This window comes from Rhinoderma darwinii, chromosome 1 (assembly GCF_050947455.1).
Source record: "Rhinoderma darwinii isolate aRhiDar2 chromosome 1, aRhiDar2.hap1, whole genome shotgun sequence".
Taxonomy (NCBI): Eukaryota; Metazoa; Chordata; class Amphibia; order Anura; family Rhinodermatidae; genus Rhinoderma; species Rhinoderma darwinii.
Genome location: NC_134687.1, coordinates 651,414,657 through 651,558,835, shown reverse-complemented (window position 1 = coordinate 651,558,835; position 144,179 = coordinate 651,414,657). Strand labels below are relative to the sequence as shown.

The 144,179-nt window shown below is 42.7% G+C and overlaps 3 protein-coding genes and 1 pseudogene across 3 annotated transcripts; all 4 read right to left on the bottom strand.

The window, feature by feature from the left end:
* Positions 1-748: 748 nt before the first annotated feature.
* LOC142668046 (uncharacterized) lies at positions 749-8,219 on the bottom strand (annotated as a pseudogene).
* A 42,192-nt stretch (positions 8,220-50,411) lies between these two features.
* LOC142700183 (oocyte zinc finger protein XlCOF29-like) lies at positions 50,412-53,192 on the bottom strand. Its single transcript, XM_075848095.1, has 3 exons — positions 52,783-53,192; positions 51,103-51,266; positions 50,412-50,636 (listed from the first exon to the last, which is right to left on the bottom strand). The coding sequence occupies exons 2-3, from the start codon at positions 51,178-51,180 to the stop codon at positions 50,412-50,414; spliced, it is 303 nt and encodes a 100-aa protein (XP_075704210.1). The 5' UTR covers positions 51,181-51,266; positions 52,783-53,192.
* An 18,235-nt stretch (positions 53,193-71,427) lies between these two features.
* On the bottom strand, positions 71,428-122,665 carry LOC142663295 (uncharacterized). The gene is made up of 7 exons (XM_075841907.1): positions 122,566-122,665; positions 83,951-84,114; positions 82,514-82,687; positions 82,306-82,429; positions 81,515-81,612; positions 81,230-81,344; positions 71,428-76,381 (listed from the first exon to the last, which is right to left on the bottom strand). The coding sequence occupies exons 2-7, from the start codon at positions 84,026-84,028 to the stop codon at positions 75,234-75,236; spliced, it is 1,737 nt and encodes a 578-aa protein (XP_075698022.1). The 5' UTR covers positions 84,029-84,114; positions 122,566-122,665; the 3' UTR covers positions 71,428-75,233.
* On the bottom strand, positions 119,744-125,599 carry LOC142700018 (gastrula zinc finger protein XlCGF66.1-like). The gene is made up of 4 exons (XM_075848090.1): positions 125,444-125,599; positions 124,806-124,970; positions 124,598-124,721; positions 119,744-119,772 (listed from the first exon to the last, which is right to left on the bottom strand). The coding sequence occupies exons 1-4, from the start codon at positions 125,519-125,521 to the stop codon at positions 119,744-119,746; spliced, it is 396 nt and encodes a 131-aa protein (XP_075704205.1). The 5' UTR covers positions 125,522-125,599.
* Positions 125,600-144,179: the final 18,580 nt, after the last annotated feature.

Below are 144,179 nucleotides of genomic sequence, written 5' to 3'. Positions count from 1 at the left end.
CTTTTTGTGTTACCTTATTCTAAGAGCCAGAACGTTTTTATTTTTCCATCAATAAAGCCGTGCGAGGACTTATTTTTTGCGTAACGAACTGTAGTTTCAATCAGTACCATTTTTCGGTACATGAGACTTTGTGATCTCTTTTTATTCCATTTTTTGGGAGGTGAAGTGACCAAACAATTGTGATTGTGGTTCGGTTTATTATTATTTTCTTTTACGGCGTTCACCGTGCGGGATAAATAATGAAATAACTTTGTAGTTCAGGCCGTTACGGATGCGGCGATACCAATTATGTATAGTTTATTTGTTTGTTTATATATTTTTATTAATAATAAATGACTGATAAGGGAAAAAGGGGGATTTTTACTTTTAATACTTTTAAAACTTTTATTTTCTTATTTTTACACATTTTTTTTTTTACTGTATTACTTTGTCCCACTAGGGGACTTGAGGACAGGAGGCCCTGATCGCAATTCTAATACACTGCACTACATGCGTAGTGCAGTGTATTAGAACTGTCAGCTACTCACTGACAGCAAGCATAGTTGTCAGGACCCACTAGGCTTCCGTCTATGGCATAGCCGGACGCCATTGTTTGGTGTCCGGTTGCCATAGTCACCATCGCCGGCCGCTATCGCGTAGCAGGCCGGAGATGGCAGCTTAACCCCTAAAAAGCCGCGATCTCTATAGAACGCGGCTTTTAAGGGGTTAATCAGCGGGGACACAGCGATCGGTCCCCGCTGTAGGAGCTGTGACAGCTGCTGAACAAGACAGCAGCTGTCACAGCTCCTGTATGTGTCGGGAGGACGGCCGAAACGGCCGTTACTCCCGAGACGTACTATTAGGTCATGGAGCACGAACGATACAGCTGCCATGACCTAATAGTACGTCCAGGAGCGGGAAGGGGTTAATGTCTGTGAATAATCTGATGTGTTCAAAATCTTTTTCTGCTCTTATAGCATTTCCCACACTCTAAATGAGAATATGGTTTCTACTCTGAGGAGTTCCAAAATTTGATTTCTTTCTAAAAAAATCTTCCACATAAAGAAAATCAAAATGGCTTCTCTCCTGTGTAGTTTCTCTGATGAGCCCTAAGTTTGCATTTATTCTTATAACATTTCCCACATTCTGAACATGAATACGGCTTCTCTCCTGTGTAACTTCTCTCATGTGTAACAAGACGTGATTTATGTGCAAAACATTTCCCACATTCTGAACATGAATACGGCTTCTCCCCTGTGTGACTTCTCTCATGTGTAACTAGATTTGATTTATCTCTAAAACATTTCCCACATTCTGAACATGAATATGGCTTTTCTCCTGTGTGAATTCTCTCATGTCTAACAAGACTTGATTTATCTGTAAAACATTTCCCACATTCTGAACATGAATATGGTTTCTCTCCTGTGTGAATTCTCTCATGTATAACAAGATGTGATTTGTCTGTAAAACATTTCCCACATTCTGAACATGAATACGGCTTCTCCCCGGTGTGACTTCTCTCATGTATAACAAGATGTGATTTATCTGTAAAACATTTCAAACATTCTGAACATGAATATGGCTTCTCTCTTTCGTGAATTCTCTCATGTCTAACATGACTTGATTTATCTCTAAAACATTTCCCACATTTCGAACATGAATATGGTTTCTCTCCTGTGTGAATTCTCTCATGTGTAACAAGATGTGATTTATCTGTAAAACATTTCCCACATTCTGAACATGAATACGGCTTCACGCCTGTGTGACTTCTCTCATGTCTAACATGACTTGATTTATCTGTAAAACATTTCCCACATTCTGGACATGAATATGGCTTCTCTCCTGTGTGAATTCTCTCATGTCTAACATGACTTGATTTATCTGTAAAACATTTCCCACATTCTGAACATGAATATGGCTTCTCTCCTGTGTGAATTCTCTCATGTGTAACAAGAAGTTTTTTATGTGCAAAACATTTTCCACATTCTGAACATGAATACGGCTTCTCTCCTGTTTGAATTCTTCTGTTTGTACAAAGACCTGAGTTTTTTGTGACCCGTTTACCACATTTAAATCTTTTACCCCCTTTCTGAGCTGTACTTGGGGTAACAATCTGTGATTGGTCAGGAGACTGCACCTCGTGATTTGGGGAATTATATGATAAATCTGTACTGTGAAGTCCTGGATGTACATTAAGGGTAATGAGGTTTTCTCCTGAAGACTGCTGCATGATATCTTCATCTTCTACTTTATCATTTATCGAGAACATGAAATTTCCCTCAGACTTCTTACTGGGATTTTCTGTTAGGATTAAAAATGCAATTTATGATTTTGTTTCAAAACACATAAGTTGACAAACTCATAACATTTATATCAGGCTGGAAACACACATGCAGTGATCTGAGCCAAAGCCAGAAGGGGGATCAAGCAAGACGTAGAAGTTTTAGCCGTGCCTTTTGAATCCACTCCTGGTTGCAGCTCAAAAACCTGCCTCAAAAACTATATGTATGATTCCAGCCTTATAAACGCTTTGTTTAACACTACACCCAGTCCTCCACTTTTATAAAATTGACTTGATAAAATTTTTTTTTGAAAAGCAGGAACCTTGTCTGGTAATGAAGCCGGTCTTCTGTCAACACATTTGGCCCTTCAATACTAATTTGACATACAACTTAACTTAATAATGCTACTGACAATCTAATCTTGGCCACAGTCTACATTTAAGAAGATAATATGTCATGACACAAAGCACACATCTCAGGCTAAATTCATGGACATGACAATGAGGTCTGAATATCCTAATGGCTGATCAGTCACCAGATTTCAATTTTATAGAAGCACTTTAGGATGTAGTGGAATAGACAGAGTGAGGTTATCAATCAGAATCTGTAATAAAGGTTTACAGTACATTGTAATATCATTACACTTAGGGTCTGTTCACATCAGCGTTACCCTTCCGCTGAGGGTTTCCGTCGGGATAACCCCTTAATGGAAAGGCAAACAGAAACCCCCGCTTCCGTTTGCATCACCATTGATCACAATGGTGACGGAAACGTTGCTAAAGGTGTAAGTTTGTCACCGTTGTGACAGGGTTCCCTAGTTTTGACGGACTCAATAGTGCAGTAAACTCAGGCTATTCCAAGAGGGAAAAAAGGTCCTATTAAGTACTAATAAGGTGGACTTGATGAAGTGGCCTCATTCTAGTTTTAGCCATGTGATAATTTAATAGCAAATTATTGTTCTATTCCTCTGCCGACCTATTTTTATTTGGTCTTGTTTATCTCAGAACATAGAGGGCTTCGATATTGTGTAATAAACTTTGTGATATATTTAACTCTGATGGAGTGGAAAAGGCGTATATGTGAAACTCTGCTGGACTTTTCAAACGTTCTTGCAGACATTGGTGTGGACCACCAGGACGTTTATAGTCTATGGGAAGTCAGCAACTGGATAAAATAGGTGCTTCCTAATAATCTGTTAGGTTCTGGGGTTTTTAATCCAATATAAAAAAAACCGAAAAAAAAAAAACAACACACCACATCTTTAACTGGTTGCCGACACAGGACGAGAATTCTCGCCTGTGTGATAGCCGTCTGTGCGCGCGATCGAGAGCGGGGCAACGGCTGTAATACACAGCCACGGCCCCGCTCTGACAGCGGAGAGGAGAGAAACATCTTCTCTCCGCCGTTAACCCTTTGAACGCCACGATGAAAGCTGATCGCAGCGTTCAAGGAGAGGGGGCTGCACTTTGATCGCGTCACAGAAGATAACCGTGACACGATCAAAGCCCACAACTCATATGGCCAGACAGCCCAGGGTCCATTGAAGGACCCCAGGGCTGTCTGAACATATTTCTTGTTGTTAGGGCATACTGAGGTATGCCCTAACAACTGCCTGTGTACAATCAGTACACAGGCTAATGTACGGGCATATAGATCTATGCCAGTACATTACAGTTACAAAATCAAAATCAAAATGATAAATCCCTTTATGGGATTAAAAAAAAAGTTACATGAATGTAAAAAAAAAAATTAATGATAAATAAATAAAAAGTAAAAAAAATACACAGAAACACATTTTTTTGTATAATAAATATATTTTAAAAAGTTTAAGTCCCAAAACATGAAATATAGACATATTTGGTATATTTGGTATCGCCACGACCGTAACAACCTGTACAACAAATGTTTAACATTATTTATGATGATCGGTGTATGGTGTAAAAAAAATAAATATTAAAACCGCTGCAGAACTGCTTTTTTTCTGCATTTTCGCCAAAACAAAAATTTATAGAAATTAAACGATAATGTATTTGTACCAAAAAAAATAAAAAAAAGAGTTATGAGCGTTGAGATGCAAAGAGGGAAATCTAAAAAAATTGCTCTGTCCTCAAGGCCAAAATTGGCCGTGTCTTTAAGGGGTTAAACCAACCCACTTGAAAATTTCTTAAAATGTACCAAAATTTGGACGACTTTTCAGAATAATCTGCCATATATGCGTGCAGGAGAAATAACACTTTCTCATTACATGACTTGTATATGGCATTCGTTTAGCAGTCTTCCCTCTGCAAGTTATAACTATAATTTTCAGTTTTTCCCTGAGGTAGTGGGTGGAGCCTAACTGCTATCATGTCTTGTATGCACTGCACACACAGAGCAGAGAGCCATCGTGGTCCACTATCTCTCTGTAGCACACCCTTAGAAGCTGCAGCAGCATGGAGGATATTATACAGCAGTAAGGAGCAGTGCAGCGGAAAATCCAGCACTGGGGTGAAATATAAAACTCTTACCAGCAGCCTATGTCTCCTCTCTCTGTTTCTTCTACCCCTCCCCCTTCAAACACTTCTATTGGCAACAGTGTTTATGTCTTTATGCTCCTGCTTTCTCCTGCTTCCCCTAGCCTCTCCATAGACTTCGATAAGCAGCAGCGTCCATGTGCCTCTCACCCAGTGGCCCTAACTTCACATAAAAGTTTAATGGATAAAACGTCTACATTTTAACCATAAGTAAATGACAAAGTTGATATGTATCAGGTATACTATTAGTTTACCATAAGTTGTTTGAAAAGTTAGTGTCCATATAAAGCAGACGTTCCAAAATAGCTATTTAGTGAACAGTAGATTACAGCGGAGATCTGATTGCTTGTTATTGAAGCCTAAGGTACTACAGAAATTTCCTGAAGACAACATGTCCATTTGTGACTTGTGCGCAGAGTTGTCATGGGGATCTTGTGTGTTTTCTAATAGTTTCTCAATTCTTATCCCCAGACTCATATTAAAAGGGGTTTTCCAGGGACGTAAAATTTTTGGACTAATACGAGAGAAGCGTTAAAGGGAGGTATGGGGCACGCTCACGGGCTGAGCACGCTCCATACTCAGCGGGTGTCTGTTGTGCAATACTCATTTTGATTACACCCATTTAACCCCTTAGATGCTGCGCTCAATTGTGACCCGCATAGAAAACCGGAGTAAATTGCAAAACGAATACGTATTTTTTAAAGAGGCTCTGTCACCAGATTTTGCAACCCCTATCTGCTATTGCAGCAGATAGGCGCTGCAATGTAGATTACAGTAACGTTTTTATTTTTTAAAAACGAGCATTTTTGGCCAAGTTATGACCATTTTCGTATTTATGCAAATGAGGCTTGCAAAAGTACAACTGGGCGTGTTGAAAAGTAAAAGTCCAAGTGGGCGTGTATTATGTGCGTACATCGGGGCGTGTTTACTACTTTTACTAGCTGGGCGTAGTGTATAGAAGTATCATCCACTTCTCTTCAGAACGCCCAGCTTCTGGCAGTGCAGACACAGCCGTGTTCTCAAGAGATCACGCTGTGTCGTCACTCACAGGTCCTGCATCGTGTCAGACGAGCGAGGACACATCGGCACCAGAGGCTACAGATGATTCTGCAGCAGCATCGGCGTTTGCAGGTAAGTCGATGTAGCTACTTACCTGCTGATGCAGAATCAACTGTAGCCTCTGGTGCCGACACGATGCAGGACCTGTGAGTGACGTCACAGATCTGCACTGCCAGAAGCTGGGCGTTCTGAAGAGAAGTGGATGATACTTCTCATCAGAACGCCCAGCTAGTAAAAGAAGTAAACACGCCCAGATGTAACACACATAATACACGCCCAGTTGTACTTTTACTTTTCAACACGCCCAGTTGTACTTTTGCAAGCCTCATTTGAATAAATACAAAAATGGTTATAACTTGGCCAAAAATGCTCGTTTTTTAAAAATAAAAACGTTACTGTAATCTACATTGCAGCGCCTATCTGCTGCAATAGCAGATAGGGGTTGCAAAATCTGGTGACAGAGCCTCTTTAGAGCATTTTTTGGGTGTGGTTTCAACTGCAACTCAACCGCAATGTCTCCATACACCCCAAGACTACAAGGATATTTAAAGACCTTGTTTTAGTGCGATTCGCTGCATATCACGGCCCACACTTCATTGCAACGAGAGGGACCAGAGTTAAGTCCGATCCCACTCGTTTAACCCTTAGATGCTACATTCAATAGAGACATCTAACCCGTTAGAAAAAGGGGGAAGGGGGCCCCTTCACCACCCCCCCCCCATCCGCGATGCCGATGGTTGTCATAGCAGCCTAGGGGCCTAATGAGGTCTGCCATCTTTCTGCCCTTTGGCAGGGCTTAAATAGTAGGCGGTAAAAAACACAGTATACTGCAATACATAAGTATCGCAGTATGTTCTGCAAACGATCAGACGATCGGCAAAACCCCTAGGGAAACTACTAAAAAGAAGTAAAACACAGCAAAATAAAGTCTTCAAAATACTCAGTTTTTTTTTTTAAGTAGTAAAATAAATATATATATATATATATATATATATATATATATATATATATATATATATATATAAGATATCAATTTATTATCACCGTAATCGTATTGTTCCATAGACTAAAAAGAACATGTTGTTTTTACCGCACGGTGAACAAGACCCCCAAAAATTAGTTTTTTTTCCACATTTCAGCCCACAAATACATTTTTACCGGTTTCCCAGTTGTACTATTATTTGGTTCAATAAATGGGGCCGTTCAAACTACAACGCCACAAAATCAAGCCCTCATACGGCTATATCGGCGGAAAACTAAAGTTATGGCCGGGTGGGGAGAAAAAACAAATAAAAAACTGAAAAATTGCTGCAGCGGGAAGGGGTTAAGATATATCGAAGGTATAACAGGCATTACAACATGGGGCCTTCAACCCCTTAATGACAAGGCATAAAAAGGCCTTAATGACCAGATATATATTTTTTTCATTTTTGCCTTGCATTAAAAATTCTCCCGCATAAAACAAGGCCTCATACACATACGGTGTATGAAGCCTTATATAATGCGGGAGAATTTTTAATATTTTTTTTGCGAGTTTTCGTGGTTGAAAAAAGTTACAAGTTACCCAATTTATTTTTGCAGCTAAAATATATGAAAAAGCGATTTAAATTAATTCTTTCGGTTATTTGGTCGTGTAGATACCTAATATGTGTCGTTTTTTTATTTTTATGTAATGTCGGGGCAATAAAATGTATCTTATGATGCTAAATAAATACTTTTTTTAACATTTGCTTTTTTTAATATTTATTAATACGCAGAGCAACACAAACCAGAGGAGCAGAGGGATTTCCTCCACTCGTCTTTGCAATGGGGTTAGGCAAGTATGTATATTAAATGTTTTTATTAGGCATTATTGGTGCTGAATGAGAATATTATACTGTGTAGGGGCAGCTATCGGGGGATGTATTATACACAGCAGGCTAAGGGGATCTATATCCAATGGCGTGGCATGCAAAAGGGGATGTGGCCTAAAAATTGTCCATTAACCGTAATTGCGGTTACATGTTCATATAATCGTGATTTTGATTTAAATCATAATCGCCCAACCATAGCTGGCGCTCCCCAAAATCTGATACAAAGCCTAGTGCATGACCGGAGTCATATAACACCTTGTAGAGAACTTCTATGTGCAGTCACAGCTCCCTCTGGTCCTGCACCATGTATAACACATTGTCTGAAGTGTTACTGTAATGTAGAACTAAGGAGGAACTCCACCTTAACAAACCTCCCAATTCACTTTCTAATGTCATTATTACTTACCTGTGGTAACACTTCCTGGAATTTCCTCCTCCACTTCACTGTTACACGGGTGATCGCCCCTCACCCGCTCTTCTTCTTCTTCATCCTCCACTTTATTATTAGTCAGATCTTCCCCCTGATTTCACATATGTAACAATTCAGTACAATACAGCAGAGAATGCGAAGAATCTAACAGATCAACATACGAAACCACCAAAATCTATGACCACATCTATGACCGCAGGACCAAAAAGCTCCACACCCCCCCCTATATAGATCTGGTATAGGGCTTAGCTTCATCTACCTGATGATTCTCTGGGACATTGTGATTTTCCTCTGGACAGTCCTGGGAATACAGAGGACTGGGACATCTCTCTGGTGGATTTATCCTAATGGATCCATCTGTAGGAGACACAAAGTGACTGAATACATGACTACTGTATATCTGTCTATATATCAGACACCTCTCTTCACTTCTATGTTTACTGATCAGAGCCGAAATTACAAAGTTGAGGTTCTCACTACCGGTGTCGAGGTCCCTGTGCCTTGAAAGCCGCAGGCTTAAAGTTGAGACCAGAGTAGATGGTCGGGTGTCAATGGCTCCCTGCACTGCCGTTGTATAAAATTGTTTCCTTGACCTGAGGAAAAACAAGTCCGATCCATGGAGGCCGCACCTCACAACTTACAGGACTTGGAGGATATTCTGCTAAGGTCATGGGACTAGATACCACAGGAACCTTCAGAGGTCTTGTGGAGTCCATGCTTCGATGGGTCAGAGAGTTAGACACATGAAGCCGAGGACGGTACACCTCGCTTTACTGCGCTCGTACAGTGTATTGCTCTTGGCTTCATTTGTACCAAAGGACACTTTTTTATAATCTGTCTGATGAGTGGAGCGCTCTGGATTTATTGTAAGCATACAGGAAACGTAAGGATTTAACATGATGTTAAGAGACAAAGTTGTGGAGCTCCTACATTACATGTAAATGTACACACGTGTATATGTACTGCACATGACGCTATTAAGACTTCAACATGGCCGCCAGTCCAGCCTGTGCCCACAGTAATGCCAAACACATATCTGTCTCTTCTCACCTTGTGATGTGCGCGGCCGGTAGTTCTCCATCATGACCTCCTCGTACAAATCCTTGTGCCCTTCTAGATACTCCCACTCCTCCATGGAGAAATAGACAGTGACATCCTGACACCTTATAGGAACCTGACACACACAATAATACAGTCATCACCCAGACACCTCCAGTGCTGTTACTGTAGAATTTCCCAGCATTCCCAGCAGTGTCACCTCTCCAGTCAGCAGCTCAGTCATCTTGTAGATCAGTTCTAAGATCTTCTTCTCGTGTATCCGGGAGTGAGGGGGAGGCTCTGTAATGGGGCTCTGACTACTGCTCCATCCTCCTGACTCATGGATGATGGGAGTCATACAGTCACCCAATGTCTTCTTCACTATTTTGTACTCCTGTGTATAAAGAGAGACACTTAGAGAACTGAACACAGTAATCTCCCCTCAGTAGCAAGAGGGAGATTGTGACCCCGCTGTATAGAGTTCTAGTGACCCCACATCTGTAATACTGGAGACCTCACCTACAAAAAGACATTGAGGAAATAGAACGAGGCCAAAACTAAAAAGGAAATAATATTGGGGGACTAGATGGACCATGTGCTCTTCTCCAGCCGTCATCTTCAATGTTTCTATATAGATGTCATCCTGATCCTCCTGGTTCCTGGTCATTCTCATTGCTCTACAACATTACTATTGCTGCAGTGGTGACATGACACATAACTGACCATATTGGTGGCTGATCTTCAGCTTTTCTGCTGTGGGCTTCTTGACGTCACTTGGAAGGTCTGGACACTGTTATACAGGACACTGGATTCTTCCTATTACTTCCTATTATGTATTGTCCCTTCCCTATGTGGGACTTGTTCTATAATGTGGAAAAGTTTACCTCTCCGCTCAACAGGTAGATGATCTCCAAGGTGAAGTCTAATATTCTTCTGCTCATCTCATTCCTGTCCTTGTCCATCCTTGTTGGGTCATTCAGGAGAAAGAACGTTGTGGAGGAGAAGATGAGAAAACTGGAGGAACTGGAGGATCTAGTACTGCAGACGTCTTTATGAAGAAAGGAGAAGATGGAAATCATACAGGCGACAACATCATGTGTGACATGCAGAACCTCACTTATTGATCATTCAGAGAAACATCTTCTCAGAGCCGTCACCACATGGAATAAAGGGGTATTCCCAACATGGACATTTTCCCTCAGTATATGCCAGAAATGTCTGATAGATGCGGCTCCACCTCTGGCCGTGCTCGGCTGTTTCTGGAACTCATATACAAGTGAATGGAGAGAGTCGTGCACACGTGTGGTCACCTCTCCATTCATTCTCCACCTGGATGTAGTTATCACCTCACCAGGCGGGTCGGGGGTCCCCTGTTCTCCACATAGAGACAACCTGACACATGGTGGATACTGGGGAGACATTGCTCACATCTCACAAGACATGGTAGAGTTTGTCCCACAAAAAACATCAATCCCCCACTCCGTTCCATCGACTGAAAAATAAAAAAAAAGTTCTGCCAATTTGGTGACACAAAACAATTATTTTTTTTTAAGAATTAAGTTTTTTCTTTGTAAATGTCGCACATCATGAAAAACGATAGAAATTTGCTATCTCCGTAATCGTATTGACGGAAGAATAAAGTTATCAGGATGTTTTTACCAAAAAAATACATTGGAGGAAAAATCACAGATTTTCACATTTTCCCCCACATAGAAGTTTTGAGGTTGCAGTGACATTATGTGATATTTTATAGGACGTCCTGAAAATCTACAACTCATCCCGCAGAATCTAACCATCACACCGCGGAACTGTCAGAAAAGCAAGAAAGTTATAGATCTGAGAAGACAGGGGGGGGGGGAATAGAAACTGTCCTGGTGGTTAAGGGGTTAACCTGCGGTGCGGATTATAAGCACGCAGGATATCGGATTTATACCGTGGATTCGCTGCGCATTTGTTGCAGAATTTCCCCATTAAGTTCAATGGGAAAGTCTAGTTCCGCAAGAAAAACGACATTGTTCCCAGAATCCTCTGCGGCTCCACCGCGTGTTCACAGCAACGCTGCAGGTTACATATATATATATATATATATAAAAAAAAGAAGGCATCAAGTGACCCCTGCAGCCAATCACAGGCTGGAGAGGTTACGTCATTATAGCGGTCACCTGGACACAGCCGGAAGAGCAGGGTCATGTTGCTATGGTAACGATGGGAGAGGTGAGGATCGGCCTTGTTGTATTTCTGTAGTAGATATTCGGGAGGATTATACGTCCACCATTTGGGGTGAATATTCGGGGAGATTTCCTTGCGTGTTGTGGGTCGTATTCGCTACGTGTGAACATTCCCTTAAACTGCACGGTGAACGACATTAACAAGAATTGTATCAAAGTCAGTGAATAAGTTGTATGTAGCGAATATTATGTCATTACAAAATACGACTCGTCCCACAAAACATCCGACCACTACAAAGACCAGAAATAACAACTTACCCCAAAGAGATGGGCAATGGAGGGGTTAAATCCCGGCTAGGAGTCCAGTGGGCGGGGTCACTCAATGATTGACAGCTCTCTGTATACACACTCATACCGGGGTGACTGATAACAGAGAGAACACCCGACCAGCGCTGCTCTCTACCTCATACATGGAAATAGCTGAAGGACCTGTGATGACGTCAACACCACGTGACAAGGGCAGGAGGGACGGAGCTTATCAGTGGAGAGACGTGGTGGATGAAGGACATGTAACAATATAAAGATCACGTGACCGCTGCATCTGGGGACGGAGCTTAGAAGTGCAAAGAATGAGAGATGTATGAAGGATATATGATGATCACGTGACATGAGGGGGAATGGGGATCATGTGACCAGTGCAGGGGTGATCGGAGCTAAGCAGTGCGAAATATAAAGGGTTGTGGCTAAAGGACCTGTGATGACGTCACCACCATGTGATCACTGCGGATGGGGCGGACCTTATTAGTGGGGAGGAGACGTGGGGGATGGACCTGTGATGTGGATCACGTAACATAACAGGCTGGTCTATGTGAGGGGGCGGGGCTCCTGTGCGGAAAAATTATGATGATCACGTGACGTTATAGCCCATAACAAGTCTGGACATGCTGGGAGTTGTAGTTCTCTCCTCTTGTACCTCCTCCCTGTAATGTCCGCTATCACATAATAACAGTCGAGAAATGCTGGGAGTTGTAGACCTCACCACGTATACCTCCTCCCCGTATTGTCCTCTGATATCCCATAACAGCCTGGACATGCTGGGAGTTGTAGTTCTCCTCTTATACCCCTCCCTGTAATATCCTCTAATATCCCATAACAACAGTCTGGACATGCTGGGGGTTGTAGTCTTCTCCACTTATATTCCTCCCTGTAATTTCCTCTGATATTCCATAACAAGCTGGACATGCTGGGAGCTGTAGTCCTGTCCTCTTATACCCTTGCCTGTAATGTCCTCTGATATCACATAATTACAGTCTGTACATGCTAGGAGTGGTAGTTCTCTCTTATACCTCCTCCCTGTAATGATATCACATAATAACAGTCTGGACATGCTGGGAGTTGAAGTCCTCTCCTCTTATACCCTTGTCTGTAATGTCCTCTGATATCACATAATTACAGTCTGTACATGCTAGGAGTGGTAGTTCTCTCTTATACCTCCTCCTGTAATGTCCTCTGATATCACATAACAGTCTGGGCATGCTGGGAGTTGTAGTCCTCTACTCTTATACCCCTCCCTGTAATGTCCTCTAATATCCCATATTACCAGCCCAGGCATGCTGGGATTTGTAGTCTTCTCCTCTTATACCCGCTCCCTGTAATGTCCTCTGATATCCCATAATACCAACCCGGACATGATGGGAGTTGTAGTTCTCCCCTTTTATACCGCTCCCTGTAATGTCCTCTGATATCTCATAATTACAGTCTGGACATGCTGGGAGTTGTAGTCCTCTCCTCTAACACCTTGTTAGGAAAGTTTTATAAATTTATGTATCGGAAACTAAAATGTGTATTGAGCTATACAAGTTTCTCTGCAAAAGATTTTTCTGCTGACAAAGTGTTTAATATGTTATCAAGTAGACGGGGTGAGCAGCTGAATTCCTTTAGAGAGACAAGTGAAGTGTTTACATAAGTGTCGAGGTCGAATAAAGAGATAAGAAAGCTGTCTAAGGACTGGTTGGAACAAGGGTTATCCCATGTATAAAAACCATGATACTCAAGCTAGCAGCAGACATTTGCTGATGGATTTTTGATCTACCTGTCACAATGTCTCCTTATCGATAAGAATAAAGACGCGCCATTTTAATTCAGATAACTCCTCGTATCTATTTGATAAGAACCAAAATTCTTCTATCATTTGGTCCTTCGAAGCTGGGAATCCAACATCTCCTGTCCCTCCTCTTCCCGACGACTGCTTACCGTGCACGGGGTGAGTTATTCTATGAGCTCACTAAAAGAAAGACCTCCAGCTGGGTTGGAGTGACAGGTTCTAAAAGAACGTATAGAGAGGAATTGAGGATTCGAGTTTTCATCTGAATAAAGGTAATATAATTTTGTTTATATATGTTTTTATTATTTTTCATATTTAGATGTTATAAAGTTATATGATAAAAAAAAACAAAAAAACCTAAAGGTGGATCTTAGGTACTAAGACTGGGTCTTAGTTATATTAAGCACAGGTCTTAATATAAAAACCTGAGAATAACGATTATTGAGGTTAGAAGTCCATAGTCTATGTGAGAAGGATACAGGTAATCAATAACTCTGTGCAGCACGTAAAAGATAAAGTACTTGGAGATTTGGAGGATCTCCCATAGATTAAAAGGAATGTGTCGCTAGAAATTTTATTATTTTTTTTTTTTAGTTAAACAGTTAGTGTATGAATGCTTAAAGGAACAGTGTCATCACAAATTATTTTTTTATATGTTAAAGATGTTAGTGCTTTATTAAAAACGTTTATATTTATTTGTGTGTTTGAGTTTTACTTTTTCTTATTTTTACACTTTTTCTTCCCTATGAGGGCTGCCATTTTTTGTTCCATTTCTGTATGTGTCGATTAACGACACATACAGACATGGAATACGGCAGCCACAGTCCCATAGGGACTGCGAACGGCTCCCGTCCCATTCACTTGTGTGTACGGTGTCTGTGTGGGAACTGCGCATGCGCCGCTCCCACACAGTCCAATTTGAAATTGGCGCCGTCCGGCGCCATTTTCCTGTGGACCGGAAGTCGCGGCCAGACAGTATTATTACTACTTCCGGTCGCGGCTTCCGGACTTGTGCACTTGGACCAGCGGCAGCAGACGGAGCGGACGGGCCGGAGGGAGCCGCGGCGGCAGGAGCAGGTAAGAGATTTCAATGTATGTTCGTGTTTGTGTGTGTTTACTACTGTATGTAGGAGGTTACACCGTTCAAACCCCTCGTTTATCCCGGCACTAGCCAGGATAAAGGAGGGGGGGATGCTGAGAGCTCACTAGAGCGAGGGCTTTTTACCCAATTTTGCAATGCTGCAATTTTGGGAATAGCTCCATCTAGTGACCAGAAATGGGAAATACTATAAATTAGAATTAATTTATAGTATTTCCTGACTCGTGAAAAAAATAAAAAAAATTTGAACAATGTTTAATCACCCACACACTAAATGTTTAATTAAAAAAAAACAAACATGTTTTTCTGGCAACACATTGCCTTTAAACACTGTCCAAATTTTTTTAAATTTTTTCATGAGTCAGGAAATATTATAAATTAGATTCTAATTTATAACATTCCCCAGTGCTGGTCACTAGATGGAGCAATTCCCAATATTGCAGCATTGCATGTGATAAAGCAACCACATTGCTTTATGCTGCAAAATTTGGGAATACTCACTCGCTCTAGTGTCCTCACAGAATCCCCCCTCATTTCTCCTGGCTAGTGCCAGGAGAAAGGAGGGGATTGAACGGTCAAACCTCCTACACTGTGTGTCGCCATTTTTTGAGCTAACACACAGTGTAGTAGGTTTACATACAGTAGTAATCACACACTAAAACACGTACATACAAAGACCTAACTTACCTGCTCCTGCCGCCGCCGCTCCCTCCGGTCCGTCCGCTCCGGTCTGCTCCCTCCGCTCCTCGTGCTTGCTTCAGAACACAAGTCCGGAAGCCGCGACCGGAAGTAGTCATCTCACAGTCCGGCCGCGGCTTCCGGTCGACATGAACATGGCGCCGGATTTCGCTCTAGCGAAGACCTGACTTTTGGTCTGTGTGGAAGCGGCGCATGCGCCGCTCCCAAACAGACCCCGTACGCTAAAGTGGATGGAACGGCTCCCGTTCGCATTCTCTATGGGGATATGGGTGCCGTATTACATCACTGTATGTGTCGTTAATCGATACATACAGAGATGGCAAAAAAAATGGCAGCCCCCATAGAGAAGAAAAAGTTAAAAAATATAAAAAAGTAAAACACAAACACACAAATAAATAAAAGATTTTATAATAAAACACTAAATGCAAATTGATATAAAAAAAATTTTTTTCGTGACGCTTATCCCTTAAGGATTATAGAGTATTACGATTATTTGTTAAAAAAAGAAAAACAAAAAGAAGTTGAATAAGGAATTGTGTATGGCCAGGTGTTAACTCGTTAATTGGGATACTTTAAATGACAAAGTAAGTGATTACAGGAGGTTACAAAGTAAGTTGATATGAGAGAAGAATTGTTGAAAAGGCTGGCAGCCATAAGATGGTCGTTTGCATGTGATGAATAGAATGGTTTGTGGAAAGTTGAAACAAGAGATGGTTAAAGATTAAACATATATGAGAAGAATACTTATAGAGTAAAATAATAGGATAATAAGCATTGAATGATTGAGATATGAGGGGAACAGCTGCTTGTCTTTGTAAGTGTCTGAATTGTGCTGTGCAGGGTAATGATGTGTATAGGTTTATGCTTCCATGAATGTATGATATGAAACATATATGAGACCCCTTGACTGTGAAGAATGAATGTATGAGGGTTAGGGCTGATTCAGACGAACGTGGCGTTTTTGCGCACGCAAAACACGCGGCGTTTCGCCTGCGCAAAAGCCACTTACCTGCTCCGTGAGGCAGCATCATATGATGCGCGGCTGCGTGCTTTTCGCACAGCCGCCATCATTATGATACGCCATTTGGATGTTTGTAAAGAGAAAGGCACGTGGTGCTTTTCTGTTTTCATTCATCCTTTTGACAGCTGTTGCGCGAAACAGGCAGTTCGCACGGAAGTGCTTCCGTGCGACCTGCATGGTTTTCACGCTCCCATTGACTTCAATGGGTGCGTGATGCGCGAAATACGGCCAGATATTGAACGTCGCGCTTTTTACACAGCGGACAAACGTTGAGCAAAAAGCACTGACTGTCTGTACCGCCCCATAGACTTATATTGGTCCATACGAGCCGCGTGAAAACCACGCGGACTGCACGGACGCAATTCACGGTCGTGTGAATCCGCCCTTAAATACATAAAACCCTGTGTGTATAAGGGAGTCCAATTAGGTGTGGTCCTAGGTAAAACTGTTACCAGGACAAATTTGTAAGAAAAATAGTGTTAAAACACCCAGGAACAATAAGTATATGACAGATCAGCATAATACTTGTAAATATTGGTGAGTGTGTAGGAAAAAATTAACAAATTTAACTTTTTACTAATGTATTAACATGGTGAACGATGACGTGTCTCTGTGGGAGAACAGAAGTTACTGATTCTATTGTGTGAGTTACCAGACAGGGAGTCATAGGAATTCCATCTGTTCAACTAACCATTGTATGTAATAAATTAAAGGACAGGTGTCGTAAATTATTTTTTTTTTATATATATAAAATTACCTTTTAGTGTGTTATTAAAATACATTTTATTTATTTGTGTTTTACTTTTTTCTTACTTTTACCTTACTATGGAGGCTGCCATTTTTTTTCATCTCTGTATGTGTCGATTAACGACACATAAAGAGATGGAATACGGCACATACATCCCCATAGAGAATGCGAACGGGAGCCGTTCCATTCACTATGGTGTACGCCGTCTGTGTGGGAACGGCGAATGCGCCGCTCCCACACAGTCCAAAAGGAAGGTCTTCGGCCGAGCGACATCCGGCGCCATTTTCATGTGGGCCGGAAGCCGCGGCCGGACAGTAAGAGGACTACTTCCGGTCGCGGCTTCCGGATATGTGTTCAGGAGCCAGGACTAGGAGCAGAGGAAGCCATATGATCATAATGATCTAGGCACATGGTGAGAAGTATGCAAAATGTGACGTGTAGTAGTAAGGCTTAGTACGATGATATTGCCTATTAAAGGTGGTCTGACAAGATCCATATTGTGTCCCTGTAGTTTGGGACTTCTGTAGAGAGTGAAATTTGGTGTTATGGAAAAAAACCACCGCAGGGGACAAGGTGTGTGGCATATCCAGAAGGAAGCCGTATGATCATAATGATCTAGGCACATGGTAAGAAAGTATACAAAATGTGGAAAGGGTGGAGGACTGTGCTTTCAGCCCCACATTTGGGAGTACTCTAGATATTAAAGTACTGAAAACTATAGCTCTGTATTGTAAAAATGATATAGAAAAGAAAATGTATTATAAATGGTTGGATTTAGTTAACACAAATATTAGAGTGATGCTTTTACAGGAAATATAACCGTACATGCTTCACCTATGTATTGTATGTCGCCTAACACGATGATGATGATCTACTAACCATGATAAGCAGAATGCCAAAGCCTAGAACAGGGGAATATATCCAGTTGGTGAGTTACAGCAAGTAAAAGAAAGTTTGATTACTTTTGGTTACACTAATGTAGATATCTCCAATGTGATTAAGTCTAGTTGATTATAGAAAGCTTTAAATTTGTACTAAATTGTTGGAGTTCAAGAAACAATGATAAAAGGTACCTTTTCTTTCTTTCTTCAATCCAGCTAATTGATTTAAAGGGAATGTGTCGCAAATTAAACCTTTTTTTTTTAAGTGTCGTTACTTATTTCTATTATATTTTTTACGTTTTTTGCTGTATTTTTATTTTTTTTCCGTATGGTGGAAAGTATTAATAATTAAATAATAATTTGACATGTTTTCCAATGTTGGCCACCAGGGGGAGCACTTCCCAGAATTACAGCAAGGTGAATAAGGCAAAGCAACCTGACTCACAGCTGCTGTAAATGTGGGAGGGAACCTCACCCCCCCCCCTCTCACAAGCCAGGTAAAGGTGTCTTCAAATTGCTAAGCAGTGTCCGGCAGCCATATTGGGTGTGATTCTGCAGCTGGAAGAAGTTATAGGACACGCCAAAAGGCTAAGTGTATGTTCACACGCTTACTAAACAAAGGGAAAACAGCTCCTGATTTTCAGCCATTTTTTAATCAAACTCGCGTTTTTTAACGGCCGTTTTTGGAGCTGTTTTTCTATAAAGTCAATGAAAAACGGCTCCAAAAACGTCCCAAGAAGTGATGTGCACTTCATTTTGGTCGGGCGTCTTTTTACGTGCCTTTTTTGGAAAACTACCACGTAAAAAACGCCCTGTCGGAACAGAACGCCGTATTTCCCATTGAAACCAATGGGCAGATGCTTGTAGGCGTTCTGCTTCCGATTTTTCAGCTGAAAACATTGTGTGTGAACATACCCTTAGGGTATTTATAGTCACATGAACCCAGTCTGATGAACCGGTAACCTAGGTCCGATCACATGACAGAGGGGGATCACCAAAAACCCTGTGCGCACTCAGCCCGTCCATCCAGCCCTTTCCTGGTTATATCTGCGTCTGGGAAAGCTGGGTGACCACCATTACCCCTCCTACTGGTGTGTTTAGGGATGTGACTAATGAACCTCTCACACTCCAGTGGGAGGGGTGATGGTGGTCACCCAGCTTTCCCAGACCCCTGAACGGTAAATCTCTCTAGTTGTGCGGAGACTGTTTGGGGATGTGACTAATGAACGTCTCAGTCTCAGCACAATTAGAGAGATTTATCGTTCAGGGGTCTGGGAAAGCTGGGTGACCACCATTACCCCTCCTACTGGAGTGTGTTTGGGGATGTGACTAATGAACCTCTCACACTCCAGTGGGAGGGGTAATGGTGGTCACCCAGCTTTCCCAGACCCCTGAACGGTAAATCTCTCTAGTTGTGCTGAGACTGTTTGAGAGGTTCATTAGTCACATCCCCAAACAGTCTCAGCACAACTAGAGATTTATCGTTCAGGGCTTTCCCAGTACAGTTGCATCATGTGTCCTTCATACAAGGGAGGGGGGGAGGGGGCCGTTAGGGGGGGCGCCGTTGGGGGGGGGGGTGGTCGGGGGTCACGAGAGCGGCGGTCTGTGAGATAGAGAGTGGGACATGCAGAGACACAGACCTTACCTGCAGTGCAGCTGGTCTTCAAGATGGCGCCTGCTCCCTCCCTGCAAACAGCTGATCTGCTCTGTGTGACTCTGACCTGCATCTGCGCAGTACAGAGCCAGAGAGCAAAGTCAATGGAACGGCTCCCGTTCATTGACTCCTATGCACTGTAGCTGCCGTATTCCATCTCTGTATGTGTCGTTAATCGACACATACAGAGATGAAAAACAAAATGGCAGTGTTAGGGATCTGCCAGGTACTTCATCTAGGTATACTCCTGGGATTAATCAATCCACACCTGAGGCCAGACCTGTTCGACTGACACCATCTCCCACCAACCAGGGTGGCAGGCTCAGGAGTGGGAGAGCCTATCGCGGCCTGGTCTGTCGGAGTTAGCTCCGCCCCCTGTCCTTTATTACCTGCCCTGTTCTCTCCCTCAGTGCTTGTAATTCTTTTGGATTCCTGGCCCCACTGCCGCTTGCTCCAGCCTGCTTCTGCCGTGCTTCTGCCTTGCTGCAGTTCTCTTGACCTGCTTTGCTTTGCCCCTGGCTTGCTTCTGTCTCCTTGCCCGCTTGGGTGTACTCACTTCGTCCTGGTCCTGACTGTCCGTTCGCCGCTCCGTTTCCTCGTGGCGTTCCGTGGCTAATGCCCCTTCCCTTGCATGTTCCCTGTTTGTTTTCCTGTGCACTTAGACAGCGTAGGGACCGCCGCCCAGTTGTACCTCGTCGCCTAGGGCGGGTCGTTGCAAGTAGGCAGGGACAGGGCGGTGGGTAGATTAGGGCTCACTTTCCCTTCACCTCCTCCCGGCCATTACATAATTACAAGCCCTTACCTAGTCTACCATTTCTCCTACGCTGACGCTATCATGGACCCCCTTGAGACCCTGGCCCAGCAGATGCAGGGCCTCTCACTACAGGTCCAGGCCCTGGCCCAAAGGGTCAATCAGGGTGACGCTGCTTTAGTAGTACCCCTCACCTCACCTCTAGAACCCGACCTCAAGTTACCTGACCGGTTCTCAGGGGACCGTAAGACGTTTCTCTCCTTCCGGGAGAGTTGCAGACTGTATTTCCGCCTAAAGCCCCACTCCTCAGGTTCCGAGAACCAGCGGGTGGGTATCATCATATCCCGACTCCAGGAAGGGCCCCAAGAGTGGGCCTTCTCCTTGGCTCCTGACGCCCCTGAACTTTCCTCTGTTGATCGTTTTTTCTCTGCCCTCGGACTCATTTACGACGAGACTGACAGGACTGCCTTAGCCGAGAGTCAGCTGGTGACCTTACGTCAGGGTAGGAGACCGGTTGAGGAATACTGTTCTGATTTTAGGAAGTGGTGCGTAGCTTCTCAGTGGAACGATCCGGCCCTAAGGTGCCAGTTTAGGTTAGGATTATCTGACGCCCTGAAGGATCTGCTGGTTAGCTACCCCTCGTCTGACTCCCTTGACCAGGTTATGGCCCTAGCAGTACGACTTGACCGACGTCTCAGGGAACGTCAGCTAGAACGCTTCAGTGTGCTCCCCTCTGACTTTTCTGCGATCCCCCCCGAGGTCCCGTCTCCTCGCCCCTCCACGGAGGACTCGGAGGTACCTATGCAACTCGGGGCCTCCATGTCCCCTCGACAACGTAGGGAGTTTCGCAGAATGAATGGTCTCTGCTTCTACTGTGGGGACGACAAGCATCTACTGAACACCTGTCCCAGGCGCAAGAATAAGAAGCCGGAAAACTTCCGCGCCTAAGTGATCATCGGGGAGGTCACTTGGGCGCACAGGTATTTCCCGTTAATGTGAAACGCAATAAAATTTTGCTTCCCTTTCAGGTCTCGTTTGCTGGCCGGGCTGCCACGGGCAGTGCTTTCGTGGATTCAGGGTCATCTGCTAATATCATGTCTGCGGAATTTGCTATGTCTCTAAAGATGCCTTGTATTGATTTACCTTATCCTATCCCTGTAGTAGGTATCGACTCAACTCCCCTTGCTAATGGTTATTTTACTCAGCATACTCCTGTTTTTGAACTCCTTGTTGGCTCCATGCATTTGGAGCAGTGCTCTGTACTGGTGATGCAGGGATTATCGTCTGATCTGGTTTTAGGCCTTCCCTGGTTGCAGTTGCATAATCCCACGTTTGATTGGAATACTGGGGATCTCACCAAATGGGGTAATGAATGTCTTATGTCATGTCTTTCTGTTAACTCTATTTCTCCCCGGGAGGAGGTAAACACGCTTCCTGAGTTTGTTCAGGACTTCGCCGATGTGTTTTCTAAGGAGGCCTCCGAGGTGTTGCCCCCCCATAGAGATTACGATTGCGCTATCGATTTGGTGCCTGGTGCCAAGCTTCCTAAGGGTAGGATATTTAATCTTTCATGTCCTGAACGTGAAGCCATGAGGGTGTATATCCAAGAATGCCTGGCCAAGGGTTTCATTCGCCCCTCGACTTCTCCTGTAGGTGCTGGCTTCTTCTTCGTGGGGAAGAAGGATGGTGGTCTTAGGCCGTGCATTGATTATCGTAACCTGAATAAGGTCACCGTAAGGAACCAGTACCCACTTCCTTTGATTCCGGATCTTTTTAATCAGGTTCAGGGAGCCCAATGGTTTTCTAAGTTCGATCTACGGGGGGCATATAACCTTATCCGCATCAAAGAGGGGGATGAGTGGAAAACTGCGTTCAACACACCCGAGGGTCATTTCGAATACCTGGTCATACCCTTTGGGTTGTGTAATGCCCCTGCTGTCTTCCAGAATTTTATTAATGAAATCCTGAGAGAGTACCTGGGTAATTTTCTTGTTGTGTACCTTGATGACATACTGGTGTTTTCCAAGGACTGGTCCTCCCACGTGGAGCATGTCAGGAAGGTGCTCCAAGTCCTTCGGGAGAATAATCTGTTTGCTAAGACTGAAAAATGTGTCTTTGGGGTACAGGAGATACCATTTTTAGGGCAAATTCTCACTCCTCATGAATTCCGCATGGACCCTGCCAAGGTTCAGGCTGTGGCGGAATGGGTCCAACCTGCCTCCCTTAAGGCGTTACAGTGTTTTTTAGGGTTCGCCAACTATTACAGGAGATTTATTGCCAACTTCTCGGTCGTCGCTAAGCCTCTTACGGACCTTACCCGCAAGGGTGCTGATGTCCTCCATTGGCCCCCTGAGGCCGTCCTGGCCTTTGAGACCCTCAAGAAGTGCTTTATCTCGGCCCCCGTGCTGATTCAGCCCAACCAAGAGGAGCCATTTATTGTGGAGGTTGACGCTTCCGAGGTGGGAGTGGGGGCCGTCTTGTCCCAGGGTACCAGCTCCCTCACCCATCTCCGCCCCTGTGCTTACTTCTCTAGGAAGTTTTCGCCCACGGAGAGTAACTATGATATTGGCAACCGCGAACTTCTAGCCATTAAATGGGCTTTTGAGGAGTGGCGGCACTTCCTGGAGGGGGCCAGACACCAGGTAACGGTCCTTACGGATCACAAGAATCTGGTTTTCCTAGAATCGGCCCGGAGGCTTAATCCTAGACAAGCTCGGTGGGCACTATTCTTTACCAGATTTAATTTCTTGGTTACCTATAGGGCTGGGTCCAAGAGTATTAAGGCTGATGCTCTGTCACGTAGTTTCATGGCCAATCCTCCTTCTGAGAAGGATCCTGCTTGTATTTTACCCCCTGGTATAATCGTCTCTGCCACGGATTCTGATTTAGCTTCTGATATCGCGGCTGATCAGGGTGCAGCTCCCGGGAACGTCCCTGGGGACAAACTGTTTGTTCCCCTGCAATACCGGCTGAGGGTACTCAGGGAAAACCATGACTCCGCTCTATCTGGTCATCCTGGCATCTTGGGCACCAAACACCTCATTACCAGAAACTATTGGTGGCCTGGGTTGCCTAAAGACGTTAGGGCTTACGTCGCCGCTTGTGAGGTTTGCGCTAGGTCCAAAACCCCTAGGTCCCGACCTGCGGGCCTACTACGTTCCTTGCCCATTCCCCAGAGACCTTGGACCCATATCTCCATGGATTTTATCACCGATTTGCCTCCATCTCAGGGCAAGTCGGTGGTGTGGGTGGTAGTCGACCGCTTCAGCAAGATGTGCCACTTTGTGCCCCTTAAGAAGCTACCTAACGCCAAGACGTTAGCTTCTTTGTTTGTGAAACACATCCTGCGTCTCCATGGGGCCCCAGTCAATATCGTTTCTGACAGAGGGGTACAATTTGTTTCCTTATTTTGGAGAGCTTTTTGTAAAAAGTTGGAGATTGATCTGTCCTTCTCCTCCGCCTTCCATCCCGAAACTAATGGCCAAACGGAAAGGACCAACCAATCCCTGGAACAATATTTAAGATGTTTCATCTCTGACTGTCAATTCGATTGGGTCTCATTCCTTCCCCTTGCTGAATTTTCCTTGAATAACCGGGTCAGTAACTCGTCAGGGGTCTCCCCGTTTTTCTGTAATTTCGGGTTTAACCCAAGATTCTCCTCCGTCTCCCCTGGTTGTTCCAATAATCCTGAGGTAGAGGATGTTCATCGGGAACTGTGCACTGTCTGGGCCCAGGTTCAGAAGAACCTAGAGGCGTCCCAGAGCGCACAAAAGATTCAGGCGGATAGTAGACGTTCTGCTAACCCCCGGTTTGTCGTCGGGGATTTGGTCTGGTTGTCGTCCAGGAACTTGCGCCTTAAGGTCCCGTCCAGGAAGTTTGCTCCCTGATTTATTGGACCTTATAAGATCATTGAAGTCCTCAACTCTGTATCCTTCCGTCTGGAGCTCCCCCCATCATTTCGCATACATGACGTCTTCCATGCCTCCCTCCTTAAACGCTGCTCCCCGTCCTGGTCCCCCTCGAGGATACCTCCTGTTCCCGTTCTCACCCCTGAGGGGGTGGAATTCGAGGTGGCCAAGATTATGGACAGTAGGATGGTCCAGGGCTCCCTCCAGTACCTGGTCCATTGGAGAGGATACGGGCCGGAGGAGAGGACTTGGGTACCTGCCCGTGATGTTCACGCTGGGGTATTGATCAGGAGGTTCCACCTTCTCTTCCCCACTAAACCGGGTCCCCTTAGTAAGGGTCCGGTGGCCCCTCATAAAAGGGGGAGTACTGTTAGGGATCTGCCAGGTACTTCATCTAGGTATACTCCTGGGATTAATCAATCCACACCTGAGGCCAGACCTGTTCGACTGACACCATCTCCCACCAACCAGGGTGGCAGGCTCAGGAGTGGGAGAGCCTATCGCGGCCTGGTCTGTCGGAGTTAGCTCCGCCCCCTGTCCTTTATTACCTGCCCTGTTCTCTCCCTCAGTGCTTGTAATTCTTTTGGATTCCTGGCCCCACTGCTGCTTGCTCCAGCCTGCTTCTGCCGTGCTTCTGCCTTGCTGCAGTTCTCTTGACCTGCTTTGCTTTGCCCCTGGCTTGCTTCTGTCTCCTTGCCCGCTTGGGTGTACTCACTTCGTCCTGGTCCTGACTGTCCGTTCGCCGCTCCGTTTCCTCGTGGCATTCCGTGGCTAATGCCCCTTCCCTTGCATGTTCCCTGTTTGTTTTCCTGTGCACTTAGACAGCGTAGGGACCGCCGCCCAGTTGTACCTCGTCGCCTAGGGCGGGTCGTTGCAAGTAGGCAGGGACAGGGTGGTGGGTAGATTAGGGCTCACTTTCCCTTCACCTCCTCCCGGCCATTACAGGCAGCCCCCATAGTGAAGTAAAAGTTAGAAAAAAGTAAAACACAAACACACAAATAAATAAAATTAATTTTAACCCCTTCAGGACTGAGCCTGTTTTGGCCTTCAGGACGAAGCCGATTTTTCAAATCGGACATGTGTCACTTTATGTGGTAATAACTCCGGAATGCTTTTGCCTATCCAAGTGATTCTGAGATAGTTTTCTCGTGACATATTGTACTTTATGTTAGGGAAAAAATTTGTTCGATAAATTCAATATTTATTTGTAAAAAACACCAAGATTTAGAGAAAATTAGCAAAAATTTGCATTTTTCTAAATTTAAATGCATCTACTTGTAAAACAGATAGTAATACCACACAAAATACTTACTATTTTATATTTCCCATATGTCTACTTCATGTTTGCATCATTTTTTGAACATTCTTTTATTTTTCTAGGACGTTACAAGGCTTAGAACTTTAGTAGCAATTTCTCATATTTTCAAGAAAATTTCAAAAGCCTATTTTTTCAGGGACCAGTTCAGTTCTGAAGTGGCTTTGAGGGCCTTATATAATAGAAAGTCCACATAAATCACCCCATTTTGAAAACTGCACCCCTCAAAGTATTCAAAACAGCATTCAGAAAGTGTTTTAACCCTTTGGGTATGTGCACACACACTAATTACGTCCGTAATTGACGGACGTATTTCGGCCGCAAGTCCCGGACCGAACACAGTGCAGGGAGCCGGGCTCCTAGCATCATAGTTATGTACGATGCTAGGAGTCCCTGCCTCGCTGCAAGACAACTGTCCCGTACTGAAAACATGATTACAGTACGGGACAGTTGTCCTGCAGCGAGGCAGGGACTCCTAGCATCGTACATAAGTATGATGCTAGGAGCCCGGCTCCCTGCACTGTGTTCGGTCCGGGACTTGCGGCCGAAATACGTCCGTCAATTACGGACGTAATTAGTGTGTGTGCACATACCCTGAAGGCGTTTCACAGGAATTAAAGCAAAGTAGAGGTGAAATCTACAAATTTCATTTTTTTTTTCGAAAATTAATTTGGAATACATTTTTTCTATACCACAGAAGGTTTTACCAGAGAAACGCAACTCAATAATTCTGCAGTTTTTAGAAGTATCCCACATGTGGTCCTAGTGCGGTAATGGACTGAGGCACCAACCTCAGAAGCAAAGGAGCAACTAGTGGATTTTGGGGCCTCCTTTTTTTAGAATCTATTTTAGGTACCATGTCAGGTTTGAATAGGTCTTGTGGTACCAAAACAGTAAAGACCCCCAAAAAGTGACCCCATTTTGGAAACTATACCCCTCAAGGAATTTATCTATGGGTATAGTTATCATTTTGAAGCCACAGTTTTTTTGCTAAATTTATTTGAATTAGTATGTGAAGATGAAAATCTACTTTTTTTGTTAAAAAACGTAAAAATTGTAAATATTTACAAGGAATAAAGTAGAAAAAACACCCCAACATATGTAAAGCAATTTCTTATGATTATAGCAATACCCCATATGTGGTAATAAGCTGCTGTTTGGACCCACAGCAGGCCTCAGAAGAGAAGGAGCACCATTTGGAATTCTGATTTTGCTGGAATAGTTTTCAGTGCCGTGTCACGTTTGCAATGCACTGGAGGGATGAAAACCCCAATAGTGACCCCATTTTGGAAACTACACCCCTCAAGGAATTTTTCTAGGGTTAAAGTTAGCATTTTGACCCCACAGTTGTTTTGCTGAAGTCATTGGAATTAGTCTGTAAAGGTAAAAATCTACTTTTTTTTCTGTAAGAACTTAGAAATGTTTAATTTTTTACAAGGAATAAAGGAGAAAAAGCACCCCAACATTTGTAAAACAAGTTCTCCCGATTACGTAAATACCCCACATGTGGTAATAAACTGCTGTTTGGACCCACACCGGGGCTTAGAAGGGAAGGGGCACCATTTGGCTTTTGGAGCTCAAATTTAACTGGTTTTGGGTGTCATGTCGAATTTGCAAAGCCCCTGAGGTACTAAAACAATGGAAACCTCTCAAAAGTAACCCCATTAGGTAAACTACACCACTTAAGGAATCTATCTAGGGGTATAGTGAGCATTTAGGCCCCACACGTCTTTTGCAGAATTTATTAGAATTAGGCCGTGAAAATTAATATCAACATTATTTCCACTAAAATGTTGAATTTTTTCAATTTCACAAAGGATAAAGGAGAAAATGCACCCCAACATTTGTAAAGCAATTTCTCCCGAGTACGGCTATACCCCACATGTGGTCATAAATGCTTTTTTCATTAGAAAATAAATTAACCCTTTCCGGACTGATCCATGTTTTGGTTTTTCTTTTTTCCTCCCCGCTTTCCGAGAGCCACGTCGTCTATATTTTTCCGGCAATAGAGCGGTGTGGGAGCTTATTTTTTGCGGTACGAGCTGTAGTTTTTATTGGTACCATCTTTTGGTACATAAGACTTTTTCAGCACTTTTTATTACATTTTTTGGTAGAGCGAAGGCGACCAAAAAACTGCGATTTTGCCATTTAAAATTCTTTATTTTTCACGGCGTTCACCATGCGAGTTCAATAATGGTATATTGTAATAGCTTGGACTTTTACGGACGCAGCGATACCAATTTTGTGTATTTTATTATTTTTTTTACATTACTTTAGAGAAAAAATATGAAAAGGGTTTCTTTTTGGACTTTAAATATTTATTTAATTTTTTCTACTAATAATAACTATTTACTTTTGTTTTTACATATTTTATTAGTCCCCATAGGAGACTTGAACCAGCAATCGTTAGATCACTGGTAGAATACACTCCAGATGGGTTACACCCTAGAATTCTTAAAGAGCTTAGTTCAGTTATTTCTGTCCCCCTTTTCATAATATTCAGAGAATCTCTAGTGACTGGTATAGTGCCAAGGGACTGGCGCAGGGCAAATGTGGTGCCTATTTTCAAAAAGGGCTCTAGGTCTTCCCCGGGTAATTATAGACCAGTAAGCTTAACATCCATCGTGGGGAAAATGTTTGAGGGGCTATTGAGGGACTATATACAGGATTATGTGACAATAAATAGCATTATAAGTGACAGCCAGCACGGTTTTACTAAGGACAGAAGTTGTCAAACCAACCTGATCTGTTTCTATGAAGAGGTGAGCAGAAGTCTAGACAGAGGGGCCGCTGTGGATTTAGTGTTTTTGGACTTTGCAAAGGCATTTGACACTGTCCCCCATAGACGCCTAATGGGTAAATTAAGGACTATAGGTTTAGAAAATATAGTTTGTAATTGGATTGAGAATTGGCTCAAGGACCGTATCCAGAGAGTTGTGGTCAATGATTCCTTCTCTGAATGGTCACCGGTTATAAGTGGTGTACCCCAGGGTTCAGTGCTGGGACCACTATTATTTAACTTATTTATTAATGATATAGAGGAAGGGATTAATAGCACTATTTCTATTTTTGCAGATGACACCAAGCTATGTAATATAGTTCAGACTATGGAAGATGTTCATGAATTACAGGCAGATTTAAACAAACTAAGTGTTTGGGCGTCCACTTGGCAGATGAAGTTTAATGTAGATAAATGTAAAGTTATGCATCTTGGTACCAACAACCTGCATGCATCATATGTCCTAGGGGGCGCTACACTGGCGGATTCACTTGTTGAGAAGGATCTGGGTGTACTTGTAAATCATAAACTCAATAACAGCATGCAGTGTCAATCAGCTGCTTCAAAGGCCAGCAGGATATTGTCGTGTATTAACCCCTTCGCGCTCAGGTCAGTAATAGTACGTCCTGCTAAGTAGAACGTTCGCGCTCAGGTCAGTACTATTACTGACCTGAGTAAACACGGCGCCATTTAATCCCGGCGCGTGTCTGAGCTGTGATACCTGCTGTTTCCGACAGCAGGCTATCACAGCTTAGTGTGCAGGGACCGATCGCGATGGTCCCCGCCGATTAACCCCTTAGAAGCCGCGTTCAATAGCGATCGCGGCTTCTTAGGGGTTAAGCTGCCATCGCCGGCCTGCTACACGATAGCGGGCCGTGATGGCTACTATGGCAACCAGAATCCTAACAATGGACTCTGGCTACGCCATCGACGGAAGCCTAGTGGGTCCCGACAAAATCAGGACCCACTATGCTTGTTGTCAGCGAACAGCTGACAGCTCTAATACACTGCACTACGCATGTAGTGCAGTGTATTAGAATAGCGATCAGAGCCTCCTGCCCTCATGTCCCCTAGTGGGACAAAGTAAAAAAAGTGTAAAAAAGTAAAAAAAAGTTGTGTAAAAATAAGAAAATAAAAGATTTAAAAGTAATAAAAGTAAAAGTCCCCCTTTTTCCCTTATCAGTTCTTTATTATTAATAAAAATATATAAATAAACTATACATAATTGGTATCGCCGCGTCCGTAACGGCCTGAACTACAAAACTATGTCGTTATTTATCCTGCGCGGTGAACGCCGTAAGAGAAAATAATAATAAACCGTACCACAATCACAATTGTTTGGTCACTTCACCTCCCAAAAAATGGAATAAAAAGAGATCAAAAAGTCGCATGTACCTAAAAATGGTACTGATGGAAACTACAGTTCGTTACGCAAAAAATAAGTCCTCGCACAACTTTCCTGATGGAAAAATAAAACAGTTATGGCTCTTAGAATAAGGTAACACAAAAAATAAATTATATTTTACAAAATGTATTTTATTGTGCAAACGCCATAAGACATAAAATAAAACTATAAACATCTGGTATCGCCGTAATCGTATCGCCGCGCAGAATAAAGTGAATATGACATTTATAGCGCACGGTGAACGCTGTAAAAAAAATTGAATAAAAAACAATAGTAAAATTGCTGTTTTTTTAGTCACCACGCCACCTAAAATTAGAATAAAAACTGATCAAAAAGTCGCATGCACCCCAAGAAAACTGCAATGGATTCCTCAAGGTCTCTAGTTTCCAAAAAGGGGTCACTTTTGGGGGGTTTCCACTGTTTTAGCACCACAAGACCTCTTCAAACCGGACATGGTGCCTAATAAATTAAATTAAATTAATTAAATGTCACCTCTACTTTGCTCTAAATTCCTGTGAAACGCCTAAAGGGTTAATAAACTTTTTAAATGCTGTTGTGAATACTTTGAGGGGTCTAGTTTCTGAAATGGGGTGTTTGATAGGCGTGTCTAATATATGGGCCCCTCAAAGCAACTTCAGAATAGAGCTGGAAACTAAAAAATAAAATAAAAATGAGGCAATACTTCGCTTCTTACAATATACTCATAATGAGCCGTGCCCACCCCGAGATGACCCCAGTTTTGACCGTTTGTATAAACGGAGACCCCTATTAGCCCATTTCAGTGCCCGGTTTTCCCAAGCATTCACCCCCGAGAAGTGTATTTCTATAGATGAATCCCTGGTACATTTGAAAGGGAGGCTTCAATTCCGCGAGTACCTGCCGGGTAAGAGGGCAAGGTATGGCGTGAAGATGTATAAGCTGTGCGAGAGTGCATCCGGGTATACCTACAAATTTAGGATATATAAAGGGAAGGACACCAGTACTCAGCCCCCAGAATGCACCCCCTTACTGGGAGTTAATACAAAAATTGTGTGGGATTTGGTGCACCCACTGCTGGACCAGGGTTACCACCTCTACCTGGATAATTTTTATACCAGCATCCCACTCTTCAACTGCCTCGCTTCCAGAAGTCCTGCGGCATGCGGCACTGCTAGAAGAAACCTGAGAGGCCTCCTTACGACTCTGCTTGGGCAAACACTCAGAAGGGGTGAGAGCAGGGCACAATCTAGCAGCAACATATTGTGTGTCAAGTACAAGACCAGGGAGATGCCACACCAGTACCCATGTACCTGTACGAGGTACCAGTACAGGGACCCCCAAACTAGACTGCATCCTGGACTACAATAGGTACATGGGAGGGGTGGACTTGTCAGATCAAGTCCTGAAGCCTTACAGTACTTCTGGAAGCGGGGCCACAGGCATCGTACCAGGGCAACACTTTTTAGGAGAAGTTCCCAAAACTGGCAAGAAGGGAAAAAGTCAAAAGAGGTGCAGAGTCTGCTATAAGAGGGGGATAAGGAAGGACACAATATATCAATGTGACGCGTGTCCCGAAAAACTAGAGCTCTGTATGAAAGAGTGTTTTCAAATTTATCATCCATCCCTTTATTTTTAATTTACCCCAGTTTTACTCGCTCTGATCCACTTCGCACAGCTTACCCCTCCTCATCTTTCCCCTCTGAGCCCTGCTGCGTGCCCAGGCAGCTGATAACAGCCACATGTAGGGTATTGCCGTACCCGGGAGAGCCAACATTACAGTTTATGAGGTGTATATCTCCGGTGGCGCATGCTGGGCACAATATATCGGACACTGAATTGGCATATATGTATAGAAAATTGCAAATTTCACTCTGCACCAACTGCTGCACATTATCTTTTACACAATACCTGTGGGGTCAAAATGCTCACTACACCTCTAGATGAATTCCTTAACCCCTTAGTGACCACTAATACGCCTTTTTACGTCGGTCACTAATGGGCTTTAGGCTAGGCTGACGCCTTTTCATGTCAGCCTAGTCTATGTCCTGCATGGGTCTCCCGTGCAGGCAGGAGCCGGGGCTCTGCTGTCTGATGACAGCTGAGCTCCTGCTCCAACGCCCGCGATCGAAGTTTACTTCGATTGTGGCCGTTTAACCCGTTAAATGCCGCCGTCAATAGCGACCGCGGCATTTAACTTTGTTTACAGAGGGAGTGCGCTCCCTCTGTCACCCATCGGCGGCCCGCGAATTAAATCGCGGGTCTCCGATGGGGTGTCATGGCAGCCGGGGGCCTGATAAAAGCCCACAGGTCTGCCCTGGACATATTCCTGTTAGGACGCGCCGGAGGCACGTCCTAACAGATTGCCTGTCAGATTTACACTGACAGGCAATAATGCTCTGGTATACGAAGTATAACAGAGCATTATAGCAGCGATCGGAATATCGCACAGTAAAGTCCCCTAGTGGGACTAATAAAATCAGTCATCAAAGTGAAATAAATATTATTAATAAAAAGTACAGTAAAAAAATAAATAAAACCATTTTTTTCCATAAAAAGTGGTTTTATTTAGTAAAAGTGTAAAAAATAAAAAAAAAGTACACATATGTGGTATCGCCGCGACCGTAATGACTCCATTAATAAAGTTAATATGTAATTTAAACCGCAAAGTGAACACCGTAAAAAAAAAACGCAAAAAACCATGGCGAAATTGCAATTTTTTTCCGTTGCTCCCCAAAAAAGTCATAATAAAAATGAATCAATAAGTCCAGCGCACCCCAAAACAGTACTATTCAAAACTACGTCTTGTCCCGCAGAAAACAAGCCCAAAAAATCACTACATTGATGGAAAAATAAAAAAATTACGGCTCTTGGAAAGCGACGATGCAAAAGCAAATAATTTTAGTTCAAAAGTGTTTTTATTGTGCAAAAGTCGTAAAACATAAAAAAACCTCTACACATGTGGTATCGCCGTAATCGTACCGACCCATAGAATAAAGGTAACATGTTAATTACGTCGCACAGTGAACGGCGTCAATTTAAAAACGCATAGAACAATGGCGGAATTTCAGTTTTTTTTTTATAATCCCCCCAAAAAGGTTAATAAAAGTTAATATAAAAATTATATGTACCCAAAAATTGTACCATTAAAAAGCACAACTAATCCCGCAAAAAACAAGTCCTTATACAGCTATGTAGACGAAAAAATAAGAACGTTATAGCTCTTTGAATGCGACTATAGAAAAACGAATAAAATAGCTTGGTCATTAGGGCCTAAAATAGGCTGGTCACTAAGGGGTTAAGGGGTGTCGTTTTTAAAACGGGGTCACTTCTCGGGGGTTTCAACTGTACTGATACCTCAGGGGCTTCTGCACACACGACTTAGCACCAGAAAATTCCCAGTAGGCCACATGGTGGTCCTTTCCTTCTGAGCCCTCCCATGGGCCCAAACGGCAGTTTATCACCACAAATAGGGTATTGCCACACTCAGGACAAATTGGGCAACAAAATGCGGTATTTTATTCCTTGTGAAAATAAGAAATTTTGAGCCAAAACTACCTCTTATTGGAAAAAATTACATTTTTTTGAATTCACAGCCCAATTCAAATAAATTCTGTGAAAAAACTGTGGAGTCTAAATGGTCACAACACCCATAAATGAATTCCTTGAGGGGTGTAGTTTCCAAAATGGGGTCACTTCTGGTGGGTTTCCATTGCTTTGATACCTTTGGAGCTCTGCAAATGCGACATGGCACCCGAAAACCAATCCAGCAAAATCTGTGCTCCAAAGAACACATAGCGCTCCTTTCCTTCTAATACCTCCCATGGGCCCAAACGGCAGTTTATCACCACAAATAGGGTATTGCCACACTCAGGACAAATTTGGCAACAAAATGGGGTATTTTATTCGTTGTGAAAATAAGACATTTTGAGCCAAAACTACATCTTATTGGAAAAAAGTTTTTTTTTTTAAATTCACAGCCCAATTCAAATAAGTTCTGTGAAAAAACTGTGGGGTCTAAATGGTCACAACACCCATAAATAAATTCCTTGAGGGGTTTTGTTTCCAAAATGGGGTCACTTTTGGTGGGTTTCCATTGCTTTGATACCTCTGAGGCTCTGCAAATGCGACATGGCACCCGAAAACCAATCCAGCAAAATCTGGACTCCAACAAACACATAGCGCTCCTTTCCTTCTGAGGCCTCCCATGGGCCCAAACAGCAGTTTATCACCACAAATGGGGTATTGCCGCACTCAGGACAAATTGGGCAACAAAATGGGGCATTTTGTTCCCTGTGGAAATAAGAAATTCTGATCAAAAATGACATCTTATTGGAAAAATTGTCATTCTTTTAATTTCACAGCCAAATTCAAATACGCGCTGTGAAAAAACTACGGGGTCAAAATGGTAACAATAACCATAAATTAATTCCTTGAGGGGTGCAGTTTCCAAAATGGGGTCAGTTTTGGGGGATTCCTACTGTTTTGGCACCTCAACACCTCTCCAAACCTGGCATGCTGCCTAAAATATATGCTAATAAAAAAGCACCACCAAAATGCACTAGGTGCTTCTTTGCTTCTGGGGCTTGTGTTTTAGTCCACGAGCGCAGTAGGGCCACATGTGGGACATTTCTAAAAACTGAAGAATCTGGACAATACATATTTAGTAGTGTTTCTCTGGTAAAACCTTCTTTGTTACAGAAAAAAAATAGAATAAAATTGAAATTCAGAAATAAAAAACGAAATTTGCAAATTTCACCTCCACTTTGCTTTAATTCCTGTGAAATGCCTGAAGGGTTAAAAAAAACTTTCTAAATGCTGTTTTGAATACTTTGAGGGGTCTAGTTTTTAAAATGGGGTGCTTTATGGGGGTTTCTAATACATAGGCCCCTCAAAACCACTTCAGAACTGAACAGGTACCTTAAAAAAAAGGCTTTTGAAATTTTCTTAAAAATATGAGAAATTGCTGTTTATGTTCTAAGCCTTGTAACGTCCAAGAAAAATAAAAGAATGTTCAAAAAATGATGCCAATCTAAAGTAGACATATGGGAAATGTGAACTAGTGACCATTGTGGGTGGTATAACCGTCTGTTTTTCAAGCAGATGCATTTAAATTCTGAAAAATGCTATTTTTTCTAAATTTTCTCTAAATTTTGCAATTTTTCTCAAATAAAGACTGAATATATCGACCAAATTTTACCACGAACATGAAGCCCAAAGTGTCACGAGAAAACAATCTCGGAATCGCTTGGATAGGTTTAAGCATTCCGACGTTATTACCACATAAAGTGAAATATGTCAGATTTGAAAAATGGGCTCTGAGCCCTAAAGGAACAGTGTCATGGCAAATAATTTTTTTATATGTTAAAGATGTTAGTGCTTTAATAAAAACGTTTTTATTCATTTGTGTGTTTGTGTTTTACTTTTTCTTATTTTTACACTTTTTCTTCCCTATGGGGGCTGCCATTTTTTGTTCCATTTCTGTGTGTGTCGATTAACGACACACACAGACATGGAATACGGCAGCCACAGTCCCATAGGGACTGCGAACGGCTCCCGTCCCATTGACTGCCGTGTACGGCGTCTGTGTGGGAACTGCGCATGCGCCGCTCCCACACAGTCCTATTCGAAATTGGCGCCGTCCGGCGCCATTTTCCTGTGGACCGGAAGTCGCGGCCGGACAGTAATATTACTACTTCCGGTCGCGGCTTCCGGACTTGTGCACATGGAACAGCGGCAGCAGACGGAGCGGACGGGCCGGAGGGAGCCGCGGCGGCAGGAGCAGGTAAGAGATTTCAATGTATGTTAGTGTTTGTGTGTGTTTACTACTGTATGTAAACCTACTACACTGTGGGTTACCTCAAAAAATGGCGACACACAGTGTAGGAGGTTAAACCTTTCAAACCCCTCGTTTATCCCGGCACTAGCCAGGATAAAGGAGGGGGGGATGCTGAGAGCTCACTAGAGCGAGGGCTTTTAACCCAATGTTGCAATGCTGCAATTTTGGGAACAGCCCCATCTAGTGACCAAAAATGGGTAGTATTATAAATTAGAAATAATTTATAATATTTCCTGGCTCGTGCCAAAAAAAAATAAAAAATTTGAACAATGTTTAATCACCCACACACTAAATGTTTAATTTTTAAAAAAAAAACATGTTTTTCTGGCAACACATTCCCTTTAAGGCCCAAACTAGGCTGCGTCCTTAAGGGGTTAAAAGAGGCATGGACTCGCGGGACAGGGATGTAATAATGCCACTTTACAAAGCATTAGTGAGGCCTCATCTAGAATATGCAGTTCAGTTCTGGGCTCCAGTTCATAGAAAGGATGCCCTGGAGTTGGAAAAAATACAAAGAAGAGCAACGATGCTAATAAGGGGCATGGAGAATTTAAGTTATGAGGAAAGATTGAAAGAATTAAACCTATTTAGCCTTGAAAAAAGACGACTAAGGGGGGACATGATTAACTTATATAAATATATTAATGGCACATACAAAAAATATGGTGAAATCCTGTTCCTTGTAAAACCCCCTCAAAAAACAAGGGGGCACTCCCTCCGTCTGGAGAAAAAAAGGTTCAAGCTGCAGAGGCGACAAGGCTTCTTTACAGTGAGAACTGTGAATTTATGGAATAGCCTACCGCAGGAGCTGGTCACAGCAGGGACAGTAGATGGCTTTAAAAAAGGGTTAGATAATTTCCTAGAACAAAAAAATATTAGCTCCTATGTGTAGAAATTTTTCCTTCCCTTTCCTTGGTTGAACTTGATGGACATGTGTCTTTTTTCAGCCGTACTAACTATGTAATACTAATGTATTGCAGTTTATTGTGATTTTTACAGGCTCCTGTAACAGCGCGATCGCTGTTTCTGTCCGTTAGTCCCGGGTGTCAGCTGTAATACACAGCTGACACCCGCAGCGTATGGCACGGGCTCAGTGCGTGAGACGCTCCATATATCACCCCCCACACCACGACATGCTATTAAGTCATGGTGCCCGAAGGGTTTAATTCGCAGCCGATGGTGGAAAGTGAAAATTAACATTTTCCACTGATGTGCCATTTTAGTGCACTATATGTTGTGCCCAGTTTGTGCCACAAATACCACATATAAAATATTAACAGGGTTCTCCCGGGTATGGCGATGCCATATCGGTGGATGTAAAGGGCTGTCTGGGCACGCTGTAGGGCTCAGAAGGGAGGGAGCGCCATTTGGCTTTTGGAGCGCAGATTTTGCTTGGTAGTAGCTCTGGCCTTTTGCTGGTATTTCAGTTTATAATGTGGGGGCAAATGTAGGCTGGGCAGAGTACATCAGGGCATAATAAGAGGGTATAATAATGGGGTAAATAAATAATAATCCACAGATATGTGGCCAGTGTTGCACTTATATTATAAATGGCACCCGATCCTATCTGCTTTTGGAACACACTGCACATATTGCATCGCCATAAACTGGGAGCCGGAACTTTTTTTTATTTTTTCACCACCCGAGCTGCGGGAGGGCTTATTTGTTGCGGGACAATCTGTAGTTTTCATTGGTACCATTTTGGGGTACATGCGATTTTGTTGATCACTTTTTATTCCATTTTTCGGCAAGCCGGGTGACCAAAAACCATCAATTCTGTCAATGAGTTTTATTTATTTTTTACAGCGTTCACCCTGAGCTATAAATGACCGTTATATTGTATTCTGCGGGGCGGTACGATTACGGCTATACCATATGTACATAGGTTTTTTTATGTTTTTCAGCGTTTGCGCAATAAAATAACTTATTTAGAAAATAAATTATTTTTTGTGCCACCATATTCTGAGAGCCGTAACTTTTTTATTTTTCAGTCAAAAAAGCTGTGTAAGGGCTTGTTTTTTGCGGGACGTGTTGTAGTTTGTATCGGTACCATTTTGGCGTACATGCGACTTTTTGATCACTTTTTATTGTATATTTTGGGAGGGGTGGTGACCAAAAAATAGTGATTCTGGCATTGTTTTTCGTTTATTTTTTTTGCGGTGTTCACCGTGCGGGAAAAATAATATTATAGTTTTATAGTTGGGGTCGTTACGAACGTGGTGATACCAAATATGTGTACTTTTTTTTTACGTGTTCATTTTTTTTCCTATAATAAAACACTTATAGGAAAAAGCAGTTCATGTTTATGTCACTTATAACTTTTATTTTTTACACTTTTTTTAAAACATTTTTATTCTTTTTTTTACTTTTTTCACTTGTCCCACTAGGGGACACTTAGACTTGCAGCTCTGATCGCTGCTGGAACACATTACACTACACACGTAGTGTAATGCATTCCAACTGTCATTGTGACGTGACAGTCACACTGACAGGAAGCCTACGACGACCCCCCTCCGGGTGGTCCTCATAGGCTTCTGTACATGGCAACCCGGAAGCCATTGTCTGGCGTCCGGTTGCCATGGGTACGATCACCAGCCCCTGTGATTTCACATGGGGGCTGCCGATCGGCGCTAAACACCTTAATTGTGGCTGATGATTATACTTCAAACTGTGTTCCAAATTATCTTGTTTTCCATACTTGGCTATATCGGCTTTCATTTGCTAATACGGCTAATGAACTGAAGTATAAGGTTGTGTAAAAAGACAGTTTTGTTGTTGTTTTTATGTACCGTATCTATCAGGTTTTAGAGTTATGAATATAGCAGAAATTGAGTTTCATTATAGCATTTTTGGCTCGCTGAAGCTTATAGAGCTAAGAGAAAAGGTGGGGGCTGAGGGCACAGCTGAATGCAGTGTATGAGCATGCTGGAAGGAATGTAGAATGCTGCTGCTGAATGCAGTGTATGAGCATGCTGGAAGGAATGTAGAGAGCTGCTGCTGAATGCAGTGTATGAGCATGCTGGAAGGAATGTAGAGAGCTGCTGCTGAATGCAGTGTATGAGCATGCTGGAAGGAATGTAGAGAGCTGCTGCTGAATGCAGTGTATGAGCATGCTGGAAGGAATGTAGAATGCTGCTGCTGAATGCAGTGTATGAGCATGCTGGAAGGAAGGTAGAGAGCTGCTGCTGAATGCAGTGTATAAGCATGCTGGAAGGAATGTAGAGAGCTGCTGCTGAATGCAGTGTATGAGCATGCTGGAAGGAATGTAGAGAGCTGCTGCTGCTGCTCTCGCTCTCTGTTGAAATATTTAACAAGCATGGTCTGCATAAATGATAGATTGATAAGTTATCAGGTAATAAACTGATAACTCCCCTTGTGTCTCTCTATAATATCCGTTTTTTCTCTATCCTGTCTCCGGATTGTTAATAATATTTTGCCTTTACACACAGAGACAAATAGTATGTTTGGATGGTGTTTCCTCAGGGTGCAGCACATTCCCCTGATATTGTCATCCGTGCAATGAAAGAACTGTTGGATAGGTGGTCCCCCAAACACTCCACCACTTGTCTATCGCAATATGTTGATAATTTACTTGTGTTGTATCTCTGTTGATATATGTGCTCAGGAAACGGTCTCATTATTGTTGTAATTTTCCCATGTAGGTTTACTGCTATCCAAGACCACCCAGTCCTGCACAACCATCACTATGCCTATGGTTGTAGAGAAAGGAAGGGAAGGGGTGGGATGCCAGACCCTTAACGTACGAACTTGCAAATGACAATGACTTGTTTGATATGGAACATGATTGTCACAGTTTAATGTAACTTGAAGCCCAAGGGTTACCAGGTGTCACTGATGAACCTTTGACTAACTATGATGTTCAGTATTTTGTAGACGGATCCAGATACTGGAATAAGCAGACAGGATATTTCACCACCGGGTATGCAGTAGTCCAGGAAGGTAAGACAGTGCTGCAAAAGTCACTGCCCTCCAGCAGCTCTGCCCAAGAGGCAGAACTCATGGCACTTGCAGAAGCATGTAAGTTGGGCACAGGTAAAAGGGTGAATGTCTATACAGACTTTGGAGTCGAAAAAGATTAGGACACAATATAGCGAGCAAGAGGCTTTCTGACTTCAGCAGGCAAACCAATACAACACTGGTTTGCCCCATGATTTCAGAACGCAGCTGCTCGACATGTAGAGGGTTGCCTGACATGCGTCAGACACAACCCCGGTAAAATGACAGAAAACACCCAGTAAGCACATGCCTCGCCGTGATTACTCCTTCCAGCGACTGCAGGTGGACTACATACAGCTATCCGAGCGAGGTGTATATGAATATGTCCTCGTATGTACTGACGTGTTTTCAAACTGGCCTGAGGCATGGCCAGTAACCAAAAACATAGCTAAAAACACTGCTAAGAAAATACTTGGTGAAGTAGTATGCCGATATGGGGTCCCTGAAGTAATGGAGAGTGACAGAGGAACCCACTAAACAGAAGAAGTATTAGGGCATATACTTACTAGGCTCGGTATCACACAGGCATTCCATACACCATATCACCCAAGAAAGTAAACATCTAGATGATGGAAGAAAGTCAGCAATACTCCAAGCACCGAAACCTCTGACAAAAAGACAAATTATGTCCTCTCTGGGTATGACTAATTTCTGCAGAAGTTGGATAGCCAATTATGCTGATATTACAGGACCATTAATATGTTTGATTTATGAGGAACCCCGACCAGCCCAGGATTCCATTAAATGGACTTCTGAAGAGGAGGAGACATTTTTTCAGATAAAACAGGTTCTTGTAGGATCTTCAGTGCTTGGACTACCTGATTATTCAAAAACCCCTTTATTCAACCTGTAAGACTGTAAAAATGGATACATGACTTCAGTGCTAACACAGGAGTATGGAGGAAAGGATAGACCTCTAGCTTACTACTCATCAGAACTTGACCCAGTAGCTAGAGCCTTACCTCCCTATGTTCAATAAGTTGTAACCACTGCAGAAGATATAAGAGCTTCCGCCATATAAGGCTGGGTTCACACGACCTATTTTCAGACGTAAACGAGGCGTATTATGCCTCGTTTTACGTCTGAAAATAAGGCTACAATACGTCGGCAAACATCTGCCCATTCATTTAAATGGGTTTGCCGACGTACTGTGCAGACGACCAGTCATTTACGCGTCGTCGTTTGACAGCTGTCAAACGACGACGCGTAAAAATACAGCCTCGTCAAAAGAAGTGCAGGACACTTCTTTCAGACGTAATTTGAGCCGTTCTTCATTGAACTCAATGAAGCACAGCTCAAAATTTACGGCTGTCAGAGAAGCCTCGCAAAATGCGAGGAGCAGCATTTACGTCTGAAACGAGGCAGCCGTTTTCTCCTGAAAAGAGTCTGTCATTTTAGACGTAAAAGCATCTCATCGTGTGCACATACCCTTAGTGTTATTAATGATAGAAAGATGTACCACTTTAAATTCTTCATGCCTACTGCTGAGGGGTGTGAACCACATGATTGTCTATCCTCCAAAGCAGAAAGAGTGTTACCAAGATCAGATCTTAAAGATACTCCACTACCAAATAGTGATCTCATACTGTTTGTAGATGGATCTTGTAAGAACAAATACATCGTACCCAGCAACTTATTCAGATATGAAGCTATATTGAGCCATGGGACAAGCCATGTCTCAACAGGGGGGGATGGTAGAAATCATATCTAAAGTGATCACAGCATATGGCTTTACTAACTACTCTAAAAATGTTGTTTAACCTGTATAACATGCGCCAAATATAATCCACAGGGGAATGTAAGACCAAAAAGAGGACAGTTCCCAAGTCCACAATATCCATTCTAACATATTTTGTATGGATTTCATGGAATTTTAGTTACCTAAGATATTAGGTATATGTATAAGGGTGTTAATTTGGATCTCAGAGTAGGTAAGAAAACATTTGGTTTGAGACACTTGTCAGATAAAACGTATGGTATCTGTGAATATTATGGTATCTATGGTATCTGTGAATATTTCTGTGAGTAGAAGATGTTACAGATAATCAGCTCAGATCAAGGTACAAATCCTGCTGAAAAGGGTAACAACAAGTGTGACATAAAATGTACCCCAGTAACTACATATTATCTATGTGCCCTGTCCAGAGGGACAGAGAAGTTTTTCTTATATAAAGGTGTTCGTTTGTTTGATTTGATGTACAGGATTTGTCAATGAACTGATGGGACCCAAACCTGAGGGTGATAGCATGAGATTGGTGATCGTATTATTTTATTAGTTGAGACCCTATTGTTTATATTTTCTGAGGATTATAATTATAATGCAAGTAAACATGCCACGGTATTGTGAATAACAACTTGAGGTGTTTTATGTGGAGTTATGAGGTGAAGGTCACTGGTTGTTGTCACTCATATGTAAGAAGTACATGGCAGCAATGAGAGCCCGGAGGTAATGTTACCTGGGTGTCTTTAGGTTTGGGGAAGATGCTGCCCATGACCTGTTATATCTGCAGGGGTAAAAGTCCCATTAGGACAGTAAGTGACAGTGCGACAATTATGACCAATATGTACAATGGAGGAGAAGTTTAGATTATTGCCAATATTAGTAGGTTTAGCAGTAAAGAATGCTCATAATGGCCTACAGATAGCCGAACGTCCCTCTTGGATACACTTATCACACTGTAAGGTAGTTAGGGAACTGCCACTATCCTCCTAGGCTATAAAAGACTGATTACAAAGAGTGGTCATTTGTTAGAAGTAACTGGTCTCAAACTTCAGCGAAGAAAACATCCAGAGCCTGGGAGGAGACAGGGCAAAATGTTATAAATTATTCTAGGTATCCTATGGGGGTCCAAGGTGGGTCAACCTAATGTGTGGGATCCCTGGAAAACAGGGTCAGGATTCCCTAAGGACTTAGATTGGAGGGGTTAAATATTTTAATTTCACTGAAGGTGAGATGGCAATATAATGATAACAAGAGATGGGATCCCGCAGATAACATTAATTCAGTAACTCCAGGTCAATGGAAATGTGGTTAGCCTTAACTTTAGTGAAGGACAAACAGCCATATTGCAGGTAGACTTTTATGACCTACTGAGAACTGGAAACAATAGAGGTTCAAATATAGTCTAAATAGAGGAGAAGTAAACAAGGTCAGGCAAATACATCTATGCTATACAAACTCATATAAAGCCAGGATGTGTAGTCATGGACTTTGGCTGGATGGATGGATTACGGCTATGCCTGACTATGGATATTATGTCAGAAATCACTCTTTAAAAGAAAGGTTAATTATTATTAAGAAACCTACTTCTCCCTGTACAAATTCCACCAAATGTAACTAGTTATTTTTGATAGGAGCGGATGTTTCAGGTACGGACCTGTAGTGCATTTTATTGATGTTAAGGAAAAGGATGCAATTGAAAGTCCTTTAGCCCCGAAGATAGACCCACCTTCTATAGTCTATCTGGCCAACTTCACGTATGAAAATAAATTGGCATTAGAAACAAGTTACAGTTATAAAAATGAATGATTCGTCTGGATAGGATACACTGAAATCTAAAATTATAGAACTAACTGTATCACTTGCGCAAAAGCTAGGCCACATCTGGCTACTATACCTTTCAGGCTATCAGATAAGGAGAACCCACAAGGTCTGAAATGCGTGTTATCTTTATATAATGCATCATATAATCCAGGTGATCAATTATGTTTATTGTACCCACCTGTGGGGAGAGATGAAATCCCTCTCTTAGTAGTTGCTTACCCAGGCAACTACACCTGCATTCTGAGGAATGGGCAAGGTAAGAAAGTAGATCAATAATAATGGAAGCAAGACCCAGATAGTTGGTGGGCTAATTAACAATCAATAGAAATATTTGCCTGCCGGCAAAAGGCCCTTTTTAACAACTACAAGCAAGATAAAATAAAAAAATTTTATTAGGCTATTATAGCAAAGACACACTACATAGAAATTGAAAGTTATGTTCACTGCTGATAGTAACCAGCATAGTACAATGTGTGCCAGTAGCAAGATTCAAAGTGTCAGCGGCTGCAGCACGCTGCACTCTGACCAAGGTCAAAGTCAGTATCAGAGATCAGCAGTATCAGAGATCAGCAGTAACAAATTAAAAATTTCAAAAGAGCCCCCCCGACATGTTTCACTGCAGATGCAGCGTCTTCAAGGGTATCGGGGCTAATGATAACGCGCCGCAAAATTCTGAGAGTTATATGCAGGAAGGATTGCCTTCAGCTGTTACCTAATTAACATAGTGGCCAATAGAAACTGATATTGAAGGTCGAGCCTCCACAACAGTGATGGACAGGCGACAGAACAAATAGCACACTCAGCATGCAAGAACCAATGAAACGTAGCGAAAGTGTCACATGTGCACTAGACCACAGCGGGGAAATAGAATCCCACAGTGACTAGCACAGTAGCGCGTGCGCAATTGTTCATTTTAGCGAGATAGAATGTGGAGCCTCTGCAGTAATAGCAGAAAAAAGGACCAGTGATAGACTCGACATGCAGGGACCGTTAACACATAGCGGAGTCAGCGCATGCGCAAAAGGCCATCGCAGGGAGATCGAATCTCAAGTCAAAAGCACAACAGCGCACGCACAATGGTTCACTTTGCTAGATAGAATCACATAGTTTTGGATTAAGAAACCACTGGAGCGCTTGCGTGAGGATAAGTATATTAGTGCTGACGTGCTTTGTTATTTTATCTTGCTTGTAGTTGTTAAAAAGGGCCTTTTGCCGGCAGGCAGGTAAGAAAGTAGGGAACCTCACTGAAGAGTTTTGTGACCGATAATGGTAATTACTCCTCTAAATGATTTACCAGCCAGACAAGGGCAAGGACTGATCTCTGATGGCTATGTGGAGACAGGAATCTGAGACCTAGGCTACTGGCCAAGTGGCAGGGAAGCTGTACTCTGGTTCAGCTTCTGATGACATCCACTTGTTTTTAGCCCCCGAGTTTCCCAGAATGAGAAATAGCCCTGGAGACGATCTGAATCGCTATAAACGGTCTATCCCTGGAGGTTCCTTTGACCATAGAATATACATAGATGAAATAGGAGTACCCCGAGGGGGGCCAACTGAGTTTAAGGGCCGAAATCAGATTGCATCAGGCTTCAAGTCTGTACTTTTCTGGTGGTCTACGATAAATAAGAATGTCGACTGGATTAATTATATTTATTACAATCAACAGAGATTTGTTAATTATGCCAGAGATGCAGTAAAGGGCATTGCAGATCAGTTGGGACCTACATCTTTAATGACGTGGTGAAATAGAATGGCCCTGGATATGTTACTAGCAGAAAAACGGGGTGTCTGCAAAATGTTTGTATCTTCTGTTGTACTTTTATTCCCAATAATACAGCTCCTGATGACAGTATTACCAAGGCAATGGAAGGACTCAATTCCCTGTCCGAAGAACTTGCGGAAAACTCTGGAATAAATGACATCTTCACGAATTGGCTTGAAGGATGGTTCGGAAAATGGAGTAACCACATATCCAGTCTATTGATTTCCGTAGCAACAGTGGCAGATATACTTGTGGATGTTGTTGCATTTCTTGCATTACGGGACTAATTCAGAGACTTATTGACACTTCAAATACTAAAACAATGTACCACGAGATTCAAAATGAAGATTTATGCGATGGCTTGGAAACACCCCATGATGGCGGTCAAGGTTCTGAAGGACTGGTGAAAACTTAAAGGACAAAATCTGTTTTGGATGTCTCAGAACACTTCTTAATAAATTTATAACAGGAGGGAATGTTAGGAAAGTTTTATAAATGTATGTATCGGACACTAAAATGTGTATTGAGCTATACAAGTTTCTCTGCAAAAGATTTTTCTGCTGACAAAGTGTTCAATATGTTATCAAGTAGACGGGGTGAGCAGCTGAATTCCTTTAGAGAGACAGTGAAGTGTTTACGTAAGTGTCGAGGTTGAATAAAGAGGTAAGAAAGCTGTCTAAGGACTGGTTGGAACAAGGGTTATCCCATGTATAAAAACCATGATACTCAAGCTAGCAGCAGACATTTGCTGATGGATTTTTGATCTACCGGTCACAATGTCTCCTTATCGATAAGAATAAAGACGCGCCATTTTTATTCAGATAACTCCTCGAATCTATTTGATAAGAAACAAAATTCTTCTATCACACCTCCTCCCTGAAATGTCCTCTGATATCCCATAACAACACCCTGGACATGCTGGGAGTTGTAGTTCTCTCCTCTTATACCTCCTCCCTGAAATGTCCTCTGATATCCCATAACAACACCCTGGAAATGCTTGGAGTTGTAGTTCTCCAGCCTTGTACCTCTTCCCTGTAATGTCCTCTGATATCCCATAATAAGTCTGAACATGCTGGGAGTTGTAGTCCTCTCCTTTTATACCTCCTCCCTGTAATGTCCTCTGATATCACATAATTACAGTCTGGACTTTCTGGGATTTGTTGTTCTCCAGTCTTATACCTCCTCCCTGTAATGATATAACTTAATAACAGCCTGGACATACTGGGAGTTGTAGTTATCTAGTCTTATACCTCCTCCCTGTAATGTCCTCTGATCTCTCATAATAACAGTCTGGACATGCTGGGGGTTGTAGTTCTCTCCTCTTATACCTCCTCCCTGCAATGTCCACTGATATCTCATAATAACAGTCTGGACATGCTGGGAGTTGTAGTTCTCTCCTCCTATACTCCTCCCTGTAATGTCCCATAGAATATGTAATTATATCACATAATTACAGTCATTGACATCCTGGGAGTTGTAGTTCTCCAGTGTTATACCTCCTCCCTGTAATGATATCACATAAAAACAGCCTGTACATGCTGGGAGTTGTAGTTACATAGTTACATAGTTAGTACGGCTGAAAAAAAGACACCTGTCCATCAAGTTCAACCAAGGGAAGGGAAAAGGGAAGGAAAAATTTCTACACATAGGAGCTAATATTTTTTTGTTCTAGGAAATTATCTAACCCTTTTTTAAAGCCATCTACTGTCCCTGCTGTGACGGCTCCTGCGGTAGACTATTCCATAGATTCACAGTTCTCACTGTAAAGAAGCCTTGTCGCCTCTGCAGCTTGAACCTTTTTTTCTCCAGACGGAGGGAGTGCCCCCTTGTTTTTTGAGGGGGTTTTACAAGGAACAGGATTTCACCATATTTTTTGTATGTGCCATTAATATATTTATATAAGTTAATCATGTCCCCCCTTAGTCGTCTTTTTTCAAGGCTAAATAGGTTTAATTCTTTCAATCTTTCCTCATAACTTAAATTCTCCATGCCCCTAATTAGCTTCGTTGCTCTTCTTTGTATTTTTTCCAACTCCAGGGCATCCTTTCTATGAACTGGAGCCCAGAACTGAACTGCATTTTCTAGATGAGGCCTCACTAATGCTTTGTAAAGTGGTAATATTACATCCCTGTCCCGCGAGTCCATGCCTCTTTTAATACACAACAATATCCTGCTGGCCTTTGAAGCAGCTGATTGACACTGCATGCTGTTATTGAGTTTATGATTTACAAGTACACCCAGATCCTTCTCAACAAGTGAATCCGCCAGTGTAGCGCCCCCTAGGACATATGATGCATGCAGGTTGTTGGTACCCAGATGCATAACTTTACATTTATCTACATTAAACTTCATCTGCCAAGTGGACGCCCAAACACTCAGTTTGTTTAAATCTGCCTGTAATTCATGAACATCTTCCATAGTCTGAACTATATTACATAGCTTGGTGTCATCTGCAAAAATAGAAATAGTGCTATTAATCCCTTCCTCTATATCATTAATAAATAAGTTGAATAATAGGGGTCCCAGCACTGAACCCTGGGGTACACCACTTATAACCGGTGACCATTCAGAGAAGGAATCATTGACCACAACTCTCTGGATACGGTCCTTGAGCCAATTCTCAATCCAATTACAAACTATACTTTCTAAACCTATAGTCCTTAATTTACCCATTAGACGTCTATGGGGGACAGTGTCAAATGCCTTTGCAAAGTCCAAAAACACTAAATCCACAGCGGCCCCTCTGTCTAGACTTCTGCTCACCTCTTCATAAAAACAGATTAGGTTAGTTTGACAACTTCTGTCCTTAGTAAAACCGTGCTGGCTGTCACTTATAATACTATTTATTGTCACATAATCCTGTATATAGTCCCTCAATAGCCCCTCAAACATTTTCCCCACGATGGATGTTCAGCTTACTGGTCTATAATTACCCGGGGAAGACCTAGAGCCCTTTTTGAAAATAGGCACCACATTTGCCCTGCGCCAGTCTCTCCTCTTATACCGCCTCCCTGTAATGTCCTCTGATATTACGTAATTACTGTCTGGACTTGCTGGAAGTTGTAGTTATCCAGTCTTATACCTCCTCCCTGTAATGTACTCTGATATCCCATAACAACAGTCTGGACATGCTGGGAGTTGTAGTTCTTTCCTATTATACCCCTCCCTGTAATGTCCTCTGATATCACATAATAACAACCTGGACATCTGGAATCTGATGCTAAGCCTAGTGCATGACCAGATTCATAGATCACCTTGTAGAGGACTTCTATGTGCAGTCACAGCTCCCTCAGCTCCTGCACTACGTATAACACATTGTCTGACGTGTTACTGTAATGTAGAACTAAGGAGGAACCCCACCTTACCAAACCTCCCAATTCACTTTCTAATATCATTATTACTTACCTCTGGTAACACCTCCTGGAATTTCCTCCTCCATTTCACTCTTACATGGTTGATCGCCCCTCACCCGCTCTTCTTCTGCTTCATCCTCCGCTTTAATATTAGTGAGATCTTCCCCCTGATTTCACATATGTAACAATTCAGTACAATACAGCAGAGAGTGCGAAGAATCTAACAGATCAACATAAGAAACCACCAAAATCTATGACCACATCTATGACCGCAGGACCAAAAAGCTCCACACCCTCCTATATAGATCTGGTATAGGGCTCAGCTTCATCTACCTGATGATTCTCTGGGACATTGTGATTTTCCTCTGGACAGTCCTGGGAATACAGAGGACTGGGACATCTCTCTGGTGGATTTCTCCTACTGGATCCATCTGTAGGAAACACACAGTGACTGAATACATGACTACTGTATATCTGTCTATATATCAGACACTTCTCTCTACACTTCTATGTTTACTGATCAGAGCCGAAATTACAATGTTGAGGTCCTCACTACCGGTTTTCGAGGTCAATGTGCCTTGAAAGCCGTACGCTTAAAGTTGCCTACCAGAGTAGATGGTGGGGTGCCAACGGCTCCCTGCTCTGCCTTAGTATAAAATTATTTCCTTGACTTGAGGAAACAAAAAGTCTGAACCATGGAGGCCGCACCTCACAACTTACAGGACTTGGAGGATATTCTGCTAAGGTCATGGGACCAGATACCACAGGAACCTTCAGAGGCCTTGTGGAGTCCGTGCCTCGATGGGTCAGAGCTGTTTTGGCAGCGCCTACACAATATTAGGCAGGTGGTTTTAATCTTATGGCTGATTAGTGTAGATCTTAGTTTTGTGAACTACCAGTCTAAAGTCGGCCATACACTCTAGATAGCGGTCAGGTGAACCATCGTTCCTCCCCTCCTCCATATACATGAACGCTCGGTCGGGTGTGTATGTGTTTTCAATAGGGAGAAAGTCACCACCAGACACCTCTGATAGTGACTTATCTACTAACAAAAGGAGCCGGCATGTTGAAATTCCACAGCCCGATCCTTCTCTCTCCTGACATCTGACGTCCGGGCAGAGTTGGGAAGTCGTCATATACATTAGAAAGTCAGCAGGTCCGGGCGACATACATCTAATGTGTATGACCAGCTTAGCACACTGGCGGAGATTGATGACTGGCAGGAACATACACCTGGTACGACTTCCCATCCTCCACACTACAGACGAGCGGCAGGTCATGGAATATGATTTTCCCTCTCCACAAATGTTTACAGATGTGTAAAGTAATGGCCCCCACATCACAGATTTCCAGCAGCTGATCTCAATGTCTGTGGGGGGCTGATAATAACCCTTCCAGCATCGCTCCTTACATGGTCTGCACGGACAGGCGGTAGAGCAAGGAACGTGTGTTTGGAGCTCCGGCATCGGCCCCATCAGGAACGTCTGTCACACCCTCATATTTTATGAGCAGGATCACAAAGGGAAACCTGTCAATCATTCTGAGTGGGCGGGGGAAGCAGGACTCACAGGCTTTCTCTAGGAGTCCTGGCAGCATTTAGAAAGGAACCGGTCAGTAGGTTTGGAGCCACTAAACCCCCAGCACGTCGTTATGTAGATGGAGTTTAGTGTTCCAAACCTGCCCACCTCAAAACCCTCCGTTTTAGCAAAAGAGCTTACAAGTTACTGAGAGGAGTCCAGGAGAGAAGTCCGGCGGGAATGAGAGCATGAACATTACACACATGTAGCCGTGGATGGTACAGCTCGCTTTACTGCGCTCGTACAGTCTACTGCTCTGGGCTTCATTTGTACCAAAGGACATAATCTGTCTGGTGAATGGAGCGCTATGGATTTATTAAACGTATGCAGGAAACGTAGGGATCTAACGTGATGTGAAAAGACAAAGTTGTGGAGATCCTACATTACACGTCATTGTACACACGTGTATATGTACTGAACATGATGGTATTAAGACTTCAACATGGCCGCCAGTCCAGCCTGTGCCCCCAGTAATGTCAATATATATATATATATCTGTCTCTTCCCACCTTGTGATGTGCGCGGCCGGTAGTTCTCCATCATGACCTCCTCGTACAGATCCTTGTGTCCTTCTAGATACTTCCACTCCTCCATGGAGAAATAGACAGTGACATCCTGACACCTTATAGGAACCTGACACACACAATGATACAGTCATCACCCAGACACCTCCAGTGCTGTTACTGTAGAATTTCCCAGCATTCCCAGCAGTGTCACCTCTCCAGTCAGCAGCTCAGTCATCTTGTAGATCAGTTCTAAGATCTTCTCATGTATCCGGGAGTGAGGGGGAGGCTCTGTGATGGGACTACTGCTCCATCCTCCTGACTCATGGATGATGGGACTCGTACAGTCACCCGATGTCTTCTTCACTATTGTGTACTCCTGTGTATGGAGAGAGACACTTAGAGAGCTGAGCACAGTATTCCCCCCTCAGTAGGAAGAGGGAGATTGTGACCCCGCTGTATAGAGCTCTAGTGACCCCATATCTGTAATACTGGAGACCTCACCTACAAAAAGACATTGAGAAAATAGAACGAGGCCAAAACTAAAAAGGAAATAATATTGGGGGGACTAGATGGACCATGTGCTCTCCTCCTGCCGTCATCTTCTATGTTTCTATATAGATGTCATCCTGATCCTCCTGGTTCCTGGTCATTCTCATTGCTCTACAACATTACTATTGCTGCATTGGTGACATGACACATAACTGACCACATTGGTGGCTGATCTTCAGCTTCTTGACGTCACTTGGAAGGTCTGGACGCTGTTATACAGGACACTGGATTCTTCCTATTATGTATTGTCCCTTCCCTATGTGTGACTTGTTCTATAATGTAGAAAAGTTTACCTCTCCGCTCAACAGGTAGATGATCTCCAAGGTGAAGTCTAATATTCTTCTGCTCATCTCATTCCTGTCCTTGTCCATCCTTGGTGAGTCATTCAGGAGAAGGAACGTTGTGGAGGAGAAGATGAGAAAACTGGAGGAACTGGAGGATCTAGTACTGCAGACGTCTTTATGAAGGAAGGAGAAGATGGAAATCATACAGGGGACAACATCATGTGTGACATACAGAACCTCACTTATTGATCATTGAGAGAAACATCTTCTCAGAGCCGTCACCACATGGAATAAAGGGGTATTCCCAACACGGACATTTCTCCCCAGGATATGCCAGAAATGTCTGATAGATGCGGCTCCACCTCTGGCCGTGCTCGGCTGTTTCTGGACCTCCTATACAAGTGAATGGGGAGAGTCGTGCACATGTGTGGTCACCTCTCCATTCATTCTCCACCTGGATATAGTCATCACCTCACCAGGCGGGTCGGGGGACCCCCGTTCTCCACATAAAGGTGGGACCCCCATATATCAGACATTTATGACATATCTCTCAGGTGAGAAGAGTAAAATGAAGACATTTCCCCCCAGACAATGAATACCTGACTCCTGACAACCTGACACATGGTGGATACTGCGGAGACATTGCTGACATCTCACAAGACATGGTACAGTTTGTCCCACAAAAAACAACAATCCCCCACTCCGTTCCATCGACGGAAAAATAAAAAAAAAGTCCTGGCTCTGATAATTTGGTGACACAAAACAATTTTTTTTAAGAATTACGTTTTTTCTCTGTAAATGTCGCACATCATGAAAAACTATAGAAATTTGCTATCTCCGTAATCGTATTGACGGAAGAATAAAGTTATCAGGACGTTTTTACCACAAAAATACATTGGAGGAATCACAGATTTTCCCCATTTCCCCCACATAGGAGTTTTGCAGTTGCAGTGAGATTATGTGATACTTTATATGACGCCCTGAAAATCTACAACTCGTCCCGCAGAATCTAATCCTCGCACCGCGGGACTGACAGGAAAGCACAAAAATGTTATAGATCTGAGAAGACGGGGGGAATAGAACCTGGCCTGGTCGTTAAGGGGTTAACCTGCGGTGCGGATTATAGACACGCAGGATATCGGATTTATACCGCGGATTCGCTGCGCATTTGTTGCAGAATTTCCCCATTAAGTTCAATGGGAAAGTCAAGTTCCGCAACAAACGCCATTGTTCCCAGAATCCTCTGCGGCTCCACCGCGTGTTCACAGCAACGCTGCAGGTTACACATATATAAAACAGAAGGCGTCATGTGAACCCTGCAGCCAATCACAGGCCGGAGAGGTCACATGTCATTATAGGGGTCACCTGGACACAGCCGGAAGAGCAGGGACGTGTTGCTATGGTAACGCTGGGAGAGGTGAGGATCGGCCTTGTTGTATTTCTGTAGTAGATATTCGGGGGGATTATACGGCCACCATTTGGGGTGAATATTCGGGGAGATTTCCTTGCGTGTTGTGGGTCGTATTCGCTACGTGTGAACATTCCCTTAAACCGCACGGTGAACGACATTAACAAGAAATGTATAAAAGTCAGTGAATAAGTTGTATGTCCCGAATATTATGTCATTACAAAACACGACTCGTCCCACAAAACACCCGACCACTACAAAGACCAGAAATAACAACTTACCCCAAAGAGGCCGGCACTGGAGGGGTTAAATCCCGGCTAGGAGTCCAGTGGGCGGGGTCACTCAATGATTGACGGCTCTCTGTATACACACTCATACAGGGGTGACAGATAACAGAGAGAACACCCGACCAGCGCTGCTCTCTACCTCATACATGGAAATAGCTGAAGGACCTGTGATGACGTCACCACCACGTGACAACGGCAGGAGGGGCGGAGCTTATCAGTGGAGAGACGTGGTGGATGAAGGACATGTAACAATATAAAGATCACGTGACCGCTGCATCTGGGGACGGAGCTTAGAAGTGCAAAGAATGAGAGATGTATGAAGGACATGATGATCGCATGACATGAGGGGGGAATGGGGATCATGTGACCAGTGCAGTGGGGATCGGAGCTAAAACGTGTGAAATATAATGGGTTCTGGCTAAAGGACCTGTGAAGACGTCACGACCATGTGGTCACTGCGGAAGAGGCGGAGCTTATCAGTGAGGAGGAGACGTGGGGGATGGACCTGTGATGTGGATCACGTGAAATAACGGGCTGGTCTATGTGAGGGGGCGGGGCTCCTGTGCTGTGGAGAAATGATGATGATCACGTGACGTTATAGCCCATAATAACAGCCTGGACATGCTGGGAGTTGTAGTTCTCTCCTCTTATACCCCCTCCCTGTAATGTCCTCTGATATCACGTAATAACAGCCTGGGCATGCTGGGAGTTGTAGTTCTCTCCTCTTATACCTCCTCCTGTAATGTCCTCTGATATCACATAACAGTCTGGACATGCTGGGAGTTGTAGTTCTCTCCTCTTATACCTCCTCCCTGTAATGTCCCCTGATATCCCATAATAAAATTCTGGACATGCTGGGAGTTGTAGTCCTCTCCTCTTATACCACTACCTGTAATGTCCTCTGATATCACATAATTAAAGTCTGGAAATGCTTGGAGTTGTAGTTCTCTCCTCTTATACCTCCTCCCTGTAATGTCCTCTGATATCCTATAACAGCCTGGGCATGCTGGTAGTTGTAGTCCTCTCCTCTTATACCTCTCCCTGTAATGTCCTCTGATATCACATAACAGTCTGGACATGCTGGGAGTTGTAGTTCTCTCCTCTTATACCTCCTCCCTGTAATGTCTTCTGATATCACATAATAACAGTCTGGACATGCTGGGAGTTGTAGTTCTCTCCTCTTATACTCCTCCCTGTAATGACCTCTGATATCACATAATAACAGTCTGGACATTCTGGGAGTTGTAGTTCTCTCCTTTTATACCTTCTCCCTGTAATGTCCTCTGATATCACATAATAACAGCCTGGACATTCTGGGAGTTGTAGTTCTCTCCTTTTATACCTTCTCCCTGTAATGTCCTCTGATATCACATAATAACAGTCTGGACATTCTGGGAGTTGTAGTACTCTCCTCTTATACCACCACCCTGTAATGTTCTTTGATATCCCATAATAACAGTCTGGACATGCTGGGAGTTGTAGTTCTTTCCTCTTATACCTCCTCCCTGTAATGTCTTCTGATATCACATAATAACAGTCTGGACATGCTGGGAGTTGTAGTTCTTTCCTCTTATACCTCCTCCCTGTAATGTCCTCTGATATCACATAATAACAGTCTAGACATGCTGGGAGTTGTAGTTCTTTCCTCTTATACCCCCTCCCTGTAATGTCCTCTGATATCACATAATAACAGTCTAGACATGCTGGGAGTTGTAGTTCTTTCCTCTTATACCCCCTCCCTGTAATGTCCTCTGATATCACATAACAGTTTGGACATGCTGGGAGTTGTAGTTTTCTCCTCTTATACCTCCTCCCTGCAATTGCTCCACATACCTGAGTCACTCCCCGCCCATCTCTCTGCTGTCCGTGCTGCATACGCCGGTTATTTCGTCATGTGCATTATATACAGATATGTGATTCCTGATCTCTGATCACACGTTCCTCGCTTTGCTGCAGTGCTGCACTGGGGGATGGTAACAGATTTGTTGTAGAAGTTTTCATATAACTGAATATTGTTGTTTCTGCAGCAGATCCATGGCTTTTTATTAATCACAATCAGATGAGTTGGATAATCACAGAAATTGCTGCCACCATTTCTCCATGTGTGAACATAGTCGTATATAATACCAGTGACTGATCTGCGCTGCTCTTATAATCTCTACAACATGAGGAGTGTAAAGTTCTACCATGTGGGAACAGCGGACATGACCATCATGTGGAAGATGTTCCGCATGTTCAGTGTGAGATCTACTAACACTGGAGTCTTCTCTTCTGCTCATGTATGAGACGTTCTCCTGGTAGAACCTTTAAGGGTATGTGCACACACACTAATTACGTCCGTAATTGACGGACGTATTTCGGCCGCAAGTCCCGGACCGAACACAGTGCAGGGAGCCGGGCTCCTAGCATCATACTTATGTACGATGCTAGGAGTCCCTGCCTCTCCGTGGAACTACTGTCCCGTGCTGAAAACATGATTACACTACGGGACAGTTGTCCTGCAGCGAGGCAGGGACTCCTAGCATCGTACATAAGTATGATGCTAGGAGCCCGGCTCCTTGCACTGTGTTCGGTCCGGGACTTGCGGCCGAAATACGTCCGTCAATTACGGACGTAATTAGTGTGTGTGCACATACCCTAAGAGTAAAGTGGAGGAGGAAATTCCAGGAGGTGTTACCACAGGTAAGTAATAATGAATTTAGAAAGTGAATTGGGAGGTTTGCTAAGGTGAGGTTCCTCCTTAGGGTATGTGCACACGATAACTGCGATCACGTCTGAAATTACGGAGCTGTTTTCAGGAGAAAACAGCTCCTGAATTTCAGACGTAATTGCGTGTACTCGCATTTTGCGGGGCGTCTTTTACGGACGTAATTTGGAGCGGTTCTTCATTGGAGTCAATGAAAAATGGCTCCAATTACGTCCCAAGAAGTGTCCTGCACTTCTTTTGACGAGGCTGTATTGTTACGCGCCGTATTTTGACAGCGACGCGTAAAATGACAGGTCGTCGGCACAGTACATCGGCAAACCCATTGAAAGTAATGGGCAGATGTTCGCCGACGTATTGGAGCCATTTTTTCAGACATAATTCGAAGCGTAAAACGCCTCCATTACGTCTGAAAATAGGTAGTGTGAACCCAGCCTTAGTTCTACATTACAGCAACACGTCAGACAATGTGTTATACATAGTGCAGGACCTGAGGGAGCTGTGACTGCACATAGAAGTTCTCTACAAGGTGTTCTATGAATCTGGTCATGCACTAGGCAAAAATCAAATCTTGTTGCACATGAGAGAATTCACACAGGAGAGAAGCCAAATAAATTTTCAGAATGTGGGAAATGTTTTATGGAAGAATCAAGTCTTGTTACACGTGAGAATTTACACAGGAGAGAAGCTGTATTCATGTTCAGAATGTGGGAAATGTTTTACAGATAAATCACATCTTGTTACACATGAGAGAAGTCACACAGGAGAGAAGCCGTATTCATGTTCAGAATGTGGGAAATGTTTTGCACAAAAATCAAATCTTGTTGCACATGAGAGAAGTCACACAGGACAGAAGCCGTATTCATGTTCAGAATGTGGGAAATGTTTTGCACAATAATCAAATTTTGAAATGCATCGGAGAAGACACAAGGGGGAGAAGCTGTATTTATGTCTAGAGTGTAAGAAATGTTTTATTACTAAAACCAAACTAAAGGATTATCAGAAAAGTCACGGAGGGGAGACGCTGTATTGATGTAAAAATGTTTTACAAGGAAATACAATTTTTTTAACTTATCAGAAAATTTACATAGAGAAGAAACCATATTCATGTTCGGAAAGTGGGAAATGCTATAAGAGAAAAAAATAATAATATATCAGATAACTTGGACATTAAACCTTCCTTCTCAGAAACTTATTGTTGTTTTTTTTTTCTCTTAAAGGATCATGAATTTTATGTATCTTTTCAGTGCCATTTTTCTTAAAAACACATTTTTAATGTGTTTTCTTTAGAAGTGTGTTTTTTTTCTATATAGAAGCCTATGGGAAAATGGCATTGACCTAAAAAAAACAACACAAGATAAAAAGAAAAAAACATCACAAAAGATTTTACTTTTATGTGTGTAATTATCCCTAATCACTTCCTGCTAATATCTGTTTGCAGCGGTTTTTGCCACACAAAATATGCCAAGGAAAACCCCAACAAAAGCATGGCATTCTTAATAGAAGCACTGTGTGTGTGTGTGTGTGTGTGTGTGTGTGTTTGTGTGTGTGTGTGTGTGTGTGTGTGTGTGTGTGTGTAGGTACCATAGGAGTGTTAATTATACAGAGCAATTATACAGAGCAATTAAAAAAGTATGGTGCAAAGTTATAGCTGCGGTATTCATAACCGAGAGAACGTAACACAAATTTATTAACATGAGAAGACACTATCTAAGTTTTATCTATGCGCTACGAATGTTCAAAGTAATTTCCATTGGTAACACGGCAGATGTCTAGGTGGTAGTCCAGTGCTGTCTGGGTGGGTGACAGCATATCCTCGGATATGTACTCCACTGTTTTAGTGATGCGTTGTCCCAGGTCATTCAGATCCTGTGCCTGGGGGGCAGATACACTAAGTCCTTGATGTAACCCCACAGATAGAAGTCGTAGGATGTTAGATCTGGTGATCGTGGAGGCCAACACAATATTGGTGAATCATTGTTTCTGGCGAGTATTGGTGAACATCCAAATGAAAATGTGGAAGTGCACCATCCTGCTGATAGAGGAAGATCTGCCGAACATAGTCTATCTGTGGCATAAGCCATTCCTTTAACATGTCCAGGTAGAAGTGGCCACTGACAGTATCCTCAGCGAAAAAGAAGGGACAGTAGACTTTGTGCCTTCTCATTTTACAGTACACGATTACTTTTGGGTGAGTCCTTCCTGTGCTCGATAAGGACGCATGGTTTTTCTGAGTCCCAAATTCTGACGTTGTGGCGATTGACCTTCCCTCTGAGATGAAAGGTAGCCTCGTCGCTGAACGCCAGCTTGTCAGCTAATTCGTCCTCTTCCAGTTCTTAAATAAGATGTAATCTGTATGGCTTAAAATGCAGGCGTTTTCGTAAGATACGGCATACCGTGGTTTGTGCACCTGTAGTTCCATACTGGTCAGCCTGGTCGTACACGGCTTGAATCCTTCTCACTGTCTCATCCCATGTCTTTAGGTGGCCCAGACTTTTCTCATGACATAAATACCCAGTGTTTTCTAATTGCATCACCCAATGTGAAATGCAGTTTCTATGCAGAGCACTTTTACAAAAATTTATTCTGAAAATTTCACTCTACTGCCACAACAAACCCCCGTTCCTGCAGATTCCAACACAGAAAAAGCTATTTTTTGCTTCGATGTCACCATCTTATGTCATACTATGCAAGCACATTTCAAATTTGGCTCTTGGAAATGAAAGCTGTGCTGTGATTGGTTGCTATAGGCAACTTTGACTGTTCTTCTTTGATTTTTCAGTCAATGGCCATTTACCACTGATTTTACTTTAACCACAGGCCTTTACTTTTGCATCGTCCTATTTGAATCCTCCTGTATTTACCGGAATTCAACTGTAATTGGGATCAATGAAGGAAAAGTATTGTGGGTAAAAGGAAGAAATGAAGAGCCTGGTTTTCTTACAAAGCAGAGAAGCTGAATTGTCACCATGAACATCGCATATTATTACTGTTTTTTAAAAAAATTCCCCCGCACTGCAGGAGAATCCAGAGTCACCGTACAGATGCCCCATGGGAATATTTGTATTTTTTAACATATATGGACATATCAAAATTTGATCTTCATTCAAATAATATAAAATGCTGGCCGTGATGGAATACAACAAAAAAGGAACTTTTCAATAATTTATTAAAATTAAAATTCACAGATGTTTTATCAGAGAAGGCAATATCATAAGTATATTTATCACTACCTGAAAGACCTAAAATTAGAATAAGCTGCTCCAGTTTTAATACAAATGATTAGAACTTTGTTTTGATATATTCACACACTGCAGATTTGTAGCAGAAAGTTTTGCAACTGAAATTCTGAGTGGTTATTTTTTCTGCAGTATGCACATGGATTCTACAAGCTCCATCCACATGAATGGGACAGTTGCATACATTTCTGTAACAAAACGGCTGTAGGTGAATATATACTTAGGCTGGAGACCCACATGCAGCTTAAGGTGCAGGGTTTTATTTATTTATTTATTTTTTTCCTAGCCAAAGTCAGAAGTGGATCTAGCTGGAAGGAAAAGTAGAAGTCCTTTATTTATATTTCCCATTTATTTTTAATACATTCTCGGCTTTGGCTAAAAACAACCTGCATGTGTGATTCCATCTTCAGAGAGGATCCAGGAGGAACGTGTCTTATTTAAACCTCTGACATTTGGTTTACCCTTTGTTGATGAAATGTGTATTGAGATCCATAGTGCTGTGGGGCCTTCAGAAAGGTTTTAGATGTTTATAATTCAGGAAAGGGAAGGTCGTCAAACTATTAGATGTCAATCATTCCACTGTCCAGAAAACCATCTACATGTAGAGATTTCAGACAACTGCCAGTTGGTCCCGGCCAGTCTGTCTAGGTAAGATCAGCCTGAGAGCAGAATGCTACAAGAAGTCTCTCTGATAAATATTATGTAGTTCGTCAGAAATTCTTGTTCAGTATATACTAGGAGGACCACGATACTTCTACAAGTAATGTTAGTTTATATAAATCTTTGTGATCATTGTGGTAAAAGATACAGGAAATATGAACAGGAAAATCTAGAATAATTGCAGCAATTTACAAGAAAAGATACATTCCTACGTATACAGCTGTCATTCCCTCTCACTGCTGGAAGTCATGTTGAAGGTACAGGACCCCTCCCCCAGGTCTCTGAGTGTCCGTCTGTCAGTATCAGTTTGGAGTATCGTTTCAAGTCTGTCCCTATGTGTCATATGTACCCAAAAATACAGGCCTGTCTTAAACATCTATGTAGCTTTTGTGTCTACATATACAGAAGTTTACAAATGGCATACTCATGCACTTCTTCAACCCTCTTAGTGCACTGAAATATCTATGTGTTCAATTGTCAATGTCAGCTTATTGTATATTTAGTTCTTTTATATTGAATATCAATTGTGAATATTAGCAAAGTGATTAACACGGAATGTGAAGGTGCCCTATATTGTAACACTCATATTTAACATTTCCCCCTTTTGCGGAGATACATCAGTTGGAACCCTCAAAATATACAGATTTATCATCAGACCAGATTTGTCATTGGGTCTTCAGTCTTTTTTTTATTTCTGAATATTATTAAATGTCCTTTGCTCAAATAAATTGAATGCCCGTATGTGAATCACTACTTTATGATGTAACTCAATGTTCTAGTAAATAGTGATCGGATACCCATACAAAGTAGATTTTTAATTAAACCTAATATAAAATGATGGAATTTTCTTCTCCTTATTGTCTGGTTCCATTGAAGATTTGGTACTTATGTTGTTGACTCGTTCACAATAGAATAATCTATCATAACTTGTCAGCATAAACACAGTCTTTAGATTGTAGAACGATAGTCCATATGTTGAAGACATAGATTTAAAATCCATAGTCCAGAGTCCATATGTTGAAGACATAGATATAAAATCCAAGTCCGTAAACCATGCAGCAATGCACATTCTTCACCTTGCAAAGTCTTGGACGATCAATCCTTGAAAGGAATGTTGATGGATTAGGCTGCGCAGCCCTTCAAGTGTTTCCATCATCGAGTTTTCATAATGAAGTCATAGTCCAAATCACGTTGATATAAAAGCAAAGACCATGGATTAAATATATATCACTTCTGGGTTTCCTGAATACAGACTTCCCCCTATTCCAGGAATTCCATTCCTGGTCTGCCTAGTACGAAAGCCTTCCAGGCCCTTCCCAGAGGCGGGCCATAAAAGGCTTCCGGTACCGACGGCAAGATTGTGCTGACTCAGAAGCTGAGCCCGTGTCATCACCGGCGGGTGTCCACTGTATGTTACAGCTGACATTCTTCTGTAACGCAGGGACCTGAGCTAGCTCCGATGCCTGCCATTAACCCCTTAGATGAAGCAATCGCTGCGTCTTAGTGGTTTGTAGCAAATCGGCAGCCCTGCCATGCGATCACAGGGCTGCAGACTGCTGCTATGGCAACAGGAGGCCTAACAATGGCTGCCTGGTCTTCCTTCTGAACCCTACACTGTGCCCAAACAACAGTTTACTTCCACATATATGGCATCGCCATACCCGGGAGAACCCTTGTAATGATGGGGTAGGGAGACAGACAGGTGAGCCCTAATCTACCCGCCACTCAGTCCCTGCCTACTTGCACGACCCGTCCTAGGCGACGGCGTACAACTGGGCGACGGTCCCTATGCTTAATACGTGCACGACAGACAAACAGACAAGGGTACACAGAAGCTAAGGGAAAAGGGGCAGTTGCCCACGGCAACACCGTGAGCAACAAGGGAAGTGAACGAGCCGAGTCAAACCAGGAGTGTACGAGGTACCAAACGCAGAGCAGGAGCGTAGTCAGTAAAGCCAGGGTCAAAATGAAGCAGAGGTCAATAGTAAAAGCTGGAATAGCAGAGCCAGGAAACAAGATAGAATCACAGGCAAAGACAAGAAGCAAATCAAGGTATACATAGACCGAGGGCAGAAACTAGAACCGCCTGGCCAGGCTGTGACAGGTTCTCCCACTCCTCAGCCTACCAGCCTGAGTGGTAGCAGATCGAGTCACTCTATCAGACATAGGAGCAGATGCAGACTGATTAACCACGGGCGTCGATACAGAAGCTGTGTCTGGCAGATCCTTTACAACCCTTTTAACAATTTTTTGTTGTTTGTGTCTCCAGTGGCACAAGCTGGGCACAACATATTTGCCGCTGAAAAAGCTTATCTAGGGAAAAATTTTAATTTTTACTTTGCACCATCGGCAGCACATTTATTTATGAAAAAGACCTGTGGGGTGAAAATGCTCACTACACCCCTTAATAAATGCCTAGAGGGGTGCCGTTTCCAAAATGGGGTCACTTAGGCCTTTATTTTGCACTTGCACTCCTGAGCCCTGTCAAATATCCAGGCAAAAGATAAGTGCCCCATGTAGGGTGATTCTAAAACCGAGAAACACAGCATAATAATTAGGGAGCGGTCTTGTTATGGTGGCACAAGCTGGGCACCACATATTGGCATATCTATGGAAAAAATACAATTTTCACTCTGCAACATTGAGTGCACACTAATAAGGAATCAATCCAGCACAATCTGTGCTCCAAAAGCTAAATGGCGCTCCTTCTCTTCTGAGCCCTGCCGTGTGCCCAAACAGCAGTTTACGACCACATATTTTCGTACCCTGGAGTTGTTATTTATGGAAATTGTTATGTATTTTCTTAGCTAAAACGACATCTTCATTTTCACATCCAAATTCAAATAAAATCTATGAAACACCTGAGAGGTCAAAATGCTCACTACACCCCTAGATGAATTCCTTGTGGGGTGTAGTTTCCAAAATGTTTTTTTTTGGGGGGGGGGGGGGGGTGGGTGTTTCCTTTGTGTTGGCATCACAGGACCTCTTTAAACCTGACATGTTGCCTAAAACATAATCAAATAAAAAGAAGGCTGCAAAATCCTCTAGGTGCTCCTTTGTCCGCCTTTGATCCTAAATGGAGTCACTTTTTCAGCATTTTCAATTTTTTGGTCCCCTAGCGGCTTTGCAAATGCGACATGGCCTCTGCAAACCATTCCTGCTAAATTTGAGCTCCAAAAGCCAAATGCCGCTCTTTCCCTTCTAAGCCCTGCCGTCAATGTTCCCTCTAAGTCTCGGCAGCTCCTGAGCAGGGCAGTTAGGGAGCAGGGTGAGTCTCCATCAATGATGGGCGATCTGATGACCAAAACTAATATCCCCAGTAAACGCTAATATATCATGCTACATAAGAGAAAAAGAAAACTTATGTTAAATTAGTTATAAATTACTTTTTTAAGTACTATAATATTACAAGTCCAGCAGTAAAATAGACATTTATGAACACCAATTATAGGCATCCTCATTACACCACTATAGATAGCGCCACACAGACCCCTCGTAGACAGCTCCACACACAGCCTCCAGTAGATAGCGCCACACAGCCCCCTGTAGACAGTGCCACTCTCATCCTCCAGTAGATAGGGCCACACAGCCCCAGGTAGTTACTACCCCATGTTGATACTGTATATGCTGCCACACAGACCCCCACTTGTATACTCCCACAGCCCCCACTTGTATATACTGCCACACAGCCCCCCTTGTATATACTGCAACACAACCCCCTCTTGTTTATAGTGCCACACAGCCGCCTTGTATATACTGCCACACAGACCCCCCCTTGTATATACTGCCAGACAGATCCCCATATATACTGCCACACAGCCCCCCTTGTATATACTGCCACACAGCCCCCCTTGTATATACTGCGACACAGCCCCCTTGTATATACTGCCAGACAGACCCCCGTATATACTGTGTGAGGGTTTAGCATCACGAGAGGTTGGTACAGCGGTTTCTTTGTAGCCAGAGACAGGGACACCGTGCATTAAAGTTCATAACAGGGCTTTGCCTGTGTTTTATTCTTGTCAAAGAAACAGCCTCTTGTACAACAAGGCAAAATACTAAATAAATCCTGCTCGTCTGAGCACTAACTAAACAAGATAATATCTAACTATACCAAGTGCCTTCCTACCAAGCACTGGACACAAAGTAACACAGGTCTCTACTCACATAGAATACAGGCTACTCCAGACGTAGTAGTCTCCGGTCTGAGTCAGGAGTGAGACTCACACACACTGTGTCTGCACCTTTTTGTACACAGGCTGCAGGTGCAGCTAATTGAGCAGCAGCCTTGTCCTACAAACAGAGATGGACTAGGGATTGGGGAACCCGCCCTGCTCTTCCCCAATCCAACTCCAGGCCCTTTTTCCGGCTTTTCCTTAAGCCGAGATTGGAAAGCTAGAGCTTTCTATTGCAAAAAATACTCATTCCCTGGAGCCTAGGATACATATGACAGGATTCTAGGGGAAATGTACCTTCCCTCAATGACTTTACCTGTCACTGTCTCACAACTGCCACACAACACTTGTATATACTGCCACACAGACCCTTGTATATACTGCCACACAGACACTTGTATATACTGCCAGACAGACCCCAGTATATACTGCCACCCAGCCGCCACCCGCTTTGTATATACTGCCACAGCTCCTCCTTGTATATACTGCCACACAGACCCCTGTATATACTGCCACACAGCCCCCTCTCTTGTATATTCTGCCACACAGCTTTCCCAGCATTCCAGCAGTAAAATATATATGCACCAATTATAAGCATCCATGAAAGAATCCATCTCTTGCACCACTGTCCCTATGGACAGCGCCACACAGACCCCTGTAGACAACGCCACACACAGCACCCAGTAGATAGCGCAACACAGACCCCTGTAGACAGTGCCGCAAACAGCCTCCTGTAGATAGTGCCACACAGCCCCATGTAGATACTACCCCATGTTGATACTGTATATACTGCCACACAAACCCCAACTTGTATATACTGCCACACAGACCCCCGTATATACTGCCACACAGCCCCCTCTCTTGTATATATTGCCACACAGCTCCCCCCCATACAGTGAAGGAAATAAGTATTTGATCCCTTGCTGATTTTGCAAGTTTGCCCACTGTCAAAGTCATGAACAGTCTAGAATTTTTAGGCTAGGTTAATTTTACCAGTGAGAGATAGATTATATATATAAAAAAAAAAAAAGAAAATCACATAGTCAAAATTATATATATTTATTTGCATTGTGCACAGAGAAATAAGTATTTGATCCCCCTACCAACCATTAAGAGTTCAGCCTCCTCCAGACCAGTTACACGCTCCAAATCAACTTGGTGCCTGCATTAAAGACAGCTGTCTTACATGGTCACCTGTATAAAAGACTCCTGTCCACAGACTCAATTAATCAGTCTGACTCTAACCTCTACAACATGGGCAAGACCAAAGAGCTTTCTAAGGATGTCAGGGACAAGATCATAGACCTGCACAAGGCTGGAATGGGCTACAAAACCATAAGTAAGACGCTGGGTGAGAAGGAGACAACTGTTGGTGCAATAGTAAGAAAATGGAAGACATACAAAATGACCGTCAATCGACATCGATCTGGGGCTCCATGCAAAATCTCACCTCATGGGGTATCCTTGATCCTGAGGAAGGTGAGAGCTCAGCCGAAAACTACATGGGGGGAACTTGTTAATGATCTCAAGGCAGCTGAGACCACAGTCACCAAGAAAACCATTGGTAACACATTACGCCGTAATGGATTAAAATTCTGCAGTGCCCGCAAGTCCCCCTGCTCAAGAAGGCACATGTACAGGCCCGTCTGAAGTTTTCAAATGAACATCTGGATGATTCTGAGAGTGATTGGGAGAAGGTGCTGTGGTCAGATGAGACTAAAATTGAGCTCTTTGGCATTAACTCAACTCGCCATGTTTGGAGGAAGAGAAATGCTGCCTATGACCCAAAGAACACCGTCCCCACTGTCAAGCATGGAGGTGGAAATATTATGTTTTGGGGGTGTTTCTCTGCTACGGGCACAGAACTACTTCACCGCATCAATGGGAGAATGGATGGAGCCATGTACCGCCAAATCCTGAGTGACAACCTCCTTCCCTCCGCCAGGACATTAAAAATGGCTTGTGGCTGGGTCTTCCAGCACGACAATGACCCGAAACATACAGCCAAGGCAACAAAGGAGTGGCTCAAAAAGAAGCACATTAAGGTCATGGAGTGGCCTAGCCAGTCTCCAGACCTTAATCCCATCGAAAACTTATGGAGGGAGCTGAAGATCCGAGTTGCCAAGCGACAGCCTCGAAATCTTAATGATTTACAGATAATATGCAAAGAGGAGTGGGCCAAAATTCCATCTAACATGTGTGCAAACCTCATCATCAACTAACAAAAACGTCTGACTGCTGTGCTTGCCAACAAGGGTTTTGCCACCAAGTATTAAGTCTTGTTTGCCAAAGGGATCAAATACTTATTTCTCTGTGCACAATGCAAATAAATATATATAATTTTGACAATGTGATTTTCTTTTTTGTTTTTTATATAATCTATCTCTCACTGGTAAAGTTAACCTAGCCTAAAAATTCTAGACTGTTCATGTCTTTGACAGTGGGCAAACTTACAAAATCAGCAAGGGATCAAATACTTATTTCCTTCACTGTATATATAGTGCTACACAGCAATCCCCCATGTATATAGTGCCACATAGCTCCCCCCAAAAAAAATAATATTCTACTTACCATGCCCCGTTTCTGCGACGAATGGAGCGCTGCACTGCCTTGTGGGTGGGAAGCATGCGCACATCGGCGTGATGCAGTGACATCATCACGCGGCCTGCGCATGGATACTTCCCAGAGCCTTATAGGCTGCAGCCCTAATGTGGCCTGCAGCGTATAATATTCATTTGTATCTGAGTCCTGAGGGTCGCAAATACAAGTGAATGTGGCTGCCGCTAGCACCGGGGCCCCTCCGGTGCTATCGACAACACTGTATCCGCCCGCCGCTCGTGAAAGTGCGCGGGCTTTAAAAATTAGTGAGCGGTCGGACTGTGGAAGGTGCACGGCTGCGCACCTTATAGGGAAAACTGCCTGCCATGTGTCCAAATAGCTGTTTATGACCACATGTGGGATATTGTTTTACTCGGGAGAAATTGCTCTACAAATCTTGTGGTGCTTTTTCTCCTTTAGTCCTTGTGAAAATAAGAAAAAATTAGCTAAACCCACATTTTCTTGAAAAAAATGTTGATTTTCATTTTCACGGGCTACTTCCATTAATTTCTGCAAAAAAAACTGTGGAGTCAAAATGCTCACTATATGCCTGAATAATTTACAGAAAGTTATCAGTCAGTTAAAGATGGCTACATCCGTATAACCACATGTGGGGTATTGTTTTAATTGGGAGAAATTGCTTTTCAATTGTGGCGGTGCTTTTTTCCTTTAGTTCTTGTGGAAACTTGAAAAAATTAGCTAAACCTACATTTTATTTTAAAAAATGTAGATTTAAATTTTCACTGCATACTTTCAATAATCTCTGCAATAAACCTGTGCAGTTAAAATGCTCACTATACTCCTGATAATTTCTTTGAGGGCTGTCGTTTTCCAAATGGGGTCACTTTTGGGGGATTTCCACTGTTTTCGCACCGCAAGAGCTCTTCAAAGCTGACATGGTGCCTAAAATATATTCTAATAAAAAGGAGGCCCAAAATCCACTAGGTGCTCCTTTGCTTCTGAGGCCTGTGCATCAGTCCATAAACACACTAGGGCCACCTGTGGGATATTTCCTAAAACTGCAGAATTTTGAGTAGCGTTTCTCTGGTAAAACTCTCTGTGTTAAAACAAAAAAAATGGATTAAACATGAATTTCTGCAAAAAAAAATAATGAAATGTGTAAATTTCACCTCTACTTTGCTTTAATTCCTGTGAAACGTCTAAAGGGTAAATAAACGTTCTAAATGCTGTTTTGAATACTTTGAGGGGTGAAGTTTTTAAAATGAGGTGACTTATTGGGGGTTTCTAATATATAAGGCCCTCAAAGCCACTTCACAACTCAACTGGTCCCTTAAAAAATGGCCTTTAGAAATTTTATTGAAAATGTGAGAAATTGCAACTAAAGTTCTAAGCCTTGTATTGTCCAAGAAAAATAAGAGGATGTTCAAAAAATGATGCTAATCTAAAGTAGACATATGTGGATGTTAATTAGCAACAATTTTGTGTGGTATAACTGCATGTCTTACAAGTAAATACATTAAAATTAAGAAAAATTCAAATTTTTGCAATTTTTCGCTAAATTTCAGTGTTTTTCAGTTAAATACTGAATGTATCGAGCAAATTTTGCCAGTAACATAAAGTCCAATGTGTCACGAGAAACCAATCTCAGAATCGCATGGATAGGTAAAAGTATTCCGAAGTTATTACCACATAAAGTGAAACATGGCAGATTTGAAATATGAGACTCTGTCAGGAAGGTCAAAAGTGACCAAAGCGGGAAAGGGTTAATGTAGATAAATGTAAAGTTATGCATTTGGGTACCAACAATCTGCATGCATCATATGTCCTAGGGGGAGCTATACTTGGAGAGTCACTTGTTGATAAGGATCTGGGTGTACTTGTAAATCATAAACAAAATAAAAGCATTCAATGTCAATTAGCTGCTTCAAAGGCCAGCAATATATTGTCGTGTATTAAAAGAGGCATGGACTCGCGGGACAGGGATATAATATTACCACTTTACAAAGCATTAGTGCGGCCTCATCTAGAATATGCAGCTCAGTTCTGGGTTCCAATTCATAGAAAGGATGCCCTAGAGTTGGAAAAAATACAAAAAAGAGCAACGAAGCTAATAAGGGGCATGGAGAATCTGAGGAAAGAGTAAAATAATTAAATCTACTTAGTCTTGAAAAGAGACGTCATGATTCATTTGTATAAATATTTGAATGGCACATACAAAAAATATGGTGAAATCCTGTTCCATGTAAAACCCCCTCAAAAAACAAGGGGGCACTCCTTCCGTCTGGAGAAAAAAAGGTTCAACCTGCAAAGCAACAAGCCTTCTTTACTGTGAAAACTGTGAATCTATTGAATAGTCATCACAGGAGCCGTCACAGCAGGGACAGTAGATGGCATTAAAAAAGGCTTATATTTCCAGGAACAAAAAAAATATCAGATCCTATGTGAATGTGTAGAATTTGTGTTTCATCCCTTCCTTTTTCCCCATCCTTTGGTTGAACTTGATGGACATGTGTCTTTTTTCAACCGTACTAACTATGTAACACTGTAATAGGCTAAATAAGGTGAATGTGTTGAATGCACTCATCCTGTGTAGCGCCGTTCTGTTAATTTTTTTTCCCTTATTACTATTTTTTATTTTTACCCTGGAACTGGATGGGAAGATTTCAGTAGTTCCTCCAAACCTTTATGACTTCAAGATATCTTTGGACAATTCTCTTCACATTTACAGTGTAGAATTTCTTTTTATTTTTTGTTCATGGCTTCAGACAGAAGAATCTTAACATAATCTCTACATTCCTGTGCAAATATGAAACAACCTTTAGGTCTTATTTTCGGGACAAATGTCTACAGGGAACTTGGCCTCAGGACATCTGGTTAAGATCTTCAAATTACCAGGATTTGAGAGCGGTCTGAAAAACTCTAAAATTGGCCTTTTCTACAATTAAGACATCACTATGTCAAGATTCTGTCAGACAATACTATTTATGCCATCTGGGCCAAGGAAAATCTGTCCCTCTTATCAGTCCATCTAAAATGACCAGAAAACATGGTTGCGGACCTTCTAAGCCGGAAAAATCTACATCTGAGGCCTTAAACGAATCCTTTTTTTTAGGAAAAGGGATCTAGTTTATGCCCATTCACGGTCACCTCTCAATTCATTCTCGCCATGATGCAGAAGCCTACTCAGGTTAGGGGAACCCTGTTTTTTACATATGTGCGGGGCCCCCACGAGACGGGACCGGCATCTACCAGACGTTTATGGCACATCCTATTTTGGAAATACACCTTTATTCTGCAGCATTCCCACATTGCAGCTTCCTACTTCTCTATGATTACGAGGTGACATGACACCATGCCTTGTCTCCAAGGGAGCCAATGCTCACCATGTGATGTGACATCACTGCCTTGTAAACAGACAGACAGATAACCCCTTTTAGGTACATTGATAAAACCCAATTCAACAAACACCAGAAATAAAATCATTGTGAGAATCAATCACTTTATTAAAAAATAAAATTCTAACAACACAACGTTACACATAAGGTTTAGTGTAAGATGATGGGAGATCATTGTGTGGCTGTGTCAGGATGGGAACAGTAGTTCATGTAAAACCTGCTCTGTGGATGGTAACACAACTATAATGTTTTCTCATGTGTAAGGTAAAACACTAATGTTGTTTTAGTCTTTGGCTGGATTCACACGAGGTCATTACGTCCGTAATTGACGGACGTATTTCGGCCGCAAGTCCTGGACCGAACACAGTGCAGGGAGCCGGGCTCCTAGCATCATACTTATGTACGATGCTAGGAGTCCCTGCCTCGCTGCCGGACCACTGTCCAGTACGGGACAGTTGTCCGGCAGCGAGGCAGGGACTCCTAGCATCGTACATAAGTATGATGCTAGGAGCCCGGCTCCCTGCACTGTGTTCGGTCCAGGACTTGCGGCCGAAATACGTCCGTCAATTACGGACGTAATGAGCTTGTGTGAATCCAGCCTTACTCACAATCATTCTCCTACCCATCCGACTACAGTCACGTAAAGACACCCCATGTAATATATTTTTTTTTACATCTGTTGACATGTGTATCAATATTTAATCTTCATTCATACAGTATAAAAAGATAAAACAAAAAATCATAAATTGAATTTGCAATAATTTTTTAACAAAAAAAAAACACCTCACAGATATGCCACTTCCTTGTACGGCTCAAATACCTGGTACTGCCCCTCTGGCAAAAACAACCTCCAGCAGGTGTTTTTTCTTTAATAAGGCCTCATTCACACTTGCGTATTTTGGTCAGTATTTTGCATCAGTATTTGTAAGCCAAAACTGGGAGCGGAACAAATACTGATGCAAAATACTGTATAAAATTTGCAAATGTGAATGAGGCTTTACAGGCTACTAGTCTCTTATATGGGAGATTTTGTTTCCTACTCTTTCATGTGGAGCATGCACAACCAGTTTTACATCTCCCCCAGCATCTTGATGGTAATTAGTACTAGGCTTTCACTTGAGTATTCAAGAATCCTCCATTTCTTTTTTTGGGCATTCCTTGGTGGGTTTACTGGTATTGCATTGTTACTAAGTCTACTTTAGGGCTTATTTAGACGAATGTGTAATACGTCCGTGCAACGCGCGTGATTTTCACGCGTGTCGCACGGACCTATGCTTGTCTATGGGGAAGTGCAGACTGTCAGTGATTTTTGCGCGAGTCCGCTGCGTAAAACTCACGACAGGTCCTATATTTCTGCGTATTTCGCGCATCACGTACCCATTGAAGTCAATGGGTGCGTGAAAATCACGCAACAGCAGTCAAAAGTATGTTTGCAAACAGAAAAGCACTGCGTGCTTTTCTGTTTACAAACATCTAAACGGAGTGTCATAATGATGGTGGCAGCGCGAAAAGCACGCAGCCGCCCATCCTATGTGATGACACACGGAGCTGTTAAGTGCCTGTTCCAGAAGTCATGTTAGGGTATGTGCACACACACTAATTACGTCCGTAATTGACGGACGTATTTCGGCCGCAAGTCCCGGACCGAACACAGTGCAGGGAGCCGGGCTCCTAGCATCATACTTATGTACGATGCTAGGAGTCTCTGCCTCGCTGCAGGACAACTGTCCCGTACTGAAAACATGATTACAGTACGGGACAGTTGTCCTGCAGCGAGGCAGAGACTCCTAGCATCGTACATAAGTATGATGCTAGGAGCCCGGCTCCCTGCACTGTTCGGTCCGGGACTTGCGGCCGAAATACGTCCGTCAATTACGGACGTAATTAGTGTGTGTGCACATACCCTTATTTGCCTAGGTGTTCACGAGCAAATTGCAGTCTTGCCCTGTTTTTTCTGGATAGCTAAGGTTTTGTTTTTTTGGCACACCCCCAAGTAGTTTTCATTTTGAAGCCTTTTTTTGCAATGGAAGACATCAAGAGTGGCAAAATCTGCAGTAGATCTTTAAAGAAATTCTGGGGTTCTCAGAAACTTCTCTCAGCATCTTTTGTTCTGCTCTCAGGCTGATCTTACTGAGACAGACTGGCCTTGACCATTTGGCAGTTGTCGGAAATCTCCACATGTAGATGGTTTTCTGGACAGTCGAATGATTGACATCTAATAGTTTGGCCATCTTCCCTTTCCTGAATCATAGACATCGATAACCTTTCTAAAGGCCTCAGAGCGCTCTGGATCTCGGCATGGTGATACCACACATTTCAATAACAAAGGGTAAACCAAACGTCCGAGGTTTAAATTAGACACTTTTCTCCTAGATCCTCTCTGAAGGACTTTTACACATGCCGATATTCGGCACGTGCAGAGAGCGCCGATCAACGAGACATCATTGATCAGCACTCGTTTGCTCCTGTCACAGGGAGCTATGTATGGGGACGAGCGGTTGTTACTCCAATCGCTTGTCCCCATAAATTATCACGCCGGCAGCACGTCTCCGTTTAGACAGGGAGATGTGCTGCCGACAACGATAATATTTTACTTTTTTAAAACTATACGATCAGTAGATGATCGAGCGTTTGTTCGTTCATCTGCTGATCGCTGCCCTGTTTACACAGGGCAATTATCGGTAACGAATACTCTATGAACGCTTGTCTGCCAGATAATCGCCCAGTGTAAAAGGGCCTTAAGGCTGGAATCACACATTCAGTATTTTTAGCCAAAGCCAAGAGTGTATTAAAAGGAAATGGGAAATATAAATGAAGCACTTCTGGCTTTGAGGTGCAGTTTTTGATGCACTTATTTTTAGGTAAACTGCATGTGTGATTCCAGTTTTGGTTCAAAGATGTAGGTGGCTGTCCCAATCATCTGTATGGGGCTTTCAGAATCCGTGTGCATGCTGCAGAAAAAGCCCCACTCAGAAGTATGGAATGATTTTGACATTTCTGCTACAAATCTGCCGCAAGTAAATATACCCTGATGATAAGACCAAACAAAGCAGCAGCCACAACCATACCCACATAGGTGACGAATGGACACGAGATTTAGATAGTAAATATTGTAGTATTAGCGCAAAATTCTCGTGTGGCCAAACGCTACCATATAAGGGTGTGAATTTCGGGCTGCGGGTATCAACTGTGTATTAGAGCTGACGCCCGGGTATAATGACAGTGATCGCGCTGTTCCTGGCTGTTTAACTCCTCAAATTCTGCGGTCAATACAGGCCCCCATGTCTGCCTTCACTCTGCCTATGTAAAGCCCTGCCTGTGGCATGGCTTAAAAGAAGCATGTAAAAATGACAATAGACTGCAATACGTTAGTATTCAATACGTTAGTATTGCAGTGTATTGCACCAGTTATCGAACGATCGCTGGTTCAAGTCCCCTAGGGCGACTAAAAAAATGTGTAAAAAAAGTTGAATAAAGATTTTATTAGTGGAAAAAAAAATTTCCTATTTTTTCTCTAAAGAAATGCTAAAATAATTTAAAAAGTTAACATAACTGGTATCGCCGTGTCCGTAAAAGCCCGAACTATTACCATATGGTGCTAATTAACCTTCTTGATGAATACTGTAAAAAACTAATTTTTTTAAAACGCCCACACCTTAACTACCCAAAAATATAGAATAAAAAGTCATCAAAAAGCTGCAAGTACCCCAAAATGGTACCAATAAAAACTACAGCTCGCCCCGAAAACATAAGCTCCTACACGGCTCAATCGACGAAACAAAATAAAAAAAAAGTGATGACCCTCAGAATAAAACAAAATATATATTTTTTAAATATTTTTTTTTTTTAAAACAAATTTAGTATCACCGTAATCATTTCAACCCATAGAATAAAGTGAACATGTCCTTTTTACGGCCCAATGAACGCCGAAATAATGAAACACACAAAGAGATGGCACAATCACAGATTTTTTTTTCATTTCATCCCACAAATATGTTTTTGAATACATTGAATGGTGCCATGAAAAACTACAACTTGTCCCTGCAAAAAACAAGTCATCAAAATCTTTTGTGACCAGTGAGGTATCTGTCTCCTCTCGAACTCATAATTCTGCAATATTTTGATGTCAATTCTCAAATATACAATTTTTTTTAGCTTGTTCAAAATCAGCCATACCTTTCTACATCTCAAACTCTTATCAGCAGACAATTGTTAGTTTACCCTTTATTCTCTTATTACAGATTGTATATGCATACCTTGTAACTCCTTATGCTCCTCCCTTCCTTTCTGTACTCTCTTTCCATACCATTCTCTTCCTATGTTTTAAAAGAAAAACTTAAATAAAGAATATATATAAAAAAAACAAGTCCTCATACGGATAGGTCGACGAAAAATTAAAAAAAGTTTGGGCTTTTAGAACGAAGGGAGGAAAAAACTAAAATGAAAAAACTAAAATGAAAAAAGTAAAATTGGCCATGTCATTAAAGAGGATCTGTCACTAGTTTAGTAATGCCCAATCTCCTATCTGATCTAATAGGTGCTGTCATACGGACCATGCTAGTGAAAATTGTGTCCCAAAAAGTTTATTTTAAAAGTTATGAGCTTTTTTTCTAGATATGTAAATGAGGCTTTATTAGAAAAGTGGGTATCAACATAGCAATTATCCTGAGGTGGAGCTGCCTAACAGCCTCTGACACTGTCCTATCAGCATGGAGCTGCTTTACACACAGTGTGAGAGACTGAGGCTGGAGGGAAGGAGAATCACATAAAACAGCCATATCTCGGGTTGTGAACAGCTGTTCTGGGGCATATGAAAGAGAAGATTCTAATCTTCTATATAACACCAGGATCGCAGTTCTAGCTGTGAAACAACCGGAGATATCGTCAGTTGAACACACAGTCAGTTATAGAAGCTGTATACTATATGATTACGCTGTGTTACTGGGCAGGGAAGGAGGAGAAGCTGTATGCTGATTGGACAGCGTTATACAGAAAACATTACACCGCCCGGAATGAAAAGATTCACCTCCTATTTGAAGAAAAAAAAAAATCACACTGTAGTTATAAGCATCATAGCACCTATTAGATTAGTTAGGAAATAGGGAATGAATAAACTGGTGACAGCCTCTTTAAGGGGTTAAGGTAGTGATAAATACATTATGGAAAAAAAAACCTGAATTTTTATTTTATTCAACTGTAAAGTTAAATTTAGTGTTTTTTATTTTTATTTGGTTCAATTCCATAATTTTCATCTGTTTATACTGTTTTAATGAAAGTCAAATATAAAATGTCGATATATTTCAAAAAACAAAAAGTTTACATTGTCCTTACGGTCAGTCTGGATTCTCCTGCAGTGTGGGGGAATTTATGAATACAGTAATAAGGAGCAAGGTTCATGGTAACAATTCAGCTTCTTCTTTGTAAGTAAACAAGGCTCTTCTTTTCTTCCTTATATCCACAATATTTTTCCATCATGGATCCCGGTCACATTTGACCCATAATTTGAGTGTTTGGCAGATCCAGGCTAATTCCACCCAAAAAAAAAATGAACAAACACTCTTATTGGCTGTTTAATGTCTGTGAATAATCTGATGTGTTTAAAATCTTTTTCTGCTCTTATAGCATTTCCCACACTCTAAATGAGAATATGGTTTCTACTCTGAGGAGTTCCAAAATTTGATTTCTTTCTAAAAAATCTTCCACATAAAGAAAATCAAAATGGCTTCTCTCCTGTGTAGTTTCTCTGATGAGCCCTAAGTTTGCATTTATTCTTATAACATTTCCTACATTCTGAACATGAATACGGCTTCTCTCCTGTGTAACTTCTCTCATGTGTAACAAGACGTGATTTATGTGCAAAACATTTCCCACATTCTGAACATGAATACGGCTTCTCTCCTGTGTGAGTCCTCTCATGTGTAACTAGATTTGATTTATCTGTAAAACATTTCCCACATTCTGAACATGAATACGGCTTCTCTCCTGTGTGAATTCTCTCATGTCTAGCAAGACTTGATTTATCTGTAAAACATTTCCCACATTCTGAACATGAATATGGTTTCTCTCTTGTGTGAATTCTCTCATGTATAACAAGATGTGATTTGTCTGTAAAACATTTCCCACATTCTGAACATGAATACGGCTTCTCCCCGGTGTGACTTCTCTCATGTATAACAAGATGTGATTTATCTGTAAAACATTTCAAACATTCTGAACATGAATATGGCTTCTCTCTTTCGTGAATTCTCTCATGTCTAACAAGACTTGATTTATCTGTAAAACATTTCCCACATTCCGAACATGAATATGGTTTCTCTCCTGTGTGAATTCTCTCATGTGTAACAAAATGCGATTTATGTGCAAAACATTTCCCACATTCTGAACATGAATACGGCTTCACGCCTGTGTGACTTCTCTCATGTATAACAAGATGTGATTTATCTGTAAAACATTTCCCACATTCTGAACATGAATATGGCTTCTCTCCTGTGTGAATTCTCTCATGTCTAACAAGAAGTTTTTTATGTGCAAAACATTTTCCACATTCTGAACATGAATACGGCTTCTCTCCTGTTTGAATTCTTCTGTTTGTACAAAGACCTGAGTTTTTTGTGACCCGTTTACCACATTTAAATCTTTTACCCGCTTTCTGAGCTGTACTTGGGGTAACAATCTGTGATTGGTCAGGAGACTGCTCCTCGTGATTTGGGGAATTATATGATAAATCTGTACTGTGAAGTCCTGGATGTACATTAAGGGTAATGAGGTTTTCTCCTGAAGACTGCTGCATGATATCTTCATCTTCTACTTTATCATTTATCGAGAACATGAAATTTCCCTCAGACTTCTTACTGGGATTTTCTGTTAGGATTAAAAATGCAATTTATGATTTTGTTTCAAAACACATAAGTTGACAAACTCATAACATTTATATCAGGCTGGAAACACACATGCAGTGATCTGAGCCAAAGCCAGAAGGGGGATCAAGCAAGACGTAGAAGTTTTAGCCGTGCCTTTTGAATCCACTCCTGGTTTCAGCTCAAAAACCTGCCTCAAAAACTATATGTATGATTCTAGCCTTATAAACGCTTTGTTTAACACTACACCCAGTCCTCCACTTTTATAAAATTGACTTGATAATTTTTTTTTTTGAAAAGCAGGAACTTTGTCTGGCAATGAAGCCGGTCTTCTGCCAACACATTTGGCCCTTCAATACTAATTTGACATACAACTTAACTTAATAATGCTACAGACAATCTAATCTTGGCCACAGTCTACATTTAAGAAGATAATATGTCATGACACAAAGCACACATCTCAGGCTAAATTCATGGACATGACAATGAGGTCTGAATATCCTAATGGCTGATCAGTCACCAGATTTCAATTTTATAGAAGTACTTTAGGATGTAGTGGAATAGACAGAGTGAGGTTATCAATCAGAATCTGTAATAAAGGTTTACAGTACATTGTAATATCATTACACTTAGGGTCTGTTCACATCAGTGTTACCCTTCCGCTGAGGGTTTCCGTCGCTATAACCCCTTAATGGAAAGGCAAACAGAAACCCCCGCATCACCTCTGATCACAATGGTGACGGAAACGTTGCTAAAGGTGTCAGTTTGTCACCGTTGTGACAGGGTTCCCTTGTTTTGAGATACTCAATAGTGCAGTCAACTCAGGCTGTTCCAAGAGGGAAAAAAGGTCCTATCAAGTACTAATAAGGTGGACCTGATGAAGTGGCCTCATTCTAGTTTTAGCCATGTGATAATTTAATAGCAAATTATTGTTCTTTTCCTCTGCCGACCTATTTTTATTTGGTCTTTGTGATATATTTAACTCTGATGGAGCGGAAGAGGCGTATATGTGAAACTCTGCTGGACTTTTCAAACGTTCTTGCAGACATTGGTGTGGACCACCAGGATGTTTATAGTCTATGGGAAGTCAGCAACTGGATAAAATAGGTGCTTCCTAATAATCTGTTAGGTTCTGGGGTTTTTAATCCAATATAAAAAAAAAACGAAAAAAAACAACACACCACATCTTTAACTGGTTGCCGACACAGGACGAGAATTCTCGTCCTGTGTGATAGCCGTCTGTGCGCGCGATCGAGAGCGGGGCAACGGCTGTAATACACAGCCACGGCCCCGCTCTGACAGCGGAGAGGAGAGAAACATCTTCTCTCCGCCGTTAACCCTTTGAACGCCGCGATGAAAGCTGATCGCGGCGTTCAAGGAGAGGGGGCTGCACTTTGATCGCGTCACAGAAGATAACTGTGACGCGATCAAAGCCCACAACTCATATGGCCAGACAGCCCAGGGTCCATTGAAGGACCCCAGGGCTGTCTGAACATATTTCTTGTTGTTAGGGCATACTGAGGTATGCCCTAACAACTGCCTGTGTACAATCAGTACACAGGCTAATGTACGGGCATATAGATCTATGCCAGTACATTACAGTTACAAAATAAAAATCAAAATGATAAATCCCATTATGGGATTAAAAAAAAAGTTAAATGAATGTAAAAAAAATTTTTTTATGATAAATAAATAAAAAGTAAAAAAAATACACAGAAACACATTTTTTTAAATAATAAATAAACTTTTTAAAATATAAGTCCCAAAACATGAAATATAGACATATTTGGTATCGCCACGACCGTAACAACCTGTACAACAAATGTTTAACATTATTTATGATGATCGGTGTATGGTGTAAAAAAAAAAAATATTAAAACCGCTGCAGAACTGCTTTTTTTCTGCATTTTCGCCAAAATAAAAAATTTATAGAAATTAAACGATAATGTATTTGTACCAAAAAAAATTAAAAAGAGTTATGAGCGTTGAGATGCAAAGAGGGAAATCTAAAAAAATTGCTCTGTCCTCAAGGCCAAAATTGGCCGTGTCTTTAAGGGGTTAAACCAACCCACTTGAAAATTTCTTAAAATGTACCAAAATTTGGACGACTTTTCATAATAATCTGCCATATATGCGTGCAGGAGAAATATCACTATTTCTCATTACATGACTTGTATATGGCATTCGTTTAGCAGTCTTCCCTCTGCAAGTTATAACTATAATTTTCAGTTTTCCCTGAGGTAGTGGGTGGAGCCTAACTGCTATCATGTCTTGTATGCACTGCACACACAGAGCAGAGAGCCATCGTGGTCCACTATCTCTCTGTAGCACACCCTTAGAAGCTGCAGCAGCATGGAGGATATTATACAGCAGTAAGGAGCAGTGCAGCGGAAAATCCAGCACTGGGGTGAAATATAAAACTCTTACCAGCAGCCTATGTCTCCTCTCTCTGTTTCTTCTACCCCTCCCCCTTCAAACACTTCTATTGGCAACAGTGTTTATGTCTTTATGCTCCTGCTTCCCCTAGCCTCTCCATAGACTTCGATAAGCAGCAGCGTCCATGTGTCTCTCACCCAGTGGCCCTAACTTCACATAAAAGTTTAGAGGATAAAACGTCGAAATTTTAACCATAAGTAAATGACAAAGTTGATATGTATCAGGTATACTATTAGATTACCATAAGTTGTTTGAAAAGTTAGTGTCCATATAAAGCAGACGTTCCAAAATAGCTATTTAGTGAACAGTAGATTACAGCGGAGATCTGATTGCTTGTTATTGAAGCCTAAGGTACTACAGAAATTTCCTGAAGACAACATGTCCGTTTGTGACTTGTGCGCAGAGTTGTCATGGGGATCTTGTGTGTTTTCTAATAGTTTCTCAATTCTTATCCCCAGACTCATATTAAAAGGGGTTTTCCAGGGACGTAAAATTTTTGGACTAATACGAGAGAAGCGTTAAAGGGAGGTATGGGGCACGCTCATGGGCTGAGCGCGCTCCATACTCAGCGGGTGTCTGTTGTGCAATACGCATTTTGATTACACCAATTTAACCCCTTAGATGCTGTGCTCAATTGTGACCCGCATAGAAAACCGGAGTAAATTGCAAAACGCATACGTATTTTTTTAAAGCATTTTTTGGGTGTGGTTTCAACTGCAACTCAACCGCAATGTCTCCATACACCCCAAGACTACAAGGATATTTAAAGACCTTGTTTTAGTGCGATTCGCTGCATATCACGGCCCACACTTCATTGCAACGAGAGGGACCAGAGTTAAGTCCGATCCCACTCGTTTAACCCTTAGATGCTACATTCAATAGAGACATCTAACCCGTTAGAAAAAGGGGGAAGGGGACCCCTTCACCACCTCTCCCCATCCGCGATGCCGATGGTTGTCATAGCAGCCTAGGGGCCTAATGAGGTCTGCCATCTTTCTGCTCTTTGGCAGGGCTTAAATAGTAGGCGGTAAAAAACACAGTCGATCAGACGATCGGCAAAACCCCTAGGGAGACTACTAAAAAGAAATAAAACACAGCAAAATAAAGTCTTCAAAATACTCAGTTTTTTTTTTTAAAGTAGTAAAATATATATATATATATATATATATATATAATATATATATATATATATATAAAAAAAAGATATCAATTTATTATCACCGTAATCGTATTGTCCCATAGACTAAAGAGAACATGTTGTTTTTACCGCACGGTGAACAAAACATTTTTTCCAGTTTCCCAGTTGTACTATTATTTGGTTCAATAAATGGGGCCGTTCAAACTACAACGCCACAAAATCAAGCCCTCATACGGCTATATCGGCGGAAAATTAAAGTTATGGCCGGGTGGGGAGAAAAATCAAATAAAAAACTGAAAAATGGCTGCAGCGGGAAGGGGTTAAGATATATCGAAGGTATAACAGGCATTACAACATGGGGCCTTCAACCCCTTAATGACAAGGCATAAAAAGGCCTTAATGACCAGATATATATTTTTTTCATTTTTGCCTCGCATTAAAAATTCTTCCGCATAAAACAAGGCCTCATACACATACGGTGTATGAAGCCTTATATAATGCGGGAGAATTTTAAATATTTTTTTTGCGAGTTTTCGTGGTTGAAAAAAGTTACAAGTTACCTAATTTATTTTTGCAGCTAAAATATATGAAAAAGCGATTTTCAGCACGCTTTGTTTTGTTTATTTTTTATCCCATTCACCTAATATGTGTAGTTTTTTTATTTTTATGTAATGTCGGGGCAATAAAATGTATCTTATGATGCTAAATAAATACTTTTTTTAACATTTGATTGTTTTAAATATTTATTAATACGCAGAGCAACACAAACCAGAGGAGCAGAGGGATTTCCTCCACTCGTCTTTGCAATGGGGTTAGGCAAGTATGTATATTAATGTTTTTATTAGGCATTATTGGTGCTGTATGAGAATATTATACTGTGTGGGGGCAGCTATGGGGGCATTATATTGTGTGAGGGGCGGTGTCGGGGGATGTATTATATACAGCTGGCTAAGGGGATCTATATCCAATGGCGTGGCATGCAAAAGGAGATGTGGCCTAAAAATTGTCCATTAACCGTAATTGCGGTTACATGTTCATATAATCGTGATTTTGATTTAAATCATAATCGCCCAACCATAGCTGGCGCTCCTCAAAATCTGATACAAAGCCTAGTGCATGACAGGAGTCATATAACACCTTGTAGAGAACTTCTATGTGCAGTCACAGCTTCCTCTGGTCCTGCACTATGTATAACACATTGTCTGAAGTGTTACTGTAATGTAGAACTAAGGAGGAACTCCACCTCCCAATTCACTTTCTACATTCATTATTACTGACCTGTGGTAACACTTCCTGGAATTTCCTCCTCCACTTCACTGTTACACGGGTGATCGCCCCTCACCCGCTCTTCTTCTTCTTCATCCTCCACTTTATTATTAGTCAGATCTTCCCCCTGATTTCACATATGTAACAATTCAGTACAATACAGCAGAGAGTGCGAAGAATCTAACAGATCAACATACGAAACGACCAAAATCTATGACCACATCTATGACCGCAGGACCAAAAAGCTCCACACCCCCCCCCCTATATAGATCTGGTATAGGGCTCAGCTTCATCTACCTGATGATTCTCTGGGACATTGTGATTTTCCTCTGGACAGTCCTGGGAATACAGAGTACTGGGACATCTCTCTGGTGGATTTATCCTAATGGATCCATCTGTAGGAGACACAAAGTGACTGAATACATGACTACTGTATATCGGTCTATATATCAGACACCTCTCTTCACTTCTATGTTTACTGATCAGAGCCGAAATTACAAAGTTGAGGTTCTCACTACCGGTGTCGAGGTCCCTGTGCCTTGAAAGCCGCAGGCTTAAAGTTGAGACCAGAGTAGATGGTCGGGTGTCAATGGCTCCCTGCACTGCCGTAGTATAAAATTGTTTCCTTGACCTGAGGAAAAACAAGTCCGATCCATGGAGGCCGCACCTCACAACTTACAGGACTTGGAGGATATTCTGCTAAGGTCATGGGACTAGATACCACAGGAACCTTCAGAGGTCTTGTGGAGTCCATGACTCGATGGGTCAGAGAGTTAGACACATGAAGCCGAGGACGGTACACCTCGCTTTACTGCGCTCGTACAGTGTATTGCTCTTGGCTTCATTTGTACCAAAGGACACTTTTTTATAATCTGTCTGGTGAGTGGATCGCTCTGGATTTATTGGAAGTATACAGGAAACGTAAGGATTTAACGTGATGTGTAGAGACAAAGTTGTGGAGCTCCTACATTACATGTCAATGTACACACGTGTATATGTACTGCACATGACGCTATTAAGACTTCAACATGGCCGCCAGTCCAGCCTGTGCCCACAGTAATGCCAAACACATATCTGTCTCTTCTCACCTTGTGATGTGCGCGGCCGGTAGTTCTCCATCATGAACTCCTCGTACAGATCCTTGTGTCCTTCTAGATACTCCCACTCCTCCATGGAGAAATAGACAGTGACATCCTGACACCTTATAGGAACCTGACACACACAATGATACAGTCATCACCCAGACACCTCCAGTGCTGTTACTGTAGAATTTCCCAGCATTCCCAGCAGTGTCACCTCTCCAGTCAGCAGCTCAGTCATCTTGTAGATCAGTTCTAAGATCTTCTTCTCATGTATCCGGGAGTGAGGGGGAGGCTCTGTAATGGGGCTCTGACTACTGCTCCATCCTCCTGACTCATGGATGATGGGAGTTATACAGTCACCCAATGTCTTCTTCACTATTTTGTACTCCTGTGTATAAAGAGACAAGGCATAAAAAGGCCTTAATGACCAGATATATATTTTTTCATTTTTGCCTCGCATTAAAAATTCTCCCGCATAAAACAAGGCCTCATACACATACGGTGTATGAAGCCTTATATAATGCGGGAGAATTTTAAATATTTTTTTTGCGAGTTTTCGTGGTTGAAAAAAGTTACAAGTTACCTAATTTATTTTTGCAGCTAAAATATATGAAAAAGCGATTTTCAGCACGCTTTGTTTTGTTTATTTTTTATCCCATTCACCTAATATGTGTAGTTTTTTTATTTTTATGTAATGTCGGGGCAATAAAATGTATCTTATGATGCTAAATAAATACTTTTTTTAACATTTGATTTTTTTAAATATTTATTAATACGCAGAGCAACACAAACCAGAGGAGCAGAGGGATTTCCTCCACTCGTCTTTGCAATGGGGTTAGGCAAGTATGTATATTAATGTTTTTATTAGGCATTATTGGTGCTGTATGAGAATATTATACTGTGTGGGGGCAGCTATGGGGGCATTATATTGTGTGAGGGGCGGTGTCGGGGGATGTATTATATACAGCTGGCTAAGGGGATCTATATCCAATGGCATGGCATGCAAAAGGGGATGTGGCCTAAAAATTGTCCATTAACCGTAATTGCGGTTACATGTTCATATAATCGTGATTTTGATTTAAATCATAATCGCCCAACCATAGCTCATGGATGATGGGAGTCATACAGTCACCCAATGTCTTCTTCACTATTTTGTACTCCTGTGTATAAAGAGAGACACTTAGAGAACTGAACACAGTAATCTCCCCTCAGTAGCAAGAGGGAGATTGTGACCCCGCTGTATAGAGTTCTAGTGACCCCACATCTGTAATACTGGAGACCTCACCTACAAAAAGACATTGAGGAAATAGAACGAGGCCAAAACTAAAAAGGAAATAATATTGGGGGGACTAGATGGACCATGTTCTCTCCTCCTGCCATCATCTTCTATGTTTCTATATAGATGTCATCCTGATCCTCCTGGTTACTTGTCATTCTCATTGCTCTACAACATTACTATTGCTGCAGTGGTGACATGACACATAACTGGCCATATTGGTGGCTGATCTTCAGCTTTTCTGCTGTGGGCTTCTTGACGTCACTTGGAAGGTCTGGACGTTGTTATACAGGACACTGGATTCTTCCTATTACTTCCTATTATGTATTGTCCCTTCCCTATGTGGGACTTGTTCTATAATGTAGAAAAGTTTACCTCTCCGCTCAACATGTAGATGATCTCCAAGGTGAAGTCTAATATTCTTCTGCTCATCTCATCCCTGTCCTTGTCCATCCTTGGTGGGTCATTCAGGAGAAGGAACGTTGTGGAGGAGAAGATGAGAAAACTGCAGGAACTGGAGGATCTAGTACTGCAAACGTCTTTATGAAGAAAGGAGAAGATGGAAATCATACAGACGACAACATCATGTGTGACACACAGAACCTCACTTATTGATCATTGAGAGAAACATCTTCTCAGAGCCGTCACCACATGGAATAAAGGGGTATTCCCAACACGGACATTTCTCCCCAGGATATCCCAGAAATGTCTGATAGATGCGGCTCCACCTCTGGCCGTGCTCGCCTGTTTCTGGAACTCCTATACAAGTGAATGGAGAGAGTCGTGCACACGTGTGGTCACCTCTTCATTCATTCTCCACCTGGATGTAGTCATCACCTCACCAGGCGAGTCGGGGGTCCCCTGTTCTCCACATAGAGACAACCTGACACATGGTGGATACTGGGGAGACATTGCTCACATCTCACAAGACATGGTACAGTTTGTCCCACAAAAAACATCCATCCCCCACTCCGTTCCATCGACTGAAAAATAAAAAAAAAGTCCTGGCTCTGAGAATTTGGTGACACAAAACATTTTTTTTTTAAGAATTACGTTTTTTCTTTGTAAATGTCGCACATCATGAAAAACGATAGAAATTTGCTATCTCCGTAATCGTATTAACGGAAGAATAAAGTTATCAGGATGTTTTTACCCAAAAAAAATACATTGGAGGAAATCACAGATTTTCAAATCTTCCCCCACATAGAAGTTTTGAGGTTGCAGTGACATTATGTGATACTTTATAGGACGTCCTGAAAATCTACAACTCGTCCCGCAGAATCTAACCCTCACACCGCTGAACTGTCAGAAAAGCAAGACAGTTATAGATCTGAGAAGACAGGGAGGGGAGGGAATAGAAACTGTCCTGGTGGTTAAGGGGTTAACCTGCGGTGCGGATTATAAGCACGCAGGATATCGGATTTATACCGTGGATTCGCTGCGCATTTGTTGCAGAATTTCCCCATTAAGTTCAATGGGAAAGTCTAGTTCCGCGAAAAAAACGACATTGTTCCCAGAATCCTCTGCGGCTCCACCGCGTGTTCACAGCAACGCTGCAGGTTACATATATATATATATATATATATAAATATATATATAAAAAAGAAGGCATCAAGTGACCCCTGCAGCCAATCACAGGCTGGAGAGGTTACGTCATTATAGCGGTCACCTAGACACAGCCGGAAGAGCAGGGTCATGTTGCTATGGTAACGATGGGAGAGGTGAGGATCGGCCTTGTTGTATTTCTGTAGTAGATATTCGGGAGGATTATACGTCCACCATTTGGGGTGAATATTCGGGGAGATTTCCTTGCGTGTTGTGGGTCGTATTCGCTACGTGTGAACATTCCCTTAAACCGCACGGTGAACGACATTAACAAGAATTGTATCAAAGTCAGTGAATAAGTTGTATGTAGTGAATATTATGTCATTACAAAATACGACTCGTCCCACAAAACATCCGACCACTACAAAGACCAGAAATAACAACTTACCCCAAAGAGATGGGCAATGGAGGGGTTAAATCCTGGCTAGGAGTCCAGTGGGCGGGGTCACTCAATGATTGACAGCTCTCTGTATACACTCATACCGGGGTGACTGATAACAGAGAGAACACCCGACCAGCGCTGCTCTCTACCTCATACATGGAAATAGATGAAGGACCTGTGATGACGTCAACACCACGTGACAAGGGCAGGAGGGACGGAGCTTATCAGTGGAGAGACGTGGTGGATGAAGGACATGTAACAATATAAAGATCACGTGACCGCTGCATCTGGGGGCGGAGCTTAGAAGTGCAAAGAATGAGAGATGTATGAAGGACATATGATAATCACGTGACATGAGGGGGAATGGGGATCATGTGACCAGTGCAGGGGTGATCGGAGCTAAGCAGTGCAAAATATAAAGGGTTGTGGCTAAAGGACCTGTGATGACGTCACCACCATGTGATCAATGCGGATGGGGCGGACCTGTAATGTGGATCAAGTAACATAACAGGCTGGTCTATGTGAGGGGGCGGGGCTCCTGTGAAGTGCGGAAAAATGATGATGATGATCACGTGACGTTATAGCCCATAACAACAGTCCGGACATGCTGGGAGTTGTAGTTCTCTCCTCTTGTACCTCCTCCCTGTAATGTCCGCTATCACATAATAACAGTCGAGAAATGCTGGGAGTTGTAGACCTCACCATGTATACCTCCTCCCCGTATTGTCCTCTGATATCCCATAACAGCCTAGACATGCTGGGAGTTGTAGTTCTCTCCTCTTATACCCCTCCCTGTAATGTCCTCTAATATCCCATAATACCAGCCCGGACATGCTGGGAGTTGTAGTCCTCTCCTCTTATAACCCCTCCCTGTAATGTCCTCTGATATCCCATAACAACAGTCTGGACATGCTGGGGGTTGTAGTCTTCTCCACTTATATTCCTCCCTGTAATTTCCTCTGATATTCCATAACAGGCTGGACATGCTGGGAGCTGTAGTCCTCTCCTCTTATACCTCCTCCCTGTAATGATATTACATAATAACAGTCTGGACATGCTGGGAGTTGAAGTCCTCTCCTCTTATACCCTTGCCTGTAATGTCCTCTGATATCATATAATTACAGTCTGTACATGCTAGGAGTGGTAGTTATCTCTTATACCTCCTCATGTAATGTCCTCTGATATCACATAACAACAGTCTGGGCATGCTGGGAGTTGTAGTCCTCTACTCTTATACCCCTCCCTGTAATGTCCTCTAATATGCCATATTACCAGCCCGGACATGCTGGGAGTTGTAGTCTTCTCCTCTTATACCCCCTCCCTGTAATGTCCTCTGATATCCCATAATACCAACCCGGACATGCTGGGAGTTGTAGTCCTCTCCTCTAACACCTTGTTAGGAAAGTTTTATAAATGTATGTATCGGAAACTAAAATGTGTATTGAGCTATACAAGTTTCTCTGCAAAAGATTTTTCTGCTGACAAAGTGTTTAATATGTTATCAAGTAGACGGGGTGAGCAGCTGAATTCGTTTAGAGAGACAAGTGAAGTGTTTACGCAAGTGTCGAGGTCGAATAAAGAGATAAGAAAGCGGTCTAAGGACTGGTTGGAACAAGGGTTATCCCATGTATAAAAACCATGATACTCAAGAAAGCAGCAGACATTTGCTGATGGATTTTTGATCTACCTGTTACAATGTCTCCTTATCGATAAGAATAAAGACGCGCCATTTTTATTCAGATAACTCCTCGAATCTATTTGATAAGAACGAAAATTCTTCTATCATTTGGTCCTTCGAAGCTGGGAATCCAACATCTCCTGCCCCTCCTCTTCCCGACGACTGCTTACCGTGCACGGGGTGAGTTATTCTATGAGCTCACTAAAAGAAAGACCTCCAGCTGGGTTGGAGTGACAGGTTCTAAAAGAACGTAAAGAGAGGAATTGAGGATTCGAGTTTTCATCTGAATAAAGGTAATATAATTTTGTTTATATATGTTTTTATTATTTTTCATATTTCGATGTTATAAAGTTATGAGATAAAAAAAACAAAAAAAAACCTAAGGTGGATCTTAGGTACTAAGACTGGATCTTAGTGGGGGGCGTGGCTTAGCGGCGTATGTGAGTGGACGCATAAACCGGAGCTCCCGCTGCCGATATCCTGCAGAACATCCTGGGACTCAATTCGCCTACCGGAGACATACCTGTGGAGAGAGGGGAAACTGAGGCGATCAGGGAGATGCAATTCTGGACTCATCGGAGGCTGTAATGACACGGTCCAAGAGATCTAAAGCGGCAGAGGACGGTGAGCTGGGGGCGCAAGATGGCGCTGACATGTGCTCATATGCAGTGAGCAGAGATGTGAGAGGGGCGGCGGAATCTCGGCTGGAGCGCTTTGCCAGGAAGACCCCTGTGAAAGGTGCTGAGAGTGAAAGGATGGCAGAAGGAGGGAAGGAGCAGGCTGGCCACTCAGGATCAAGATTTGAGCCGTTGCGAGCGCAAATGGAGGCAGAAGAGGAGGAGGAGAACGGGGAGAATGTTTCGGACGACTCAGGAGGAGGATTAGATCGGGGCGCACGGACCCTGGACAAATCGGGCCCAACGCTGGTAGATGTCTTTTCGGCGGTAAGCCTGAGCAATACCACACTAGCTAAACTTACCTGCCAAGTGGGGGGAATTAAGGAAGATTTATCCATAATACGCCATGATCTGCAGAAAGTGTCGGAACGTACGACAGCGGTGGAGGGCCGAGTCAGTGAATTAGAAGACAGAATACTACCCATGAGAAGGGATGTAAATGCTGTGGATGTTACGTATCTTTTATCCAAAACCGACGATTTGGAGAACCGTTTACGTCGAAACAATGTAAGAATGGTGGGAATACCTGAAAAAGTTGAGGGGTCTAATCCAGACGCCTTCTTCGAAAAATGGCTATTGGAGGTTTTTGGCAAAGAATCTCTGACCCCATTGTTTGCGGTGGAAAGAGCTCATAGAGTGCCCACGCGACCGGGCCCGCCTGGAAGGCCACCACGACCTGTGCTAGTGAAATTGCTTCATTATGAGGACAGAGATGTGATCCTTCGACAGGCCCGGGAAAGGCAAGACATAAGAGTGAACGGGGTCAAAGTGTCGTTCTATCCGGATTTCTCTGCAGAGATACAGAAACGGAGGATGCAATTTCTGGACATTAAAAGACGACTGAGGAATCTTCGAGTTCAGTACTCCATGTTGTATCCTGCTAAACTTCGGGTGGCGGCGTTGGGATCCGTACAGTTCTTCGAAAACCCGAAAGATGCGTTACGATGGCTGGACAGTCACGAGGTTCGCCTACGGCATGATCCGGAGGAAGCGGCGGTGTGATCAGCAGGTGGATGGATGAAGTTGGGACTCTGCTATGGCGGGAGGAAGATGAATCGCACAGGAGAATAAGCCACTGTTTTCTACATTTGTATGATGGGTTTTTTGTTGAGATGATGTCTATATATCATTGTTGGCGGGAGGAGAGGAAAAATGCTGTCAGTTCAAGGGCAGAATTGGATATAGGAGTCATAAAAATGCTACTTGTTTATTGAGGAGAAGGTGGCGGGAGGTTCTTGGTTTTTAAGGTTAAATTGTGGAAACGGATGGATTTCTACAATGTGAATGGGAAGCTGTATGGTCATAGTGGTGAAGTTTTCTTCATCAGCCCGGGCCCTCTGAGGAGGGTATGTTTATGGAAAGCTGAGTGGGATAGGGTGGTGGGAGGGGGGATGTTTGGGAGGGACAGGGAGTTTGAAACGCAGTACGCTCTGATTGTCACTGGGAGTAACGGAAATAGCCACTGTCAAATGCAAGAAATGTTCAGATGGGGGGTAGGGTAAATCTTCTGTCCTGGAATGTGAGAGGTATGGGGGAGGTAACTAAAAGGCGAGCTATCTTTGACTACCTGAAGGGGCAGTCTGCTGGGGTGATGGGCTTACAGGAAACTCATCTTACTACTGACTCGGTGCAACAGGCGCATAGGGTTTGGATCCGGCACAGCTTCCATTCCTTTCATTCTACATACTCAAGGGGGGTTAGTCTCCTGATCCATAGGGATGTACCGTTTAGCTGTATAGATTCCTTTAAAGATAGGGAAGGTAGATATGTTGGGGTGCATTGTAAAGTGTTTAACTGGGAATGTATAATTGTGGTGTTATATGTGCCTCCCCCGTACTCTGTGGGTCCGATAAGAGAGGTGCTGGAGAAACTGGCTGGGTGGCCTATGATACCGACTATATTGATGGGAGACTTCAACAACATAATGAATAAAGGGTGGGATAAATTTCCAAAAGGGGGGGGGTGGGGGATGTCGCCCGACGAGATTTGGAAAGTACATGATGGAAGTTGGGTTTACGGATATTTGGCGGGCAAAATGGCCCTCTACTACGCAATACTCGTGTGTATCATCTACATATGGATCATTATCCCGAATAGACCTAATGTTTAATAATGGAATGGGGATGGAATGTGTGGAAGGGGTGGAATACTTACCACGATCACTGTCTGATCACTCTCCGATGCTACTTAAGATCCGAACATGTTCGCAGATGGGGGGTTTGAGAATGCACTGGAGGTTAAATCCGTTCTGGATACGATTGGTGGGAGAGGAGATAATAAATATGAGTCTGCGAGAATACTTTGAGTTCAATAAGGGTACGGTCCCTACGGATATTTTATGGGATGCTATGAAGGCCAATATAAGGGGAGTGTATATACGGGAGATCACGCTCATTAAAACTAAGTCACGACAAGTGGGTCAACATCTGATAGATAGGGTCACAGTAACAGAGGAGAGTCACGTCACTAATAATACTGCGGAAACACTAGCCCAATGGAAGGTTGCTCAAAAATTGCTTAGGGAACATCAGCTGGAACAAGCAGCTAATAAAAGATTGTTTTTACAACAAAAATACTATGAGGAGGGCGAAATGGCGGGCAGACTGTTAGCGAATATTGCACGGCCGACGCGGGAGAGTGCATTCATTCACCAGTTACAGACAGCAAATGGGACTCTGGTTGGAGAAACAGGGGATATATTAGGGGTGTTGACATCATTTTACACAGAACTGTATCGCACTAAGGTGGACTATTCGGAGGATCTGCTGTCAGAATATCTGGCAGAAATAACATGGGTTACTCTGGGGGAGGAGGAGAGAGAGGGGTTGGAGGAGTCAATTACTTTAGAGGAAATACAGGAAGCGGTAAGTTCTATGGCAAATGAAAAGGCTCCAGGGATAGATGGTATACCCACTGAATTGTATAAAACATATGGAGGGACGGTTTTGCCGGAGTTACTGGAGGTGTTCCAGGATAGTTTCGCCAGGGGGCGCTTACCGCAGACGATGTACGAAGCCGCTATAGTCGTAATTCCCAAAGATGGGAAAGACCGGACGCAACATGACTCTTACAGACCGATATCTCTGTTAACCACAGACATTAAAATTTTAGCTAAAATACTGGCTAATAGGTTGTCGCGAGTAGTGACTAAAATTGTGGGGATGGATCAGTCGGGATTCATGCCATCGCGCTCTACAGCAGTTAATCTACGTAGACTTTTCTTGAATTTGCAGACAGATGCTCCGGATGTGCGGTGTAGAGCAGTGCTGTCTTTGGATGCCGCCAAGGCGTTTGATAGTGTGGAATGGGGGTATCTGTGGGCTGTCTTGGAGCGGATCGGCTTTGGAAGGAAATTTATAAAATGGGTACAATTATTATATAAGGAACCGGTAGCTAGGATTAGAGCAAATGGAAGAATGTCAGACTCTTTCAGGCTAGAGAGGGGGACACGACAGGGATGCCCACTTTCGCCGCTGCTATTTGCGCTGGCAATTGAACCCCTAGCAAATATGGTAAGACAACATCCGGGGATAGAAGGGTTTCGTTGTGGGGAGCTGGAGGAGCGCATAGCATTATATGCGGACGATATCTTGATGTTCCTGGGAGATAGATTATTCATTGCCAGTGATAATGAATGTATTGGAGCGGTTTGGTAGATTTTCAGGGCTAAAAATTAATTGGAATAAGTCGGTGTTGTTGCCACTCCAGCCAGTGGATACGCCGTTGGTGATTGGAGGAATTGAGGTACCGTGTGTACAGAAATTTAAGTACCTGGGAATTACGATATCGGCGAGGGTGCAGGACTTTATTGAGTTGAATGTGATACCATTATTGAACAAATTAACGGATAAGACCAAAGTATGGCTGGGGTTACCGCTGTCAGCGCTGGGTCGAGCAAATCTCATCAAAATGATTCTGATGCCCCAGGTTCTTTATGTGGTGCATAATGCCCCAGTGTGGTTGCCTAAATACTGGTTCAGGAGAATACATAATTTGTTTAGGGACTTGGTGTGGAAAAGAGGGATCCCCAGGATAAAAATGGAAAAGCTACAACTACCAGTGGAACAGGGAGGGTTAGCTATCCCGAATGCATGGATATATTATCTAGCGGCTCAACTACAACACTTTAAGGGCTGGAAGAATAGGGAGGAGTTGGATTCTAGTGGGAAACTGGTGTACTATTTGGGTCAGAGAACGGATGTACTAGAGGCCATGGAATCTCATAAATTAAGGAGGGAGGCGAGAGGGAAACCGACTTTGCTATTAATACATAGAGTTTGGTGGGAAAGTAAGGAATTATTGGGGGTTACAGGATGCTCCAATTATATGCTTTTATGGGACAATCCATATCTATGGGAATTTAATAGTCTGGAAGGATTTCAGGATTGGGAACAAGCAGGGATCAGATATGTACACCAGTTGTATGACGGAGGTACTCTTAAAGAGGCTCTGTCACCAGATTTTGCAACCCCTATCTGCTATTGCAGCAGATCGGCGCTGCAATGTAGATTACAGTAACGTTTTTATTTTTAAAAAACGAGCATTTTTGGCCAAGTTATAACCATTTTTGTATTTATGCAAATGAGGTTTGCAAAAGTACAACTGGGCGTGTTGAAAAGTAAAAGTACAACTGGGCGTGTATTATGTGCGTACATCGGGGCGTTTTTACTTCTTTTACTAGCTGGGCGTTCTGACGAGAAGTATCATCCACTTCTCTTCACAACGCCCAGCTTCTGGCAGTGCAGACACAGCCGTGTTCTCGAGAGATCACGCTGTGACGTCACTCACAGGTCCTGCATCGTGTCAGACGAGCGAGGACACATCGGCACCAGAGGCTACAGATGATTCTGCAGCAGCATCGGCGTTTGCAGGTAAGTCGATGTAGCTACTTACCTGCTGATGCAGAATCAACTGTAGCCTCTGGTGCCGATGTGTCCTCGCTCGTCTGACACTATGCAGGACCTGTGAGTGACGTCACAGCATGATCTCTCGAGAACACGGCTGTGTCTGCACTGCCAGAAGCTGGGCATTCTGAAGAGAAGTGGATGATACTTCTCGTCAGAACGCCCAGCTAGTAAAAGTAGTAAAAACGCCCCGATGTACACACATAATACACGCCCACTTGGACTTTTACTTTAAACACACCCACTTGGACTTTTGCAAGCCTCATTTGCATAAATACAAAAATGGTCATAACTTGGCCAAAAATGCTCGTTTTTAAAAAATAAAAACGTTACTGTAATCTACATTGCAGCGCCTATCTGCTGCAATAGCAGATAGGGGTTGCAAAATCTGGTGACAGAGCCTCTTTAAGCTCTTTGCTCAAATACAGGAGGAGTTTGGACTCTCACACCGGCTGTTCTACCAATATCTTCAGTTAAGGCATGCGGCGCAGGCTCAAGAGAGACTGGTGGACTTGAGCTGTTCCACCATGGGAGGGATGGAGCAGGTACTGGGGGCAAAAGACACTAAAGGGATTATTTCGGTGCTATATAGTACGCTACTCTCCAGATTCCTAGGAGATCCACTGGTGGAGATCAGACGTAAATGGGAAGAGGATGTAGGGACTATAGTGGATGAAGAATGGGAGGAGATACTTGGATCATCTAAAATACTCTCTATTAGTGTAGCACACAGGAGGTCACAACTTTTTCTATTACATACGGTGTATAGGACGCCTAAGGTGCTATGGCAAATGCGACTTAGATCAACTAAGGAGTGTCCCAGGTGTATGTTTGATGGGGCGGACATAAAACATGTTTTGGAGCTGCCCGCTGCTAGATGGCTATTGGAAGGAAGTTAAAGGAATGGTGTCTAGAGTATATGGTAGAGATTTCCCACTGGAACCTAAAATCTTTTTACTGGGCTGTATTGGGGAGGAAGGAGGGGATGGAGTGGAATTACTGTCTATTAAAAAGGTTTTGTATCACGCTAGGAAACTAATTGCAAAATATTGGCTGCAGGCGGATCCCCCGGAGGTGTCTGAGCTGGTTGGATATGTTAACCACACAGTATCACTGGAACATCGGATATATCTGAAAAGAGGGGCAATTCATAAGCATGAGAAACAATGGGGTAAATGGGTACACGCCTATGGTAATGCAGCTCACTAGATGAGATTTGGAGGGGGGCTGACACACGTATATGGTCAAGGTATGGTGGAATATCTGTTTACTATGCAGGAAGCATGAAGGAGGAGGAGTGGTTTGACGAATCAGGAAAAAAAGGGGGTACTGCGGGGGGGGGGGGGAGTTAAGTTGATAGGGGAAGGGAGGGGGACGCATGTGGAGATGCAACCAAAGATGCTGTATACATGTCATAATGTACTTGAAGGGCTTTCGCATTAATCAAGAGATGCTATGTTATTTCTTTCAGTTATTTATTGTCGGAAATGTAAAGGCTGTATAACAGATGTTGTATTATCAATAAAAACTTGTTTGATTTAAAAAAAAGACTGGGTCTTAGTTATATTAAGCACAGGTCTTAATATAAAAACCTGAGAATAACGATTATTGAGGTTAGAAGTCCATAGTCTATGTGAGAAGGATACAGGTAATCAATAACTCTGTGCAGCACGTAAAAGATAAAGTACTTGGAGATTTGGAGGATCTCCCATAGATTAAAAGGAATGTGTCGCTAGTTAAACAGTTAGTGTATGAATGCTTAAACACTGTCCAAATTTTTTTAATTTTTTCACGAGTCAGGAAATATTATAAATTAGATTCTAATTTATAACATTTCCCAGTGCTGGTCACTAGATGGAGCAATTCCCAAAATTGCAGCATTGCATGTAATAAAGCAACCACATTGCTTTATGCTGCAAAATTTGGGAATACTCACTCGCTCTAGTGAGCTCACAGAATCCCCCCTCCTTTCTCCTGGCTAGTGGCAGGAGAAAGGAGGGGATTGAACGGTCAAACCTCCTACACTGTGTGTCGCCATTTTTTGAGCTAACACAGTGTAGTAGGTTTACATACAGTAGTAATCACACACTAAAACACGTACATACACAGACCTAACTTACCTGACCCCGTACGCTATAGTGGATGGAACGGCTCCCGTTCGAATTCTCTATGGGGATATGGGTGCCGTATTCCATCACTGTATGTGTCGTTAATCGACACATACAGGGATGGCAAAAAAAATGGCAGCCCCCATAGAGAAGAAAAAGTTAAAAAATATAAAAAAGTAAAACACAAAACACACACATAAATAAAAGATTTTATAATAAAACACTAAATGCAAATTGATATCAAATTTTTTTTTTTTCGTGACGCTTGTCCTTTAAAGGAACAGTGTCATCACAATTTTTTTTTTAATATGTTAAAGATGTTACTGCTTTATTAAAAACGTTTATATTTATTTGTGTGTTTGTGTTTTACTTTTTCTTATTTTTACACTTTTTCTTCCCTATGGGGGCTGCCATTTTTTTTTCCATTTCTGTATGTGTCGATTAACGACACATACAGACATGGAGTACGGCAGCCACAGTCCCATAGGGACTGCGAACGGGTCCCGTCCCGTCCACTTCTGTGTACGCCGTCTGTGTGGGAACTGCGCATGCGCCGCTCCCACACAGTCCAATTTGAAATGCGCGCCGTCCGGCGCCATTTTCCTGTGGACCGGAAGTCGCGGCCGGACAGTAAGATTACTACTTCCGGTCGCGGCTTCCGGACTTGTGCACTTGGACCAGCGGCAGCAGACGGAGCTGACGGGCCGGAGGGAGCCGCGGCGGCAGGAGCAGGTAAGAGATTTCTATGTATGTTCGTGTTTGTTTACTACTGTATGTAAACCTACTACACTGTGTGTTAGCTCAAAAAAAGGCGACACACAGTGTAGGAGGTTAGACCGTTCAAACCCCTCGTTTATCCCGGCACTAGCCAGGATAAAGGAGGGGGGGATTCTCAGAGCTCACTAGAGCGAGTGTTTTTTTCCCAATTTTGCAGCATAAAGCAATGTGGTTGCTTTACCACATGCAATGCTGCAATTTTGGGAATAGCTCCATCTAGTGACCAGCAATGGGAAATATTATAAATTAGAATCAAATTTATAATATTTCCTGACTCGTGAAAAAAATTAAAAAAATGTGAACAATGTTTAATCACCTACACACTAAATGTTTAATTTAAAAAAAAAAAAAACATGTTTTGCTGGCAACACTTTCCCTTTAAGGATTATAGAGTATTACGATTATTTCTTAAAAAAAGAAAAAGTTGAATAAGGAATTGTGTATGGCCAGGTGTTAACTCGTTAATTGGGATACTTTAAATGACAAAGTAAGTGATTACAGGAGGTTACAGAGTAAGTTGATATGAGAGAAGAATTGTTGAAAAGGCTGGCAGCCATAAGATGGTCCTTTGCATGTGATGAATAGAATGGTTTGTGGAAAGTTGAAACAAGAGATGGTTAAAGATTAAACATATATGAGAAGAATACTTACAGAGTAAAATAATAGGATAATAAGCATTGAATGATTGAGATATGAGGGGAACAGCTGCTTGTCTTTGTAAGTGTCTGAATTGTGCTGTGCAGGGTAATGATGTGTATAGGTTTATGCTTCCATGAATGTATGATATGAAACATATATGAGACTCCTTGACTGTGAAGAATGAATGTATGAGGGTTAGGGCTGATTCAGACGAACGTGGCATTTTTGCGCACGCAAAACACGCGCGTTTTGCCTGCGCAAAAGCCACTTACCTGCTCCGTGAGGCAGCATCATATGATGCGCGGCTGCGTGCTTTTCGCACAGCCGCCATCATTATGATACGCCATTTGGATGTTTGTAAAGAGAAAGGCACGTGGTGCTTTTGTTTTCATTCATCCTTTTGACAGCTGTTGCACGAAACAGGCAGTTCGCACGGAAGTGCTTCCGTGCGACCTGCGTGGTTTTCACGCTCCCATTGACTTCAATGGGTGCGTGATGCGCGAAATACGGCCAGATATTGAACGTCGCGCTTTTTACGCAGCGGACAAACGCTGAGCAAAAAGCACTGACTGTCTGTACCGCCCCATAGACTTATATTGGTCCATGCGAGCCGCGTGAAAACCACGCGGACTGCACGGACGCAATTCACGGTCGTGTGAATCCGCCCTTAAATACATAAAACCCTGTGTGTATAAGGGAGTCCAATTAGGTGTGGTCCTAGGTAAAACTGTTACCAGGACAAATTTGTAAGAAAAATAGTGTTAAAAACACCCAGGAACAATAAGTATATGACAGATCAGCATAATACTTGTAAATATTGGTGAGTGTGTAGGAAAAAATTAACAAATTTAACTTTTTACTAATGTATTAACATGGAGAACGATGACGTGTCTCTGTGGGAGAACAGAAGTGACTGATTCTATTGTGTGAGTTACCAGACAGGGAGTCATAGGAATTCCATCTGTTCAACTAACCATTGTATGTAATAAATTAAAGGACAGGTGTCGCGAAATTTTATTTTTTTTTATATATAAAATTACCTTTTAGTGTGTTATTAAAATACATTTTATTTGTGTTTTACTTTTACCTTACTATGGGGGCTGCCATTTTTTTTTCATCTCTGTATGTGTCGATTAACGACACATACAGAGATGGAATACGGCACATACATCCCCATAGAGAATGCGAACGGGAGCCGTTCCATTCACTATGGTGTACGCCGTCTGTGTGGGAACGGCGCATGCGCCGCTCCCACACAGTCCAAAAGGAAGGTCTGCGGCCGAGCTACATCCGGCGCCATTTTCATGTGGGCCGGAAGCCGCGGCCGGACAGTAAGCGGACTACTTCCGGTCGCGGCTTCCGGATATGCGTTCAGAAGCAAGGACTAGGAGCGGAGGAAGCCATATGATCATAATGATCTAGGCACATGGTAAGAAGTATGCAAAATGTGACATGTAGTACTAAGACTTAGTACGATGATATTGCCTATTAAAGGTGGTCTGACAAGATCCATATTGTGTCCCTGTAGTTTGGGACTTCTGTAGAGAGTGAAATTTGGGGTTATGGAAAAAACCCACCGCAGGGGACAAGGTGTGTGGCATATCCAGAAGGAAGTCGTATAATCATAATGATCTAGGCACATGGTAAGAAAGTATACAAAATGTGGAACGGGTGGAGAACTGTGCTTTCAGCCCCACATTTGGGAGTACTCTAGATATTAAAGTGCTGAAAACTATAGCTCTGTATTGTAAAAATGATGTAGAAAAGAAAATGTATTATAAATGGTTGGATTTAGTTAACACAAATATTAGAGTGATGCTTTTACAGCAAATATAACCGTACATGCTTCACCTATGTATTGTATGTCGCCTAACACGATGATGATGATGATCTACTAACCATGATAAGCAGAATGCCAAAGCCTACAACAGGGGAATATATCCAGTTGGTGAGTTACAGCAAGTAAAAGAAGGTTGGATGACTTTTGGTTACACTAATGTAGATATCTCCAATGTGATTAAGTCTAGGTGATTAGAGAAAGCTTTAAATTTGTACTAAATTGTTGGAGTTCAAGAAACAATGAGAAAGGTACCTTTTCTTTCTTTCTTCAATCCAGCTAATTGATTTACGGGAATAGCCGGATGGCTGATGATTATACTTCAAACTGTGTTCCAAATTATCTTGTTTTCCATACTTGGCTACATCGGCTTTCATTTGCTAATACGGCTAATGAACTGAAGTGTAAGGTTGTGTAAAAAGACAGTTTTGTTGTTGTTTTTATGTACCGTATCTATCAGGTTTTAGAGTTATGAATATAGCAGAAATTGAGTTTCATTATAGCATTTTTGGCTCGCTGAAGCTTATAGAGCTAAGAGAAAAGGTGGGGGCTGAGGGCACAGCTGAATGCAGTGTATGAGCATGCTGGAAGGAATGTAGAGAGCTGCTGCTGAATGCAGTGTATGAGCATGTTAGAAGGAAGGTAGAGAGCTGCTGCTGAATGCAGTGTATGAGCATGCTGGAAGGAATGTAGAATGCTGCTGCTGAATGCAGTGTATGAGCATGCTGGAAGGAAGGTAGAGAGCTGCTGCTGAATGCAGTGTATGAGCATGTTAGAAGGAATGTAGAATGCTGCTGCTGAATGCAGTGTATGAGCATGCTGGAAGGAAGGTAGAGAGCTGCTGCTGAATGCAGTGTATGAGCATGTTAGAAGGAATGTAGAGAGCTGCTGCTGAATGCAGTGTATGAGCATGCTGGAAGGAATGTAGAGAGCTGCTGCTGCTGCTCTCGCTCTCTGTTGAAATATTTAACTAACATGGTCTGCATAAATGATAGATTGATAAGTTATCAGGTAATAAACTGATAACTCCCATTGTGTCTCTCTATAATATCCGTTTTTTTCTCTATCCGGTCTCTGGATTGTTAATAATATTTTGCCTTTACACACAGAGACAAATAGTATGTTTGGATGGTGTTTCCTCAGGGTGCAGCACATTCCCCTGATATTGTCATCCGTGCAATGAAAGAGCTGTTGGATAGGTGGTCCCCCAAACACTCCACCACTTGTCTATCGCAATATGTTGATAATTTACTTGTGTTGTATCTCTGTTGATATATTTGCCCAGGAAACGGTCTCATCATTGTTATAATTTTCCCACGTAGGTTTACTGCTATCCAAGACCACCCAGTCCTGCACAACCATCACTATGCCTATGGTTGTAGAGAAAGGAAGGGAAGGGGTGGGATGCCAACAAGAGACAGCCGATGATTATCGGCGCATGCCCAGAGCCACGACCGGAAGCGAGGACTGCCCCACTTCCGCCTCCACATGCTGGAGCGCACATCCGGATACGCGACGCGTAGCGGGATTTCCGGGCATGCGCAGTGCATCACCAGAGACGGAGCGGGGACAGCGTCGCAACCCAGGTCGGATCCGGGCATGCGCACACATCGCACTGACAAGTTTACAGATCAAGTGAGTGAAGTAATGTTCATCTAGATGTAGTATGTCATGTGTATATCAACGATCATTTTTAGAGACATTAAAGGTATGTTAAATTAGAGTGTATGAATGCAAAGATAGAAACATAAAAATATAACGACATAAAGTGGCAGTGTAATGCCCGGAAATCCCGCTACGCGTCGGGTATCCGGATGTGCGCTCCAGCATGTGGAGGCGGAAGTGGCTCTGGGCATGCGTCGATAATCATCGGCTGTCTCTTGTTGAGTCACATAGTATAAAGGGCCCTTAGACACAGGACATAGACACACATCTGCCCCTGAGGAAGCAACACTATTGCGAAATGCGCGTTGGGGCTTTTGTGCTGGAGCACGTATCGGACTACTACCTCAACACAACATGGGTAAGCCTTGTCCAATGCATTCTCTCTCCCAGTAACTATTGTAGTTAGATATATGGAATTTATGTGTTATACTTAGTATGTAGATCTATACAATTATGCCTCTCTATATTGAGGCTATGTTACTTGACTACGTTTTATAAGAGGGATTTCCCTAACATATCTGAGAGATTTTGCTTCTGTGACAATACAGCCAACCCAATCTGTATATTGATAATTCCGATATCTACTTCCTGAAACTTTTTTCTAGAGTCTCGTCCTTTCAATATATTGTATCATATACATATATTTTTTATATAAATGTATTCTTGTATATGTTATTAATAAATTTTGTACGTTTGATATATTTCTCTGGTTACAAGCTCTCTTTCTTCTGTGTTTTTGATATACTTAAAAAGAGTTGCCTATTTGACTACATATGGGAGGTCGGTCTTTGATTTAGACCTAGCCCGTAGCACCAATGCTTTTGGAGTGCATATATTGATTACTATTTATTCTGTGTTGTTCACAGCTGTTGGCTCTTTGCATCAAATGGATTTCAGAGTCCGTGACCAATCATGGCTCGCACAACTTGATGAAATCTTTAAGGAGGACTCTAGTTTGCTTTTAAACGATAGTGGCAGGGACTGTAGGGAAGCTATTAAAAAATTAAGGTCATTACTACACCAAAGAATAAAAATTTGGTGGAATAAAGCCTTCTTAGAGAAATATTTGGCTAAAAAACTCATCCCCCGGGGTTTGAGGGTGCAAGTCTTCCCTTCCTTTGAAATGGATAATGAGGTGTTCAAAAATAAATGGGAGGAACTCTCTGACAACTGTTCTAGAGGTTTCATGGAATTACTTGTTAGCTCCAATCAGACTAGCCTGAGCCAAATTGAGAAAGAAATAGAGGACATTCAAGTGGGGCTTAGGATGGACCTTTCCACCATGGCATTAGATAAATTATCGGATGATCTTGACAAAGATTTTGGTAAATGGGAGAAGGAGATCTTTACGGTGAAAACGGGCAAGTTTCAGAGGGATACCAATGATTACCAGCAAGGGCGTGTGTATAAATGGCATAGAAACAAGGGAAGGTCTGGGAGCATTTCCCACTCCAGATCCTCCCCGGTCTCCTCCCGAAACTCGGCCGATGACCCCCCTAGATTTAGGGAAACTGGAAATATCCCAGAACCTGGGAATAGCCAGAGTACTCAGGGTCCACGATGGCGCTTTGAGCGACAGGCTAAAAGAAAGAACATATCGAATCATCTGCGGGACAAAAAATCAAGGAGTAATCTGGAGGTAATTAACCTTTCCACGCATGCCCTCTCTGATGCCCAACGTGATGTTCTGGGGAAGGGTCTGACATTTTCACCAACCAATGCTTTTAACTTCTTCACAGCCTTGAAAGATTTGCATCTATTCTCGAGAAAACTGGTTCTTAAGAAACTTCATAGCAATACATCTGTTGAGTTCACCAGTGAATTAGAAAGAGAAGCTCTAAAAGCATTGGAAGACCTTTTGCGTGAACAAACTATTGAATCATCAGGTACGTTTCCATCTACAGTTGTGCCTAGATCTACTAAATTTCCCCCTTTGTCACTTTGTCCGCAGATAGAGATCTTCACTAAAATGGTTGTGGATGATTTCAAGAAATTGTCCACATTTAGGACAAATGATAACATATCGAGAGATGAAAGAAATGCCTTTAAGGAACTTCAAACTTGGGAAGATGTTGTTTTTAAAGCCGCTGACAAGGGGGGAAATATAGTAATCTGGCCAACGGTCAAACGGAAAAAGAAGTATTTAGACAACTGCGCGATAGACAGACCTATTTGAAATTATCTTCAAGCCCCCTAGTTCGCTTCTCACAGGAACTACAGACAATCCTTGATATGGCCCTTGAACGAGGAGTTATTCCAAAAAAGATCTATGATGGTTTGATGACTGTTGATCCAAAGGTCCCTACATTATATCTCCTACCAAAGATACACAAAGATCCCATTGACACCCCGGGACGTCCGATCGTGTCCGGGATTAACGGATTATGTGATCCGATATGTAAATTTATCGACTATTATCTAAAAACTTTGGTAAACGATTTACCTTCTTTTGTTAAGGACATGACGGACGTCTTGTGTAGGATCAATGGGATCCAAGTGGAACCAGATATGTATTTAGTTTCAGCTGATGTGGAGTCACTTTATACAAACATCATGATGGAATAGAGGCGGTCCGCTTTTTCCTTGGGACTGGCAACCGGGATGGTTCTTTATGTGATTTGATTTTGGAATTGCTAAAATTTATCCTTAGTCACAACTTTTTTGTGTTCAGGGATTGTTACTATCTGCAACAACAGGGTACAGCTATGGGTGCGGCATGTGCGCCATCCTATGCGAATCTGTTTCTTGGCTTCTGGGAGAGGCAGATTTTTCATGGGGATGGCGCCTGTGCCGCGGACCATGTGCATCTATGGTTACGATACATAGATGATATTTTCTTTATCTGGCAAGGATCGGAGTCTGGGCTGATGAATTTCATGCAGCAATTGAATATAAATCCATATAACATCAGATTGACATATAAATATCACCAACAGAGGATTGAATTTTTGGATATACAAATATTTACTGATGACTCTGGCTTTTTGCACACTGATGTGTATCGCAAACCTATGGCAGTCAATTCTTTGCTGCATGCTTCATCAGCCCACACTCCATCCACCATTAGAGCCATCCCGGTTGGACAATTCCTTAGGATCAGGCGGATCTGTTCATCCAATACCCTATTTGAAAACCAATCCAACGATCTAAAAATTAGATTTAGGGAGAGAGGGTACAGTAATAGAGTGATTAAAACAGGATATGGGAGAGCAAGAAATACACCACGAAATGAGCTCTTGAGACCTAAATTGCATCAATCCAACGATCCAGAAATACGATTTATTTCTACATACAACAGACAATGGAACCAGATGAGGGCAATATTGGATAAACATTGGCCAATCTTAAGATCCGAGCCACAACTAGCTCGGACCTTGCCAGAAAGGCCAATGATGACGGCAAGGAGGGCCAAGAACTTGAGGGACTTTCTAGTCAAAAGCCATTACATACCTCGTCAGGTCTGCCCATTTGGCTCCCGTGGACCAAAAAAGGGTTGCTATCCCTTTGGTGATTGCAAGGCATGTAGCAATATATGTCGAGCGACTAATTTTGCGTCAGCTGATGGACTTAAACAATTTGAGATCAGGGACTATATCTCGTGTAGCAGTACATATGTGGTGTATTATGCCACATGTGGCTGCCAGAAAATTTATATTGGACTCACATCCAGGGAACTAAGAACCCGGACTAGGGAGCATGTACGGGATATTGCTAAAGCAGCTGAAATTGATGACCCTTTGAGTCTCAAAACCCTACCTCGACACTTTAAAAAGTACCACAACTGTAACCCCAAAACTCTGTCGGCATTGATAAAATACACTGTGGCATCAGAGGGGGCAACGTGAAGAAAATTCTGTCACAAAGGGAATGCAAATGGATCGTGATGATCGGATCCATGAAACCTCATGGCCTTAACGAAAACCTGAGCTTCGTCCCATTTCTATAGTCTCGGCCATTCCTTATTTTTAAATTCTTTTAACTTTGTTTCTTGTACTTTGTCTAACTGTCTGCTTTTATTTAGGTTTCCAAAAAATGTTCCTGTATGTCTTTTTGCCCGAAGACTGTGAATGATGTTCCTAATCCTTTCTCTACCATCTAGAATACCCGAATAACAAGAATGCCTAACCCATTGTACTGCATAATATGATCGTGTAATATAGTGACATTTTATGTGGCTAATTCTCTCTAATGTATTGTTTAGTTTGACTTTGTATTCATATATATGACAAGAATGTGGGGAAAGAGCAGACATGTGTCATCTGGACTCCCAAGTGTGTGAGGGTCTAGAAGGTTCTTAGTATTTTCCACTTCAATTTTTGTTACTAAGATTAGTGGACGTATGCATTAAACTTTATACAATGGCCTCTTGTTGACTGTAACTGTTTTAGATATTAATTTGAATCTTTATTGCTATATGTATCATATATCACTTCTCGATTGATTTTTATCAATATATTTTTATTTTTTTAAGTTTTCTAATATTCAGCACTAATTATAGGATCGATACATCGGCTTAGAAGAATGTATCTTGTTTTGTCATGAACAATATAAATTTACTGTATAATATGGTCACTTCTTATATCAATAGTCTGCGCTATTGTCTTATTTTTCACGTATTTGTTGTAATACTCTTGTCGAGTTTCTGTCATCTCTGTAAATTGTCTTCTAACCACTATGTATGGTGATCAGTCCGTGAGTGCTGTAGATAACAACTTCCCCATCTAAACTAAGTACCAAGTACAGTAAGACTCTACTTATCTCTTATATTAAATATACATACAAGAAAATCCCTTTTTTACACATATCTCCACTTCACATATTTACTTTGAGTACGGTCAGCTATATGCCCCGCTCTAAAATAGTTTTTTAGCATTACACTGCCACTTTATGTCGTTATATTTTTATGTTTCTATCTTTGCATTCATACACTCTAATTTAACATACCTTTAATGTCTCTAAAAATGATCGTTGATATACACATGACATACTACATCTAGATGAACATTACTTCACTCACTTGATCTGTAAACTTGTCAGTGCGATGTGTGCGCATGCCCGGATCCGACCTGGGTTGCGACGCTGTCCCCGCTCCGTCTCTGGTGATGCACTGCGCATGCCCGGAAATCCCGCTACGCGTCGGGTATCCGGATGTGCGCTCCAGCATGTGGAGGCGGAAGTGGGGCAGTCCTCGCTTCCGGTCGTGGCTCTGGGCATGCGTCGATAATTAATCGGCTGTCTCTTGTTGAGTCACATAGTATAAAGGGCCCTTAGACACAGGACATAGACACACATCTCCCCCTGAGGAAGCAACACTATTGCGAAACGCGCGTTGGGGCTTTTGTGCTGGAGCACGTATCGAACTACTACCTCAACACAACATGGGTAAGCCTTGTCCAATGCATTCTCTCTCCCAGTAACTATTGTAGTTAGATATCTGGAATTTATGTGTTATACTTAGTATGTAGATCTATACAATTATGCCTCTCTATATTGAGGCTATGTTACTTGACTACGTTTTATAAGAGGGATTTCCCTAACATATCTGAGAGATTTTGCTTCTGTGACAATACAGCCAACCCAATCTGTATATTGATAATTCCGATATCTACTTCCTGAAACTTTTATCTAGAGTCTCGTCCTTTCAATATATTGTATCATATACATATATTTTTTATATAAATGTATTCTTGTATATGTTATTAATAAATTTTGTACGTTTGATATATTTCACTGGCTACAAGCTCTCTTTCTTCTGTGTTTTTGATATACTTAAAAAGAGTTGCCTATTTGACTACATATGGGAGGTCGGTCTTTGATTTAGACCTAGCCCGTAGCACCAATGCTTTTGGAGTGCATATATTGATTACTATTTATTCTGTGTTGTTCACAGCTGTTGGCTCTTTGCATCAAATGGATTTCAGAGTCCGTGACCAATCATGGCTCGCACAACTTGATGAAATCTTTAAGGAGGACTCTAGTTTGCTTTTAAACGATAGTGGCAGGGACTGTAGGGAAGCTATTAAAAAATTAAGGTCATTACTACACCAAAGAATAAAAATTTGGTGGAATAAAGCCTTCTTAGAGAAATATTTGGCTAAAAAACTCATCCCCCGGGGTTTGAGGGTGCAAGTCTTCCCTTCCTTTGAAATGGATAATGAGGTGTTCAAAAATAAATGGGAGGAACTCTCTGACAACTGTTCTAGAGGTTTCATGGAATTACTTGTTAGCTCCAATCAGACTAGCCTGAGCCAAATTGAGAAAGAAATAGAGGACATTCAAGTGGGGCTTAGGATGGACCTTTCCACCATGGCATTAGATAAATTATCGGATGATCTTGACAAAGATTTTGGTAAATGGGAGAAGGAGATCTTTACGGTGAAAACTGGCAAGTTTCAGAGGGATACCAATGATTACCAGCAAGGGCGTGTGTATAAATGGCATAGAAACAAGGGAAGGTCTGGGAGCATTTCCCACTCCAGATCCTCCTCGGTCTCCTCCCGAAACTCGGCCGATGACCCCCCTAGATTTAGGGAAACTGGAAATATCCCAGAACCTGGGAATAGCCAGAGTACTCAGGGTCCACGATGGCGCTTTGAGCGACAGGCTAAAAGAAAGAACATATCGATTCATCTGCGGGACAAAAAAATCAAGGAGTAATCTGGAGGTAATTAACCTTTCCACGCATGCCCTCTCTGATGCCCAACGTGATGTTCTGGGGAAGGGTCTGACATTTTCACCAACCAATGCTTTTAACTTCTTCACAGCCTTGAAAGATTTGCATCTATTCTCGAGAAAACTGGTTCTTAAGAAACTTCATAGCAATACATCTGTTGAGTTCACCAGTGAATTAGAAAGAGAAGCTCTAAAAGCATTGGAAGACCTTTTGCGTGAACAAACTATTGAATCATCAGGTACGTTTCCATCTACAGTTGTGCCTAGATCTACTAAATTTCCCCCTTTGTCACTTTGTCCGCAGATAGAGATCTTCACTAAAATGGTTGTGGATGATTTCAAGAAATTGTCCACATTTAGGACAAATGATAACATATCGAGAGATGAAAGAAATGCCCTTAAGGAACTTCAAACTTGGGAAGATGTTGTTTTTAAAGCCGCTGACAAGGGGGGAAATATAGTAATCTGGCCAACGGTCAAACGGAAAAAGAAGTATTTAGACAACTGCGCGATAGACAGACCTATTTGAAATTATCTTCAAGCCCCCTAGTTCGCTTCTCACAGGAACTACAGACAATCCTTGATATGGCCCTTGAACGAGGAGTTATTCCAAAAAAGATCTATGATGGTTTGATGACTGTTGATCCAAAGGTCCCTACATTATATCTCCTACCAAAGATACACAAAGATCCCATTGACACCCCGGGACGTCCGATCGTGTCCGGGATTAACGGATTATGTGATCCGATATGTAAATTTATCGACTATTATCTAAAAACTTTGGTAAACGATTTACCTTCTTTTGTTAAGGACATGACGGACGTCTTGTGTAGGATCAATGGGATCCAAGTGGAACCAGATATGTATTTAGTTTCAGCTGATGTGTAGTCACTTTATACAAACATCATGATGGAATAGAGGCGGTCCGCTTTTTCCTTGGGACTGGCAACCGGGATGGTTCTTTATGTGATTTGATTTTGGAATTGCTAAAATTTATCCTTAGTCACAACTTTTTTGTGTTCAGGGATTGTTACTATCTGCAACAACAGGGTACAGCTATGGGTGCGGCATGTGCGCCATCCTATGCGAATCTGTTTCTTGGCTTCTGGGAGAGGCAGATTTTTCATGGGGATGGCGCCTGTGCCGCGGACCATGTGCATCTATGGTTACGATACATAGATGATATTTTCTTTATCTGGCAAGGATCGGAGTCTGGGCTGATGAATTTCATGCAGCAATTGAATATAAATCCATATAACATCAGATTGACATATAAATATCACCAACAGAGGATTGAATTTTTGGATATACAAATATTTACTGATGACTCTGGCTTTTTGCACACTGATGTGTATCGCAAACCTATGGCAGTCAATTCTTTGCTGCATGCTTCATCAGCCCACACTCCATCCACCATTAGAGCCATCCCGGTTGGACAATTCCTTAGGATCAGGCGGATCTGTTCATCCAATACCCTATTTGAAAACCAATCCAACGATCTAAAAATTAGATTTAGGGAGAGAGGGTACAGTAATAGAGTGATTAAAACAGGATATGGGAGAGCAAGAAATACACCACGAAATGAGCTCTTGAGACCTAAATTGCATCAATCCAACGATCCAGAAATACGATTTATTTCTACATACAACAGACAATGGAACCAGATGAGGGCAATATTGGATAAACATTGGCCAATCTTAAGATCCGAGCCACAACTAGCTCGGACCTTGCCAGAAAGGCCAATGATGACGGCAAGGAGGGCCAAGAACTTGAGGGACTTTCTAGTCAAAAGCCATTACATACCTCGTCAGGTCTGCCCATTTGGCTCCCGTGGACCAAAAAAGGGTTGCTATCCCTGTGGTGATTGCAAGGCATGTAGCAATATATGTCGAGCGACTAATTTTGCGTCAGCTGATGGACTTAAACAATTTGAGATCAGGGACTATATCTCGTGTAGCAGTACACATGTGGTGTATTATGCCACATGTGGCTGCCAGAAAATTTATATTGGACTCACATCCAGGGAACTAAGAACCCGGACTAGGGAGCATGTACGGGATATTGCTAAAGCAGCTGAAATTGATGACCCTTTGAGTCTCAAAACCCTACCTCGACACTTTAAAAAGTACCACAACTGTAACCCCAAAACTCTGTCGGCATTGATAAAATACACTGTGGCATCAGAGGGGGCAACGTGAAGAAAATTCTGTCACAAAGGGAATGCAAATGGATCGTGATGATCGGATCCATGAAACCTCATGGCCTTAACGAAAACCTGAGCTTCGTCCCATTTCTATAGTCTCGGCCATTCCTTATTTTTAAATTCTTTTAACTTTGTTTCTTGTACTTTGTCTAACTGTCTGCTTTTATTTAGGTTTCCAAAAAATGTTCCTGTATGTCTTTTTGCCCGAAGACTGTGAATGATGTTCCTAATCCTTTCTCTACCATCTAGAATACCCGAATAACAAGAATGCCTAACCCATTGTACTGCATAATATGATCGTGTAATATAGTGACATTTTATGTGGCTAATTCTCTCTAATGTATTGTTTAGTTTGACTTTGTATTCATATATATGACAAGAATGTGGGGAAAGAGCAGACATGTGTCATCTGGACTCCCAAGTGTGTGAGGGTCTAGAAGGTTCTTAGTATTTTCCACTTCAATTTTTGTTACTAAGATTAGTGGACGTATGCATTAAACTTTATACAATGGCCTCTTGTTGACTGTAACTGTTTTAGATATTAATTTGAATCTTTATTGCTATATGTATCATATATCACTTCTCGATTGATTTTTATCAATATATTTTTATTTTTTTACGTTTTCTAATATTCAGCACTAATTATAGGATCGATACATCGGCTTAGAAGAATGTATCTTGTTTTGTCATGAACAATATAAATTTACTGTATAATATGGTCACTTCTTATATCAATAGTCTGCGCTATTGTCTTATTTTTCACGTATTTGTTGTAATACTCTTGTCGAGTTTCTGTCATCTCTGTAAATTGTCTTCTAACCACTATGTATGGTGATCAGTCCGTGAGTGCTGTAGATAACAACTTCCCCATCTAAACTAAGTACCAAGTACAGTAAGACTCTACTTATCTCTTATATTAAATATACATACAAGAAAATCCCTTTTTTACACATATCTCCACTTCACATATTTACTTTGAGTACGGTCAGCTATATGCCCCGCTCTAAAATAGTTTTTTAGCATTACACTGCCACTTTATGTCGTTATATTTTTATGTTTCTATCTTTGCATTCATACACTCTAATTTAACATACCTTTAATGTCTCTAAAAATGATCGTTGATATACACATGACATACTACATCTAGATGAACATTACTTCACTCACTTGATCTGTAAACTTGTCAGTGCGATGTGTGCGCATGCCCGGATCCGACCTGGGTTGCGACGCTGTCCCCGCTCCGTCTCTGGTGATGCACTGCGCATGCCCGGAAATCCCGCTACGCGTCGGGTATCCGGATGTGCGCTCCAGCATGTGGAGGCGGAAGTGGGGCAGTCCTCGCTTCCGGTCGTGGCTCTGGGCATGCGTCGATAATTATCGGCTGTCTCTTGTTGAGTCACATAGTATAAAGGGCCCTTAGACACAGGACATAGACACACATCTCCCCCTGAGGAAGCAACACTATTGCGAAACGCGCGTTGGGGCTTTTGTGCTGGAGCACGTATCGAACTACTACCTCAACACAACATGGGTAAGCCTTGTCCAATGCATTCTCTCTCCCAGTAACTATTGTAGTTAGATATCTGGAATTTATGTGTTATACTTAGTATGTAGATCTATACAATTATGCCTCTCTATATTGAGGCTATGTTACTTGACTACGTTTTATAAGAGGGATTTCCCTAACATATCTGAGAGATTTTGCTTCTGTGACAATACAGCCAACCCAATCTGTATATTGATAATTCCGATATCTACTTCCTGAAACTTTTTTCTAGAGTCTCGTCCTTTCAATATATTGTATCATATACATATATTTTTTATATAAATGTATTCTTGTATATGTTATTAATAAATTTTGTATGTTTGATATATTTCTCTGGCTACAAGCGCTCTTTCTTCTGTGTTTTTGAACACTGGTTTGCCCCATGATTTCAGAACGCAGCTGCTCGACATATAGAGGGTTGCCTGACATGCGTCAGACACAACCCCGGTAAAATGATAGAAAACACCCAGTAAGCACATGCCTCGCCGTGATTACTCCTTCCAGTGACTGCAGGTGGACTACATACAGCTATCCCTGCGAGGTGTATATGAATATGTCCTCGTATGTACTGACGTGTTTTCAAACTGGCCTGAGGCATGGCCAGTAACCAAAAACATAGCTAAAAACACTGCTAAGAAAATACTTGGTGAAGTAGTATGCCGATATGGGGTCCCTGAAGTAATTGAGAGTGACAGAGGAACCAATTAACCAGGAGAAGTATTAGGGCATATAATAACTAGCCTCGGTATCACACAGGCATTCCATACACCATATCACCCAAGAAAGTAAACATCTAGATGAAGGAAGAAAGTCAGCAATACTCCAAGCACCGAAACCTCTGACAAAAAGACAAATTATGTCCTCTCTGGGTATGACTAATTTCTGCAGAAGTTGGATAGCCAATTATGCTGATATTACAGGACCATTAATGTGCTTGATTTATGAGGAACCCCGACCAGCCCAGGATTCCATTAAATGGACTTCTGAAGAGGAGGAGAAATTTTTTCAGATAAAACAGGTTCTTGTAGGATCTTCAGTGCTTGGACTACCTGATTATTCAAAAACCCTTTATTCAACCTGTAAGACTGTAAAAATGGATACATGACTTCAGTACTAACACAGGTGTATGGAGGAAAGGATAGACCTCTAGCTTACTACTCATCAGAACTTGACCCAGTAGCTAGAGCCTTACCTCCCTATGTTCAATAAGTTGTAACCACTGCAGAAGATATAAGAGCTTCCGCCACATTAGTGTTATTAATGATAGAAAGATGTACCACTTTAAATTCTTCATGCCTACTGCTGAGGGTTGTGAACCACATGATTGTCTATCCTCCAAAGCAGAAAGGGTATTACCAAGATCAGATCTTAACCCCTTCGCGCAATTTCACGTACAGTTACGTCATGGGAGATGGCCTTTTCGCGCATCGCCACGTAACTGTACGTGAAGGAGATGGAGCTGGCTCAGGAGCTGAGCCAGCGACATCACCGCCGGGTGACAGCTGTATGTTACAGCTGGCACCCTGAGGTATTGGCCAGGACCGGAGCTAGCCTCCGATCCGACCGATTAACCCCTCACATGCTGCGTTCAATAGAGATCGCAGCATGTGAGGAGTTTATAGCCACCGGCACCCCAGCAACGTGATCGCTGGGTTGCCGGTGGCTGCAAAGGCGATCGGAGGGCTAATACTTACCTCCCGGTCCGCCAGTAATGGAATCCTCCTATGCCCCGTCATCGGCGGGGCCCAGGAGGCTTCCGGTACCATCGGCAAGATGGCGCCGGCTCAGAAGCTGAGCCGTCGTCATCAGCAGTGGGTGTCCGCTGTATGTTACAGCGGACACCTCGATCTATCGGCAGGAACCGGAGCTAGCTCCGATTCCTGCCATTAACCCCTTCAATGCAGCGATTCAATGCAATCGCTGCATCAAAGTGGTTTGTATGCGATGGCAAGGCTGGCGACTGCTACTATGGCAACAGGATGCCTAACAATGGCTTCCTATCTGCCATTACGTTAGCCGATTAGGCCCCGCCCGGAGGCGGAGCCTGATCGGCTTGCTGTCAGTGAACAACTGACAGTTCTAATACATTGCACTACATAGGTAGTGCAATGTATTAGAACATCAAACAAAGAGTTGGACCTTCAAGTCCCCTAGTGGGACTAAAGAAAAGTGTAAAAACAAAAAGTAAAAATAAAAGTTGTAAAAAATACAATAAAAGTTTCAAATAATAACACAAAACACAAATCGCCCTTTTTCCCTTATTATTGAAAAAAATAAACCATACATATTTGGTATCGCTGCGACCGTAACGACCTTAACTATAAAAATATTATGTTATTTATTCCGCCCAGTGAACGCCGTAAAAAAACAACAACTAAAAAATACTGACATAATTGCTATTTTTCGGTCACTTTGTCTTCCAAAAATTGAAATAAAAAGTGATCAAAAAGTCGCATGTACCTAAAATGATACCTATAAAAACTATAACTCGTCTCGCTAAAAACAAGCCCTCATACAGCTCCGTCGACGAAAAATGGTACCAATAAAATGGTACCAATGGTACCAATAAAAACTACAGTTCGTCCCACAACAAACCAGCCCTCATACCACTACGTCTATGAAAAAATTAAATAAGTCAAGGCACCAATAAGCCAGGAAATAAAAATATGCAGTTGTGCCGGCCCGAGGGGAACGTTTCTTCTGTTTCAAGTGGCGAATTATCAAGGCCCCTAAAATTAGGGAACCAGGAAGGGGAGGGTCAAAAACATATCTTCTGGAAGCGAGGGTGCCCGTATTATACCAGGACAACACTTCCCAGCAAAATTCCCCAAACTTCAAAAGGTGCCGAGTGTGGACCAAAAGGGGAATAAGTAAAGACCATTTATTAGTGCGACACCGGCCTGTGCAGAAAGGATTGTGTCACAGCATAACACACAGCTATGGATTATTTTATTGTTTTTTTTTACCCAACTATACCACCTGACTATGCCCCTTATTTACTCCGCCCGCCTTACATGTACCCCCACATTATAAACGGAAACACCAGTAAGACTCAAAACAAAACTACTACAAGCAAAATCCACGCTCCAAAAGCCAAATGGTGCTACCTCCCTTCTGAACCCTACAGTGTGCCCAAACAGAAGTTTACTTCCACATATATGGCATCACCATACCCGGGAGAACCCTTTTAACAATTTTTGGGGTGTGTGTCTCCAGTGGCACAAGCTGGGCGCCACATATTGGCATATCTATTGAAAAACCATTTTCACTCTGCAACATCGAGTGCACACCAATTTCTGCCAATCATCTGTGGGGTTAATATGCTCACTACACCACTAGGTGAATACCTTGAGGGGTGTAGTTTCCAAAATGGGGTCACTTCTGTGGGGCTTCCACTGTTTTGGTCCCACAGGGACTTTGCAAATGCGACATAGTGCCCAGAAACCAATCCAGCAAAATCTATACTCCAAAAGCCAAATGGTGCTCCTTCCCTTCTGAGCCCTACTCTGTGCCCAAACAGCAGTTTATGACCACATATGTGGTATTGCCGTACACAGGAGAAGTTGCTTTACAAGTGTTGGGGTGCTTTTTTTCATTTATTTGTTGAGAATATGAAACATTTTCAGCTAAAACTACGTCTTATTGAAGAAAAAGGATTTTTTTTATTTTCACTGCCCAATTCTAATAAAATCTATGAAACACCTGTGGTGTCAAAATGCTCACTACACCCCTAGATGAATTCCTCAAGGGGTGTAGTTTCATGAATCAAGTCACTTTTGGGTAGTTTCCATTGTACTGGTACCTTAGGAGCTTTGCAAAAGTGACATGGTGTCAAAAAACCAATCCAGCAAAATCTGTGCTCCAAAAGCCAAATGGCACTCCTCTTCTGATCCTTGCCGTATGCCCAAACAGCAGTTTATGACCACAAATGGGGTATTGCCGTACTCCAGAGAAGTTGCTTTACAAATGTTGGGATTCTTTTATTCCTTTATTTGTTGAGAAAATGAAAAATTTTGAGCTAAAGCTACGTCTCTATGAAACCTCTGTGGGTTCAAAATGTTCACTACACCCCTAGATGGATTCTTCAAGGGGTGTAGTTTCCTAAATGGAGTCACTTTTTTGGCGTTTTCACCTTTTTGGTCCCTTAGGGGCTTTGCAAATGTGACGTGGTCTCCGCAAACCATTCCTGCTAAATTTGAGCTCCAAAAGCCAAATGGCACTCTTTCCCTTCTAAGCACCGCCGTGTGTCCAAATAGCCGTTTATGACCACATGCGGGGTATTGTTTTACTCGGGAGAAATTGCTTTACAAAAGTAGTAGTGCATTTTCTCCTTTTAGTCCTTGTGGAAATTAGCAAAAATTAGCTAAACCTACATTTTCTTTGAAAGAATGTAGATTTTCATTTTCACGGCCTACTTCCAGTAATTTCTGCAAAAAACCTGCGGGGTCAAAATGCTCACTATACCCCTAGATAATTTCCTCAAGTGGTATAGTTTCCAAAATGGGGTCATTTTTGGGGGATGTTCACTGTTTTGGCGCCGCAAGAGCCTTTCAGACCCGACATGGAGCCTAAAATATTTTCTAATAAAAAGGAGGCCCCAAAATCCTCTAGGTGCTCCTTTGCTTCTGAGTCCTATGCTTCAGTCAATAAGTGCACTAGGGCCACATGTGGGATATTTCTAAAAACTGCAGAATCTGGGCAATAAATATTGAGTTGCGTTTCTCTGGTAAAACTTTCTGTGTTACAAAAAAAAAATAGATGAACAATGCATTTCTGCAAAAAAAATAAAGAAGAAATTTGAACATTTCACATCTACTTTACCTTAATTCCTGTGAAACATCTAAAGGGTTAAGAAACTTTCTAAATGCTGTTTTGAATACTTGAGGGGTGAAGTTTTTAAAATGGGGTGACTTATCGGGGGTTTCTAAATATATAAGGCCCTCAAATCCACTTCACAACTGAACTGGCCCCTGTAAAAATAGCCTTTTGAAATTTTCTTGAAAATGTGAGAAATTGCTGCTAAAGTTCTAAGCCTTGTGATGTCATAGAAAAATAAAAGGATGTTCAAAAAACGATGCCAATCTAAAGTAGACATATGGGTGATGTTAATTAGCAACAATTTTGTGTGGTATTACTATCTGTCTTACAAGCAGATACATATAAATTTAGAAAAATGCTAATTTTTGCAATTTTTCGCTACATTTTGGTGTTTTTCACAATTAAATACTTAATGTATCGAGCAAATTTTGCCAGTAACATAAAGTCCAATGTGTCACGAGAAAACTATCTCAGAATCGCTTGGATAGGTAAAAGCATTCCGGAGTTATTACCACATAAAGTGACACGTCAGATTTGAAAAAATAGGCTGTGTCCTTAAGGCCAAAACAGGCTCAGTCCTTAAGGGGTTAAAGATACTCCACTACCAAATCGTGATCTCATACTGTTTGTAGATGGATCTTGTAAGAACAAATACATCCTACCAAGCAACTTATTCAGATATGAAGCTATACTGAGCCATGGGACAAGCCATGTCTCAACAGGGGGGATGGTAGAGATCATATCTACAGTGTTCACAGCATATGGATTTACTAACTCCTCTAAAAATGTTGTTTAACCTGTATAACATGCGCCAAATATAATCCACAGGGGAATGTAAGACCAAAAAGAGGAGAGTTCCCAAGTCCACAATATCCATTCTAACATATTTTGTATGGATTTCATTGAATTTTAGTTTCCTAAGATATTAGGTATATGTATAAGGGTGTTAATTTGGATCTCAGAGTAGGTAAGACAAAATTTGGTTTGAGACACTTGTCAGATAAAATATATGATATTTGTGAATATTTCTGTGAGTAGAAGATGTTACAGGTAATCAGCTCAGATCAAGGTGCAAATCCAGCTGAGAAGATGAACACCAAGTGTGACATAAAATGTACCCAGTAACTACACATTATCTATGTGCCCTGTCCAGAGGGACAGAGACGTTTTTCTTATATAAAGGTGTTTGTTTGACTTGATGTACAGGACTTGTCAATGAACTGATGGGACCCAAACCTGAGGGTGATAGCATGAGATTGGTGATAGTATTCTTTTCTTAGTTGAGACCCTATTGTTTATATTTTCTGAGGATTATAATTATAATGTGTGTAAACATGCCACGGTATTGTGAATAACAACTTGAGGTGTTTTATGTGGAGTTATGAGGTGAAGGTCACTGGTTGTTGTCACTCGTAAGAAGTACATGGCAGCAATGAGAGCCCAGAGGTTATGTTACCCGGGTGTCTTTAGGTTTGGGGAAGATGCTGCCCATGACCTGTTATATCTGCAGGGGTAAAAGTCCCATTAGGACAGTACGACAATTATGACCAATATGTACAATGGAGAAGTTTAGATTATTGCCAATATTAGTAGGTTTAGCAGTAAAGAATATAGAGAAAGTGGCCTACAGATAGCCGAACGTCCCTCTTGGATACACTTATCACACTGTAAGGTAGTTAGGGAATTGCCACTATCCTCCTAGGCTATAAAAGACTGATTACAAAGAGTGGTCATTTGTTAGAAGTAACTGGTCTCAAACTTCAGCGAAGAAAACATCCAGAGCCTGGGGGGAGACAGGGCAAAATGTTATAAATTATTCTAGGTATCCTATGGGGGTCCAAGGTGGGTCAACCTAATGTGTGGGATCCCTGGAAAACAGGGTCAGGGGAAGGATTCCCTAAGGACTTAGATTGGAGGGGTTAAATATTTTAATTTCACTGAAGGTGAGATGGCAATATAATGATAACAAGAGATGGGATCCCGCAGATAACATTAATTCAGTAACTCCAGGTCAATGGAAATGTGGTTAGCATTAACTTTAGTGAAGGACAAACAGCCATATTGCAGGTAGACTTTTATGACCTACTGAGAACTGGAAACAATAGAGGTTCAAATATAGTCTAAATAGAGGAGAGTGCATTTTATTGATGTTAAGGAAAAGGATGCAATTGAAAGTCCTTTAGCCCCGAAGATAGACCCACCTTCTATAGTCTATCTGGCCAACTTCACGTATGAAAATAAATTGGCATTAGAAACAAGTTACAGTTATAAAAATGAATGATTCGTCTGGATAGGATACACTGCAATCTAAAATAAAAGAACTAACTATCACTTGCGCAAAAGCTAGGCCACATCTGGCTACTATACCTTTCAGGCTATCAGATAAGGAGAACCCACAAGGTCTGAAATGCGTGTTATCTTTATATAATGCATCATATAATCCAGGTGATCAATTATGTAAGACATTCTCTTTATTGTACCCACCTGTGGGGAGAGATGAAATCCCTCTCTTAGTAGTTGCTTACCCAGGCAACTACACCTGCATTCTGAGGAATGGGCAAGGTAAGAAAGTAGATCAATAATAATGGAAGCAAGACCCAGATAGTTGGTGGGCTAATTAACAATCAATAGAAATATTTGCCTGCCGGCAAAAGGCCCTTTTTAACAACTACAAGCAAGATAAAATAAAAAAATTTTATTAGGCTATTATAGCAAAGACACACTACATAGAAATTAAAAGTTATGTTCACTGCTGATAGTAACCAGCATAGTGCATTGTGTGCCAGTAGCAAGATTCAAAGTGTCAGCGGCTGCAGCACGCTGCACTCTGACCAAGGTCAAAGTCAGTATCAGAGATCAGCAGTATCAGAGATCAGCAGTAACAAATTAAAAATTTCAAAAGAGCCCCCCCCCCTCCGACATGTTTCACTGCAGATGCAGCGTCTTCAAGGGTATCGGGGCTAATGATAACGCGCCGCAAAATTCTGAGAGTTATATGCAGGAAGGATTGCCTTCAGCTGTTACCTAATTAACATAGTGGCCAATAGAAACTGATATTGAAGGTCGAGCCTCCACAACAGTGATGGACAGACGACAGAACAAATAGCACACTCAGCATGCAAGAACCAATGAAACGTAGCGAAAGTGTCATATGTGCACTAGACCACAGCGGGGAAATAGAATCCCACAGTCACTAGCACAGTAGCGCGTGCGCAATTGTTCATTTTAGCGAGATAGAATGTGGAGCCTCTGCAGTAATAGCAGAAAAAAGGACCAGTGATAGACTCGACATGCAGGGACCGTTAACACATAGCGGAGTCAGCGCATGCGCAAAAGGCCATCGCAGGGAGATCGAATCTCAAGTCAAAAGCACAACAGCGCACGCACAATGGTTCACTTTGCTAGATAGAATCACATAGTTTTGGATTAAGAAACCACTGGAGCGCTTGCGTGAGGATAAGTATATTAGTGCTGACGTGCTTTGTTATTTTATCTTGCTTGTAGTTGTTAAAAAGGGCCTTTTGCCGGCAGGCAGGTAAGAAAGTAGGGAACCTCACTGAAGAGTTTTGTGACCGATAATGGTAATTACTCCTCTAAATGATTTACCAGCCAGACAAGGGCAAGGACTGATCTCTGATGGCTATGTGGAGACAGGAATCTGAGACCTAGGCTACTGGCCAAGTGGCAGGGAAGCTGTACTCTGGTTCAGCTTCTGATGACATCCACTTGTTTTTAGCCCCCGAGTTTCCCAGAATGAGAAATAGCCCTGGAGACGATCTGAATCGCTATAAGCGGTCTATCCCTGGAGGTTCCTTTGACCATAGAATATACATAGATGAAATAGGAGTACCCCGAGGGGGGCAAAATGAGTTTAAGGGCCGAAATCAGATTGCATCAGGCTTCAAGTCTGTACTTTTCTGGTGGTCTACGATAAATAAGAATGTCGACTGGATTAATTATATTTATTACAATCAACAGAGATTTGTTAATTATGCCAGAGATGCAGTAAAGGGCATTGCAGATCAGTTGGGACCTACATCTTTAATGACGTGGTGAAATAGAATGGCCCTGGATATGTTACTAGCAGAAAAACGGGGTGTCTGCAAAATGTTTGTATCTTCTGTTGTACTTTTATTCCCAATAATACAGCTCCTGATGACAGTATTACCAAGGCAATGGAAGGACTCAATTCCCTGTCCGAAGAACTTGCGGAAAACTCTGGAATAAATGACATCTTCACTAATTGGCTTGAAGGATGGTTTGGAAAATGGAGTAACCACATATCCAGTCTATTGATTTCCGGAGCAACAGTGGCAGATATACTTGTGGATGTTGTTGCATTTCTTGCATAACGGGACTAATTCAGAGACTTATTGACACTTCAAATACTAAAACAATGTACCACGAGATTCAAAATGAAGATTTATGCGATGGCTTGGAAACACCCCATGATGGCGGTCAAGGTTCTGAAGGACTGGTGAAAACGTAAAGGACAAAATCTGTTTTGGATGTCTCAGAACACTTCTTAATAAATTTATAACCGGAGGGAATGTTAGGAAAGTTTTATAAATGTATGTATCGGACACTAAAATGTGTATTGAGCTATACAAGTTTCTCTGCAAAAGATTTTTCTGCTGACAAAGTGTTCAATATGTTATCAAGTAGACGGGGTGAGCAGCTGAATTCCTTTAGAGAGACAGTGAAGTGTTTACGTAAGTGTCGAGGTTGAATAAAGAGGTAAGAAAGCGGTCTAAGGACTGGTTGGAACAAGGGTTATCCCATGTATAAAAACCATGATACTCAAGCTGGCAGCAGACATTTGCTGATGGATTTTTGATCTACCGGTCACAATGTCTCCTTATCGATAAGAATAAAGACGCGCCATTTTTATTCAGATGACTCCTCGAATCTATTTGATAAGAAACAAAATTCTTCTATCACACCTCCTCCCTGAAATGTCCTCTGATATCCCATAACAACACCCTGGACATGCTGGGAGTTGTAGTTCTCTCCTCTTATACCTCCTCCCTGAAATGTCCTCTGATATCCCATAACAACACCCTGGAAATGCTTGGAGTTGTAGTTCTCCAGCCTTGTACCTCTTCCCTGTAATGTCCTCTGATATCCCATAATAAGTCTGAACATGCTGGGAGTTGTAGTCCTCTCCTTTTATACCTCCTCCCTGTAATGTCCTCTGATATCACATAATTACAGTCTGGACTTTCTGGGATTTGTTGTTCTCCAGTCTTATACCTCCTCCCTGTAATGATATAACTTAATAACAGCCTGGACATACTGGGAGTTGTAGTTATCTAGTCTTATACCTCCTCCCTGTAATGTCCTCTGATCTCTCATAATAACAGTCTGGACATGCTGGGGGTTGTAGTTCTCTCCTCTTATACCTCCTCCCTGCAATGTCCACTGATATCTCATAATAACAGTCTGGACATGCTGGGAGTTGTAGTTCTCTCCTCCTATACTCCTCCCTGTAATGTCCCATAGAATATGTAATTATATCACATAATTACAGTCATTGACATCCTGGGAGTTGTAGTTCTCCAGTGTTATACCTCCTCCCTGTAATGATATCACATAAAAACAGCCTGTACATGCTGGGAGTTGTAGTTACATAGTTACATAGTTAGTACGGCTGAAAAAAAGACACCTGTCCATCAAGTTCAACCAAGGGAAGGGAAAAGGGAAGGAAAAATTTCTACACATAGGAGCTAATATTTTTTTGTTCTAGGAAATTATCTAACCCTTTTTTAAAGCCATCTACTGTCCCTGCTGTGACGGCTCCTGCGGTAGACTATTCCATAGATTCACAGTTCTCACTGTAAAGAAGCCTTGTCGCCTCTGCAGCTTGAACCTTTTTTTCTCCAGACGGAGGGAGTGCCCCCTTGTTTTTTGAGGGGGTTTTACAAGGAACAGGATTTCACCATATTTTTTGTATGTGCCATTAATATATTTATATAAGTTAATCATGTCCCCCCTTAGTCGTCTTTTTTCAAGGCTAAATAGGTTTAATTCTTTCAATCTTTCCTCATAACTTAAATTCTCCATGCCCCTTATTAGCTTCGTTGCTCTTCTTTGTATTTTTTCCAACTCCAGGGCATCCTTTCTATGAACTGGAGCCCAGAACTGAACTGCATTTTCTAGATGAGGCCTCACTAATGCTTTGTAAAGTGGTAATATTACATCCCTGTCCCGCGAGTCCATGCCTCTTTTAATACACGACAATATCCTGCTGGCCTTTGAAACAGCTGATTGACACTGCATGCTGTTATTGAGTTTATGATTTACAAGTACACCCAGATCCTTCTCAACAAGTGAATCCGCCAGTGTAGCTCCCCCTAGGACATATGATGCATGCAGGTTGTTGGTACCAAGATGCATAACTTTACATTTATCTACATTAAACTTCATTTGCCAAGTGGACGCCCAAACACTCAGTTTGTTTAAATCTGCCTGTAATTCATGAACATCTTCCATAGTCTGAACTATATTACATAGCTTGGGGTCATCTGCAAAAACAGAAATAGTGCTATTAATCCCATCCTCTATATCATTAATAAATAAGTTGAATAATAGTGGTCCCAGCACTGAACCCTGGGGTACACCACTTATAACCGGTGACCATTCAGAGAAGGAATCATTGACCACAACTCTCTGGATACGGTCCTTGAGCCAATTCTCAATCCAATTACAAACTATATTTTCTAAACCTATAGTCCTTAATTTACCCATTAGACGTCTATGAGGGACCGAGTCAAATGCCTTTGCAAAGTCCAAAAACACTATATCCACAGCGGCCCCTCTGTCTAGACTTCTGCTCACCTCTTCATAAAAACAGATTAGGTTAGTTTGACAACTTCTGTCCTTAGTAAAACCGTGCTGGCTGTCACTTATAATGCTATTTATTGTCACATAATCCTGTATATAGTCCCTCAATAGCCCCTCAAACATTTTCCCCACGATGGATGTTCAGCTTACTGGTCTATAATTACCCGGGGAAGACCTAGAGCCCTTTTTGAAAATAGGCACCACATTTGCCCTGCGCCAGTCTCTCCTCTTATACCGCCTCCCTGTAATGTCCTCTGATATTACGTAATTACTGTCTGGACTTGCTGGAAGTTGTAGTTATCCAGTCTTATACCTCCTCCCTGTAATGTACTCTGATATCCCATAACAACAGTCTGGACATGCTGGGAGTTGTAGTTCTTTCCTATTATACCCCTCCCTGTAATGTCCTCTGATATCACATAATAACAACCTGGACATCTGGAATCTGATGCTAAGCCTAGTGCATGACCAGATTCATAGATCACCTTGTAGAGGACTTCTATGTGCAGTCACAGCTCCCTCAGCTCCTGCACTACGTATAACACATTGTCTGACGTGTTACTGTAATGTAGAACTAAGGAGGAACCCCACCTTACCAAACCTCCCAATTCACTTTCTAATATCATTATTACTGACCTGTGGTAACACCTCCTGGAATTTCCTCCTCCACTTCACTCTTACACGGTTGATCGCCCCTCACCCGCTCTTCTTCTGCTTCATCCTCCGCTTTAATATTGGTCAGATCTTCCCCCTGATTTCACATATGTAACAATTCAGTACAATACAGCAGAGAGTGCGAAGAATCTAACAGATCAACATAAGAAACCACCAAAATCTATGACCCCATCTATGACCGCAGGACCAAAAAGCTCCACACCCCCCTATATAGATCTGGTATAGGACTCAGCTTCATCTACCTGATGATTCTCTGGGACATTGTGATTTTCCTCTGGACAGTCCTGGGAATACAGAGGACTGGGACATCTCTCTGGTGGATTTCTCCTACTGGATCCATCTGTAGGAAACACACAGTGACTGAATACATGACTACTGTATATCTGTCTATATATCAGACACTTCTCTCTACACTTCTATGTTTACTGATCAGAGCCGAAATTACAATGTTGAGGTCCTCACTACCGGTTTTCGAGGTCAATGTGCCTTGAAAGCCGTACGCTTAAAGTTGCCTACCAGAGTAGATGGTGGGGTGCCAACGGCTCCCTGCTCTGCCTTAGTATAAAATTATTTCCTTGACTTGAGGAAACAAAAAGTCTGAACCATGGAGGCCGCACCTCACAACTTACAGGACTTGGAGGATATTCTGCTAAGGTCATGGGACCAGATACCACAGGAACCTTCAGAGGCCTTGTGGAGTCCGTGCCTCGATGGGTCAGAGCTGTTTTGGCAGCGCCTACACAATATTAGGCAGGTGGTTTTAATCTTATGGCTGATTAGTGTAGATCTTAGTTTTGTGAACTACCAGTCTAAAGTCGGCCATACACTCTAGATAGCGGTCAGGTGAACCATCGCTCCTCCCCTCCTCCATATACATGAACGCTCGGTCGGGTGTGTATGTGTTTTCAATAGGGAGAAAGTCACCACCAGACACCTCTGATAGTGACTTATCTACTAACAAAAGGAGCCGGCATGTTGAAATTCCACAGCCCGATCCTTCTCTCTCCTGACATCTGACGTCCGGGCAGAGTTGGGAAGTCGTCATATACATTAGAAAGTCAGCAGGTCCGGGCGACATACATCTAATGTGTATGACCAGCTTAGCACACTGGCGGAGATTGATGACTGGCAGTAACATACACCTGGTACGACTTCCCATCCTCCACACTACAGACGAGCGGCAGGTCATGGAATATGATTTTCCCTCTCCACAAATGTTTACAGATGTGTAAAGTAATGGCCCCCACATCACAGATTTCCAGCAGCTGATCTCAATGTCTGTGGGGGGCTGATAATAACCCTTCCAGCATCGCTCCTTACATGGTCTGCACGGACAGGCGGTAGAGCAAGGAACGTGTGTTTGGAGCTCCGGCATCGGCCCCATCAGGAACGTCTGTCACACCCTCATATTTTATGAGCAGGATCACAAAGGGAAACCTGTCAATCATTCTGAGTGGGCGGGGGAAGCAGGACTCACAGGCTTTCTCTAGGAGTCCTGGCAGCATTTAGAAAGGAACCGGTCAGTAGGTTTGGAGCCACTAAACCCCCAACATGTCGTTATGTAGATGGAGTTTAGTGTTCCAAACCTGCCCACCTCAAAACCCTCCGTTTTAGCAAAAGAGCTTACAAGTTACTGAGAGGAGTCCAGGAGAGAAGTCCGGCGGGAATGAGAGCATGAACATTACACACATGTAGCCGTGGATGGTACAGCTCGCTTTACTGCGCTCGTACAGTCTACTGCTCTGGGCTTCATTTGTACCAAAGGACATAATCTGTCTGGTGAATGGAGCGCTATGGATTTATTAAACGTATGCAGGAAACGTAGGGATCTAACGTGATGTGAAAAGACAAAGTTGTGGAGATCCTACATTACACGTCATTGTACACACGTGTATATGTACTGAACATGATGGTATTAAGACTTCAACATGGCCGCCAGTCCAGCCTGTGCCCCCAGTAATGTCAATATATATATCTATCTGTCTCTTCTCACCTTGTGATGTGTGCGGCCGGTAGTTCTCCATCATGACCTCCTCGTACAGATCCTTGTGTCCTTCTAGATACTTCCACTCCTCCATGGAGAAATAGACAGTGACATCCTGACACCTTATAGGAACCTGACACACACAATGATACAGTCATCACCCAGACACCTCCAGTGCTGTTACTGTAGAATTTCCCAGCATTCCCAGCAGTGTCACCTCTCCAGTCAGCAGCTCCGTCATCTTGTAGATCAGTTCTAAGATCTTCTCATGTATCCGGGAGTGAGGGGGAGGCTCTGCGATGGGACTACTGCTCCATCCTCCTGACTCATGGATGATGGGACTCGTACAGTCACCCGATGTCTTCTTCACTATTGTGTACTCCTGTGTATGGAGAGAGACACTTAGAGAGCTGAGCACAGTATTCCCCCCTCAGTAGGAAGAGGGAGATTGTGACCCCGCTGTATAGAGCTCTAGTGACCCCATATCTGTAATACTGGAGACCTCACCTACAAAACATTGAGAAAATAGAACGAGGCCAAAACTAAAAAGGAAATAATATTGGGGGGACTAGATGGACCATGTGCTCTCCTCCTGCCGTCATCTTCTATGTTTCTATATAGATGTCATCCTGATCCTCCTGGTTCCTGGTCATTCTCATTGCTCTACAACATTACTATTGCTGCATTGGTGACATGACACATAACTGACCACATTGGTGGCTGATCTTCAGCTTCTTGATGTCACTTGGAAGGTCTGGACGCTGTTATACAGGACACTAGATTCTTCCTATTACTTCCTATTATGTATTGTCCCTTCCCTATGTGTGACTTGTTCTATAATGTAGAAAAGTTTACCTCTCCGCTCAACAGGTAGATGATCTCCAAGGTGAAGTCTAATATTCTTCTGCTCATCTCATTCCTGTCCATGTCCATCCTTGGTGGGTCATTCAGGAGAAGGAACGTTGTGGAGGAGAAGATGAGAAAACTGGAGGATCTGGAGGATCTAGTACTGCAGACGTCTTTATGAAGAAAGGAGAAGATGGAGATCATACAGGGGACAACATCATGTGTGACATACAGAACCTCACTTATTGATCATTGAGAGAAACATCTTCTCAGAGCCGTCACCACATGGAATAAAGGGGTATTCCCAACACGGACATTTCTCCCCAGGATATGCCAGAAATGTCTGGTAGATGCGGCTCCACCTCTGGCCGTGCTCGGCTGTTTCTGGACCTCCTATACAAGTGAATGGGGAGAGTCGTGCACATGTGTGGTCACCTCTCCATTCATTCTCCACCTGGATATAGTCATCACCTCACCAGGCGGGTCGGGGGACCCCCGTTCTCCACATAAAGGTGGGACCCCCATATATCAGACATTTATGACATATCTCTCAGGTGAGAAGAGTAAAATGAAGACATTTCCCCCCAGACAATGAAGACCTGACTCCTGACAACCTGACACATGGTGGATACTGCGGAGACATTGCGGACATCTCACAAGACATGGTACAGTTTGTCCCACAAAAAACAACAATCCCCCACTCCGTTCCATCGACGGAAAAATAAAAAAAAAGTCCTGGCTCTGATAATTTGGTGACACAAAACAATTTTTTTTAAGAATTACGTTTTTTCTCTGTAAATGTCGCACATCATGAAAAACTATAGAAATTTGCTATCTCCGTAATCGTATTGACGGAAGAATAAAGTTATCAGGACGTTTTTACCACAAAAATACATTGGAGGAATCCCAGATTTTCCCCATTTCCCCCACATAGGAGTTTTGCAGTTGCAGTGAGATTATGTGATACTTTATATGACGCCCTGAAAATCTACAACTCGTCCCGCAGAACCTAATCCTCGCACCGCGAGACTGACAGGAAAGCACAAAAATGTTATAGATCTGAGAAGACAGGGGGAATAGAACCTGGCCTGGTCGTTAAGGGGTTAACCTGTGGTGCGGATTATAGACACGCAGGATATCGGATTTATACCGCGGATTCGCTGCGCATTTGTTGCAGAATTTCCCCATTAAGTTCAATAGGAATGTCAAGTTCCGCAACAAACGCCATTCTTCCCAGAATCCTCTGCGGCTCCACCGCGTGTTCACAGCAACGCTGCAGGTTACACATATATAAAACAGAAGGCGTCATGTGACCCCTGCAGCCAATCACAGGCTGGAGAGGTCACATGTCATTATAGGGGTCACCTGGACACAGCCGGAAGAGCAGGGTCGTGTTGCTATGGTAACGCTCGGAGAGGTGAGGATCGGCCTTGTTGTATTTCTGTAGTAGATATTCGGGGGGATTATACGGCCACCATTTGGGGTGAATATTCGGGGTGATTTCCTTGCGTGTTGTGGGTCGTATTCGCTACGTGTGAACATTCCCTTAAACCGCACGGTGAACGACATTAACAAGAAATGTATAAAAGTCAGTGAATAAGTTGTATGTCCCGAATATTATGTCATTACAAAACACGACTCGTCCCACAAACCATCCGACCACTACAAAGACCAGAAATAACCACTTACCCCCAAAGAGGCCGGCACTGGAGGGGTTAAATCCCGGCTAGGAGTCCAGTGGGCGGGGTCACTCAATGATTGACGGCTCTCTGTATACACACTCATACAGGGGTGACAGATAACAGAGAGAACACCCGACCAGCGCTGCTCTCTACCTCATACATGGAAATAGCTGAAGGACCTGTGATGACGTCACCACCACGTGACAACGGCAGGAGGGGCGGAGCTTATCAGTGGAGAGACGTGGTGGATGAAGGACATGTAACAATATAAAGATCACGTGACCGCTGCATCTGGGGACGGAGCTTAGAAGTGCAAAGAATGAGAGATGTATGAAGGACATGATGATCGCATGACATGAGGGGGGAATGGGGATCATGTGACCAGTGCAGTGGGGATCGGAGCTAAAACGTGTGAAATATAATGGGTTCTGGCTAAAGGACCTGTGAAGACGTCACGACCATGTGGTCACTGCGGAAGAGGCGGAGCTTATCAGTGAGGAGGAGACGTGGGGGATGGACCTGTGATGTGGATCACGTGAAATAACGGGCTGGTCTATGTGAGGGGGCGGGGCTCCTGTGCTGTGGAGAAATGATGATGATCACGTGACGTTATAGCCCATAATAACAGCCTGGACATGCTGGGAGTTGTAGTTCTCTCCTCTTATACCCCCTCCCTGTAATGTCCTCTGATATCACGTAATAACAGCCTGGGCATGCTGGGAGTTGTAGTTCTCTCCTCTTATACCTCCTCCTGTAATGTCCTCTGATATCACATAACAGTCTGGACATGCTGGGAGTTGTAGTTCTCTCCTCTTATACCTCCTCCCTGTAATGTCCCCTGATATCCCATAATAAAATTCTGGACATGCTGGGAGTTGTAGTCCTCTCCTCTTATACCACTACCTGTAATGTCCTCTGATATCACATAATTAAAGTCTGGACATGCTGGGAGTTGTAGTTCTCTCCTCTTATACCTCTCCCTGTAATGTCCTCTGATATCACATAACAGTCTGGACATGCTGGGAGTTGTAGTTCTCTCCTCTTATACCTCCTCCCTGTAATGTCTTCTGATATCACATAATAACAGTCTGGACATGCTGGGAGTTGTAGTTCTCTCCTCTTATACTCCTCCCTGTAATGACCTCTGATATCACATAATAACAGTCTGGACATTCTGGGAGTTGTAGTTCTCTCCTTTTATACCTTCTCCCTGTAATGTCCTCTGATATCACATAATAACAGCCTGGACATTCTGGGAGTTGTAGTTCTCTCCTTTTATACCTTCTCCCTGTAATGTCCTCTGATATCACATAATAACAGTCTGGACATTCTGGGAGTTGTAGTTCTCTCCTTTTATACCTTCTCCCTGTAATGTCCTCTGATATCACATAATAACAGTCTGGACATTCTGGGAGTTGTAGTTCTCTCCTCTTATACCACCACCCTGTAATGTTCTTTGATATCCCATAATAACAGTCTGGACATGCTGGGAGTTGTAGTTCTTTCCTCTTATACCTCCTCCCTGTAATGTCTTCTGATATCACATAATAACAGTCTGGACATGCTGGGAGTTGTAGTTCTTTCCTCTTATACCTCCTCCCTGTAATGTCCTCTGATATCACATAATAACAGTCTAGACATGCTGGGAGTTGTAGTTCTTTCCTCTTATACCCCCTCCCTGTAATGTCCTCTGATATCACATAATAACAGTCTAGACATGCTGGGAGTTGTAGTTCTCTCCTCTTATACCTCCTCCCTGCAATTGCTCCACATACCTGAGTCACTCCCCGCCCATCTCTCTGCTGTCCGTGCTGCATACGCCGGTTATTTCGTCATGTGCATTATATACAGATATGTGATTCCTGATCTCTGATCACACGTTCCTCGCTTTGCTGCAGTGCTGAACTGGGGGATGGTAACAGATTTGTTGTAGAAGTTTTCATATAACTGAATATTGTTGTTTCTGCAGCAGATCCATGGCTTTTTATTAACCACAATCAGATGAGTTGGATAATCACAGAAATTGCTGCCACCATTTCTCCATGTGTGAACATAGTCGTATATAATACCAGTGACTGATCTGCGCTGCTCTTATAATCTCTACAACATGAGGAGTGTAAAGTTCTACCGTGTGGGAACAGCGGACATGACCATCATGTGGAAGATGTTCCGCATGTTCAGTGTGAGATCTACTAACACTGGAGTCTTCTCTTCTGCTCATGTATGAGACGTTCTCCTGGTAGAACCTTTAAGGGTATGTGCACACACACTAATTACGTCCGTAATTGACGGACGTATTTCGGCCGCAAGTCCCGGACCGAACACAGTGCAGGGAGCCGGGCTCCTAGCATCATACTTATGTACGATGCTAGGAGTCCCTGCCTCTCCGTGGAACTACTGTCCCGTGCTGAAAACATGATTACACTACGGGACAGTTGTCCTGCAGCGAGGCAGGGACTCCTAGCATCGTACATAAGTATGATGCTAGGAGCCCGGCTCCTTGCACTGTGTTCGGTCCGGGACTTGCGGCCGAAATACGTCCGTCAATTACGGACGTAATTAGTGTGTGTGCACATACCCTAAGAGTAAAGTGGAGGAGGAAATTCCAGGAGGTGTTACCACAGGTAAGTAATAATGAATTTAGAAAGTGAATTGGGAGGTTTGCTAAGGTGAGGTTCCTCCTTAGGGTATGTGCACACGATAACTGCGATCACGTCTGAAATTACGGAGCTGTTTTCAGGAGAAAACAGCTCCTGAATTTCAGACGTAATTGCGTGTACTCGCATTTTGCGGGGCGTCTTTTACGGACGTAATTTGGAGCGGTTCTTCATTGGAGTCAATGAAAAATGGCTCCAATTACGTCCCAAGAAGTGTCCTGCACTTCTTTTGACGAGGCTGTATTGTTACGCGCCGTATTTTGACAGCGACGCGTAAAATGACAGGTCGTCGGCACAGTACATCGGCAAACCCATTGAAAGTAATGGGCAGATGTTCGCCGACGTATTGGAGCCATTTTTTCAGACATAATTCGAAGCGTAAAACGCCTCCATTACGTCTGAAAATAGGTAGTGTGAACCCAGCCTTAGTTCTACATTACAGCAACACGTCAGACAATGTGTTATACATAGTGCAGGACCTGAGGGAGCTGTGACTGCACATAGAAGTTCTCTACAAGGTGTTCTATGAATCTGGTCATGCACTAGGCAAAAATCAAATCTTGTTGCACATGAGAGAATTCACACAGGAGAGAAGCCAAATAAATTTTCAGAATGTGGGAAATGTTTTATGGAAGAATCAAGTCTTGTTACACGTGAGAATTTACACAGGAGAGAAGCTGTATTCATGTTCAGAATGTGGGAAATGTTTTACAGATAAATCACATCTTGTTACACATGAGAGAAGTCACACAGGAGAGAAGCCGTATTCATGTTCAGAATGTGGGAAATGTTTTGCACAATAATCAAATTTTGAAATGCATCGGAGAAGACACAAGGGGGAGAAGCTGTATTTATGTCTAGAGTGTAAGAAATGTTTTATTACTAAAACCAAACTAAAGGATTATCAGAAAAGTCACGGAGGGGAGACGCTGTACTGATGTAAAAATGTTTTACAAGGAAATACAATTTTTTTAACTTATCAGAAAATTTACATAGAGAAGAAACCATATTCATGTTCGGAAAGTGGGAAATGCTATAAGAGAAAAAAATAATAATATATCAGATAACTTGGACATTAAACCTTCCTTCTCAGAAACTTATTGTTGTTTTTTTTTTCTCTTAAAGGATCATGAATTTTATGTATCTTTTCAGTGCCATTTTTCTTAAAAACACATTTTTAATGTGTTTTCTTTAGAAGTGTGTTTTTTTTCTATATAGAAGCCTATGGGAAAATGGCATTGACCTAAAAAAAACAACACAAGATAAAAAGAAAAAAACATCACAAAAGATTTTACTTTTATGTGTGTAATTATCCCTAATCACTTCCTGCTAATATCTGTTTGCAGCGGTTTTTGCCACACAAAATATGCCAAGGAAAACCCCAACAAAAGCATGGCATTCTTAATAGAAGCACTGTGTGTGTGTGTGTGTGTGTGTGTGTGTGTGTGTGTGTGTGTGTGTGTGTGTGTGTGTGTGTAGGTACCATAGGAGTGTTAATTATACAGAGCAATTATACAGAGCAATTAAAAAAGTATGGTGCAAAGTTATAGCTGCGGTATTCATAACCGAGAGAACGTAACACAAATTTATTAACATGAGAAGACACTATCTAAGTTTTATCTATGCGCTACGAATGTTCAAAGTAATTTCCATTGGTAACACGGCAGATGTCTAGGTGGTAGTCCAGTGCTGTCTGGGTGGGTGACAGCATATCCTTGGATATGTACTCCACTGTTTTAGTGATGCGTTGTCCCAGGTCATTCAGATCCTGTGCCTGGGGGGCAGATACACTAAGTCCTTGATGTAACCCCACAGATAGAAGTCGTAGGATGTTAGATCTGGTGATCGTAGAGGCCAACGCAATATTGGTGAATCATTGTTTCTGGCGAGTATTGGTGAACATCCAAATGAAAATGTGGAAGTGCACCATCCTGCTGATAGAGGAAGATCTGCCGAACATAGTCTATCTGTGGCATAAGCCATTCCTTTAACATGTCCAGGTAGAAGTGGCCACTGACAGTATCCTCAGCGAAAAAGAAGGGACAGTAGACTTTGTGCCTTCTCATTTTACAGTACACGATTACTTTTGGGTGAGTCCTTCCTGTGCTCGATAAGGACGCATGGTTTTTCTGAGTCCCAAATTCTGACGTTGTGGCGATTGACCTTCCCTCTGAGATGAAAGGTAGCCTCGTCGCTGAACGCCAGCTTGTCAGCTAATTCGTCCTCTTCCAGTTCTTAAATAAGATGTAATCTGTATGGCTTAAAATGCAGGCGTTTTCGTAAGATACGGCATACCGTGGTTTGTGCACCTGTAGTTCCATACTGGTCAGCCTGGTCGTACACGGCTTGAATCCTTCTCACTGTCTCATCCCATGTCTTTAGGTGGCCCAGACTTTTCTCATGACATAAATACCCAGTGTTTTCTAATTGCATCACCCAATGTGAAATGCAGTTTCTATGCAGAGCACTTTTACAAAAATTTATTCTGAAAATTTCACTCTACTGCCACAACAAACCCCCGTTCCTGCAGATTCCAACACAGAAAAAGCTATTTTTTGCTTCGATGTCACCATCTTATGTCATACTATGCAAGCACATTTCAAATTTGGCTCTTGGAAATGAAAGCTGTGCTGTGATTGGTTGCTATAGGCAACTTTGACTGTTCTTCTTTGATTTTTCAGTCAATGGCCATTTACCACTGATTTTACTTTAACCACAGGCCTTTACTTTTGCATCGTCCTATTTGAATCCTCCTGTATTTACCGGAATTCAACTGTAATTGGGATCAATGAAGGAAAAGTATTGTGGGTAAAAGGAAGAAATGAAGAGCCTGGTTTTCTTACAAAGCAGAGAAGCTGAATTGTCACCATGAACATCGCATATTATTACTGTTTTTTTAAAAAATTCCCCCGCACTGCAGGAGAATCCAGAGTCACCGTACAGATGCCCCATGGGAATATTTGTATTTTTTAACATATATGGACATATCAAAATTTGATCTTCATTCAAATAATATAAAATGCTAACCGTGATGGAATACAACAAAAAAGGAACTTTTCAATAATTTATTAAAATTAAAATTCACAGATGTTTTATCAGAGAAGGCAATATCATAAGTATATTTATCACTACCTGAAAGACCTAAAATTAGAATAAGCTGCTCCAGTTTTAATACAAATGATTAGAACTTTGTTAGGATATATTCACACACTGCAGATTTGTAGCAGAAAGTTTTGCAACTGAAATTCTGAGTGGTTATTTTTTCTGCAGTATGCACATGGATTCTACAAGCTCCATCCACATGAATGGGACAGTTGCATACATTTCTGTAACAAAACGGCTGTAGGTGAATATATACTTAGGCTGGAGACCCACATGCAGCTTAAGGTGCAGGGTTTTATTTATTTATTTATTTTTTTCCTAGCCAAAGTCAGAAGTGGATCTAGCTGGAAGGAAAAGTAGAAGTCCTTTATTTATATTTCCCATTTATTTTTAATACATTCTCGGCTTTGGCTAAAAACAACCTGCATGTGTGATTCCATCTTCAGAGAGGATCCAGGAGGAACGTGTCTTATTTAAACCTCTGACGTTTGGTTTACCCTTTGTTGATGAAATGTGTGTTGAGATCCATAGTGCTGTGGGGCCTTCAGAAAGGTTTTAGATGTTTATAATTCAGGAAAGGGAAGGTCGTCAAACTATTAGATGTCAATCATTCCACTGTCCAGAAAACCATCTACATGTAGAGATTTCAGACAACTGCCAGTTGGTCCCGGCCAGTCTGTCTAGGTAAGATCAGCCTGAGAGCAGAATGCTACAAGAAGTCTCTCTGATAAATATTATGTAGTTCGTCAGAAATTCTTGTTCAGTATATACTAGGAGGACCACGATACTTCTACAAGTAATGTTAGTTTATATAAATCTTTGTGATCATTGTGGTAAAAGATACAGGAAATATGAACAGGAAAATCTAGAATAATTGCAGCAATTTACAAGAAAAGATACATTCCTACGTATACAGCTGTCATTCCCTCTCACTGCTGGAAGTCATGTTGAAGGTACAGGACCCCTCCCCCAGGTCTCTGAGTGTCCGTCTGTCAGTATCAGTTTGGAGTATCGTTTCAAGTCTGTCCCTATGTGTCATATGTACCCAAAAATACAGGCCTGTCTTAAACATCTATGTAGCTTTTGTGTCTACATATACAGAAGTTTACAAATGGCATACTCATGCACTTCTTCAACCCTCTTAGTGCACTGAAATATCTATGTGTTCAATTGTCAATGTCAGCTTATTGTATATTTAGTTCTTTTATATTGAATATCAATTGTGAATATTAGCAAAGTGATTAACACGGAATGTGAAGGTGCCCTATATTGTAACACTCATATTTAACATTTCCCCCTTTTGCGGAGATACATCAGTTGGAACCCTCAAAATATACAGATTTATCATCAGACCAGATTTGTCATTGGGTCTTCAGTCTTTTTTTTATTTCTGAATATTATTAAATGTCCTTTGCTCAAATAAATTGAATGCCCGTATGTGAATCACTACTTTATGATGTAACTCAATGTTCTAGTAAATAGTGATCGGATACCCATACAAAGTAGATTTTTAATTAAACCTAATATAAAATGATGGAATTTTCTTCTCCTTATTGTCTGGTTCCATTGAAGATTTGGTACTTATGTTGTTGACTCGTTCACAATAGAATAATCTATCATAACTTGTCAGCATAAACACAGTCTTTAGATTGTAGAACGATAGTCCATATGTTGAAGACATAGATTTAAAATCCATAGTCCAGAGTCCATATGTTGAAGACATAGATATAAAATCCAAGTCCGTAAACCATGCAGCAATGCACATTCTTCACCTTGCAAAGTCTTGGACGATCAATCCTTGAAAGGAATGTTGATGGATTAGGCTGCGCAGCCCTTCAAGTGTTTCCATCATCGAGTTTTCATAATGAAGTCATAGTCCAAATCACGTTGATATAAAAGCAAAGACCATGGATTAAATATATATCACTTCTGGGTTTCCTGAATACAGACTTCCCCCTATTCCAGGAATTCCATTCCTGGTCTGCCTAGTACGAAAGCCTTCCAGGCCCTTCCCAGAGGCGGGCCATAAAAGGCTTCCGGTACCGACGGCAAGATTGTGCTGACTCAGAAGCTGAGCCCGTGTCATCACCGGCGGGTGTCCACTGTATGTTACAGCTGACATTCTTCTGTAACGCAGGGACCTGAGCTAGCTCCGATGCCTGCCATTAACCCCTTAGATGAAGCAATCGCTGCGTCTTAGCGGTTTGTAGCAAATCGGCAGCCCTGCCATGCGATCACAGGGCTGCGGACTGCTGCTATGGCAACAGGAGGCCTAACAATGGCTGCCTGGTCTTCCTTCTGAACCCTACACTGTGCCCAAACAACAGTTTACTTCCACATATATGGCATCGCCATACCCGGGAGAACCCTTGTAATGATGGGGTAGGGAGACAGACAGGTGAGCCCTAATCTACCCGCCACTCAGTCCCTGCCTACTTGCACGACCCGTCCTAGGCGACGGCGTACAACTGGGCGACGGTCCCTATGCTTAATACGTGCACGACAGACAAACAGACAAGGGTACACAGAAGCTAAGGGAAAAGGGGCAGTTGCCCACGGCAACACCGTGAGCAACAAGGGAAGTGAACGAGCCGAGTCAAACCAGGAGTGTACGAGGTACCAAACGCAGAGCAGGAGCGTAGTCAGTAAAGCCAGGGTCAAAATGAAGCAGAGGTCAATAGTAAAAGCTGGAATAGCAGAGCCAGGAAACAAGATAGAATCACAGGCAAAGACAAGAAGCAAATGAAGGTATACATAGACCGAGGGCAGAAACTAGAACCGCCTGGCCAGGCTGTGACAGGTTCTCCCACTCCTCAGCCTACCAGCCTGAGTGGTAGCAGATCGAGTCACTCTATCAGACATAGGAGCAGATGCAGACTGATTAACCACGGGCGTCGATACAGAAGCTGTGTCTGGCAGATCCTTTACAACCCTTTTAACAATTTTTTGTTGTTTGTGTCTCCAGTGGCACAAGCTGGGCACAACATATTTGCCGCTGAAAAAGCTTATCTAGGGAAAAATTTTAATTTTTACTTTGCACCATCGGCAGCACATTTATTTATGAAAAAGACCTGTGGGGTGAAAATGCTCACTACACCCCTTAATAAATGCCTAGAGGGGTGCCGTTTCCAAAATGGGGTCACTTAGGCCTTTATTTTGCACTTGCACTCCTGAGCCCTGTCAAATATCCAGGCAAAAGATAAGTGCCCCATGTAGGGTGATTCTAAAACCGAGAAACACAGCATAATAATTAGGGAGCGGTCTTGTTATGGTGGCACAAGCTGGGCACCACATATTGGCATATCTATGGAAAAAATACAATTTTCACTCTGCAACATTGAGTGCACACTAATAAGGAATCAATCCAGCACAATCTGTGCTCCAAAAGCTAAATGGCGCTCCTTCTCTTCTGAGCCCTGCCGTGTGCCCAAACAGCAGTTTACGACCACATATTTTCGTACCCTGGAGTTGTTATTTATGGAAATTGTTATGTATTTTCTTAGCTAAAACGACATCTTCATTTTCACATCCAAATTCAAATAAAATCTATGAAACACCTGAGAGGTCAAAATGCTCACTACACCCCTAGATGAATTCCTTGTGGGGTGTAGTTTCCAAAATGTTTTTTTTTGGGGGGGGGGGGGGGTGGGTGTTTCCTTTGTGTTGGCATCACAGGACCTCTTTAAACCTGACATGTTGCCTAAAACATAATCAAATAAAAAGAAGGCTGCAAAATCCTCTAGGTGCTCCTTTGTCCGCCTTTGATCCTAAATGGAGTCACTTTTTCAGCATTTTCAATTTTTTGGTCCCCTAGCGGCTTTGCAAATGCGACATGGCCTCTGCAAACCATTCCTGCTAAATTTGAGCTCCAAAAGCCAAATGCCGCTCTTTCCCTTCTAAGCCCTGCCGTCAATGTTCCCTCTAAGTCTCGGCAGCTCCTGAGCAGGGCAGTTAGGGAGCAGGGTGAGTCTCCATCAATGATGGGCGATCTGATGACCAAAACTAATATCCCCAGTAAACGCTAATATATCATGCTACATAAGAGAAAAAGAAAACTTATGTTAAATTAGTTATAAATTACTTTTTTAAGTACTATAATATTACAAGTCCAGCAGTAAAATAGACATTTATGAACACCAATTATAGGCATCCTCATTACACCACTATAGATAGCGCCACACAGACCCCTCGTAGACAGCTCCACACACAGCCTCCAGTAGATAGCGCCACACAGCCCCCTGTAGACAGTGCCACTCTCATCCTCCAGTAGATAGGGCCACACAGCCCCAGGTAGTTACTACCCCATGTTGATACTGTATATGCTGCCACACAGACCCCCACTTGTATACTCCCACAGCCCCCACTTGTATATACTGCCACACAGCCCCCCTTGTATATACTGCAACACAACCCCCTCTTGTTTATAGTGCCACACAGCCGCCTTGTATATACTGCCACACAGACCCCCCCTTGTATATACTGCCAGACAGATCCCCATATATACTGCCACACAGCCCCCCTTGTATATACTGCCACACAGCCCCCCTTGTATATACTGCGACACAGCCCCCTTGTATATACTGCCAGACAGACCCCCGTATATACTGTGTGAGGGTTTAGCATCACGAGAGGTTGGTACAGCGGTTTCTTTGTAGCCAGAGACAGGGACACCGTGCATTAAAGTTCATAACAGGGCTTTGCCTGTGTTTTATTCTTGTCAAAGAAACAGCCTCTTGTACAACAAGGCAAAATACTAAATAAATCCTGCTCGTCTGAGCACTAACTAAACAAGATAATATCTAACTATACCAAGTGCCTTCCTACCAAGCACTGGACACAAAGTAACACAGGTCTCTACTCACATAGAATACAGGCTACTCCAGACGTAGTAGTCTCCGGTCTGAGTCAGGAGTGAGACTCACACACACTGTGTCTGCACCTTTTTGTACACAGGCTGCAGGTGCAGCTAATTGAGCAGCAGCCTTGTCCTACAAACAGAGATGGACTAGGTATTGGGGAACCCGCCCTGCTCTTCCCCAATCCAACTTCAGGCCCTTTTTCCGGCTTTTCCTTAAGCCGAGATTGGAAAGCTAGAGCTTTCTTTTGCAAAAAATACTCATTCCCTGGAGCCTAGGATACATATGACAGGATTCTAGGGGAAATGTACCTTGCCTCAATGACTTTACCTGTCACTGTCTCACATACCCTCTTCCTCTGTTCGAGCCCGTGGGATCGGACACATTTAGCTACAAGGCAGTGTGTCCTAGACAAAGCGTCAGCATTGCCCTGCAGTTTTCCTGCTCTGTGTTCCACAGTTTATTTGAAGTTCTGCAAAGTAAGAAACCACCGTGTAACTCTTGAATTTCTCTCTTTAGCTTGAAACATCCACGTAAGAGGAGAGTGGTCTGTAACCAACCTGAACCGACGACCCAATAAATAATATCTCAGGGACTGAAGTGCCCACTTAATTGCCAAGCACTCCCGTTCAACTATGCTATAGTTTTTCTCAGCCGGGGTAAGTTTTCTGCTCAAATAGGTCACAGGATGTTCCTCACCACCCACCTCTTGTGACAGAACTGCTCCGAGCCCCACATCAGAAGCATCAGTTTGGACAACAAACTCCTTTTTGAAGTCAGGAGTGACTAAGACTGGTTGCTTACACAGGGCCAGTTTCAACTCTTGAAAGGCACTTTCAGCCTTCGTGTCCCACTTGACCATGACAGACTTACTTCCCTTGGTAAGATCCGTCAGGGGCGCTGCTGTGCTGGCAAAGTTTGGAATGAACCTGCGGTAATAACCCACAATTCCTAGAAAAGCTCTGACCTGCTTTTTGGTTGAGGGCTGGGGCCAGTTTTGGATAGCCTCAACTTTGTTGACCTGTGGCTTTATCACCCCTCTCCCAATTATGTACCCCAGATACCGTGCTTCCTCCAAGCCTAAGGAACATTTCTTTGGGTTTGCTGTTAACCCCGCGGCTCTGAGGGAGTTTAGTACTGCTTGTACTTTTGGTAAGTGGCTTTCCCAGTCATCACTAAAGATTATAATGTCGTCCAGATATGCCGAAGCATACCGACGATGGGGTTGAGGACTATGTCCATTAACCTTTGAAAGGTCGCTGGAGCCCCATGTAGCCCAAATGGTAAACAAATATATTGAAACAGACCATCCGGGGTGATGAACGCAATTTTCTCTTTGGCGCCCTCCGTGAGGGGTACTTGCCAATAGCCTTTGGTTAAATCAAGTGTTGAAAAATACCTTGAATGGCCCAGTCTCTCTATTAACTCGTCAACTCTTGGCATTGGGTATGCGTCAAACTTTGACATCTCATTTAACTTGCGGAAGTCGTTACAGAAACGTAATGACCCATCTGGTTTCGGAATCAATACAATGGGACTTGACCATTCACTTTTTGACTCTTCAATAATCCCAAGGTCTAGCATTTTCTTGACCTCCTCAGATATGGCTTGTCTACAAGCTTCAGGGACTCTGTAGGGTTTCAAGTGGACCCGAACCTGAGGCTCGGTCACAATGTCATGTTTTATTATACTAGTCTGTCCTGGCAGTTCTGAAAACACGTCTGTGTTTCTCTGCACAAACTCTTTTGTCTCCTGTTTCTGTGGCTTTGCGAGGGATTCAGACACATACACATCTGGGTTAAGACTATAGGGGGTACTTACTGCCACGAGGTTCTCTCTTTCTTTCCATGGCTTAATTAAGTTTACATGGTATAACTGCACTGTCTTCCTTTTACCTGGTTGGTAAACTTTATAATTTACATCCCCCACCTTTTCAAATATCTCATACGGCCCTTGCCATCTAGCAAGAAATTTTCTTTCTACGGTTGGCACTAAGACCAACACTCGATCACCAGAGTTAAAATTTCTAACTTTAGCAGTTCGGTTATGCACCCTGCTCTGAGCATCCTGAGCTTGCTCCAAGTGTTCCTTAACTATCGGCATGACTGCAGCGATTCGGTCTTGCATCAACGTGACATGCTCAATTACAGTCCTATAAGGTGTGGACTCTTGCTCCCAGGTTTCGTTGGCTATGTCCAGGAGACCACGGGGTTGTCTGCCGTATGCAAGTTCAAAAGGAGAAAACCCTGTGGATGATTGAGGAACTTCACGTACAGCGAACATCAAATAGGGCAGAAGACAGTCCCAATCCTTCCCATCTTTACTAACCACCTTCCTCAACATGCCTTTTAATGTCTTATTGAATCTTTCGACAAGACCATGAGTTTGAGGGTGATATATAGAGGTACGCAGGTGTTTCATTTTCAGCAGTTTACATAATTCCTTGGTGATTTTGGACATAAAGGGAGTTCCTTGATCGGTAAGGATTTCCTTAGGTAAACCAGTACGGGAAAACATGTAAAACAACTCTCTTGCAATGGCTTTTGAAGAGGAATTTCACAAAGGGACTTCCTCAGGGTAGCGTGTGGCATAGTCCAACACCAGTAGGATATATTGATGTCCTCTAGAGGATTTGACTAAAGGGCCGACCAGATGCATGGCAATTCTTTCAAAAGGGATCCCAATGATAGGCAAAGGCACCAGCGGACTCCTAAAATGTGGCATAGGAGCCGTTATCTGACATTCCGGGCAGGACTCGCAATATCTCTGAACTTCCGTATATACCCCCGGCCAGAAGAATCGTTGTAAGATACGCTCTCTGGTCTTTTCGCAACCTAGATGTCCACCCAGCACGTGTTTATGAGCCAGGTCCAACACCGTTCTACGATACGGTTGGGGTATCACCAGCTGTTCAACAACCTCCCCACGTACGTTATCTATCCGATACAGCAAATCCTGGTTAACCACCATGTGTGGAAACACCTTATCAGCCCCTGGATGTTGAGGCACTCCATTTAATACCTTAGTATTTTCCCTGGCTTTTACCAATGTGGGATCGCTAAGTTGAGCGGTCCCAAAATTGTTACATGATACATTTAACTCTGGTATCTCAGAAATTTCCTCCTGCTCATCTGTTTCACCAGCAAAAACAGCCAGAGGAAATTTATCAGGCTCAGTGGTCACCCCTACTGCTGGCACCTCAGCATCCTCGTTAAAGGGCTCTGGGCTAATCACAGCGCACACATTAATACCATCATTAACATTTACAGTGGAGGTTACATCTTTCTTCCTCCACAAGTCCCAGAACACTGGGAAGTCTCTCCCCAGGATCACACTGTTAATCAGGGACTTGACCACACCCACTTCATGGCAAGCGGTTCCACGAGAAGTCTCTAGAGTGACCAAAGCGGTGGGGTATTCTTTAGTGTCCCCATGAATGCACAGGACCCCTATACTATGTCCGCTGAATGTTCCAGGGTCTATCAGGCTGGCATGCACCAGGGTAGCCAGACTCCCAGAATACAGCAAGGCACTCACAGTACACCCTTCCACTTTTACGACACACATTTGTTGTTCAGTCTCGTAAACCGTCTCAGCAGAACAAACAGGACGTGCAAACAAGGATATTCGCCTTGCTGCATCACACTCTATTGGCTCAGTAGTCAGGGGACAATTGGCAGCAATATGCCCAGGTTCATAACACCGCCAGCACTGTATGCGGCCCCGGTCCCCAACTTGAGACCCTGGTCTGGCCTTCAGTGTCTCTCTGGGATTTCTTCCCTCCGTCTGCTCCCCTTCTGAGCCACCTCCCTTAAAGACATTTCTCACCCCTCTAGTAAATGGAACAGTCTTACCGGGTGCTCCGCACGATTTGCTGTTCCTGGGGTTAGAACATCCAGGCGGTACTTCTTGGAGTAGATCCTGAGTAGCTCTGTACCTTTCAATCAGGTTCACCAGCTGTTCCGCATCTGTAGGATCTCCTTGACCGACCCAACGCTGAACCTTCGGTGGTAAGAAGCGGATGTATTTGTCAAGTACCACTCTCTCCACGATCTGCGCAGGGGTTGATTCATCTGGCTGTAGCCATTTCCTTGCAAGATGGACAAGATCATACATTTGTGATCGCGAAGGTAGGTGTTCCACGAAAGTCCAGTTGTGCACCCGTCGAGCACGCACATTCATATTAACACCCAGACGGGCAAGGATCTCACCCTTCAGCTTTTAGTAATCCTTGGCATCCTGCTCATTGAGATCAAAGTACGCCTTTTGCGGCTCTCCGGTTAGGAAAGGTGCCACCACTGCTGCCCACTGATCTGAAGATAACTTTTCTCGTTCTGCCACTCGCTCAAACACCATGAGAAAGGCCTCAACGTCGTCGGTGGGTGTCATCTTCTACAGAGATGTCTGTACCGCTGCACGAGTGGTTTGGCGCAAACCATGAGGCCCCGCTGACCTCTCCACTGAGGCATGAATTTGGTCTTACAAATGGCGATTAATTTGCTGCTGTTCTTTTAAGGCCAGTCTGTGGGCTTCACCCAGCTGAATATTGGTTTCAGCCTGTGCACGCATGGCTTCCTCATGCACCATTCGCTGAGTTGCACTGGCTACTTGCAAAGCTGAGCTTATCTTCCCCTAGTTGATATTAGCCTGAATCAGCTGTTTAAGTATTTCATCCATTTTAACAGTCTCTTTTTCTAGCCCTGTTGCCGCTTTCACCCAAGACATACACTTCCAAGCACTCTCGGGGAGAAAAAAAAAATTGTGTTGTTGCCCCTAGCAACGATTTTCCGCTTGGAGCAGCAAAAGTCCTTTTAAATAGGTGTATGTCTCTTTAAGACCGTGCCCGCATCGGCCACCATATGTGAGGGTTTAGCATCAGGAGAGGTTGGTACAGCGGTTTCTTTGTAGCCAGAGACAGGGACACCGTGCATTAAAGTTCATAACAGGGCTTTGCCTGTGTTTTATTCTTGTCAAAGAAACAGCCTCTTGTACAACAAGGCAAAATACAAAATAAATCCTGCTCGTCTGAGCACTAACTAAACAAGATAATATCTAACTATACCAAGTGCCTTCCTACCAGGCACTGGACACAAAGTAACACAGGTCTTTACTCACATAGAATACAGGCTACTCCAGACTTAGGCGGGATTCACACGACCGGATCCCGCCCGAGCCCAAGTATCGGCCGGTAAAATCGGCCATTTTGCCGGGCCGGTTTGCATAAAGTTTTGCATCCGTTCCGGGCCGGGCAGATCTGGACAGTGACATCAGCGGCAACTCCTGAAGGGGAATCCCCATGTGTTCAGGGATTCCGCTTCAGGAGTTTCCCCTGATGTCACTGCCCAGATATGGACAGAGACATCAAGCGCTCTGTCCAGGAGCAGAATCCCCGAAAACACGGGGGTTCCGCTCCTTCAAGGAGCTAAAGTGGGGCTAGCACATAGCAGAGCGGGGAGATACCTCCCTGCTCTGCTATAGTGGCGTCGCTACAGTAGTAGCAGCCGCACCAGCAGCTGCTAGCGGCGCCATGGAAGGTGTCGCCGGGCCAGGGCGCTTTTAAAACAAGCAGGGGAAGGGAGCCAGCACAGTGCTCCCTCCACCTGCTGTACACCCCGGCCCTGCCACACAGTGTACAGCGTCCAGCCATTCGTCCGAATGGCATAAACTCCTCCTCCTCACATGCACTCTGCGCTGTGAGGAGGAGGAGATAGAGCGCAAGCGACGGAAAACCCGGCCATCACTCGGGACACATTCCGGTGATGGCCGTGTATTACCCGGCCCCATAGACTTCTATGGGAGCCGGGCGGCCGGGTAGCCGGCCGAAAATAGAGCATGTCCTATTTTTTGACGGCCGGTTTTCCCGGCCGTCAAAAAATCGGTCATGTGAATAGCCCCATTAGGGGTCTATTATTCCTAATGCAGCCGGGTGCCGGCCGATTTATGAACGGCCGGCACCCGGCCGGGAAACCCTGTCGTGTGAATGAGGCCTTAGTAGTCTCCGGTCTGAGTCAGGGGTGAGACTCACACACACTGTGTCTGCACCTTTTTATACACAGGCTGCAGGTGCAGCTAATTGAGCAGCAGCCTTGTCCTACAAACAGAGATGGACTAGGGATTGGGGAACCCGCCCTGCTCTTCCCCAATCCAACTCCAGGCCCTTTTTCCGGCTTTTCCTTAAGCCGAGATTGGAAAGCTAGAGCTTTCTATTGCAAAAAATACTCATTCCCTGGAGCCTAGGATACATATGACAGGATTCTAGGGGAAATGTACCTTCCCTCAATGACTTTACCTGTCACTGTCTCACAACTGCCACACAACACTTGTATATACTGCCACACAGACCCTTGTATATACTGCCACACAGACACTTGTATATACTGCCAGACAGACCCCAGTATATACTGCCACCCAGCCGCCACCCGCTTTGTATATACTGCCACAGCTCCTC

Excerpts from the sequence above, each read along its gene's own strand:
- LOC142700183 (XM_075848095.1), bottom strand. The coding sequence starts at position 51,180 with ATGGACAAGGACAGGAATGAGATGAGCAGAAGAATATTAGACTTCACC. Across the intron at positions 50,637-51,102 it reads TCTACCTGTTGAGCGGAGAG|GAGTACACAATAGTGAAGAA; the intron begins GTAAACTTTTCT and ends CTCCATACACAG.
- LOC142663295 (XM_075841907.1), bottom strand. The coding sequence starts at position 84,028 with ATGGACAAGGACAGGGATGAGATGAGCAGAAGAATATTAGACTTCACC. Across the intron at positions 82,430-82,513 it reads CTGAGCTGCTGACTGGAGAG|GTTCCTATAAGGTGTCAGGA; the intron begins GTGACACTGCTG and ends TGTGTGTGTCAG. Across the intron at positions 76,382-81,229 it reads TCCAGGAAGTGTTACCACAG|AAAATCCCAGTAAGAAGTCT; the intron begins GTCAGTAATAAT and ends TAATCCTAACAG.
- LOC142700018 (XM_075848090.1), bottom strand. The coding sequence starts at position 125,521 with ATGGACATGGACAGGAATGAGATGAGCAGAAGAATATTAGACTTCACC. Across the intron at positions 124,722-124,805 it reads CGGAGCTGCTGACTGGAGAG|GTTCCTATAAGGTGTCAGGA; the intron begins GTGACACTGCTG and ends TGTGTGTGTCAG. Across the intron at positions 119,773-124,597 it reads CCGGCCGCACACATCACAAG|GAATTCAGCTGCTCACCCCG; the intron begins GTGAGAAGAGAC and ends GTCTCTCTAAAG.